The sequence below is a fragment of the Triticum urartu genome, chromosome 3A (assembly GCF_056163025.1).
Source record: "Triticum urartu cultivar PI428250 chromosome 3A, HENAU_Tu73, whole genome shotgun sequence".
Classification (NCBI taxonomy): Eukaryota; Viridiplantae; Streptophyta; class Magnoliopsida; order Poales; family Poaceae; genus Triticum; species Triticum urartu.
In genome coordinates, this window is record NC_141875.1 from 454,850,363 (window position 1) to 454,994,541 (window position 144,179).

At 47.7% G+C, this 144,179-nt stretch overlaps 1 protein-coding gene across 1 annotated transcript; it reads left to right on the top strand.

Annotated features, from left to right (window-relative positions):
• The first annotated feature begins 137,553 nt into the window (after nt 1-137,553).
• LOC125548500 (uncharacterized) lies at nt 137,554-138,269 on the top strand. Its single transcript, XM_048712085.2, has one exon. The coding sequence runs from the start codon at nt 137,643-137,645 to the stop codon at nt 138,132-138,134; it is 492 nt and encodes a 163-aa protein (XP_048568042.1). The 5' UTR covers nt 137,554-137,642; the 3' UTR covers nt 138,135-138,269.
• The last annotated feature ends 5,910 nt before the right edge of the window (nt 138,270-144,179 follow it).

The window sequence follows — 144,179 nt, forward strand, 5'->3', positions numbered from 1 at the left end:
AACAGCGCTCTGGCGGAGGCGCATGCCATAGTCCTTGGCAAGGTCGAGCTGCTCTCCAAGGCCAACGATGCCATCAATGACCTGAAGCTGAAGCTAGAGGGCCTTGAGGGGACACATTCGGAGGTCAGGGCCCGGGAAGAGACCCTGACCAAGGGCCTGGAGGAGGAGAGGCAGCTGCAGAGGGATGATGCCGCCGAACACAAGGAGTACGTGGAGAGCATAAACCGTTGGGTCAGCCGCCTCGCTGACGTCGCCGGCAGGATCACCACGTAGCTGGTAGCCATGGGGATGCCGAATGTGAGGTACCTCCCGGAGCCGAACGTAAGTCCCAACGCCAGACTGACCCTGTTCTTCGAGGGCGTTCTTGGAGCCCTGGAGCAGCTCCGCTCCAACCGGGCAACTTATCTGGCGAACGAGTCCGGGAGGCTCTGCCAGGGCGCGCTGACCATGGTACTCACCAAGGTGGCGTTCTGGAACCCCTTCGTCAACTTTGCTGACGCGTTGGAGAGCTTGCCGGAGGAAGCAGACCTCACGGTGCTCAAGGAGCGTATCAAGCCCATCATCAACTGTGTCGATGGATTTGAGAGGGTGGAGGACCAGCGCCGGGACTAGGCACCCTGTTTCTCGTTGCCGCTGCGAGTTCAAGACCAAGAAAGTTTTATCTTAAGTTAGAACCGCAGCGATTATTTGATGTAATATACCTCTGCAGTACTTCAATATCATGCATGATATCTTCCCATTAGATCTTTCTTTGTATGTTTGCACCCTACGCTTGGTGAGATAAGGCTGCCGACGTGTAAACCCATGCCGTGGTGCTTTGATGATGGATCCTTGGCACCCTGCTGGGAGGGCGCTTGCTACCGGGAAAACCACCTTGCCGCTCCCGGGGTGGTCGCTTGAACTATCGAGCGGACTCAAAACAGGACAAGAGCGCGGCTAGTAGTGGGTAGGCCACCTTGCCATTCTCAGTGCGGCCGCATAAACTGTCGAGCGGACTCGAGACAGAGACAAGGGCGTTGCCAATAGCGGAAGGGTCCCATTGCGTGCAGGTTTCCCATACAAGGAAAGAGATCTTTTGAGGAGGACAGGCTCATATAAATGAAATTAGCCAAAATTTTAGATGACTTAGCTTTTCGGGGCCACGTGGATGGCTGTCGAACTTGCGGACGGCACCAGAGGGCGGTCGATCGATGTCGCCTTCTCCCTTCGGGCCATCCCCATGAAAGAGTCGTCGCGTCGGCTCCAAAACCAGATTTCCACAGCTTGCGCCCCCTGCCTGGCACGCCAAAGATGTCGGGGGAGACGACACCTACGGGATCATGAGGAATCCCTTTTCTCTATGTTGGCGGGCGCGGGGTTGTGGAAAGAGCGGGATTGAGATATCAACGTGGGGGGATTATCCAGGTTCGGGCCGCAAGTGATGCGTAATACCCTACTCCTGCTGGTTTCTGTTTATCTGGTGTTCTTGGACTAGCTACAAGGCGTGCAGGGTCCAAAAAATTTGAATCCTCTCTCAATATGCCACGGGCCTCCTTTTATAGTCAAAGGGGCTGCCACAGTGGCACACAGGAGGTGGAAAGGTATACAGTAATCGAGTCAATCTCCTGGCACCGTAGCACAAACGCATTTAATGCGCTGCCAACGTGCCCTACTTGCTTTATCGGGGACGGCTAGGAAGCTCGTCTCAGCTTTTGCCGCCTCGCCTGGCTTTGATGCGCGTCTGAGCTGAGGAGGCGTGTAGTGCCATGTTGGCTGGCTGCTGAGTTGGTGCGGTGGCTGAATCTTCACAAAGATCTGCATGCCACCACGCAGGTGCTTGCTGAGTTAGCCTAGAGGCCGCACGTCGCCACGCAGGCGCGTGCCTAGCTGGTGGGCTCGCAGCTACATGGGAACGACGGTGGAGTCTTGGCAGACATGGGCATGGCTGCGGCCCCACGGATGTTTTCGGCAAGAGGCTTCCCGGGGCCCCGACAAGGATCTTGCCGCGGCATCGTGGTCGTCCCCGGCAAGGGTATTGCCAGGGGTCTCGTGGGTATCCTTGGCAAGGATCTTGCCGAGGATCATCGTCTTCTGATCATCATCTAGTCTTGTGTGCTTTTGGTCTCAACAAAGATTTGCATGCCACCTTGGAGGTGCCTCCCGAGCCTCGGTTCCAAAGTGGTTGATGGTGTTGGAACTCTTGGGCTCATGGGGGTCGGCTCTACTGGTGTCGGGTAAGTTGCCCCAGCAAGGTTCTTGTCGGGGTTGCGGAGGTCGCCCCGGCAAGGGCCTTGCCGGGGGAGTCCACCTCGCCCCTCTGCTCTTCATGTTTCTGGCTTGGCATTGTTCTGGTTGTCTTGTGGCTTTGCTTGCTTTCTCTACCCTGCTAGGTGTGGCCGCAGGCGCGGCTCCAACTGTCCGCGCACAAGTAAAGGGGTACAAAATAGGACCCCTCCTTTTGTGCAATGACAGTAGGACGACAACCAGATGAAACAAGTCCCTTGGCTTGTCATCGCGAAGATGCGGCCTATATGGCGCATGGCGTCTTCGAACGTGTAGGGGTACAAATCTATCGTGGCCAACATGCGCCAGCCTCTGCTGTTACTGCCTCTTGCATTGATGGCAATCCCTATGTCGAACACCACAATGAGATAGTAATCTTCATAGCCGCATTGCTTTGTCGGCGGGTCCGCAATTGCTATCTTCTTCAATCTCATGTAGGCATGATCATACATGTTCAAGCCCGACCAGTCCGAAAGGCCGATCCCAATGGTAGAGAAGGGGTCTACGGGAATGACCGCACTGCTGTGGATGTTGTGCAAAATGATGGTGGTATCCGGCCGGAGGTATGCAAGCCAATCTTTGTTGGCACCGACCTAGACGTATATATGAGATGGTGGGTAGCAGAGAAATTACGGGATGGAAATGGAATAACCAAGTACTACATGATCATACTCCATGACTGACCTACTCATCGGACAAAATCCGACTGCCTCTCAACGTCCGTAACTCTAGCGGAGTCAATGTGCAACCATGGCTAGAGAGCATTAGACTGTTTGAAGGATTGTCCCATAGAAGAACCTTATCCTCGAGGACGCATGGAAGACCAACAAGCACGGCCTTTTCCCAAGCCTATTTAAGCACCGTCTTGAAAAAGTTGGTGCAGGAAGAACCGAGTCTTGCGCTGGTGAGGACGTTGGAGCAGCGACGAACTGCCTTCTCTTCGGGGGGAGGGGAACTGGTGAGGAGGAGATAAGAGCGTAGTAACCGCAGGGCCTCGTCCCTTCCAACTGTAGCTCGTCGATCGTTCCTTAGCGAAGGGGTGAGGCTATTATTTACTACGTACTTGTACTGTAGCAGTACTAGTACTACTTTCTCAACTCGTAGTTCGATGTACTGTACTTCTAGTATAGTGCACCAGTTTTGAACTCTTGAATCTCAGGCCCAAGGAGCTACAGTATGAAGTGGAGGGTAGTACTATTCTCTAGAACCATCGTTGTACTATCAATCTAGGGAAAGTACACCTGCGTAGTCGGTACTCTCAGTGCTCTATTCAAGCGCGTAGCTAGCCTACTCAGCCGCTCCTCTCACGCACACACTAGCAGCTTGTTTATCAGCGATGGTTACTGTGGGGGCAGAACATTTGAGTTATTTGATACAGCAAGACTAGGCTTTTCGCTTCCATTTGTGGAGGAGTAATGGATCTCGTCGAACTTTGTTAGGAGTTCCTTCTTTATGAATGAGATGAGGCAAAGCTTTTGCCTCTGTTTCAAAACAAAAAAAATCACGTCAAGAGGAATTTCTTTTATAGAGCCGATTATGGAGTGAAGTCCATGCGTGCAATGCCACAAGCTACAGAGTAGTAGAGTACAAGCACTTTACATACAAAGCCATATTGCACAGTTCCCAATGCCACGTCAGGCTTTTCGGCTCCTCGAGCTTAATTGGGAGGCGCTAGTTTGAATATGCTAGTACTAGCTGATGAGGAAGCTGCAAGTGAGGTGCGGCTAGGGCGAGCACGCGAGCCACGAGATGATGGGAAGGAAAACCCGTTCACGTGGCTGGGCTATCCAGTGCACGCAGATTATGGTGTGACACGTCCGTTAGACTTCAAAACTCAAACTACCTTGTTTTGTGGAGTACTATTTAAAAAAAGGCCGCCGTGCATTCGGCCGGGATCGAACCCACAAAACGAGGTATACACTCCTGCGACCACTAGTAGTACTCGTTGGAGTACAACGCAACCTAGAATCGCCTTTTGTCGCTAGTAGTACATTGTTCCTTACAAGAAACCACTAATAATGCCAAGAAACTACTACCACTTGCACTACAAAAAAATAAACTTCCATGATGATACGTGTTTGTCACAGTAGGTCAAGTTTTCTTTCATAGTTTGATGTACGAACATGGTTAATAGACATATGTAGTATGTATCAAAAACAGGAAGGCATGTCATTATCAAAGGTATAATGTGTAAAGTAAGCAGATGCAATTTAACCAAATTGGAAGCAATACAAGCTAGACAATATATGCAACATGCAACCACATTTGACAGCGCGAAGTTAAAGCAAGCACCTGGGATGGTTGTGTGTGGCAATTGAGATCATCAACTGCAGAGCTACGTTCACTGTCTCCAACTGCTGACACTTCACCCTTTAGAGCGCTGAAACCCTTAGTGCTTATCTTCGAATTACAGTGGAGCGACTTCTGTCTTTTCTTTTCTGCATTCATCAACACTGCGTCAGAGTCTGATATACCCATACATAAAAAAATAGTATGAGTATGCGTGAAGTGTGTGCACAATTAGTACAGTGTAAAGGTAGCAGATAGCAGGTCGGTGAGAAATAAATGACGGGAGACATATGATAGCTCTACAACATGCATGGCACACTAAATTACTACAGGATTCTATGAAAATAACAGTCGACTGAAAACAAATAGGTCAGTCCATTTTTTCTGCACCGTCCGATGTACAAAGAACGGGCAGATCGCCTTCATCTACCTCCAGCCAGCCAGTGTTGACGATCTTCCTCGAAACGCCAGTGACCACCGGCCCAGTCCCCTGCCTGCACCCTCCCCTCGACCTCACCACACTGTCGTGCTTGGCACTACCCCTGGGCCATCCATCCAAGCCCCGCCGACCTCCAGATCGGGCGCAAGCAGCTCCTGCGCCCCACACCCCTATGATAGACACCGATGCACCGCTTCCTCGGCTAACAGGCGGACTAGGTGCTCCACGCGCCTAAGCGGGTGCTGCTTCTTTTAATTGCGGTTCGACCAACCCTGAATTGAAATCCATGTGGGCTACTGACCTCTAGCAAAGGTGAAATAGTGAAGGGAGGAAACCTTGTACATTTAGTATCACGAAGAAGATGCAATAAGAAGCGCTCCACTAGTTTCTTTTGTGGCATGAATACGGTGTGAGCAGAGACGTCAGGTTTGCACGAATAAGGGAAGATGAGTACCTCTTTCTGCTGGCAGTGCTGTGTCGTCCTTCTGTTTTTCCAACGATCTTCTTGTGGTTCGCTGGAAACGAGAAGTTGTGGAGGACGGTGGAGCCTTGGACGAACCCATGGCCAAGTTTTTGAGTGTGGTGTGGTGGCCGTCTGTCGGCGACGGGGAACTAGATCCGAGGCGGCGAACGACGGCGTAGTGGGAACAACTCCCGTGCGGTGGACGGTTGCGACAGTGGAGCAGCAGCAGTGAGGCACAGGAAGGCGTGGTCGGAGTGGTTCTGGTACGGCGCACGTCGGCGTCAGTGTCGTGGAGGCAGCTCTACCTCGGCTTCAGCTACTAAGTCCTTGAGGGCGTTGCGGTTGCGGTTGTGGTTGCGTTGGACGACGATGTCGGGGTACCGGCTCCGACGTGATGGAGGAGGGCGGCGGTGGATTGGGCGCTATGGGATGGAGGATGGAGGAGGCTGGGATTTCGCGGCCCGTGTAGAGGGCGTTTTGGCACCCACGGAGTATGAATGGGGAAACAGAGGGAGGCAGGGAACTAAGGGGGAACAATGTTTCGGTTTGGGACACGCTTGTTTGAAATTTGGGGAAAGTTACAAACTTTGCCCCATCTAAAATTTCGGACATATTGCGGGTTGGGGGTAGGATAGTAATCTCAGGTGTCCCAAATGTGGGCGGGATAGATTTAGGCCGAGCGCATGGGTGTTTAGGCTCCCACGGCGTATGGATGCTTCTCGGAGGCGGTTGAGACTGGAGTCTTGGTGAAGTTACAGATCTACCCCGGTTTAGACCTTTGGACATCGAGCCGATAGGCTACACGAGCCAGAGTCAGGACAGTAATTTCCTACCACCAAACATTAGTCTCGAGCGGTTTCGAGTGACCAGAGGCCTATTTGGCGCTTCTTCAATATTTGGGAGCAGAAACATTAACGTTTTCGGTTCTCTTGAATTGAACTTTGAGGGTTTGTCAAACTTCACAAATCTTTACTCTTGAAAATCCGAAAGCTACGATTATTTTGGAATGGATGGGGTACATTTGAATATACATTGTAAACGAGTATATATTAAAAAATATGCAACTTACCTCAGTGTAACACCCCGTATGTAACCTTGCCATATTTGTATTCTAACTCTTGCCATTTTCGGCACTAAGTTATGATATTTCCTCGTTGTCGGGTTTTTGTCTTTGTCATGCATCTCATATCATGTCATCATGTGCATCACATTTCTATACGTGTTCGTCTCATGCATCTGAGCATTTTCCCCGTTGTCCATTTTGCATTTCGGCGCTCCTATGTCCTCCGGTGTCCCTTTCTACCTCTTTTCGTGTGCGGGTATTAAACGTTTTTGGATTGGACCGAAACTTGCCAAGCGGCCTTGGTTCTACCGGTAGACCGCCAATCAAGTTTCGTGCCATTTGGACTTCGTTTGATACTCCAACGGTTAACCGAGGGACCGAAAAGGCCTCATGTGTGTTGCAGCCCAACACCCCTCCAAAGTGGCCCAAAACCCACCTAAACCCTCTCCATCGTCTAGGTCGTTCGATCACGATTGCGTGGCCGAAAACCGTGCTCAATTTGGAGCCTCCTACCTCCCTCTACCTATATATAGGCCCTCCCATTCAAAATCCGGACGAAACCCTGGACCCCTCCCTCTCCTCGCGCCGCCGGACAAAACCCGGCCGACCGGACACGTCCGCCCGCTCCGCCGAACGAACCAACACGCGCCACGTGTCCCGGGTGGGCGCCACATCGCCGCCGACCGCGCGGGCCCGCCGATGCCCGTGGCTGGCCCCCGCGGCCCATCGCGCCCGCGCCGCCGCATCGCGCCTACCGCCGCACTCGTCCTCCCCGCGCGCCACCCAAGCCGCCCCACTCCGGCCGCCGCTCCACCGCGCCACCTCGTCGCCGGCGACGCCCCCGCGCTGCGGCTCGCCTCCGCCCGTGCCGCCCGAGGCCGGTGCCGCCTCCGCCGCCAAGTCCGCTGCCTCGCCGCCGTCCTCGTCGACCACGCCGAGCCCGACGAGCTTCTCCGGCGACCTCGATGATTCCGGCCATCATCGGGTTTCGCAGCGCTACAGTAACCTCGATCCGATCTGGATCTGGGAACCCTAGTTCTCGGGTTGACCTTTTGCCCTGAGTTTCAATATTTTTTGCATTCTTCATCAGGCCATATCTCCGCAACCGTGGCTCCATTTTGGGCGTGTAGCTTATCGAAATGTTCGTCTCGACGAGTACTTCATTTCATCTCATTGCATCATGTTCATTTGAGCTCATCTTGATGCCCTAAATGCTGTTCGAAGAGGGCTATGTAATGTTAGTTTCAGATCCTTATCAGGATTTGGACTTTTGTCATTTTTGCCATGATTAGTGTGTGCCTCCTATGAACTTGAGCCCTACATGAGTTTTGAAGTATGCCATGCCATCTTTACAGGGGTGTATGCCATGTATTTTTGTGATCTCTGTGGTGACTAGCACAAGCATGCAAAGTAGCCCTCATAATGTTGCTGATTTCAGGGACTTAGAAATATTCTAAGTCTTTGTCCTGTTAATAATTTTTATGCCATGTATTCATGTTGCTACAAAGTGATCCATGCCTCTTTTGAGCATTATCAGTAAGGTTGTTTTGTAGATATTGTGGTACTCTATCCATCCATATCTTTGTTTGGAATTATGGAGCACCCTATCTTGGCTCAATCAAGCTCTACTTTTGCTATAAAATGTTCCTGGCAGATTGTTTACATGTTATTCAATTTTGCCGAGCTTGTTGTAGTTGATCTATGCATGCTATGATGTTGTTCTTGCCATGTTTAGCTTCTATGCCATGTATACTTGCTAGGTGTATGCTTAGTTTGTCATGAAATACCTTGTGGTGAGTGCATCGAGCTCGTAAACATGCCTACTTAATATTTGTTTTGCCATGTTCCAGTTTTCTACTAAGTCTGAATCCGTTAACGATAATTGCTATGTTCACATGGTTGCCATTGTATTTTCTGATCCCTTTTGGCTTATGGTCAGTAAGGGACTTTTGTTATTTGCTTCGAGTAGCTTCATGCCATGCCTTTTTTTGCCATGATATGTTCCTATAGCATGTTGTTATCGTGCTCTAAACATTGCTTCCTGATGTTAAATTCCTGACATGTTATTTTCACTAAGTCTGTAACTTGATATCTTTTGCACTTTTGCCATGCTTGTTTGAACCTGCTATTGAGTGAATTAGCCGTAGCTCAGTGTTCATCTTTTGTCAAGCATCTTGAGTGGACCCTTGCCATGTGTTTTGTTGTTATGTTAGAGTGCAGTAGCTTGTTGTTCTTGATGCATTTAGATGGCTTCGTGTTGTTAATCCCAGATCGGTGCCATATTTGTTTTGCTTGCCATTTGCAAACCGTGCATCCGATTCCGGTGATCTTTATATAGATTTTGACCGAAATCAAGTCCTCTTTCCAGTGGCACTCTTGGATTTCCACGTTGAGGCCAGGTTCAATCTCTCCTTTCCGCAACATGCATATGCATCGCATACCGCATCCCGCATATCATGTCATGTTTTGCATCATGTTGTTTGCACATTGCACGTGGTTGATTGTGTCTCCCTTTGCTTGTGTTCTTGCTTTGGGTAGAGCCGGGAGACGAGTACGTGATCGAGGAGCCCGTTGAACACGCTTACGAGGATCAAGCTAACGTCAACTCGGAGAACTTTGCAGGCAAGATGACCATACCCTCAAAATCACTTCTATCTTTGCTTGCTAGATGCTCGCTCTTTTGCTATGCCTATGCTACGATACCTACCATTTGCTTATCATGCCCCCCATATTGCCATGTCAAACATCTAACCCACCTTGTCCTAGCAAACCGTTGTTTGGCTATGTTACCACTTTGCTCAGGCCCTCTTATAGCGTTGCTAGTTGCAGGTGAAGATTGGAGTTTGTTCCTTGTTGGAACATGTTTATTGTTGGGATATCATTATTATATCTTGTCTATTTCAATGCACCTATACACTTGGTAAAGGGTGGAAGGCTCGGCCTTATGCCTGGTGTTTTGTTCCACTCGTGCCGCCCTAGTTTCCGTCATACCGGTGTTATGTTCCTTCATTTTGCGTTCCTTACACGGTTGGGTTATAATGGGAACCCCTTGACAGTTCGCCTTGAATAAAACTCCTCCAGCAATGCCCAACATTGGTTTTACCATTTGCCACCTAGCCTCTTTTTCCCTTGGTTCCGCGGACTCAAGGGTCATCTTTATTTTAAACCCCCGGGCCAGTGCTCCTCTGAGTGTTGGTCCAACATGTCAACCGCCGGTGGCCACCAGGGGCAACTCTGGGCTGGCCTACCAGAAGTTTGGACAATCCGGTGTGCCCTGAGAACGAGATATGTGCAGCTCCTATCAGGATTTGTTGGCACATTCGGGTGGCTTTGCTGGTTTAGTTTTACCATTGTCGAGATGTCTTGTAACCGGGATTCCGAGTCCGATCGGAATGTCTTGGGAGAAGGAATATCCTTCATTGACCGTGAGAGCTTGTGATGGGCTAAGTTGGGACTCCCTGCAGGGATATGATCTTTCGAAAGTCATGCCCGTGGTTATGGGCAGATGGGAATTTGTTAATGTCTGGTTGTAGATAACCTGAAACTTAACTTAATTAAAATGACTCTACAGAGTGTGTGGCCGTGATGGTCTCTTTTCGGCGGAGTCCGGGAAGAGAACACGGTCTCGTGTTATGCTTGAACGTAGGTTGTTCTAGGATCACTTCTTGATCATAGTTTGTCGCTCGTGCCTTTGCCTTCTCTTCTCGCTCTCTTTTGCGTATGTTAGCCACCATATATGCTAGTGCTTGCTGCAGCTCCACCTCATACCTTTTAACCTACCTATAAGCTTAAATAGTCTTGATCGCAAGGGTGTGAGATTGTTGAGTCCCCGTGACTCACAGATTCCTTCCAAAACCAGATGCAGGGACCGATGATACCATTCCAGGAGATTCAACTGAGCTCAAGTGGGAGTTCGATGAGGACTCAGGACGATACTATGTTTCCTTTCCAGATGATCAGTAGTGGTGCCCAGTTGGGGCGATCGGGGACATTGTTGCATTTGGGGTTATCTTTATTTTGGGTTCCGTAGTCGGACCTTGAGTGTATCTGGATGAATGTAATGATATTTATATTATTGTGTGACGTGGCGATTGTAAGCCAACTATGTACCTCTTTTCCTTATTCATTACATGGGTTGTTGTGAAGATTACCTCATTTGAGACATTGCTTAGAATGCGGTTATGCCTCTAAGTCGTGCTTCGACACGTGGGAGATATAGCCGCATCGTGGGCGTTACACTCAGTTCATGCATGGTTCCAGATATAACTCATTGGTTGCTAAAAAAAGTTAGACATGCGTATGAATATATATAGCATGTTCAAATGCACAACAAAAGATTGATGCCCCCTTTTACATCTGATTTACAAATGCCATTATCTCGGGTTCAAATAGATGAATGCACTTCCTATGAATTCGAATCTTCGAAACCCCCTTTATGTTGAATTCGACATGTATTCTATTTCGTAGCTAGCAATTTGGAATGTATCCATGCAAGTGATAAATGTATAAAGTGCTTCACACTAACAATGTGGAGTGCACTAATTAATGTTTATATATGAATTGCAAAAGCATCCATTGCCTGTATTTCAAACCGCTCTCACTCTATGGACCGATAATGTGAAATAAACACATGCACATGCTAGAATTCAATAGAGTATGGGTGTCTGATAGACCGATTTTCGTCCAAACGCAATTTGCAAAATTCATGATCTCATCCAAAAATAATAATGCCATTTATATTTTAATTTAATTTGTAGAACCGCCTTTTACACGTAGATGCACTATGCCTCGGCCCATTCTCACAAACGTGCTATATATCTCTCTATCTACCGCATAAGTGCACACACTTTATATGCATCGGCATTTCTCTTTCACACATGCTCACAATCTCTCTCGGGGTGTCGGGGAGTCTCACGCACATGCTCTCTCTGTATCTCTCTCTTTCTGACTACTATGTACCACTCCTTTCACTAATCTCAGTTGGAAAACACCATTTCTCTCACATGCATATATACACACGCATGGTCTCTACTAGCCCTCTATACGCACATATATGTGCCTATGTGTCTCCCGCACGCACATTATCTTTAGTCCTCTCTCGCACACATTGCCCCCAGACACACCTCTCTCTTAGTAGTTGGCAGATATGATTCCATCATATCATTCGGTAGGATATCCCTGACTATTAGGCTGGATGGTAATACGAGGCGAAGTTTTACCCTAGTTCGGACCCTTGCAGTTGAGGAAATAGCCTACTCCTGGTACTGTATATTAATGATAGGGGTGTGTACAAAGTACACGTGAATACCAGGCATTGTGCGTGTGTGTATACTATCGACAAACTAGCCCCCAAGTTTCTATAACATACTTGGGGCCTAGGGTTACAAATCATATATAGTCAGCTTATCACCAGTGGGGATAGAGTCCTCCGCGACTCTTGTAGCTAGCTTCGTGTTGTACGCCGAGTCCTCTGCATGGGTCTTCGTATAACGCGTCTCAGTCCAACCTATGTGGCGCAGGATGGAACCGACCCATGAGTCCTCATGTTGACCCACTACAACTAGAAATGATGTGCCCACCACACCACACACGCAATCGGCCACTGAGAAAATAAGCATATACAGTAGTACAATGTTATACGTGAAAGTTAATTGCAGGGTGCATCCAAAAATATTTTTTTGCATTGTGAATGTTTATATATTCTCCTTAAATATTAGTCATGGGAAAGAGAAACGAAGGGCATATCTCTCCTTGTCTCCACCGGACACCCCCTCTTTCTACACCACTTTCACGTACGCACATAAACTATCTCTCGGCCCTCTAAAAGTATGCATGCCCACGACACATTCATGCGTGACGGTCACTATATTTCAAGCTAAAGCACTATAAGGTCACTGTACTTCAGAATATGCTCATTACGGTCACCGTATACATTCTCGTGGTGATCATACGGTATCTAGCTCACGATGCGTCTCTGTATTTTCTTGATGACACTGACGGACTTTGCATTTGATGCGTGCTCCGTATTTTGCTGACAACACTTACGGTCATTGTATTTGAAGCGAAAGCACAATATGGTCACTGGACTTCAGAATAAGGTCATCACGGTCACCACATACGTTTTGTCGTGCTAACCAACATGTGGTTGGATGGTTAAGAGGACAGTGGTTTCTCGAGCCCACCAGGGTTAAAGTCCCAGTGCTCGCATTTATCCTGGGTTAATTTCAGTATTTTCTGACAATGTGCGTTCAGTGGGAGGAGACGTTCCACTCGACTACGAGGCACCTATGGTGACTTCGTAAAATCTCAAGATCATATGTTGGCTCACTCTCTCGAAGGTGCTCATAGGGGTAGGGTCTGCGTGTGTGTGCTTATAGCGGTGAGTGCTTGCGTGTATATATGAGCCCTTGCGTCTGTACCATGTTCAAAAATACATTTCATGATTATACGGTCACTGGCTCACCCGTACAACTCCGTATTTTGTTGATGACACAATCAATTGACCAGTCAAACGTTCCATGTGGCGCGTAACCGTGGGGTCCACCTATCAGCCCATATATGAAAGAAAGATATGGTAGTTTGAGTCTGTACTGTGTTAATAAAATACATTTTAGGGTGATCATACGGTCACTGGCTCACCATACAGCTCCGTAATTTGTTGATGACACGATCAATTGACCAGTCAAACGGTCCGCATTTAGCAGCGCACATTACCATAGGGCCCACTTGTCATCGCGTATATGAAGGACAGAAATGGTAATAAATTAGTGGTCGGTGGGTACTCGAAGTCGTGAGACCTCTGGTTGGCAGTCGCCGGTGGTGGGGGCGCGTTGATTGGGCGGTGGGGGCGCGTTGATTAGGCGGTGGGGTGGGGATCGCAAGAGAAAAAGCTCGACGCGGGGGGGCTAGAGGGATGGCCGGTGCAGCGGCGGACCGGCGGTGGGGAGTGGTTTTGGGGCGGGCGGGGCGGTGGGGCAGCGCGGGCCGGACGCAGGCGCCGGGGGGCGGTGGTGGCTGGCGGCTCATGAGGGTGGAGTTTGATGATAAACTGCAGGCCCTTGATTTCGTATCCAACGGCTGGAAAATCTAATGACCAGAGATGAAAAAGTCAGTCGACTGACGTGTAGCCTCACCCCGCACGTACACATGCACGCACGCAAGACACGCACGCATGCAGGCATGCAACACTGACACGTACACATAACGAACACACGCACACATGCAGGCGTGCAACATTGACACGTACACATAACGAACACACGCACACATGCAGGCGTGCAACACTGACACGTAGACATGCACTCATGAACACACGCACGTACGCGCACATGCATGCAACACTGAAACGTACCCTTGCACGCACGCAACAGTCGCACGCCAGCATGCACACGCACACGACGCAAGACACACGCTCAACCTATACATGCATGCACCCTTTGTTAACGACATGGATTGTTATGGGTATTAATCAATCTTATCTATGATAAGCAGAACATTGATGTTTGTAGCGGTCTTTATGAATCACAATGTATCGAACGGGCTATCAACATAGTAGCCTTATCTACATGAAAAGGATGATGTCACACTCAATGAACAATCATCGGTTTATGAAATGCCCGCTTCTGACCGCCCTGGCCCACCAAAGGTTCCCCTGTTGTGCACTGCCTGCGTTGGGTCACTGACATGCAGGCCATGTACCCAAAGAGCCCACACGTCAGTGGAAGAACTGCGCGGTGTCCTACGTCAGAGTCGAGGGCGCCACTCGCTGCACGCCCGGCTGAACACGCCTCCTTGCGGCATCCAAACGCCTCCATGAAACTCGCCTGTGTGGAAGCCGATAAACCCGCTCTGGACACACGTCCGTTCATGACCGGGCCGACATTAAACGCAGCGCTGGCCGAGCTCCTCCCTTCCATCGTCTATTTAATCTCCTATTTAAACGAGGCCAAACGCCAGCCAAGAATCGCACACCTCCGCCGCTCCCCAATCTCCCCCTTCACCATTTTGTCCACTCTTACAATGGCTTGCGAAGAGTAGTTATTCCACACAAGCCATTTGTCTAGGTTTGTATCTCTCACACACACCCACGTAGGTGGGGGACGTGCACGAAGAGAAGAGGTGCACGCACAACGCACGTACTCCCGTCTCTTTCCCAACCACACCCGCGCGGGTACACGGTGGATCTCATTTCTGTACAAAAAGGCAGCCCACGTGGTAATTTGACTGTGTACTGGTTGTCCACTTGGTGGAGGGAAGATCGTCTACCACGGGTGAACAAACAAATTGCGACTTGATGTGTTATGTTAAAAAAAGAGGCAAATCATGTGGGGCCTACCTTAGAGGCAAGGCTCTATACACTGGAGTACTTTTGATGTGTCCTGTCAACTCGCAGAATGAGGAGAAGCTTGCTTAGTACACCGTATCCCCTGCCCACGGGCGTGGTGGCTCGCAGGATGAGGTGAAGCTTGCTTACTAGTAGTAGTATTGTATGCCTTACGCCCGCTCCCTCGCCCACGCGCGAGGTGGCTCGCGGGATGAGGAGAAAATTTTACTATTCCCTCTATTTACTCCTCATCCCTACTACCTTGGTTAGAGAGATTATCATATTGTTTGGAATATATATGTCCTTTAGTACTCCCTCCATTTACTTATACAAGACCACTATGAAAAATACATTTTGCATCTATACAAGGCCACAAATAGTAATCAAGACAAAAGTTACTACTCCCTCCTTTCCAGTTTATGGCTCAATTTCAAAATCTCTCCAACCAAGGTAGACGGTGAGTGGTCGAATTAATTTCATACTCCTAGTTTGCAAAAGTAATTAGTATGCTCGTTTTTCTCAAGAAGTTATGTTTACCGAGTGTCAGTGTCAAAACCGGCGGATCTCGGGTAGGGGGTCCCGAACTGTGCGTCTAAGGCGGATGGTAATAGGAAGCAGGGGACACGATGTTTTACCCAGGTTCGGGCCCTCTTGATGGACGTAAAACCCTACGTACTGCTTGATTTATTCTTGATGATATGAGTAGTACATGAGTTGATCTACCACGAGATCGGAGAGGCTAAACCCTAGAAGCTAGCCTATGGTATAATTGTATGTTGTCCTACGGACTAAAACCCTCCGGTTTATATAGACATCGGAGAGGGTTAGCGTTACACAAGGTCGGTTACAAAGGAGGAGATATCCATATCTATATTGCCTATCTTGCCTTCCACGCCAAGTAGAGTCCCATCCGGACACAGGACGGAGTCTTCAATCTTGTTTCTTCATAGTCCAACAGTCCGACCGCAGGATATAGTCCAGCTGTCCGGAGACCCCCTAATCCAGGACTCCCTCAATAGCCCCTGAACCAGGTTTCAATGACGATGAGTCCGGCGCGCAGTGTTGTCTTCGGCATTGCAAGGCGGGTTCCTCCTCCGAATACACCATGGAAGAATTTGAATACAAGGATAGTGTCCGACCCTGCAACATAAGTTCCACATACCACCATAGAGAGAATAATATTTCTACAAATCTAATCTGCTGACACGTTTTGGCAACATGACATCACGCCATGGCCTGGTGATTACTCGAACCGTTTCTCTTTAACCAGCCCTGCACATAACGCGAGGCAGTTTCTTGACACGTCTTGTCAAAGCAGAGATCGTGTTCCCCTTATTACGGGATCCTCATCAATACGGACGTGGGTAACCCAACCGTGCTTAGGACTCCTAGATTTTAGGCAAGTCCCAAACGGCCATGAGGAGGACGCTTGATATTCACCCTCTTTATAAAGGGACAAGGCTTTTACTTTTTCCCTCTCGTGCTCAATCGAATCCTTCCCCCGCCTCGAGTTCTAACACCCAAAGCCCGGGTCAGGTGCTTCGGACCTTCAATCATGTCCGGATCCATCCTTCAGGGCCAATGGATGCCTTCCTCCGTCACGGAGGAGGACATCAAGAAGTTGAGGGAGGCCAGATACCTGACCGCCGAAATTCCGCATAGGCTTCCCACCCGAGGGCAGGTCATCCCTACTCCCGAACCCAACGAGAGTGTTGTGTTCGTCTCCCACTTCCTTCGAGGACTAGGCCTCACTCTGGATCCCTTTGTTAGGGGTCTTATGTTCTATTATGGGCTGGATTTTCACGATCTAGCCCCAGATTCCCTCCTTCACATCTCGTCATTCATTGTCGTTTGTGAGGCCTTCCTCCACATTACCCCTCACTTCGGCCTGTGGCTCAAGACCTTTGATGTGAAGCCGAAGATGGTCGAGGGGCAGCATGCAGCGTGCGGAGGTGCTCTAATAAGCAATATTGTCGGCGCTCCATGGCCGAAGGGTTCCTTTCCAGAGGTGTCCATATTATGGCAGCGGGAGTGGTTTTACGTCATAGCTCATCGAAGTGCCAAGTGGGTAGCTGCCCCCACTTTTCGCTCGGGCCCTCCACCACAACTGATGTCATGGATTAGCAGGGGGCTGAGCTGGGGTCCAGCCAAGGACGTGCCTATACTGCAGAGCCGCATCCAAGATCTCTTCGAAGGAGATTTCAGTCTGGTTATGGTAGTGCAAGTTATGCTGGTTTGTCGAGTCCAGCCTTGCAAACGTCGGCCCCTTCGCATGTGGGAATTCAACTCGGAAGGACCGCACACTATTTAGAATTTCCTCGGTCTGACGCATGAGGAGATGTACAAATCGTTCTTCGCACCCCAAATAGAGTGTCCGAACACTACCGAGGACGTGGGACTGAGCAGCAACTGCACCGCGGCCCAAGTAAGTAATCCCTTAGCCGAACACATTGTCTTTTTATTTGTCATGACATCATTCTGAAGAATCGCTCTTAGACCAGGACAGGATAACAAAGGCGAAGATGATCCGGTGTTCGGCCCCTCTTCCTGAAGGCTTGGACAATCCGATGCTGGAAAAGATACTCGAGCCAGCACCTCGCCTGGTGCCCTCAAAGGAAGATGAAGGGGGAATAAAGAGGGCGAAAGCGGGCCTCCACCGCTACCTATTCCAACCGAGGGAATGAGCGCCTCCGTGAGGGAGGATAACCAAGGGGAAGAATCTGACGTTCTCTCACCCCAGGGAAGGAAGAGGACTACCTCTGAAGATCCGGAAACCATGGTTTCCAAACGGGAGAAGAAAACTCCACCAGAGGGTCCTGCCTCGGAGGGTGCTCTTGCCGCACAAAGTCCGTGCGGGGATCAGCCCTCTAACGAGATGTAAGTAATCAAAAAGTACTTAATAGTGAAGATATATTACCTTACCTCTGAGGAAAATAACTGAAACATTTATCTTGCAATTCGGATCTTAGCCCTTCTTAGCAGAGCTCGTCTTCGGGGGATCTTCTTCCGGAGATGAAGAGCGAAACGCCTCCCCCGGACTCCCCCGCTCAAGAAGCGGGCGACCTTGAAGTGTCGTCACGAAGGGTTTCTCCTGATCCAGCAAGCCCAGAAGGTAATCCTATGGCCACCCAAAGTCCCCAGTATCCGACTCTTGAAGAGAGCAATCAAAAGAGTCCGGCACCATCTGGTATGCGGTCGGACGTACTGAAGGATCTGCTAGAGCGAGCAACTATCTTAGAAGAACACCGAACATTTATGGGTACGGTGATTGAAAGGATTTCATCCGCCGAAAGCGGGTTGCATGAAGCCTTTATGAGTGTACTGACGGGTTTTGAGGTACGTGAAATGATATACATTTGTGATAGTACCGCACATTTTTAGGTGTGCCCTGTGTAAATAGTAGCCCTTGAGACTCTGGTAGTCATCGAGGGCGGCGGCAAACAGAGGATCGTAGTCCCAGGTAATAACCAGACCACCTTTATGTGCAGGTGGTTGAAGCTCTGGTGGCTAGCCGGACTGATGGGTTTGCCGAACTAAAGCGGCAACTGGATGCGGCAGATGCCGACATCGAGCTTGTTAACAAGCGGCTCGACGAGGCACAGGGTAGGTGATTTTTCTGGTGAATGGCACATGGTAAGAGCAGCGTGATGCCAGTATCTTTGATATGTTGTGACTGCAGATGGAGCTGCCACCGTGGAGACCCATTGGGCGGAGCTTGCCCGAGCCAAGGAGCAAGCAAGGAGTAGTAATGCGGCCGCTTTGAAGGCGGCCGAAGAGTTAAGAGCCGAGAAGGCCTCACATAGCGAGACCAAAGAAAAAATGGCCAAGACGTCTGTAAAGTTGAAAGATACTGCCGACCGCTGCCAGCTTCTTGAAGAAGAAAACCGAGCGAAGGCGACGGACCTGGAAAAGGCCACGATGGCGACCAAAGACACCCACTCTGCAATGAGAGCGAAGAAGGAGGAACTGCGTGAAGCCGGGGATATTGTGGCTGGTAAGCCCTTTATGCTGCGGAGGAAGTTTGGAGATCCTCGGTATGCCCCTCTTGATCGGCTGTGGAGTTCGGCAGACGCATATCTGGACTTGGCGGCGAGCGCTGTCGATGCGGCCGAATACTTCCGAGATCAAACAGATCGTGAAGTGGACAAGCTATTCTGGTCGCAATTTAACATTCCAGAGCGTCCGCTTCCATTGAATGATCAGCTTGCTGAATGGGCCGAGCTCAATAGATTGTCCGGACTCGTCATGAGGTCTATGGTGGATCATCTGTGGCCGGAAAGGCCAAAGCCGAACATCTATTTTAGCTTGGTGCAACAGTTCCTTGGTGCGGTGTCGCGCATTAATGCGATGACGAGGTCGGCGTGCATAGAAGGCTCGCGGATGGCCCTTGCCCGTGTCAAAACATACTGGGCGGAGATGGATGCCACCACTGTTGCGGCGCAGGGTTCGGCCATAGGTCGAGTGGCTGCCGAGCACTATTTTGAAGAAGTTCTCGAAGGCGCTCGTTCGATAGAGGCCCAGTGCTCGAAGAATATTATGTTTGAGTGACATGTATTCCCATTGCAAAAACAATGTTTTATTAAATTTATCAAGGCTGTATTTATACTTTTGCCCGAAAGTAATATGATGCCTCATGTGTGGTCGTTTACGTATATATGTATATAACTTGAAAGATTGCAGTCGTCGGCTTCAGCCCCCACGCATAATGCGGGGGTGTTCGTAGAAGACGCGTGTTCACACTTGATCCAACGTCTTGGTCCATTAAGGAGGTGATAGCGCAGCGAACTAGGCAACTGGACTATAATGCTTTAACACTTTCCCTTAGCCAGAGGAGTTTGACAGTGGGGCTACTATATAGCCCCTGGTGGCTCCGCACTCATCCGAATTCGGGGTGCGTACATGCCTGGCCGGGAAACGGCCCTTCATTAAGGCGGAGGAATCCCGAAGATTCCGATAGGTCCTCGAGTGGTTGACCAGTCTCACGCTATATCATGACAGTCAGTTTTCGGCTTTCTCTACTGAGGTGCTCGTCCGGATGAACCAGGGCACAATCACAGTAGTTCTCCTAGTGCCGCCTTAGCCGATAGAGCGGAACGTAAGGCAGCAAAATACAGGAGCCGGGCAAACCCAACATTTGACCAAAGACATGATTCGTAACTGATGCGTACAAGGCCAAACTCGCGACGCCGAACACTCCCTAAGGTATTCGGTCTTTATGGTGCAAACCGGGCCTGAACAGTGCCCTTTGTAATAAGCCCCTGGTGTCCAGGTACGTGCATTATTCTGACGTGGCCACATGCCAAGGCATCAGCATCCTTCTCAATTGTACTGAGAATCCGAGGGATGTGTATCAACAAGAGACAGTAAAAAAAGGTTTACGCAGGGTCTTAATCTAAAAAGAATCCTTGGAGCGGGTCCCTGCTGCACGCCTGCGCATGTGTCTCCGTTGTGCCGTATCCTGGACGGGTGTAGCACGATGGTTATCTGTAAAAGAGAGGAACTTAGTTGAAAAGTTGTCGTGCAAAAAGGTAGGTTATACTAAAGAAACCATGTACAATTCAAGATGAGTAAAATTGAGCCTGATTGCCACTTGTTTGCGCGCGTTGAGCCCCTTGTATTGTAATAGGGGTGTGGCCAACAAACCTGTATTAATTACATATAGCTGCGCCGGACTTGTCTAACCGCGTCCGTGGTCTTAACGACATGTCAAATGCTTTAGTTGGTGAGGCCGTTTAGTGCAGCCGCACTGTCTTCGGCGTGCAAGGAGTGCTCAATATTCCCATTTACTGTAATGATACCGCGTGGACCGGGCATCTTAAGCGTGAGGGAAGCGTAATGCGGTATTGCGTTAAAGCGAGCGAAAGCTTCGCGTCCAAGTAGTGCTTGATAGCCACTTTGGAACGGAGAGATGTGGGAGGTTAAATTTTCACTACAGAAGTTATCGAGGAAGCCGAATATAACCTCTAGTAGCAGGGAGCCCGTGCAATGAGCCTCTGGGCCTGGCGTTACTCCTTTAAAGGTAGTATTGCTGCGGCAAATTTTTTTGGGTCTATCCCCATTTTGCGGACTGCGTCCTGGTATATCAGGTTTAAACTGCTGCCGCCGTCCATCAGGACTCGTGTGAAGTGGTATCCGTCAATTATTGGATCTAATACCAAGGCAGCCCATCCTGCACGCCGGATACTTGTCGAGTAATCCCGATGGTCGATGTCGGTGTTCTGGGAACGGGGGTCCCCAGACTTGCCTGCCTGCGGCCTGCGGCGTGGCTCGAGGAGGGGCCCAACATGGCCCATCTTCATCAACACAGACCCAAGACCCTCGCGAGGGGGCAAGCCTCGCGGGGCAGACGACACGGAGCTTCCTCAGGCACGGCCTCGTCAGGCTGGCTCACGAGGAGGCGGAGAGATCAAGGCGGCGTACCTCATGAGGTGCCCGTGACGCAAGCCATGACGACCAAAGGCGCCAGGCGGGCGCCAGCCGCGCAGTGTCCTCCTTTCCTCTTTGGTGCAAAGGGAGGAAGCGCAGGCGAGAGCATCAAGCAAAGGCACCTGTTTCGGTTCAACGAGACCAAGACCAGTCCAATGGCAGGGAGGAAGTCATTGTGGAGCCCAAGCCAGCGTCACCACCAGAGCCTTTGGCAGGCGAGGACCAACTTTAGTCAGGATAAGTGTACCAGATGTTCCCCTTCAAAATGGCCAATTGTTGGCGCCCTTCCCGCTCAATATTTGGGAAGAGGCCCAGGGCCTTTGCCTATAAATAGGACTAGCCACCCACAGGGTAGATCAGAGATCGGAGATCGGATCGAAATCGGAGAGAGAATCGAGAAGAGAGAGAGAGAGAAGGGTGACTGAACTCCTCCTAGCAGTTCATCCCCCAGCCAAGAACAGACCCTTGCGAGGTTGTTCTTCCTTGTATTGCTCATCATCATCAGTGCAAGAGGCAATCCACCACACCACACACTGGAGTAGGGTATTACACCACAACGGTGGCCCGAACCAGTATAAACCCTGTGTCTCTTGTGTTGTTCTTTCCATAGCTTAGATCTTAGCGAGGCGGAGGGGTGCAGGTAGGTAGAAGGCGAAATCTCCGCGCGCACCCCAGTGTTCGAACTTCAAGGGTCTGCCGGAACCCGAAATCCGACATTTGGCGCGCCAGGTAGGGGTGCGTCGGAATTCGTCTTCCACCACCCCGTTCTCCTCCGACCATCGCGTCCACGTCTGACGCTCGTCGGGCCCGCGCCGAGCGCCGGACCGCCCTCGCTTCCCGTGTCGCCCAGATGGCTCCTATCGGCGGGCGTCCTCGCCGTTCCCCGTCACCTACCGTCAACGCCGCCACCGGCCCAGCAGGGGACGAGCAGCAAGCGTCGTCTCAGCATCCGTCCGTGCGGCAAGACGGCCGCACCGCTACTCCCTCGCTCATCCCAGCTGGTTCTTCGTCCCGCGCGCACCGCGCACCCATGGAGGCTCGAGCTGCGCTCATCGCGGCAAACGAGCTCCTATGCTACCGTCCCGTCGACGACGTCTACGAAGAATGGCTCGACCGCGTCGCCAAGCTCGTCCGCGCTGCAGGGGGCTCTCCTGTGCCGTCCGTTCCGCTGCACTGCACCCCGCCCCGCGCAGGCGACGAAGCTCCGGGAGCGCCCCAGCCACCTCCTCCTCAAGAAGGCGCCATGGCTCCAAGGCGCGTGGCCCCTGGGCGGAACCCGCTCCGTCAGGCGCCAGCGCAGCAAGAGCAGAGCTGCCAAGAAGTCCCTCGCCCGCAAGAAGCTGCCCGAACGCTCCCTGCTCCAGCACGTCGCGACCATGTTCCTGCTCCCGCACGTCAAGACCCCGCGCTGCTCCCAGCCGCAGCGCGTGGGGACATGCAAGACCAAGCTCTCCGTCACCCAAGGCCTCCCGTGGCCACAGCAGGTTGCCGTGCCTTCACCACCGAGCTACGCAGCATCGCGTGGCCCGGCAAGTTCAAGCCAGACCTGCCTCCTCGTTACGACGGCACGGCCGACCCTGCGGAGTTCCTCCAGCTCTATGAGCTGGGCATCAAAGCTGCCAACAGAGACGAGAAGGTCATGGCGAACTGGTTTCCCATGGCGCTCAAGGACGGGGCCCGCACCTGGCTCCTGAACCTGGCTCCAGGCACGATCTCCTCCTGGGACGAGATGCGCACCCGCTTCATCGCCAACTTCCAAGGTACTCGCGACCGGCCACCCGCCGTGAGTGACATGCGCCGCATCAAGGAACAACCCGGAGAGACCCTGCAGAAGTACATCCAGCGCTTCAACAACACACGCCTCAAGATTACCAAGGTGACCGAGGAGGCCATCATCTCAGCCTTCTCCGACGGCATGCGCGACGTCAAGATGAAGGAGGAGCTGGCGATGCATGAAGACCTGTGCACTTCCTTGGAGTTGTTCAACTTGGCAACCAAGTGCGCCGGGGCTGAAGAAGGGCGTCTCTCCCTCCTCGAGCTGACTGCCATGGACCCAGAAGAGAAGAAGCCCAAGGCCAAGGATGTGAAGCGCAATGGGGCTGCCGTGCTCGCGGCAGAACCAGACACCAAGCGGGGCAGAGATTAGCCCGAATCTTCCAAGGGCAGTCGGTACTGTGTCTACCACGACCTCCACACCCACAACACCAACGAATGTCAAGAGCTCCGAGCCGTGCGAGAAGGAAGGATCGGCCGTCGCCCCGACCGCGGTGACCGGGGCTACGGTCGAGGAGGAGGAAGGAACGCAGGACGCTGGGAAGACCGCTGCCCGTGCCAAGGGTGGCGCGATCGACCTCGCGAGGATCGCTGGCAAGACCCGCCTCGCGAGGGAGACTGGAGGGATCAGCCTCGCGAGGATCGCCCGCCAGGCAATGCAGGCCTCCCTCCGCTGACGCCGCAGCCAAGGAGAAACGAGGACCGCCATCAGGACGAGGGGGCTGGGGGCTTCCAGGAGCCGCGCGCGATCGCCTGCATCCTGGGTGGGGCTCAAGCCCCAGCCTCTCAATGCATCTTCAAGCAGTTTGCCCGCGAAGTGAATGCAGTCCTCCCCAAGCTCGAAACCACGCGCCCTCTCAGGTGGTCGGCGTGCGCCATCACGTTCAGCTCAGCAGATCAGGTCAAGTGTGCGGCCACAGCCGGAGTCCTCCCGATGCTTTGTTCCCCGATCATCAGCAACGTGGTGGTCACCAGGACCCTCATCGATGGCGGGGCAGGGCTCAACGTCCTGTCCGTGGAAACATTCAACAATCTCCAAGTGCCCTACAACCAGCTTCAGCCAACCAAGCCTTTCTCCGGAGTCACCGACGGCTCCACGGTCCCGATTGGCAGGTCCGCCTCCCTGTCACCTTCGGGGCACGCGACAACTACTGCACCGAGCTCATCGACTTCGACGTCGCTCACATTCGCCTGCCGTACAACGCCATCCTTGGGTACCCAGCGCTGGCCAAGTTCATGGCCGTAACTCACCACGGCTACAACGTCCTCAAGATGCCAGGAAGTGGCGGAGTCATCACGGTGCCCTGTGAAGAGAAGGACGCAGTGTGTTCCCTGGAACAAGCCTTTCAGGCCGCATCGCTGGAAGACCCGGATCGCGGAAGCAGGAGGCTTCCCGAGACTGCCCCCAAGAAGAAGAAGACATCATCCGGCCCGGCCCCTCAGGAGGCAGGCCCGTCAGGGCCCGCGCCTGCCCAGTGGGAACCTCCTTCCATCGCATAGGAAAGCGCGCCCGGCGCCCTACTCAGGCAGGGCTCGGGGGCTCTCCCCTGGAGGGCCACCGACCTGGCTAAGGTCACGAGGGAGGCACTTGGGCACCACATGGAGGCGTGTTTCGAAGCACGTTTCCCTCAAGAAGGAGTAAGGCAAGGAGGGCCAGACCCTCAGGAGTTCGTCAGCAAGGCCATTCAGGAGCTACAGGAGTCAAGAGTCATGAGAGGCGGTCGCCGCCTACCAGCTGTGGCTCCCCATCCAGGCGAGGATGGTGGGCTGCGCGTCTGCATCGACATACCAGGGCTCAATCGAGTCGCCTCTCTGGAGCACCTCTGGCCCTCGCGAGTGGGGCGCTGCAAAGGTCCACCCCACAGCAACGTTCACATGCCTTACGGCTTGCCGAACGCGGCTGCCACATACCAGCACCTCATGAGGGGCATCATGGAGGCTCAAGAGGCCAGGCGTTCTGCAGCCCTGGCGGAGATGGAGATGGTTCGCGAGGAGCCACCAGCGCCTTCGGAGCCTCCCGAGGCCCCTGGGCCTGGGGGCTCGTGAGGATCGGCTTCCGCAGCCCACCGAGTCTGCTATGCCAACACTCCTTCGTCCTCAACATCATCAGGTGACATCTTTCAAGTTTCATTTCCAGCTGGGAGCGCCCCCCCAGGGCTGCATTATTCCCAGGCCGCGTGGGTCCGTCCCTACGGCATGTATCCCTTTTATTTTATGTTGTTAGCTTACCTTGTTGGGGGCGCCCCTCGGGCTGCATCATCCCCCAAGTCGCTCGGCAGCAGCACGATCCAGAATGGCAAGAGGAGTCGGAGAAACAGCAGTCGATGGAGTAGGAGGAGAAGGCGGCAGCGCGACCACAGCATCCTGAGGCGGAGCCTGCTGCGCCCCAACGGCTGTAGTGGCGGCAGCAGGCAAAGGCACCTCGGGAGTCACTTGGGCCATGGGGGTTGAGCTCGCCCCAGCCGGCTTAGCCAGGACTCGCGAGGACGACGGGCAGGAGAAGCCCGTGCGTCGCGGTCACCTTCTTTCGCGGGCAGAGGCGCTGCCACGGATGGAACCTCAGGAGCTCCCTTTGGCTTCTTTGCTGCGGGCGCCAGCCTGTCCAAAAGATGTGGACGTCAAGCCTCAGCAGCAGAACAAGAAATAAAGACAAGAATCAAGCGCTTGCGGGTCGTCGCCAGTGAGCTCAGGTAGCCTCCGGCCAAATTTGAAGCATGAAAGCCGGCTGGAAGGGTCAACCTTGGGAAGCTCGGGAGCGGAAGGCGCGTTTGCGGTCCGCCTCGGGGCCGGGGCACACCCGCGGGAGATCAGCCCGGTCCTGTCCTTCTTCAGGTTCGGGGGCAAGCTCCCGCCGCCCTTCTCGTCATCATCCTCGTCGTCATCGCTCAGAGAGAGGCGGAGAGCGCGGGACCTGCGCCGGGGGAGGGGAGCCCTCGACTCTCCGTCAGTCGCCTCGGAGTCAGGCCCTTTTTCCCGCTCCCCTCCTTCCTCCTCTTCGCTCGAGTCGTCGGAGGACACGTCCACCGATTCCCCGGGAGTTTCCATGGGCACGGGCCCGTCCCCGTTGAAGACGGGCATGGACTCCACTACCTGCTCCCAGTTGTCGCGGAGGAACAAGGGCGTAGGAGCGCCCTCCAACCTCGCCACATCGCCCCCGACCAGAGATCGGAGGACCGCAGCCAGATCTTCGTCGGCCAAGGCCGCGGGGCTCGGATGGGGCCTCCACATTGGAAGTGAGTACTACCGAAGCAGAGCCAGCTAGTGCACCAGGAATTCCCTCAGCAGCAACGCGCCGGTCAGCTTCGCCGCCGCCATGTTGGCCGGCCTCAGATCCGCGTCCATCTTCTCCAACACCAGCTTCGCGCGGGGGTCCGTGAGCTCCGCTCGACCCCAATCGCTGGAGCTCGTGGGTTGCTCCGTGGGCAACATCAGCCGAGGGTGGATGCGCCCAGCATCTGCCAAGACCCACTTGCTCCTGAAGCCCTCAATCCTTTTCCCGGGGTTCGAAATGGCAATGGCGCCACCGTACGCGATGAAGCTCGCGCATGCGGAAGCAGGACCGCGAGAGGTCCGGAGGTAGAAGTAGTGGCGCAGCAAGGCCACTGAGGGCTGCACCCCAACGTGAGCCTCGCAGTAATAGGCGAAGATTGCCATGAGAAGGACGGAGTTGGGGTGGAGATGCAAAGCCTGTAGCTTATAATGGCGGAGGACAGAGAAGAAGAACTCCGAGAAGGGAGGCACCAGGCCAGCAGCAATGGCGCTTACAAAGAACGGATAGAAGGTGCTCCCTTGGCCCTCAGGGGTGGCGAAGCTCGCCTTGAACACCTTCGCCCCGTCGATGCCCTGCGCCGCCGCCATCCGGCGCAACCGGGCGAGGCTCGCCTCAGACACGTTCGGCGAGTCCAGGGCAGACGAGTACCAAGCTCCGGCCGGGGACTGACGAGGCGCCATGGCTTCCTAGGTCATGCGGTCGAAGTAGATCTGGTAATTTTGGAGGAAGGAAGGAGAGGCGCAAGAAAGGGGATCTGAGCAGCAACCGGAGAAAGCAAAAAAGCAAAGCCTAGGCAGATGCCGCTCCCTTATCAACTCACGCGGTTGCTGAGGCGCCCACGTCCAGTCAACCACCACGCGGCGCCCAAGGCCGCAGGCTGTTAGGGCCCGCGGCGCTTCGCTCTTGCCCTTTTGCCTCCCTGCACGGCCAAGTCCGACGCGCCTTGGGCCCGGGGGCTACTGTCGGCGTTCTGGGAACGGGGGTCCCCAGACTTGCCTGCCTGCGGCCTGCGGTGTGGCTCGAGGAGGGGCCCAGCATGGCCCATCTTCATCAACACAGACCCAAGACCCTCGCGTGGGGCCAAGCCTCACGGGGCGGACGACACGGAGCTTCCTCAGGCACGACCTCATCAGGCTGGCTCGCGAGGAGGCGGGGAGATCAAGGCGGGGTACCTCACAAGGAGCCCGTGACGCAAGCCATGACGACCAAAGGCGCCAGGCGGGCGCCAGCCGTGCAGTGTCCTCCTTTCCTCTTTGGTGCAAAGGGAGCAAGTGCAGGCGAGAGAATCAAGCAAAGGCACCCGTTTCGGTGCAACGAGACCAAGACCAGTCCAACGGCAGGGAGGAAGTCATTGTGGAGCCCAAGCCAGCGTCACCACCAGAGCCTTTGGCAGGCGAGGACCAACTTTAGTCAGGATAAGTGTACCAGATGTTCCCCTTCAAAATGGCCAATTGTTGGCGCCCTTCCCGCTCAATATTTGGGAAGAGGCCCAGGGCCTTTGCCTATAAATAGGACTAGCCACCCACAGGGTAGATCAGAGATCGGAGATCGGATCAAAATCGGAGAGAGAATCGAGAAGAGAGAGAGAGAGAAGGGTGACTGAACTCCTCCTAGCAGTTCATCCCCCCAGCCAAGAACAGACCCTCGCGAGGCTGTTCTTCCTTGTATTGCTCATCATCATCAGCCCAAGAGGCAATCCACCACACCACACACTGGAGTAGGGTATTACACCACAATGGTGGCCCGAACCAGTATAAACCCTGTGTCTCTTGTGTTGTTCTTTCCATAGCTTAGATCTTAGCGAGGCGAAGGGGTGCAGGTAGGTAGAAGGCGAAATCTCCGTGCGCACCCCAGTGTTCGAACCTCAAGGGTCTGCCGGAACCCGAAATCCGACAATCGAAGGTGATCGGTTGAGACGACCAGTGGGAGAACTCCGCGGTGATAGGCCCTGGGGCATATTTCTCTAGGAGTGCCGCTATGTTTCTCCCCTTTATCACGTGTAACACGTTTACTATTTTGACTTCTGGTGGGAATTTCTTCTGTTCCCTAGTGCTTTGCTTGTGAGGCTCGTCCTCGTCTTCGCTTGGTGTATCATGCCCCTTGTGTTCGGCGTTGAGCTTGCCGGACTGCTTGAAGACCGAACATTCTCTGTGGGTGTGATTTGCAGGTTTACCGGGGGTGCTATGGATCTGACATATTTGGTCCAGAATTTTGTTTAGGCTGGATAGTTCATCTCTGTTGCCTTTGGAGGGTGGCTTTTGCTGACCTGGCCGAGAGCTTCTGAATCCGGTGTTTACCGCCGTGCTCTTCGGGCTGTCTTCTTTATTCCGGCGCTTATTTTTGCTGTGTCATGATTTCCCGTTTCCATCCCTGACTTCGGATGTACTTGGGTCGCTGGTGCTGCATCGGGCTAACCAGTTGTCCTCGCCCACGCAAAAGCGGGTCATGAAGCTTGTTAATGCTACCATTGTTCTCGGCTTTTGTTGGCCGAGGTGTCTGGCAAGCCATTCGTCTCGAGTGCTATGCTTGAAAGCTGCTAATGCTTCAGCATCCGGACAGTCTACTATTTGGTTCTTTTTAGTGAGGAACCTGTTCCAAAGCTTTCGGGCTGACTCACCGAGCTGTTGAGTTATATGACTTAAATCGTTTGCATCCGGTGGTCGGACATAGGTCCCTTGAAAATTTGCCCGAAAAGCGTCTTCGAGCTCTTCCCAGCTTCCGATGGAGTTTTCGGGGAGGCTTTTAAGCTAGTGCCGAGCTGGCCCTTTGAGCTTGAGGGGTAAGTACTTGATGGCGTGGAGATCGTCTCCTCGAGCCATATGTATATGAAGGATGTAGTCCTCAATCCAGACTCCGGGGTCTGTTGTTCCGTCGTACGCCTCAATGTTTACGGGTTTGAATCCCTCTGGAAATTCATGGTCCAGCACCTCGTCGGTGAAACATAGGGGGTGTGCGGCACCCCTATATTTAGGTGTACCGTGATGTTCGGATATTTGTTGTGTTGCATTGCATGCTGGAGCGCGCTTGCATGGTCCGTAGATAGATCTGGTTGCGCCGTCCTTTTGATGTGAGCCCTTACGAGGGTCGCGTACTGGTTTATGTGTGGCGTTGTTTGCCGCTCTGTGTTAGTTATGAGGTCGTCTATCCGACTGGATGGCCATTTTATTTTTTAATTGTGGAGGATCTAAGGCCTCCTCATCGAATTCAGGTAGCAACTTTCGCTTCGGGTAGCTCTTGGTGTGGCGATTACTACCGTACTTCGCTGCAGTGTTTTGTACTTCACTCCATCTGATTTTGAGTGTGTCTTGTGCAGCCCTGAGCCTTTGCTTCTGCTTTTTCAGACTCCTCGCAGTGGCAATCAGCCTTTGGTGGGCATTCTGTTGCCCCGGGTGCCTGTCCGGTGTGATGTCATCCTGACCGTTATCTTCGATGGGGTTGGGTTGTTCGGTTTGATTCTCTGTGTTGCCGTGGTTGGGCGATGGTTCACCCTGCTCTAACGCTGGGTCTATATGATTGTTGTTTCTACCGAGGCAGGATTTGGAGCGGTGTTTACGCTGCCGCTTTCACTGCTTCTTGAGGGAACAACCCTTCGCCGCGTCCTTCCGTTCCTCGTGGTCGTTTTCTTTTGGTGTGTCCACCATGTATACGTCATGTGATGAAGTGGTTGTCGAGTGCCCTGTGGGCAGTGGTTCCTCTTCGCCTCCCGCATCGTCGTCCATACCATCGATGTCTTCGGAGTCGAAGTCGAGCATGTCGGTTAAATCGTCGACAGTGGCTACTAAGTGGGTGGTGGGTGGGCGGCGAATTTCTTTGTCATCCGCATCCCAATCCTGCCGGACATAGTTCGGCCAGGACTCTCCTGACAAGGAGAGAGACCTTAGTGAATTCAGTATGTCACCGAAGGGCGAGTGCTGAAAAATATTCGCGGAGGTAAACTCCATGATCGGCGCCCAATCGGATTTGATAGGCACGGGCGCAGGCGGTTCGAAGTTCGTGGCCAGAGAAGGATCCGGCAATTTGGCAACACGGCTCTCGTGAAGGGTAAGGTCGATATTCGGCTCGATCGCCGCTGAGGGTACGGCCTCCGTGCCGGGGTCTATCAACCCGTCCATGGATGGCCCGATTGGCTCCAAATTGAGGGTCAGAGCAGTTTTCGGTGCGATCTCCTGAACACTGTCTGATGGTAGAGCTAAATCATACTCATCGTGACCGTGTGGCGCACAAGGCAGGGGCTCGAATCCGTCGAAGATCAAGTCTCCGCGGATATCGGTCGTGTAGTTTAAGTTTCCCAACCTGACCTAGCGGCCAGGGGCGTAACTCTCGATCTGCTCCAGATGGCCAAGCGAGTTGGCCCGCAGTGCGAAGCCGCCGAACACAAAGATCTGTCCGGGGAGAAAAGTCTCACCCTGCACTGCATCTCTATCGATGATCGTAGGAGCCATCAAGCCTAACGGCGATGACACAGAGGATCTCTCAATGAAAGCACCAATGTCGGTGTCAAAACCGGTGGATCTCGGGTAGGGGGTCCCGAACTGTGCGTCTAAGGCGGATGGTAACAGGAGGCAGGGGACACGATGTTTTACCCAGGTTCAGGCCCTCTTGATGGAGGTAAAACCCTACATCCTGCTTGATTTATTCTTGATGATATGAGTAGTACAAGAGTTGATCTACCACGAGATCGGAGAGGCTAAACCCTAGAAGCTAGCCTATGATATGATTGTATGTTGTCCTATGGACTAAAACCCTCCGGTTTATATAGACACCGGAGAGGGTTAGTGTCGGTGTCAAAACCGGCGGATCTCGGGTAGGGGGTCCCGAACTGTGCATCTAGGCCGGATGGTAACAGGAGGCAAGGGACACGAAGTTTTACCCAGGTTCGGGCCCTCTTGATGGAGGTAAAACCCTACGTCCTTCTTGATTAATATTGATGATATGGGTGTTACAAGAGTAGATCTACCCCGTGATCGGAGAGGCTAAACCCTAGAAGCTAGCCTACGGTATGATTGTACGTTTTTCTACGGACTAAAACCCTTCGGTTTATATAGACACCGGAGAGGGTTAGGGTTACACTAGGTCGGTTACAAAGGAGGAGATATCCATATACGTATTGCCAAGCTTGCCTTCCACGCCAAGTAGAGTCCCATCCGGACACGAGACGAAGTCTTCAATCTTGTATCTTCATAGTCTAACAGTCCGGCCAATGGAGATAGTCCGGCTGTCCGGAGACCCCCTAATCCAGGACTCCCTCAGTAGCCCCTGAACCAGGCTTCAATGACGACGAGTCCGGCGCGCAGTTGTCTTCGGCATTGCAAGGCGGGTTCCTTCTCCGAATACACCACAGAAGAATTTGAATACAAGGATAGTGTCCGACCTTGCGAAATAAGCTCCATATTTTACCGTAGAGAGAATAATGTTTTCACAGATCTAACCCACTAGCTTGTTTTGGCAACATGACATTACGTCATGGCCCGGTGATTATTCGAACCGTTTCTTTTAACCAGCCCCGCACATAACGCGAGGCAGCTTTTCGACACGTCTTGTCAAAGCAAAGATCGTGTCCCCTTATCACGGGATCCTCATCAATAGGGGCGTGGGTAACCCAACTGCGCCATCAATTGCAGCGCTTGGGGGACAAGCGAGTTTTACCAGGCAAGTGGGGACGTTTTAACTTTGTCCGCCCATATAAAGGGATAAGGATTCACCTTTCTATCCACGCCTTCTTCCTCCTCTGCCCATCCACTCCCGCACACTCGAGCTCTAGCGCCCAAGTCCTCACTTCCATCTCAATCTTCTCCAACCATGTCCGGAGCGGGAGGCAAGTGGATGGTCTCCTCCGTCACGGAGGGAGACGTCAAGAAACTGAGGAGAGCCGGATACCTGCCCGACGATGTCGCGCACTGGCTCCCAGATGAGGGACACCTCATCCCCACCCCCGAGCCCCATGAGAGGGTGGTATTCCTCACCCATTTCCTCTGCGGACTGGGATTCCCTCTCCACCCCTTCGTCCTGGGGCTCATGTTTTCCTACGGCCTGGATTTCCATGATCTGGCCCCGAACTTCATCCTCAACATCTCGGCGTTTGTCGTCGTGTGCGAGGCCTTCCTCCGCATCAAGCCCCACTTCGGCTTATGGCTGAAGACCTTCAATGTCAAGCCGAAGGTAGTGAGCGGCCAGCAGGCGGAGTGCGGAGGCGCCATGGTGGGCAAGATGCCCAACATCACATGGCTCGAGGGCACCTTCGTGGACACCATAAAGGGGTGGCAATCGGGGTGGTTCTATATCACCGAGCCGCGCGACCCCGCATGGGTAGCGGCCCCTGAGTTCCGATCTGGCATCCCCATGCGGCTCACCTCCTAGAAAGAGAAGGGCCTGTCCTGGGGTAATTCAAAAGAGCTGACCGGACTCCAGTCATGTATTCAGAACATGGTGGATAAAAAGCTCAAGCTTGTCAACATAGTCCAGGTTATGCTCATCCGCCAAATACTCCCGTGCCAACAACGGCAGTTTAACTTGTGGGAAGTCAATCCGGCGCAGGACCGAACTCTGAACAGGCTCTTCGACATGACTCACGAAGATGCCTGGAGGGTGCTATTCAAGGGTGCCGCGGTCCCTCCCCCATTACTGAGGATCGTGGATTCAGCGCGAAGCGCCACACCAGTGCGGTAAGTTGTTTTACCTTTTACAGGATATTTGTTTTCTATATAGATTGGCTCTATGCGGGATCTAAACTCCCGTGTCGTTAACAGGACTGGCAAAAGATGGCCGGACAAATCGACTGTCCGGCTCCCATGCCCGAAGGCCCTGCAGACGCCCTTCTGGCGAAGATGTTGACTCCGGCCCCTTACAAGGTGCCGGAGAAGACCAAGAAGGCCAAGGGAGCTCGAAAGAGTTCCCGACGCCAGGCGTCGTCGGACTCGACGTCCGATGACTCCGCAGCGCACTCTTCCCCCGAAGACGAGGAAGAGGAAGAAGAGGCTCCCCCACCGACTGGGGGAGACAAGAAAAGGAAGGCCGCCCCAACTGAGTAGGCCGGAGGGTCCAAGAAGGGAAGAACACTCCTTCCGGACAGCTCTACTACCGCCGATGAAAGTGAAGACGAGTGGTTGCCCAGGGCCATGCCCCAGGGGAGATCGTAAGTATTCGGATACCAAAGTAACCCATAGGATTCCTTTGTCGCATTGCTTTCCCTAATGCCGAACTCAATTGTGCAGGCCGCCCCGAGCCAATATCGAGGTATCCTCGGACGACTCCCCGGGCTCGTCGGACATGGATAGCGATCCAGTCCCGACCGCCACCTCCCCTCATCCAGCCGACAACGCCGAGGTGCTGTCTCAAGAGGCACCGGATCAAGGGGGGATAGTCCCGGAGGCGCCTCGAGGCGACCTTCCGGACTCCGGGAGCCGAGGGGACGGGGTCCCCGAGAGCTCCGAGTTCGGCCCTCAGCCGAACACCGCGCCGGACCCTCCAACGGTTCCGAGCTCGGGCAGGCGATCCCCTTCTAAGGGGGGTGAAACGCCTATACCGGTGACCTCTGTCCATCTAGAGGTGCCGGACACTATGTTGGAAGCGCTTCGCAGCGCTTCCATCGAGGAGGAGCACCGCACTATCATGAGTGCGGTGATCCAGAAGGTTCAGTCCGCCCAGAGCGGATTGACTGAAGCCTGTACTAGCCTTCTAACAGGCTTCGAGGTAAGTGTTTTAAATGTAGTAGAAGTATTACCGCATAGACAGTAGCCCTAGATGCTTTGTTCGGTGTTCACAAAGAAAAGCCGAACAGAGGATCAAATAATATCGCAGGAGTCTAATATAAGTATGTCAATATGCATATGCAGGCTTCGCTGCTGGCGTCCGCCGCACTAACTGCGGAGGTCTCCGTACTGAAGGAGGCCCTCGAGGGGTCCCAGAAAGAGCTCGGCCTTGCTAAGAGGCAGCTCGAGGAGAACAAGGGTAAGTAATACCCCTGCCTATAGATGGGAAAAAGGACGCGATTGCTAAATGACAGGATCTTTGTATGTTTGCCAGGGGCCACGACCGAGGTGGCGACCCTGAGGCAAGCGCTGACCAAGGCCGAAGATACAGCGGCCAAGGAGCGCACCGAGCGAGAGAGGCACGAGGCTCGTGTGGGCGAGGTGCGGCAAGAGCTCCAGGCTCTCGTGACAAAGCACGAGGCATTGGAGCTTGACTTGAAGACGCGAGAGTCTGAGCTTGCCGCGGCCCGTGAGAGCGTGAAGAGTGCCAAGGCCGAGGCCCAGAAGGCCCTTCAAGAGATCGACGCGATGAAGAAGATAGCGGCGGGTAAGGCTTTCTATATGCAAAGCAAGCATGTAAAGGTGAATTACCGATTACTTACCCGAATCCGGAGCTCTTCAGGAGCATTCGCAGATTTGCCCCGCAGTGTGTCCGATGCCGCACTATTCTACCAAGCTGAGGACGGAAGCTCGACGGAGAAGTTTTTCTGGTCTCAGTATGCTGAGGCCGAACATCCGGTGCCAATGAGCGACCAGCTGAAGCAGATGGCCGAGCTACATAAGGCGGCCGATCAGGCCATGAGGGGCTTCATTGTCCGGTTGTGGCCTGGCGACGCCCTTCCGAACAGCTTCTTCGGTCTGGTGAGGCGGCTTGTGGATGTCTGCCCATGGCTGGAGGTCGTCAAGCGATCCGTCTGCATTGAAGGAGCACGCCGGGCTTTCGCCCGTGTCAAAACACAGTGGGTCAAGCTAGACGCCGTGAAGCTGATCAAGGAGGGGCCACCGGAGGGCAAGGAGCACCGCCACCCCGAGATGTACTACGAGGGTGTTCTGCCGGGCGCCCGTCTTATCATGGATGAGTGTTCACAAAATGTAATATTTGAATGAGACTTGCTCGTTTTTTGTCCTGTGTGATGAAAACTTGTTTCATATGCGCTATGCAACGCTTGTGTGAATTTAAAATATTACCTTCAGTTTGGCTGTTTATCCAATCTGAGAGATGGCTAGTCCTCGGCTTCTGCCCCCATGCCACAAGTGCTGGGGTGTTCGGGATAAACCTGAGCACTCTTGTTCCCATGTTTGGGTCCTTCGAGGGAGGTGCTCAGCACAACGAACAAGGCAACCGAACTAATAATGCTTTATCACTCTCACTTAGCCATAGAATTCTATAATTTTAAATTTCGGCGAAGCCCCTGATATTCGGAAGGCCGAATTCGGGGCGCGATACACGCCTATAAGCCAGACGAAGCCGGCCCCTCGCCCTAAGCGGCATAAGTCTTTAGGGACTCGAAAAACCTCGCCGAATAGCGACCAGTCTCTCGCCTTATCATGACAGTCAGTTTTAGCTTTCTCTACTGAGGTGCTCGGCCCGGCAGAACCGGGGCACAATCGCAGTAGTTCTCCTAGCACTACCTTAGCCGATAGAGCGGAATGTAAGGTACCAAAACATGGGAGCCGGGCAAACCCAACATTTGACCAAAGACATGATTCAGAGCTGATGCATATAATGCTATAAGTTCGGGGTGCCACACTTGTGAAAGTGTGCGGACTTTTCACACCATATTGTGGGTACGTAAGCCCCTGGTGCATCGGCCGTACCAGAGTGTACGGTTGCAAGGCGTCGTTAATGAACACATAGATATATATATATATATATATATATATAACAAAAGCGCAATAATAGTCATAATGTCATGCATTGTATATTGAAAAATTGCATTAAAGCAGAGTGATACAGATAGTGCAATAAGCAAAAGAGTAGGACTATGTCCCTTCCAAGGGCGAGCTGAGGAATGATATGAAATATGTAATCCACCTGGGAATTCCGTAGTTGTCTGCCTCCTTGGTTGTTGTATCAGGTGTTCAGCAGTAGAGCGGTCGGACAGTGTTTCCAAAGATTAAAGTCCTGAAAGAAGAAGAAAAAGTAACCAGACGGGGAGCCCCTAGTGCGGTTTAGGCCGCGTTTTGGGGCGTGCTGCCCCCTCCCCACCTGTGCCCATGGTATTTTTAATGCGTAATTATGTACGCGCGGCACGAATATCACCGTTGGGCTGGGGTTGGGTGGCCGTTGTATTGCTACGCGAGCTCAGATCGCGCCAGGTGGTCTGTCTGCCGATTGCCCCGAGCGCGCTTGAATGTGTCCGGGCTTTGAAACGTCGAACTAGTAGATTGCCTTGAGAGCCTGCTTTGCGCTTCTGCTGCAAGGGCCGCGGTGTGCTCCTCTGTTCGGAGAGAGCGCTCTGTGTTTCCATTGACTGTGATAACTCCACGAGGTCCTGGCATTTTGAGCTTGAGGTATGCATAATGTGGTATCGCATTGAATCTAGCAAATATGGTTCGTCCGAGCAGCGCGTGATAACCACTGCGGAACGGGACTATGTCGAAGATTAACTCTTCGCTTCGGAAGTTATCCGGAGATCCGAAGACCACTTCCAGTGTAATTGAGCCTGTGCAGTGGGCCTCTATGCCTGGAATGATGCCCTTAAAGGTCGTTTTTGTGGGTTTGATCCTTGACGGGTCTATACCCATTTTGCGCACTGTGTCCTGATAAAGCAGGTTCAGGCTGCTGCCGCCGTCCATAAGGACTCGAGTGAGGTGAAATCCGTCGATGATTGGGTCTAGGACCAGTGCGGCGAATCCGCCATGACGGATACTAGTGGGGTGGTCCCTGCGATCGAAGGTGATCGGGCGGGAGGACCAAGGGTTGAGCTTTGGGGCGACTGGCTCCAATGCATATACGTCCGTGAGCGCATGCTTCCGCTCCCTCTTGGGGATGTGGGTTGCGTATATCATGGTCACCGTCCGCACTTGCAGGGGAAACCTCTTCTGTCCTCCAGTGTGCAGCTGTCGGGGTTCTTCCTCGTCATTGCTATGCGGCCCCTTGTCCTTGTTTTCGGCAATTAACTTGCCGGCCTGCTTGAACACCCAACAATCCCTGTTGGTGTGATTGGATGGCTTGTCTGGGGTGCGGTGTATTTGACACGAGCGATCGAGTATACGGTCCAAGCTGGACGGACCCGACGTACTTTGTTTGAATAGCTTTTTCCGCTGAACAGGTTTAGAGCCTTTGAATCCGGCATTGACTGCCGTATCCTCAGTACTTTCGCCGTTAATGCGGCGCTTATGCTTGTTGCGACGTGACCTGCTATTGCCGTCCTTGGTATCTGAGGTACCATGGTTCTTTGATATGTTATTACTGCAAGCCAACCAGCTGTCTTCTCCCGCACAAAAGCGGGTCATGAGCGTCGTGAGGGCTGCCATAGATTTCGGCTTTTCCTGACCAAGGTGCCGGGCTAGCCACTCATCTCGGATGTTGTGCTTGAAGGCCGCTAAGGCCTCCGCATCCGAACAATCGACAATTTGATTTTTCTTTGTAAGGAACCGAGTACAGAATTGCCTGGCCGACTCTTCTGGCTGCTGAATTATGTGGCTCAAGTCATCGGCGTCTGGTGGTCGCACATAAGTGCCCTGAAGGTTGTTGAGGAATGCGGCTTCCAGATCTTCCCAACAGCTAATGAAGTCCGCTAGCAAGCTATTGAGCCAATGCCGTGCTGGTCCTTTGAGTTTTAGTGGGAGGTACTTGATGGCATGTAAGTCATCACCGCGGGCCATGTGGATGTGGAGGAGGAAGTCCTCAATCCATACCGCGGGGTCTGTAGTGCCGTCGTATGATTCAATGTTTACAAGTTTGAAACCTTCTGGGAATTGATGTTCCATTACTTCGTCTATGAAGCATAAGGGGTGTGCGGCGCCTCTGTATTGGGCTATATCGCGACGCAGCTCGAATGGGTCCTGCCCGATGTGTTCAGCCCGGCCGGATTTGCTTCTATATCCGGCGTGACGTTTATCATCTCATAGAGTGGTGCGCCCTCGTGATCTGTAGATCGATCTTGAATGCTTTGCTTTGTCCTCCAATATGTCTCGCAGGTTTGGCGTATCTCCCCATGCCTTTTTATTTGAATGGCGTTGGGGTGGGGGCTAAGCTTTTGGCTGGAATGCCTCTCTATCGCGGCCACGGGGTGGCCGATCAGCCGTTTAATACGCTTCTTCCTCCAGTCGGGGAAGTAACCTGCGCCTTGGATAACTCTTGGAGGGACGCTCGAGTTTATATTGCTCGGCCGCGAGGACTTCAGTCCATTTGTCAGCTAGCGGATCTTGGTCAGCTTGAAGCTGCTGCTGCTTTTTCTTCAGGCTATTTGCCGTGGCCATAAGCCTGCGCTTGAAGCGCTCTTGTTCGACAGGATCCTCTAGTACTGCGAATTCATCGTCGCGAGGCTTGCCTCGTCTTCGGAGGGGGCATGTAATTGTCATTCTCCTCCTCTCCGCCAACCGCTCTCTCAGGAGGGCTGGCTCCTTCATCCTCCTGCTCTAAATCTTGCTGGAGGGGATTGTTGTTGTCTTCGGCGCTATCCGGAGTGTTATTATCTCCTGTGCCGGTATCACCACTTTTGCTTTGGCGGGACTTAGAGTGGCGCCGCTCACGTTGGCGCTTGGGTTGCTTCTTGGAGGGGTCATCCTCTGTTATCTCGTCACCATTGCCTTCATTGAGTGTATCCACCATGTATATGTCATACGACGAGGTGGCTGTCCATTGCCCTGTAGGTGCTGGTACATGTTCGTCTCCTACATCGTCGTCCATACCGTCAATGTCTTCGGAGTAGAAGTCGAGCATGTCGGTTAAATCATCGATAGTGGCTACAAAGTGGGTGGTGGGTGGGTGTCGAATTTCTTCATCGTCCGCATCCCAATCCTGTTAGCCATAATCTGGCCAGGGCTCTCCTGACAAAGAGAGAGACCTTAGTGAATTCAGGATGTCGCCGAAGGGCGAGTGCTGAAAGATATCCGCGGCGGTGAACTCCATGATCGGTGCCCAATCGGATTCGATTGGCAGGGGCGCGGATGGTTTGGGGTCCGGAAGAGAGTCCGGCTCCTTGGAGTCATGGGCTGTGCAGAGGGTTATGCTGGTGTTTGGCTCGATCGCCGTCGAGACTGCAGCCCCTGAGGCGGTGTCTAGCCACCCGTCCTCGATTGGCGCAGTTGGCTCCAAGCTAAGGGTCGGAGCTGATGCGGGCGTGGCCTCTGGAGTATCGTCTGGTGGCAGAGCTAGGTCATACCCGTCGCGACAATGTGGCGCGCCCGACTGTGGCTCGAATCCATCAAAGATCAAGTCCCCGCGGATATTGGCCGTGTAATTCAAGCTTCCAAATCTGACCTGATGGCCAGGGGCGTAGCTTTCAATCTGCTCCAGATGGCCAAGCGAGTTAGCCCGCAGTGCAAAGCCACCGAATACGAAGATCTGTCCGGGGAGAAAAGTCTCACCCTGGACCGCATCGCTATCAATGATAGTAGGAGCCATCAAGCCTAATGGCGACGACACAGAGGAACTCTCAATGAAAGCACCAATGTCAGTGTCAAAACCGGCGGATCTCGGGTAGGGGGTCCCGAGCTGTGCGTCTAGGTCGGATGGTAACAGGAGGCAAGGGACACGAAGTTTTACCCAGGTTCGGGCCCTCTTGATGGAGGTAAAACCCTACGTCCTGCTTGATTAATATTGATGATATGGGTGTTACAAGAGTAGATCTACCCCGAGATCGGAGAGGCTAAACCCTAGAAGCTAGCCTACGGTATGATTGTATGTTTTTCTACAGACTAAAACCCTTCGATTTATATAGACACCGGAGAGGGTTAGGGTTACACAATATGTGTGGGCTGCTTGGTTTTAGGGGAACGAGGCAGCATTTTGGGTTTAGGGACCAGTGGAGATATAGTACGTATACAAAAAATTGTGGACGTAGGTTCGACCGAAAGGAAATGATGCATGGGCCCTACATTTTGATATACCCGAGGACGCCTGAAATTTGCTCCTCTACTCAAAACTAGTAAGGTATACATGCATTGAATGCATGAGATTTCGAAACCAAATTATGAATAAATACACACTATAGCATGTAAAGCTTTGAGTCATATATGCATGATGTAGATGTTCGTTTAGTTCTTATAGTTCATTTCATTCAAAATCAATTAGTTTTATAAAAATGTTAAGATTCATGGGGTTGTGCATTGTAAAGCATAAAGTAAAAAACAAATAATGGCAATTCATTTAGAAAAAAATTCAATTATGATAGAACAAAGGAGAAGTGCTTGTCTTTTGAGGTTTGTGCATTATGCTTAAGTTCAACCATGGAGTCTTCTAAATTGTACATGTGGCGGATCTGGTGGAATGTTGATGATATCCAATGGCCAATAGTGCTCGGATTTGCCATCTCTGCACTGTCGGATTAGCTTCATCCAGCGACCATCTTTCAAAGTTATTCGCACACTATATAGTTCTTGTGCCATAGTTGCATGTTTTGGAAAAAATCTACTAGTGGGTTGTACTATCTATTTAGGAATAGAAGATGTATACATGGAAGTTGTAGGGAAAGAGATGACATGGATCATCTCAATTCCTATGAGTAGGGATTGGAAAAGAGATGTCATTTGGTTCACATCATAGGAACTTTTCTATTGAATCTAGAGATGACATGTATCTCAATTCCTATGAGGAGGGATTAGAAAAGAGATGTAATTTGGTTCATATCATAGGAACTTTTCTATTGAATATACGCTAATGTTTATTTTCCTTTGAAATTAAGGGAGCATAGGAATCCATTCATATGAACCAAGTGGCTCTAAAGCTATAGAAATGATATCATGTTTATTTCCTTTGAAATGTGGAGTATATGAATCTATTCCTATGAACCAATTGGCTCTAAAGGAAAAAAATCCTATAAAAATCATATCATATAGAGTTCCTATGATATTCCTCGACACTAAAGGATGCTTGAAATTGTTGCGGGTGATATGATGGTCTTTCTTTGTAGACTCCTCACCCATCTTTATAGTTACCTCTCGAAGATGAATGAAATGATATATACATGGTATTCTACATGTGCAATACACGAAAACTCGGTAAAAGTTTGCGAGGTTCGAATTTTCAATAAAACTATATGCACTGCATTTCGGAACGGAGGGAGCATACGGCAGTTGCTAACACTCACGTCGAAGATTTGTGTGTGGGAGGAGTGGCTGTTCTGTTAAATGACATGGAAAAACTGACACTGTCAGATGCCGATCTAACGGTTCTTACGGCATTCGTCAGGAAAAGGCTTGTGGCGAACATTTGTCGGATAATGATTTATGGACACATGCATTGCATTGATACGTGGCCCCCTCTCTCTCACGCACATGCACCCTCACGAGTCACGACTCTCCCGCACCCACCGTCTATCTGCAGGTAGACGTCACACACATATGTGCTCTTCACACCCTACCCTCAGAACTTCTAAAAAACAAAAGACGTCACGCACATTTTATTTTAGCTCACACGTCACACACTTATACTATTACTCTTATGGCGAACGTTCTTTGGGCATAGTATATTGTACTCTCACGAAGAGAAGCGGTGCACGCACGCAGTAGTTCTCTCACACCCACTCATGAGTACACGTAGGAGCGCATTTTTTGAAGCTGGTACAACAAAATCACTCCACTATATATATATAAGCAAGAGCCTTAGCGCTTGCTTTACTAGGGTTCCTCTCGTTCACTCTCTCATGCTCTCCAGATCTAAGCAAGACATAGGTGGCCACAGTCTCTCTCAGCTCACGGCTGGTCGCAAATCCGGCTGGACAACCTCGACCGGGGCAGGGGTGTAGGTGCATCGTTCACGCTGTCGTCGGCGACGAGGGAGGAGACCAACGGCTGCCCGCGTGTCCCGATCGGCGGCCGTGTCGTTCTCTCTGAGAGAGCGCCGGCTCAGGAGGGCCTCCGACCCCTTCTTCCTCCCTGCGGTATTGTGGCCAAGATGCGGGCCCCCGACACCGTCTTTGCCACATGCCGACGACCCTCATGTATATATTCCTTCGAAACCTGCCTTGCTCTACTGCCCCAGCTCCCCACTTGGCTTCGCGTGGATCTTTTTCTACTTCTGTCCGCTGCTCCAAAGCCACCTAGACTTTTACTATTATTAGAGGAAAATCTAGTTCATACAGTCGACTCTAAGAGTTGGTTCAAACAGGGAAGAAAGTGGGAAAGCTGTAGCTTGAATCTAGGACTTGGATCTAAGAGGAAACGGGGGAAAGTAGTAGATACTGGCTACCCAACCGGTCTCTTGGCTGAAAAGACGAAGAAATCATGGTGGATGGCGAAGGGTGGGGGGAAGTGGACCTATCTCTTGGTTGAAAAAGGAAAGAAAGTGACGGGTGTTGGGGGACAACGCAAATGAGAATGAGCTGAAAGTGCAACTATCCCTAGGTGGTTTTGGTAATTCATAACAACATATAGATCATTGAGCTAATGCTATTTCAAGATGATTATTTCAGGAAAGCTCAATGATTGGCATGGCATGGATGTGAAAGTGGAACCCTCAAAATGCTAAGGACAAAGGATTGGCTCAAGCTCAAAAGCTCAAGACTCTTCATTTTATATTTTAGTGATCCAAGATCACATTGAGTCTTTAGGAAAAGCCAATACTATTAAGGAGGGATGAGATGTTGCTTAATGAGCCTCTTGCTTCATGTGCTTAGTGATATGCTCCAAAAATCCTCAACTACTTTCCCATATCCACATATGACCTAAACCCTAAGCCAAACTCGGTCCTACCGATTCTTCCTATCCGGCACCACCGAGTTTCACTTGTCATTAGCCACTGCCAAACCCTAGCAATTCGGTTCTACCGATAAGGATCTCGGTCTCACCGAGATGGGGTTGCAAACTCTCTGTTTCCCTTTCGTAACTTTTCGGTCCCACCGAAAGAGTGAATCGGTCCCACCGAGATTGTAATGTAAACTCAGTGTTTCCCCTTTGTAACTTTTCGGTCTCACCGAGTTCCACTTGGTCTCACCGAAAGAGCAAATCGGTCCCACCGAGTTTGCCTGACCAACTCTCTGGTTAGCTAATTACCAAATTCGGTCTCACCGAGTTTGTGTAATCGGTCTCACCGAGATTACGTTATGCCCAAACCCTAACCATATCGGTCCTACCGAGTTGCATGTCAGTCCCACCGAAAATCACTAACGGTCACTAGGTTTACATTTTCGGTCCGACCGAGCTTATTGATTCGGTCCCACCGAGATTGGAAAACTGTGTAATAGTTGGATTTTGTGTGGAGGCTATATATACCCCTCCACCTCCTCCTCATTCGATGAGAGAGCCATCAGAACACACACACCATTCCAACTCATATGTTCTGAGAGAGAACCACCTACTCATGTGTTGAGACCAAGACATTCCATTCCTACCATATGAATCTTGATCTCTAGCCTTCCCAAGTTGCTTTCCACTCAAACCTTCTTTCCACCAAATCCAAATCCTATGAGAGAGAGTTGAGTGTTGGGGAGACTATCATTTGAAGCACAAGAGCAAGGAGTTCATTACCTACACACCATTTGTTACTTCTTGGAGAGTGGTGTCTCCTAGATTGGCTAGGTGTCAGTTGGGAGCCTCCAACAAGATTGTGGAGTTGAACCAAGGAGTTTGTAAGGGCAAGGAGATCGCCTACTTCGTGAAGATCTACCGCTAGTGAGGCAAGTCCTGTGTGGGCGTTGGCCATGGTGGGATAGACAAGGTTGCTTCTTCGTGGACCCTTTGTGGGTGGTTGCTTCTTCGTGGACCCTTCGTGGGTGGAGCCCTGTGTGGACTCGCGCAACCGTTACCCTTGGGTGGAGCCCTGTGGGGACTCGCGCAACCGTTACCCTTCGTGGGTTGAAGTCTCCATCAACGTGGATGTAGGATAGCACCACCTATCCGAACCACGGGAAAAACATCCGTGTCTCCAATTGCGTTTGAATTCTCCAAACCCTTCCCTTTACATTCTTGCAAGTTGCATGCTTTACTTTCCGCTTCCAATATACTCTTTGCATGCTTGCTTTAATTGTGTGATGATTGCTTGACTTGTCCTACAATAGCTAAAATCTGCCAAGAACTAAAATTGGGAAAAGGTTAAGTTTTATTTGGTCAAGTAGTCTAATCACCCCCCTCTAGACATACTTTCGATCCTACAAGTGGTATCAGAGCTTTGGTCTCCATTTGCTTGATCTCCATAGCTTTTGGTGGTCATAGCCTTGGTTTCACAACCTAGGAGAGTATGGCGCCTAGCGAGGGAAATTATCACCGTAGAGGTCCTTACTTTGATGGTACTAATTGTGCTAGTTGGAAGCATAAAATGAAAATGCATAGTCTTGGACATAACCTCGCCGTCTGGTCTATTGTGTGTGTTGGTTTGCAAGGTGACTTCTTTGATGGGAGAGAACCAAACCGTGAAGCTACCGCGGATGAGTTGAAGATGTTGCAATACAATGCTCAAGCTTGTGACATTCTCTTCAACGGATTGTGCCCCGAAGAATTCAACAAAATCAACCGTCTTGAGAATGCAAAGGAAATTTGGGACACTTTGATTGATATGCACGAAGGTACCAACTCCGTCAAGGAATCCAAGTTGGATGTACTTCAAAGCCAACTTGACAAGTTCAAGATGAAGGATGGTGAAGGTGTCGCTGAGATGTACTCTAGGCTTGCTCTCATCACAAATGAGATTGCCGACTTAGGAAGTGAAGAGATGACTGATAGATTCATCATCAAGAAGATTCTAAGAGCCTTGGATGGAAAATACGATACCGTGTGCACATTGATCCAAATGATGCCAAATTACAAAGATCTCAAGCCAACGGAGGTGATTGGAAGAATTGTTGCTCATGAGATGTCACTTAAGGATAAAGAGGAACTTCACAACAAATCAAGTGGTGCCTATAAAGCCTCATGTGAAGCCCCTACATCATCAAGTGAGAAACAAGACTTCAATGAAGAATTGAGCTTAATGGTGAAGAACTTCAACAAGTTCTACAAGAGTAGAAGCAAAGATAGAAGCTCCAAGTCAAGGTCCTACAATGACAAAAGATCTTCTAGTCGAGAGCGAAACTGTTACAATTGTGGAAGACCCGGACACTATTCCAATGAGTGTACGGCTCCCTACAAGAGAAGAGAAGATTCTCCAAAAAGAAGAAGCAAAGGATCACCACCAAGAGAGAGAAGGAGTAGAGATGATCGTTATGAACGAAGATACTCACGGAGAAGCAAGGATTCGGAAAGGAAGGAAAAATCATCAAGGAGCTACACAAGACGAAGACATCAAGCTCATGTTGGTGAATGGGTATCCGGCTCCGACTCCGACAGCCACTCCGAGAGAAGTTATCACTCCAACTCCGAAGATACTCAAGATGAAGGTGTTGCCGGTCTAGCACTTGTGTCAACCAACTCCTACGACATATTTGACTCACAAAATGAAGGAATTGGAAGATGCTTCATGGCCAAAGGTCCTAAGGTAACACACCCCGAGTATGCTGATTTCAATAGTGATGAAGATGACTTGTTAGGTGATGATTTGCTTGGTGACAACTCTAGTGATGAATACTATGATGAAAGACCAATTAATCATGCTAATCAAGATAAAACGAATGACAATGATAAGGAGAAGATTGAGGCTCTAACTAAAGAACTAAAAACTCTTAAGTTAGCTCATGACACTATCTTCGAAGATCATCGAGAACTTTTAAGAGCTCATGAGAAATTACGCTTTGAAAAGCTCAATCTAGAGCAAGAGCATGAGTTCTTAAAGGCAATCAATGATGATCTCCGCAAGAAAAGTTCTTCTTACATTGCCAAGCTTTTACTCTTATCCACTTACATGCCTCAAGTCAAGTCTAGTAACAAGAAAGATTTTTCCTCTAGCAGTAACAATGATCATGTTAAATCCAATATTGTTGCTTCTAGTAGTTCTCTTGATTCCACTAATGATTCTCTTAGCCAAGTTACACTTGAGCAAGAAAATAGTTTATTGAAGGGAATTATAGAGAAAGGAGTGTACAAAAGCCTTGCCGGGAGTAAGCAATTCGAGGAAATTGTGCGCAAGCAAGGAATGCACCGGAAGAATCAAGGTGTTGGTTTTGAGCAAAAGTTCAATGCCAATGGAGTTGAGTGGGAAGAAGATCAATACCCCAAGACAAAGTTTGTCCCTCGACAAGAGAAGTATACTTCTTTCAAGGGGACACAAGCTCAAGATGATCTTCCACCACAAGACTACGAGCAAAAAGGGAAGGACAAGCTTCAAGAGGAAATTGATGCATTTGAAGAAGCTCCGAAGACCCTAGTCAAGTGGATTCCCAAGACTACTTCAAGTTCCACTTCATCAAGTACGACTACAACTCCAAGGATTCCCATCAAGATGATGTGGATCCAAAAGAAGAAGAACTAGAGAGTTCTTGAGGGTCACTCGGCCAACATACTTCACTCTTATCATTTTGGCAAGAACAAGTGCAATCAACTTCCACATCTTGCACTAGTTCAAGGAGTCACAAACCCTCTTGTTGGTAAGACAAGGGACAAGGTAACCTAAAAGTTTTCATGGACATCATCTTTTGTGTGCATCACTCTATGTCTATGGATATCCTTGTTTGTTCCTTGTGGGACTAACCCATGTAGGTATTGAAAGTGCAATTCACTCAAATGGATAGCTCCAAGAGATCTACATCAACATCGAGCATCCACATCTTCAATATCTACATGAAGTCATCATCGACAAAACCCAAGGTTAGTTCATCCCTCTTAGGGGGGATATCACATCTAGGGGGAGCTTTACTCTAAGACTTGAGCTAAAGCAACTCTAAAGATGTGAACACAACAATACTTTATGTAAAAGTGGTAACCCCACTTGAGCTTAAACGATGAGTATGACCTATGATCAAGTGATCTCACTTGACTCCTAAGTCAATATACTCATATATAGATGACCTAGTCATCGCAAACTGCTTGATAGATGCTAGAATTGGTTGTGCATGCCTTGTCACATATTTCATTTGCCATCTTATTGTGTGAGCATGTTGATTGCATATTTTACTCATTCGAGGACATCCACTTGTTGTTTTGATTGTTCGGTTTTATTTTCTTTTTGCCAAGTGGATGGACAAGAATGCCTAAGAACCTCCTCTAGCTATCTATGCTTTTCTCGTCTCAAACTCTATTCATGCTGCATCACAAAATTTGATCAAGTCAGATTCGAACCACTCTGTGTGAGGAGCGCTCGGAGTCCCCGATTCGTCATAGACTTAAACTTCCAAAACCTCTTTATGATTCTTGGTCTAACCGATACTCCACTTTCGGTCCTACCGAGATCATTAAGTTGATCTAGGTTTTCGATCTCGGTGCAACCGATTTGAACCTTTCGGTCACACCGAGTTTCAGTAACTGCTTGCAGTTATGAATCTCGGTGCCACCGAGTTGTTCCACTCGGTCGCACCGACAGGGTCGGGCTATATATAGTCACGGGCAAAATTTGGAAATTTCTCCGAACCCCTTCGCTCGCGCGATAGCCTGCTTTGCCCTCGTGGTCCCCGGATCGTCTTCTCGCCGCCAGCCGCCTCCAGTCGCTGGTCTCCGTCGCCGTCAACGGGAATTCTGCCCCGCCGTTGCCGCCGTAGCAAGTCCCCGCCGAACTAGGGTATGGACTTGATCTTTGTGCTACTCCTCAATCTGATTCCTAGCACATTGTGATCATATTGATTCTAGCCACGTTTGATAAACTTCTATCCAGTCAAAACGCTCGTAGATTAGGTTTGATTCGAAAATTCTAGGTTTAGGTTTCCGCCGAAACTATCTCGGACCCACCGAGTTGAAAAACTCGGTCCCACCGATTTGGCTTATGCCATTGCACAAGTGAGACTCGGTCTGACCGAGAATTACTTATCGGTGTGACCGATTTTTGAACTCAGTGAAACCCTAGCAGTCTCAGTGCCACCGAACTGTGACTCGGTCCTACCGAGTTCACTAGTTTAGGTTCCAAAACTGCTTCGGTATCACCGAGTTTGAAAATCGGTAGATCCGAGATGATTTTAGTGGGAAACTAAAACTAAGTTTTTGGATCATTCTTTTGCAAAAATCTCTGCATTTTGTGATGCTCATCTTTTCTATCTCATCTATAATCTATTCATAGGGTCAGCAGTCAGTTTGCAGCATGTCTGATCAAAGTGATAGCCAAAATCTGTCAGAGCAACAAGTGGTGATGAGTGAGGGCACTAGTCCCTCTAGTTCATCTGATGAAGGCAGCAGGAGCACTCCTAGCAATTTGCCAAAGGCTGCCACGAGACAAAGGAAGAAGAGGACTTCAGATTCCGAAGATGAGGACTATGTGGCAGAGGAAGAGGCCACTTCCAAGAGAGTTGAGCTAGCTCAAGGCACTAAGCCAGGTCTGAAAATCAAAGGCCAGCAGGCAGGCAGCCCATGTCAGAGGCAAGAGCCTCAACTGAGAAGCCCACTCCCCAAGAGCCAGTTGCAGCTGAGGGCAAGAAAAGAAAGGAAAGGGTGAAGAAGACTGTGGCTAGAGTGCTTAGCAAAGCTTCCATCATGGAAGAGGAAGAGGAAGAAGAGGTAGCTGCACCAGCACCCAAGGCACCCAAGCTGATGGGTGATGCCATAAGGTCAAGGGCTACTGCATCTAAGCCCAAGTCAGCTCCAAAGCCAAAGCCTAAGAGAAATACAAGGAGCATTCCTGCAGCTGAAAAGAACAAGGCCCCAGTGCCTGAGACTGTTGCTGAAGAAGAGGAAGAAAATGTCCTAAGGAAGCTAAAGCCCAAGATCCCAGACCACAACGATGCTCATCCTGTGGCTGAGGACATGAAGCTCAGGAGAGATTCAGGGCTGAGGAAGTGGAGAGAAGCAGACCCATATGCTTCAAGAAGAAGGACTGTCGTGGACTACAGGTTTCACACCAAGGAGCAGCAGGATTTCTATGAGACTGTTTTGCTAGATAAGAAGCCAATTGTCTGTGACATGAGATGGGTTGACTGGACCTACATCAAGGAGAAGGAGGAACACTACCCAGGAGTATATGACAGCTTTAATGCTTGTGGAGTAGCTGACTTTGTTGGGCAGAAGCTCACAAAGTGGAACGAGGAACTCATCATGTAGTTCTACTCCACAGCACATTTTTATCCAGATGGGAGGATCACATGGATGTCTGAGGGTACAAGGTACCAATCCACAGTTGCTGAGTGGGCACAGATCATAAATGCCCCAGAGGAGCAAGATGATGACTTGGATATCTATGCCAAGAAGAAGATGGACCATAACTCCATGTCCAATATGTACAAGGAAATTCCCAATGAAGCTCTTGACACCTTCAAATTTGGGTTTGTGCATTACCTTCTGTCAGGACTGCCTACGATCAATTGGATACTAAGGCACACCTTACTGCCCAAGTCTGGAGATCACAAGATGATCAGAGGCCATGCTATCAACTTGCTACATGTGTTTGATGTGCCTCAGAAGTTCAAGGTGATGAGCCTCATAGTGGAAACAATCAAGAGGACTGCAGCAGACCAGAAGAGGAGCTGCGGATATGCCCCTCAGATTCAGGAGCTCATCAACTCCAAGATGGGCACGGGCATATATTTATTGGACAAGGAACATTTGCCCATCCGTCCAGATTTTGAGAACAATGAAGTTGTGATGACTGAGAACGAGCCATCATCTGCACAAGCATATGCAAAGAAGGAGAAGGCGAGGAAGGAGAAAGCTGCCAAGATGCCTACTCAAGAGGAGGCATCTGAATACTTCTTGAAGACCAAACAAGAGCAGCTTGGTTACTTGATTGCATCCACGCTGAGGATTGAGCAAAGTCTGGCCACCCTCACTCAGAATCAGCAGAGCCTAGAGAGAATCATGGAACAGAAGTTCTATGACTTGGATGTCAAAGTAACGGAAGTTCAGTCTGCAGTGGAGCAGCTCCAGGAGGACATGCAGGAGAGGAGAGGCAGGACTACTACTCATGCCTTTGCTAGAGTGCCAAGAGGTCCGAGGTCGTCTACCGTGCCAGTTGCTGACACAAGAGCCACCACCTCAGCACCAGCCACAGCCTCAGTTCCACCAGCTCTAGCATCTACTTCAGCTCCAACTCTAGCAACTACTTCAGCATCTACCGAAGCCTTCGTCCTTGGAGTGATCTGGACTCCACCACCACCTGAAGATCAAGCCTGAGCATCGATCCAGTGCTATGCATTTTCTAGGAACTTTTTGGTAACTTGTTGCCAAAGGGGGAGAAGATGTATAGATCATAGGCTGAGAGAGAGAGAGTGTTGCTTTTCTCTCTTGCTTTATTTGGTGGTTTTTCGAAACTTTTGTGTGCTTTTGAGTACTTGAGTTACTACGTCATTATTTGTGAGACATTGATGATCATGTGTTTGATCATAAGCTACACTTAAATGCTTGCTTAATGCTATTATCTTATCTATCTTATGTGATCATTCCTTATTCTTGGTGATGAGTGCATGTATTTCATTCTTATCATTTTAAGCGCTCCACCAAGATGTATGTGACATGGAAGAGTAACCCATGACTCTAACTCTTTGTGCATTTGCAGTCCAAAGCAAATTTTAAATATGCACAAATTTAGGGGGAGCTCTTACTTATCACATACTTCTCAAAGCGACGATAATTTTCATGATTATTATCTTTTGTCGAAGCTTTGATCTATATGTTGTCATCAATTACCAAAAAGGGGGAGATTGAAAGTGCAACTATCCCTAGGTGGTTTTGGTAATTCATAACAACATATAGCTCATTGAGCTAATGCTATTTCAAGATGATTATTTCAGAAAAGCTCAATGATTGGCATGGCATGGATGTGAAAGTGGAACCCTCAAAATGCTAAGGACAAAGGATTGGCTCAAGATCAAAAGCTCAAGACTCTTCATTTTATATTTTAGTGATCCAAGATCACATTGAGTCTTTAGGAAAAGCCAATACTATTAAGGAGGGATGAGGTGTTGCTTAATGAGCCTCTTGCTTCATGTGCTTAGTGATATGCTCCAAAAATCCTCAACTACTTTCCCATATCCACATATGACCTAAACCCTAAGCCAAACTCGGTCCTATAGATTCTTCCTATCCGGCGCCACCGAGTTTCACTTGTCATTAGCCACTGCCAAACCCTAGCAATTCGGTTCTACCGATAAGGATCTCGGTCTCACCGAGATGGGGTTGCAAACTCTCTGTTTCCCTTTCGTAACTTTTCGGTCCCACCGAAAGAGCGAATCGGTCCCACCGAGATTGCAATGTAAACTCAGTGTTTCCCCTTTGTAACTTTTTGGTCTCACCGAGTTCCACTCGGTCTCACCGAAAGAGCAAATCGGTCCCACCAAGTTTGCCTGACCAACTCTCTGGTTAGCTAATTACCAAATTCGGTCTCACCGAGTTTGTGTAATCGGTCTCACCGAGATTACGTTATGCCCAAACCCTAACCATATCGGTCCTACCGAGTTGCATGTCAGTCCCACCGAAAATCACTAACGGTCACTAGGTTTACATTTTCGGTCCGACCGAGCTTATTGATTCGGTCCCACCGAGATTGGAAAACTGTGTAACGGTTGGATTTTGTGTGGAGGCTATATATACCCCTCCACCTCCTCCTCATTCGATGAGAGAGCCATCAGAACACACACACCATTCCAACTCATATGTTCTGAGAGAGAACCACCTACTCATGTGTTGAGACCAAGACATTCCATTCCTACCATATGAATCTTAATCTCTAGCCTTCCCAAGTTGCTTTCCACTCAAACCTTCTTTCCACCAAATCCAAATCCTATGAGAGAGAGTTGAGTGTTGGGGAGACTATCATTTGAAGCACAAGAGCAAGGAGTTCATTACCTACACACCATTTGTTACTTCTTGGAGAGTGGTGTCTCCTAGATTGGCTAGGTGTCACTTGGGAGCCTCCGACAAGATTGTGGAGTTGAACCAAGGAGTTTGTAAGGGCAAGGAGATCGCCTACTTCGTGAAGATCTACCGCTAGTGAGGCAAGTCTTGTGTGGGCGTTGGCCATGGTGGGATAGACAAGGTTGCTTCTTCGTGGACCCTTTGTGGGTGGTTGCTTCTTCGTGGACCCTTCGTGGGTGGAGCCCTATGTGGACTCGCGCAACCGTTACCCTTGGGTGGAGCCCTGTGTGGACTCGCGCAACCGTTACCCTTCGTGGGTTGAAGTCTCCATCAACGTGGATGTAGGATAGCACCACCTATCCGAACCACGGGAAAAACATCCGTGTCTCCAATTGCATTTGAATTCTCCAAACCCTTCCCTTTACATTCTTGCAAGTTGCATGCTTTACTTTCCGCTGCCAATATACTCTTTGCATGCTTGCTTGAATTGTGTGATGATTGCTTGACTTGTCCTACAATAGCTAAAATCTGCCAAGAACTAAAATTGGGAAAAGGTTAAGTTTTATTTGGTCAAGTAGTCTAATCACCCCCCCTCTAGACATACTTTCGATCCTACATGAGCAGGTTTAGATTTCATGTGCTCACATAGGAAAATGTCGCCGAGGAGTTAAAAATCGGACAAATGCAGACATGCTGCCTGAGTGTTTGCCGCTCTCGGCAACCACATCTGCCTCACCACTTTATGCCCCTACTGTCCCTACGCCCATATCGCTACCGTTAATGTAAAATCACATGAAGCATTAAGCAATGCCACCTAATGTCACTATAAGTAATGGTCTAGTGCCGTCGATAAATTGAAGCAATGCCACCACCATTTTATGAAGTGCTTCCGTCTTGCTTTATTTCCCATGAATTGTGTTTTTGCAGTTACACTTAAATCTCACACTGCTAACATTGCTTCATCCCAGTGGAACTGTACAAATTTGATTGCACATTTACTGACCATGTGCTACTCTCATGACAGTAATACTAATGCTATTGTTTTGCATGTTAATCTAGTGGGAGTGTTGATGTGATGTGATGCTACTTACTTAAGGACACTTTCATACTATCAATCTAGTGCCAATTATAACATAATAGATGATGTTGTTAATCATACGCCACTGCAAAATATCTGTCATTGTTCAAATAACCGTATTTCATATTTGCGCAAACAGGGATGTCTGTCTCCATATCGTTTCGGGATGTCTGTCTCCGTATCGTTTCTATCCGCGCAACCAAAAGCACACACCTCACTTTTAGTAGAACTGCGCAAAATGAGATGGCTATCCCTCGTTGTCGTCGTCTAACCAACCGTCTTCCAGGTATTCCTACATTGGTAGTTACTAGGTAGAATGACCAACGCAATATAAAAGAAGTTGATTCGTACGTTTTACTTCCTGATTGCAGTGTAGGGACGAGCGAAAACAACTGCATCCTAGTTTGGAATGCACTTTCTACCAGTTCATCCATGGACCGAGGACTAGGTGGCACGGCTGCACGACGGTTTTTTGGACAGGTGCGCGGACAAGAGGCATTGTGGTCTACTTATTTCTGCAAATAGCAGTGCTTAAATTTAGTGGAATGCACAAGACTTTCAGCTGGTCGGTACACTACATGGTTCAGTTCAGCATTCTAGCTGAGAACACAATTATAATTGGTTATTCTGGAATGAGAGAACCTTACCCTGGATGGTGGCAACAAGAAAAAACCAGAGTGAACTCCAGTAAATTTAAGCCTGCCGAGAGGCCCTTTGCTCAGAGAAGCCTTGCTTGTTTTTTCCTGATTTATAAACCTTCTCACAACTTTGTCTTTTGTTGTGAACTAGTATATGTTTGTTATGTTCTATGAATCATTGAGATGTATAAAATTGCTTAACTTATGCTTTTCAAGTTTTTTATGAAGTCGAGTTTAATGTGAGAGTTCCACATGAACGCTGGACTAGCGTGTGAACGTTTGGAACTTACATTCTAGCCTCAGTTAACTGCATGAACCACTGTAACAAGATACATAGTTGCTTATATGTCAGACAGCAGATTGTTGATTGTTAGCTGGTCGATAGCCTAGTGTTGAAGCGAGCTGAGCCAATGTGCCGTGTTTTGCACAACTGCTTACAAGTGGGGTGGCACCAACAGTGTTTACAAGTACTTATGTATACATCGGCACACAGTTCTCGAACGAGTACTCTATTTCATCAAAGCACACACTTCTCGTATGATAAAGCGTGACAACTTATGTCTTACCATGCCATATTCATGAAAAAACTAGTGAGGACGCATTTGTTTCGGCAAAAATTACGATGGTTCTCACATGATTCACGGGCACACAAAAGTAGAAGTAGTTCCCATAGACGGATTCAAACAGAGTACTAGCCCTAGAGGGCTCGATAACAGGCAAGGTTTGGATAATTAGACACAATCCAAACTACTATTAAACACTAGCTGGGGCAACTATTTCATGCCTCGGTCTAATTTTGGCTGGACACAATACAGACCTTGCCATGAACATCATCGAGGATGTCTGGCAGCAGCTCAATCCTGTGAACCTTCATGAAGACAACCTTGTGGCCTTGCCACTCATAAACTTGTTTGTGGAGGCATGCCACGTCATCTTCTTGCGTAAGCTTGACAAGAAAAATATGCCTCACAATCGAAGGAGTAGCTTTGAACTTCTTGTGCTTCAGTACACCCTGGTCAACACGGCTAACAACAGTGAGGCTGGAATACAACTCTTCATTGGTATAAGCGCAAATGGCTTCCAGGATCCAACAGCCTAAAAACTCTGTTTTCCCAGTGCGTATATTCAGGTCATCCGCCTCATAGAGAGTGACATGTACAACCACACAATCCTTGTCTGTATCAGGGCTCTAATTGAAACAGAAACAAATTCTGAATTACTTTCCAGTATAAGAAACACAAGTTATTTAAACCACTATGTATAACATGGCGTCGAAGCTAATAAAATTTTGCATTATTCATCACCACATACTTAGATGAAAAACCACAATCGAGGGACACATCCTCGAAGGGGGAAAACTTCTCCTGCAGTGCCACGGGGGTTGTAACCTCAAATAGGGCGTTGACCATCTCAGTAGTGGTCGTGGGCGTATCTGGGGTCGGCTCGGTGGCTGCCTCCATCTTCTTGGAGCTCTCTGTCTCGTGGGGATTAGCCTCCCGCGTCCGCTCCAATATCGGCAGATCTTTGCCTGGTTCTCCTTGGTCCATCATGAAACTGACGAATACTAGGAGACCACTGAAAGGAAAACACAATCGCAATGACAATGAAACAAAAAAGAGAGTGAGGATCGGTTACTGCTTTGCAAAAGTTCTTTTTTTCTCTAAACAAAAATATACCAACATCACGGATCCGCTTACCTTCCCTTCGTTGGGAGAGAAGAACAGTGGCAGATGCGAGTGCTGCCTTTCTTGAAGACAATGAGGGGGAAGGGGATTCAGCGAAGAGTGAAATGATGGTTGCTTCGTCCGTCAAACTTAGACTGCGGGGAGGTGGGGTTTTGTGATACGGCGGCTCGTTACTGCCGCACTACGACCGGGGTGACTCTCTGCCTGCATACTGCCTTCTAATTTGGTGGATGGCATTTGGGCCTGCGTGCTGCATGGCCCGCATGTCGGTGAACAAAAGTATAACGGAATTCAGTAGAGGGAGACATTTGGATGACCTAGGAGGAGCCAGGAGTGGTATTGTCTCCACTGTACTAGTAGTAATTGTTTTTCTGGGTGGTTGTAGAGTGTCTCCACTGTACTAGTAGTAATTGTTTCTCTGGGCCCAAGACAAAACAGCCCATCCACCCTAGTAAATAGTAAAATAAATTCAAAAGTCCATATATTTACTGAATAAGAGGCGCTACCCACACCCAACACACCGCCCCCCAAAAAAACCTGGGTGTTCTTCTTCCTCCTCACTCCCACCCACCTCACGTCAGCTCGCTCCACTCGTACCCCCAAATTCCTCACCTCACTCCTACAAAAAAAACCCAGCTCCCCTTCTTCCTCACTACTACAGAAAAACCCCAGCTCCCCTTCTTCTTCACTCGCACTACAACTAGGCTCGTCATTCGTTACTCTGCTCAAATCTGTGGGCGCGACGCGATGCGCTCGAGGAAAACGGAGTCGGCTGACCCCAGCGCCAAGAAGATGAGGCTCCCGCCAGCGGCGACGCCTGTTGTAGATCCCGCACCCGGCAGCACGGGGAGAAGCGGCGACCCCGCCCCCACCGGATCCCAGGAACCCGCGGAATCTCGGGTGGACCGCATCAGCGATCTCCCGGACGACGTCCTTGGGGAGATCATCTCGCTTCTCCCCACAAAGGATTGCTGCCGCACCCAAGTCCTCTCAATTCGGTGGCGCCCTCTATGGCGCGCCGTGCCCCTTAATCTCGACTGTCGTCAGCTATCTCTCTTCAACGATTTTGAAATCCCCAAAGCCATCATCTCCTCCCACCAGGGCTCCGTTCAAAGCCTCTGGATCCTGTCATGCTACCTGAGCAAGCATACCATGCCCTGCACGGTGGATGCCTGGCTGAAATCCCCTGAATTCATAGAACTATAGCTGCTTGAGTTCTACTATTCCCCTGGAAATCACCTACCAGATACCGAATGTCATCTACTTGTGCCCTCAGTACCGATGTCCATCTCGCGGTTTTCCTCCTCTCTCCACACCGCCACCTTTGCGCTGTGCAACCTACCAGACAATCTGGTACTAAACCTTCGACTCCCATTTCTCAAGAAACTTTCACTTGTGCGGGTTCGTATATCGGAGGCCTCATTGCACAGCATCGTCCACTCCAGTTGCCCTGCCCTGGAGTGCTTGGTGCTTGTTTTCACAGTTAGAATCGGTTGTCTCCAAATAAAGTCGCCTAACCTTGTAAGAATTGGAATTTCTTTTGACGGAAGGCAGCTCATCATCCAAGATGCCCCTTCACTTCAAAGGTTGATCCTTGATTCTAGTTATTCACATTTGCAAATAACCGTCCTCTCTGCGCCTAAACTGGAGACCTTGGGTGTAATACATGATCTCTGTGCTCATTTCAATATGGTGTTTGGCTCCACAGTTCTTCAGGTACTTTATATTATCATCTACACTTGTAGCCATAAGATGCATTTTAAATTTCTGCGCATAAGTTATATGTCATCTTGGAGTACACATTTTGTACTAATATTATGTTCTATGCTCAATGAAGAGTTTCTCCATGGATGGCCTATCAATGGTGTTGGATTATGTCAAGATCATATATATCCAAATGAATAGTTTTGATCTGAACAAGATTATTGGCTTGCTACAATGCTTTCCATGTCTGGAGAAGTTGTATATAAAGGTGATAATTTCACGCACATTGGAAGCCCGCATATAGTGTACTAGAATTAACCGTTCAGCTGTTGCTCTTTCGACACTCTTTTTTTAGACCTTAATTGTTTTCAATCTTCATGTCTATTTAGGCAACAAGACGGGGTAAGAAAATTATAACCAATCGGTGGATTCATAAGCATAGGGATTCTCTCACTTCTCATGAGATTCGATTAAAGACAGTAACGCTAGAACGATATGTAGCCAACCGTGCAAACACTAGATTTGTTACATTCTTCCTGCTGAATGCGAGGTTACTATTGTCCATCGGGCTTAAGTTTATCAGCAGCATGGTTTTGATGGATGGGTATGTGCAAGAGCAAAAAAAGGAGTTTCAGGTGGGCAAAAGAGCTTCTGAACGTGCCGGGCTTCTATTTACAACATATTGTGGTCATAATCCAGTAAATTTTACGACCCAGGATGTTCATTCTATGGACCTGACCGATCCATTTGACTGTGACTGCCGAAAATAGTGCTGGAGTTAGATGTTTTTGCCCTTTTCAACATGGGTTTTTTTGTAAACCTGATGAACAATTAACCCTCGTGCTTTTGTACAGTTTGTAAGCTGGAGTTAGATGTTCTTGCCCTTTTCAACTCGGCTGTGACTGTCATGTTTTCTTTGAAGCAAGGCAAATGGCTTGCCAGTCGTTTAATTTAGAGTGAAATATTGTAACAACTAACAAATCCCAACCAAGGGAAATCATCACTCTCGCCGGCTGCTTGAGCTCACTGTGCATTACAGAAGCCAAGTGATTAGCTCCCACCAGCACCCACAAACTTATTTCGAACTAGCACATCAAATGGGCTATAAATTTTCATAGGAAAGGCTGCATGACGGTGAACGATTTGGATTCTGACATTTGGGACCCGCGAGGAAATAGCCTATCCAAGGTGGTGTCGACTTATTAGCCAGTCAACAAACGATTCTGCCTACCAGCCGTTGGATTGACATCCAACATCTATCGTGTATCTTCTATCTCCTGTCTTCTTCTTCCTCCAGCCACCCAAACCAAACCACCCCGTCGGCTCCGCCTGCTACTGCCTCCCATGGCTGGCTACGCCTCTGCCGCCCTACCGTACGTACCCTCCAACGTTGGCCAGTCCCTCCCTCTATTCCCCCACACGTCATGTTATTCTCTAGTGACATCAGCCCCAACACGCACCCGCACCCGAACCAGTCAACCCTCGTACTCCCCTCCGCCTGTGACTGGACCGGCGCATCTTCCACGACTCCTGTTTGTTCTGTCCGAGGCCTCGCCGTCGTCCTCCGCCTTGCGGCCTTGGTTCGCTCGCCGTGCACAGTGCGCTGCCCTCTTGCGTTGTCAACATCGTCAACAACCGAGAGGAACAAGGAGATGACTGTACATGGAGAGGATGACAGTAGGGACCCACCAGCGTCATGGCAGTACGCAAGCAAGTGCCTCTATATTACAAGCCCAAAAATATGGTTCCTCCTAATGGTTGAACATCTGGGGCTCACGCCATTGTCAACGTAGTCAATAAACGAGAGAATTACACTACGAGCGGCTGACACCAGGGACCCAGCAGGTCATGCAGTTTTTTTTAGGAACAAGCGGTTGTTATTTATACTAGTTTTAGCGATGGATCAGGGTAACAACGGGGCTGTGCGGGGGCTGTGGCCCATCTAGCCAGGGTTTTATTTATGTTTACCACATCATGAGCCTAGTTGTGTTTTTTTCTTGCTGAAAATGGTAGCCCAGTTCTATTTTTTTTAAGAAATATCCAAACGAGGCCTACTTGCTTTATCAGTCCTGCTGGGCTGCAAATATTTTAAGACGAGGAGAGTTTCATTTGGTTTGCCCAGAAATGGGTTGTACATTTTTAAAACACATCAAACCGGGAATTAGTTTCAATTTTTTTTCATTACAAGATTTTAAATTCCATTGATTTTTATGCGTGGAAAATTATTTGGATTTTATATTTATATAAATTATTTTTCAAATGTGAATCAATATTTCAGGATTAAAAATAGTTGACCGCACTGAAATATGCAAAATTCCCTATACTTTTTAACCGTGGCCACAATATGGGGTGTAATGCTAACAAAAAGAAGATGGGCTCCAAAAAAATTCTTAAGAATTAGAAAATGGGTTGTACATTATTAGAAATAATGCACACAACAGCAGTGACTATTGGATGTCCATCCAACGACTGTTGTGCTTCTTCAGTCTCTGCTCTTCCTGCTCCAGCCGCTCAAACAAGCGCCGGCGGGACTGCCTGCTCCCTCCTCCCGCGGCCGGTTATGCTGCCGCGCAGGCCTCACCGCCCCTCCACACTCCCATTGCTGGCCTAGCCATCCCTCTACTCAACCACACCTGCTGTTATTCTCCGGGGACGGCAGACGAACCAGTAAACCCTCGTAATCCTCCGCGTGGGAAACAACTGCCGAGTCTTCCCTGGCTCCGTGTCGTTCCCTTCCTAGGCCTCGTAGTCGTCCACCGCCCTGGTGCTCTCGGCGTGGCCTAGTCAACATGGTCAATGAACGACATCCATCAAAAGTGGATTGTACGTGGAGAGGCTGACAGCTGGGTCCACGGCCGCACGCAAGGAAATGCCTCCTTATTACGCGCAAAATAATGATTCCTCCACCTAACATCTAGGACCCATGGGAAGGGCTTTTGTATTTCGCGAAAAAATGTTCCCCCTGCTAACAGGTCGGACCCACCAGCTATATCTTCGCACGCAAGGAAGTGCCTCCTTATTACGCACACAAAAATGAATACCCCCTGCTAGCTGGGACCCACCATAGTGGGTGGCTGACTTGTGGTCCTACTAAGTTGACGGGGACGGAGGGCTTTGTGAACTTAGTCAATATGAATGATTCTAGCTCCAGTGACCGTACGATGTCCATCCAACGGCCATAGTGCTTCTTTAACCTCTAGTCTTCTTGCTCCAGCCACCCAAAGCAGCGCTGGTCGAGCCGCCTACTCCTGCCTCCCGTGGCCGGCTGTGCTGCCGCGGAGGTCTCACCGCCCCCATACTACTCCCACCGCTGGTCATGCCATCCCTCCACTCACCCACACCCCCTGTTATTCTGCAGCGACGGCAGCCTCACACCGCAGCCGAACCAATGAACCCTCGTACTCCTCTCCGCGTGGGCATCCACTGCCGCGTCTTCCCCGGCTCCGCGTCGTCCCCTTCCTAGGCCTCATCGTCGTCCACCGCCTTGGTGCTCTCGGCGCGGCGTGGTCAATGTGGTCAACGACCGACTTCCATCGAAAGAGTACTATACGTGGAGAGGCTGGCAGCTGGGTCCACGGCCGCAGCTGGGTCCACGGCCACAACCCAGTTTTTTTGTGGTTTGCCAAGTAAGTCGCTTTGTCAGGCCTGTTGGACTGCAAATCTTTCAAGACGAGGAGAGCTTCATTCGGCTGGCTGAGAAAATGGCCTACCAGTAATGAGAAATGGGTTGTACATTTTTAAAACACATCAAACCGGCAATTAGTTTCAAATTTCTTTTTTTCATTTCCAGATTTTAAATTGCATTGATTTTCATGCGTGGACAATTTTTGGCATTTTATATTGATATACATTTATTTTTAAAATTAGTTTGAATGTGACTCGAAATTTTGGGATTAAAAACAGTTCGGACCGCACTGAAATATGCAAAATTTCCTATATTTTTTAACCATGGCCACAATATGGACTGTGATGCTAACAAAAAGAATATGGGCTCCAAAAACCCTTAAGAATTAGCAGATGGGCGGTAAATTATTAGAAATAATGGCAGATGGGTTGTATGCTGTTTTCCATAGATTTGAGGCTTTCCTAAAAAAAGGTTGACGCACAAGCAGTGACTGTTGGATGTCCATCCAACAGCCGTCGTCCTTCTTCAATCTCTGCTCCTCCTGCTCCAGCCGCTCAAACAAGCGCCGACGGGACTACCTGGTCCCTCCTCCCCACGGCCGGCTGTGCTGTCACGCAGGCCTCACCGCCCCACCGTACTCCCATCGCTGGCCTAGCCATCCCTCTACTCACCCGCACCTGTTGTTATTCTCCGGCGACGGCAGACGAACTAGTAAACGCTCGTACAGTCGTACTCCCCTCCACGTGGGAAAGAACTTCCAAGTCTTCCCTGGCTCCATGGCATTCCCTTCCTAGGCCTCACTGAAAGTGCTAGTGATCGACTAGAGGGAGGGTGAATAGGCGATTTTTATGAAAGTCTTCAAAACATGGAAGTTTCGAAGATAAACAATAGAAATAAATCTATTACCATGCAGCGGAAGGTAGACTACACGAAGCTAGCCATAGTCAAGTATTCAATGAAATGAAAGCATAAAGACTAATAGCAGCTAGGCAGTATAGATCAGGATGGAAGATAGTATGAAGCCAATCAGAACAAGCAGTCACACAGTGAAGACAAATAACTAATGCAAACAGGCAATGACTTCACAAGGACCAATCAGCACATAAAGAGATGGGAAGGATGGAACCAGTGGCTCGTTGAAGATAATGATTTGTTGGACCAGTTCCAGTTGCTGTGACAACTGTACGTCTGGTTAGGGAGGCTGAGATTCAACTCAGAAGACCGTGTCTTCACCTTATTCCCCTTGAGCTAAGGACACCCAGTCCTCGCCCAATCACTCTGGTAAGTCTTCAAGGTAGACTTCCAAACCTTCACAGACTTCGTTCACCGGCGATCCACAATGACTCTTGGATGCTCAGAACGCGACGCCTAACCGGCTGGAGGATTCACAGTCCTCAAGTGTAATAAGTCTTCAGATCACACAGACAGGAAGACTTAAGTGATGCCTAACACTCTTTGGCTCTGGGTGTTTAGGTCTTTGTCCTCGCAAGGAATTCTCTCTCGAAGGCTTCGAGGTGGGTTGCTCTCAAACGACAAAAGCCGTACACTAACTCTGAGCAGCCAACCGTTTATGGTTGTAGGGGGTGGGCTATTTATAGCCACTAGGCAACCCGACCAGATTTGTCTGAAATGACCCTGGGTTACTAAGGAACTGACACATGTTCCAACGGTCAGATTTCAAACACACACGGCAACTTTACTTGGGCTACAAGCAAAGCTGACTTATCCAGCTCTGGATAAGATTTGCTCTCATTGTCTTTGCTCGAAGACATAGGATTTTGGTTAAGCATCACTTCAGTCATTCTGACTGGTTCACTTGGACCCCACTTAATAGTACGGTGGTTCCTATGACTTTAACAAAGAAGAAAAAGAACGACGAAACAACTAAGTCTTCGCGCTCCATAGTCTTCACGCAATGTCTTCTCTTGTCATAGTCTTCAATGTGAGTGTCTTCACATACCACCTTTGACTTCAATGTCTTCATACATTTTTAGGGGTCATCTCTGGTAGGAAAACCGAATCAATGAGGGACTTCTACCTGTGTTATCCTGCAATTCTCACAAACACATTAGTCCCTCAACCAGGTTTGTCATCAATACTCCAAAACCAACTAGGGGTGGCACTAGATGCACTTACAATCTCCCCCTTTTTGGTGATTGATGACAAACTGGTTGAAGTTTTCAATGGGGAATAAAATATGTGAAATTGTAAAGGATAGGGTATTGTCTTCATAAGTGGCAAAGGCTCCCCCTGAAGGTGTGCATATAAGTAATTTGCTCTTGGAATGCAAATGCACATGGCAGGTTGTACTTGTGGAGATCCTCTTCAACTTATGATGATAATTCATCATGCATGATTTGATGTAACTAAGATAATGACATGCATAATGAAAAATGGACATCTGCAAAATGACCTAAGTGCAAAAGTTATCATCGCACATGCGAAATTTATCATCGCATCACAGAATAGCAAATAAGTAGCAGACGACCATCGAGTTTAAGCGTTACAACTCGAAGAACCAAATGCATCGAAAAGCAAGAGTTGTAAGCACTTGGAAAAAGTAGCAAAAGGTAAAGCAACCACCCATATGGACCCGCTTGAAGACTATCAACTCATATGCTTCTCCCCCTTTTGTTAGTAAGGACCAAAAACGTTTGAAGACATAGAGCGCCTACTCGTTCCCATGAGGTGCAGGCGAGGCAGCAGAGTCGTCGTTGAGGTCCGGTGGTGCAGAAGAACTTGGTGCAATGTCGACATGCGCTGAAGTTGGAGGAGGTGAAGTTGCATCATCTTGGTCATCAATGACTCTGGCATTCACTGTCGTAGCTGAGGACTCAGTGTCTTCAAGTGAGGGAGTCCGACGCAAGTGAGCATTCCGTGGCGGAGTTGGGTCAAACTTGAATCTTTCAGTGAAGCCATCGTCCTACAGATCAGCTTCAGCACTAAGCAAAGTCAAACTCTTCCACGACCTCTGACAGGTTTCATGAGTGACAAAGGCATTTGGTGGCAAGATTGCGTATGCGGTTGACATCCACCAAGAGGCTTTGCATTTGATGCTTGAGCCAGTTGTGATGCTTGTCTTGTTTCTGGTGTAGCGCGAAGAGAAGCTCTCGATCATTGAGAACTCGAGATCGCCTTCGAGGCCTTTGCGCAATGGTGCTACCAGTGGTGTCAGTTTGAGCGCGAGGGGCACGTGTGTTGCCAGCTAAGGGATAAACACGCGAGACTGCCTAAACTCCTTCAATGGGCTGGGTGAAGCTTTGGTGATCAACATTGTGAAGATAAATGGGATCCTTAGCAGGCTCTGGGTAAATAGCTTCAACAGACAGATCAACCTCTGGCAAGAAGACAAGATGATTGCGCGCAGATGGATGATAGTTGATGGCAGAGTGAAGCTTGATAAGGCGCATTACCCATGGAGCATAGAACTTCAGACCAAAAATGTCGGAGCCAGATGCAGCCAACTGCCTAATGAAGAAGTCTTGAGCATTGAAGCTGATGCCATTGAAGATATAGAAAACCAAGGTATTCATTGCTCCTTCAAGCTTCGCTACAGATGAGTGTCCTTTGACAGGCCATAGAGTTTTTCGGATGATATGATAAATGGTGCGAGGCAAATACTCTAGGTCTTCAACAAAGAATTCAGATGGGTAGTCAGCGTCGTGAGGCAAAGGCTTCATCATGCTCAACATTTGACTCATGTTGGGTTCTGGCTTCTGAAAAATGCTCTCCAAAGCATTCTGGTGTTGTTGACAACCTGGCTCATAGTATTCACCGGGAGTGGGCAGGCCTGTGAGCTCAATGATGTCAAGAGCTTTGGCTTCATGATGGACATTGCCTGTCATCCACTCAAGGACCCAAGTCTTTGGATCCCTGTTGTAGCCTCGAATGTGAAGAGTTGCATAGAACTGTAGCAGAAGCTCTTCATTCCAGTGTTCTTTATCTGTGACAAACTGCAGGAGTCCAGCGTCTCTGAAGCAGTCCAACTTCAAGGCAGGGCAGGCCAGCTATAGCTTCAGTGTCGAGACGCATATGTGGAAATATGCGCCCTTGATTGTATAAGACGCAGGAATAGTAGCTGTGCTGCTGATAGCTCCAGAACCGATCCGATGAAATGCGAGGTTTGGTGTACGGGTTCTTGGCGCTGTTGAAGAAGGTGTTGTGTGCCATGAAGCCATTCACATTGAAGACCCCAGGTGAAGTTGCAGTGCCTGGGAATCGTGGAAGTCTTGGCTTGGGCTTCTGGATGGTAGGTCTGTGCTCGACATGATAGTAAAATTGTGGACCCGCAGCAGGTGGAGGAACCAGAATGGGCCATCGGACCATAACAGGCTGACCATGATCAAATGCCAGCTCAATTGTATGAGGTCTTGGAGGGGATACAGGAGCATTGATATTGTCGTTGATCTGGGCTTCAGGGGCCACATTGGCTTCAGGTGCTTTAGTATTGGCTTCGGGCGCTGCAGTGGCTTCAGGTGCATCAGTATTGACTTCGGGCGCTGCAGTGGCTTCAGGTGCATGCACTTCTGGCACCGCAGTAGCTTCAGGCGCCACATTAGCTTCAGCCATGACAATGTCATTGGCTTCAGAGTTGATGTTGGTGGCCGCCTCAGGATTGTTAACCTCAACTTCAGAAGTTGGAGGGTCGGACACGTTCTCCTCGAGAACAACATCTTGGTGGGACGGGGGTGTAGCAACTCTTTCTACTTCAATTCTTGGTTCTTCTCTTTCATCGGCTGATGCAGCCGGAATATCTTCAGCGATTTTGGCTTCAAACTCTGACACGTGCATAGTGGGAGTGACTTGGGGCCTCGGTCCTTTGCGAAGCCTGCGTAATGCTGGCGACGCTTGCGGAGATGGAGTGTGCTAGGCCTCAAAGTCAATGTCATCTTGCACGGGTGAGGTGACTTGTGGTTGGGGAGAACTTGGGGTGTCTTGTCGTTGTGGGTGATCGGCCCACGATGCATCCTAAGCAGTTGGCGTCAAAGGATGACCAATGCTGATGAGTTCGTTGTGCGTGAGCACAGGCGATGATACCAACTGGTGCTCGATCTAAGGAAGGACTTCATCATCTTCAACATTGTTGTGAGGACCAATGTCTTCAGCTGCGATGGGGTCAACAGTTGGATTGTCTTCAGCTTCAGGAGCCTCTGTGGAAGCAGGCTCATGAACTATCATTTGGCATTCTTGATGTTCAGATGCAGGACGAGCCACTGAGATTGGCTCGACCTCAAGGGTCTCTATGGGAGCAGCCCGGTCTCTCTTCTTGGTTTTGCGTTTCTTGGTTGGAGGAGCATCATCAGTGGTGGCCTTGGTTTTGTGCTTTCTGGCTTCGGCTTCAGCTGCCCTTGTTTTCTTCAGTTCTGAAGCCACTGTGGGGACCTTAGGCTTCGAGCCTGTCATACTTGCTGGTAAGACAATCGGATGTACTTCCTGCCTTGGTGCTTCGGGTTCTGCCACAGCTGGCTTCTTCTTCTTCTTAACCGCCATTCGGGGGTCTATGCCTGGTCGCCCCAAAGCCTTGCGCTTTTCAGCTTCATTGTATCCCTGAACACATTTAGCACCAAGGTCCTTTATGCGCTCACGAGAACCTTTGGCTTCTTCGTGTTTCGTGCGGAATGCTTCCTTGAGGTCATGCATCATGACCTGGAAGTTCTGAATGTCTTCAACAGTGAGCTTGGCCATATGCTTCTTGAACTGAGCCTTTTCATAATCTGTCTTATGCTTCAGCTCAACAATTTTCTGAGCTAGAGCCAGCTCAACAGCAATGGCTCCATGGAAGGCGACGCTGAGGCTAATGGGAAGCTGAAGATCATCAAAGCTAACATGTGGGCTGTCAAACCACTCATCAATGAACTTGTTTATGATTTCAACATCAAAGAGAGGAAGGTCATTGAAGATTTTTGCCTCTTGTTTGCTCTTGATCAACTGCCGTCATCGCCAAGGTCGTCGTCGCTGGACAGATCAATGGCGTCATTCTCATTGCACAGAACAGCAGCAGGGGTCAGTGCTTGGCTGCTGGGTTCCATGGGCATCTTCACTTTGGAGGGCTTGGAGATGCGTGACAGATCTTCAGACTGCACACTGTGTTCAGGAGGTGCAGTGGCCAGAGGCTTCACCTGTGAAACCTTTAGTGAAGGGGCAGGCTTCGAAGCTTTAGGTTTCTTTAGCTTCTTTGGCTTCGGTGGTGCAGGCGCTTCGTCAGAATCAGCGACGTCTGCAGGATCCACGATTGCCCCTTCAACCTTTATGTGAGTAATGAGACCTTCTAAGTTATAGAAGGGCCCAACCAGATTGGGTTCAGCTTCGCGTGTGCCATCAGCACGAGGAGCAGAGGGGCCTGGATTGAAGTCTAATCCCCATGACTTCTTGTTTTCTTTGGCCGAGTTCTTGGCAAACTGGAAGTTGCGCTTGAACAGATTGTCGTCACGACACCATAGCAATGAAGATGGGTCTGCATCGGCAGGCTGTGGTCCACGGACCATGCAAGGATAGAAGCCTTGTTCAATGGCTTCAGCTCTGGATCTAGGTTGAAGATTTCTGTACAAGATGTCTCCCCACGGTCGCTTGATGGCATTTTTCTCAGCATATTCCTGGGTCACAAACCTGTACTTGAACCATTGTTCTGCCCAATATCTTCGAATCCATTGGATTCGGGTTTTCCGCTGATTGTAGTCCTCCTCTGGATCTGTCTTGTACAGCTCATAGAGGTCAGGAGGCAAATCTCTTGAGGTGTTCCCACGATGATGTCTGCCACCCTTCCTTGCAGATTTCTCTGTTGCCATGAAGTTTAGACTGAAAGGCTTCAACACTGTCAAAGTCTTCCGTCTACTGGTCAGACAAGAACTGGCTTCAGGAGAATTTATATGGTGCTGTAAGAACTCTACAAATGAATGCAGACTATGAGAACCAAGGGATTCTCCCATGGACATGTACCTGTGACAACATTAAGGTGCGAGGGAAGGGGAAGAGGTCATATGCATTCTCAGAAGATTTTGAAGATAAATCAGTTTAGAAGACATTGACCTCATAGTGCGAAGACATTCACTCAGAGGTAGAGAGTTGGTTCCAGATTTGTACGAATCCACGAAGAAGTACAAGTGAGGAATCTAACTACTTTGTGAAGCATAAGTGAATATACTAGACATGTTATGAGATGCAGTATGAGATAGATCCAACTTGTGTGAACAAAAACTACTTGTGGTAGAAAAGGATGAATCTATCGGATCAAAAAGACTATAAAAAGGAGGTTTTATTTACCACACGAGGAACTGCTAGACGGAGTGGGAGAGGAGGCCGAGCAGTTCGATCTTCCGTGCCCTAACTTGGCGGCGGAGGACACTTACGGCGACGGCGGAGAACACGATGTCCGCGGCCGGCGTGAGGACGGCGTCGGTGAGGTCGCGGCAGCTAAGCGCTTCGTCGCCGGCGTCGTCGAGGGCTAGCGGTGGCGCTAGGGTTTGTGCGAGAGTGGAAGAAGAAATAATGACTGGGGTGAGGCGTGTATTTATAGGGACAGGGACGGCACAGTGTTATTACACAGGTGCCCCAAGCGGTTCACATCTGAAGGACACGTGGCGATCATGCAACACATTGGAGGTTGTTCCATGTTCCCACGCACGCCTGGATTGTCGGGTGGTCGTTCCCACTTCTCCGGGTTTCGGGTTGAAGGATTTAGCATTGAAAACAGATTAATGTTTGTCTCTGTGTCTTTTGCCGACAAGGACGCAGAGAAGACATTTTGACAGTGTCAATAGAATGCATATGATTTGGATAGACAGACTTAAGATAGAAGCATAGAGGGGTTAGGGTCCGATCACATTCAATTAGTTCAAGAGATTCAACAAGAAGACATAGCTATAAGTGAATGATGTAGAGGACAGAAACCAAATTGAGGCCATGTTAACATTGACAACAAACAGAAAAGGAAGACTTTGCAAATGTAACGCCATGTGAAAAACACTTCTTAAGGGAAGAATTTGGTGGTGGCGTTACCCATCGTATAGGAAGTATTAGACTCAGACACGGTGCACAATTATCGTGGCGCTCTGAAGTCAAATTCCACGTTAATGTATTCACACTCAGAATGCAAGTCCTCATTGATTGAAGACATACGTTACTTCGTGTGTTGCACATCTAAGCCATCAACATGCATAAGTGTTAGGATGTGTGCCTGATCACAGGACATTTGAGGATTCCAAGATATTTAGCTCACACCGTAACTTGCAAAATCTCTTCTCATCCAAGGGCTTTGTGAAGATATCTGCCAGTTGCTCTTCAGTGTTGACGTGTATGATATCAATATCTTCCTTCATGACATGATCTCTGAGAAAGTGATGACAAATTTCAATGTGCTTTGTCTTCGAGTGCTGAACTGGGTTGTTAGCAACCTTGATGGCGCTCTCGTTGTCGCAGTAGAGTGGCACTTGCTTCAGATGAATGCCATAGTCCTTGAGTGTTTGCTTCATCCATAGAAGCTAAGCGCAGCAAGATCCAGAAGCAATGTATTCAGATTCAGCAGTGGAGAGAGGTACACAGTTCTGCTTCTTTGAAGACCAACATACAAGTGATCGTCCCAGAAAGTGACATGTGCCTGATGTAGACTTGTGATCCACCTTGTCACCAGCATAATCAGCATCCAAGAATCCAACTAGATCAAACTCTGAGCCCTTTGGATACCATAATCCTAGTGTTGGGGTGTGAACCAAATATCAAAGAATTTGCTTCACAGCTAAGTGATGCGATTCCTTTGGTGCCGCTTGGAATCGGGCACACATGCAAACACTAAGCATGATATCTGGCCTAGATGCACATAAATAAAGCAAAGAACCAATCATGGAGCGGTATACCTTTTGATCAAACTCTTTACCATTGTCTTCGGGACCCAGATGGTGTTTAGCTGGCATTGGCGTCGTGTAGCCTTTACAGTCTTGCATTCCAAACTTCTTCAGGCAATCTTTGAGGTATTTCTCTTGAGATATGAAGATGTTGTTGCGTTTCTGTCGTATTTGAAGACCAAGGAAGAACTTCAGCTCCCCCATCATGGACATCTGATATTGCTCTTGCATCATGTATCCAAACTCATCACTGTATTTCTGATTAGTGCAGCCGAAGATAATGTCATCCACATATATTTGGCACACAAACAGTTCACCATCATATGTCTTAGTGAAGAGAGTGGGATCCAGGGAACCAGGTTTGAAGCCTTTGCTCTTCAGGAAGTCTTTGAGTGTGTCATACCAAGCTCGAGGGGCTTGTTTAAGGCCAGACAGTGCCTTGTTGAGCTTGTAAACCATGTCAGGATGTTTTGGATCTTCAAAGCCAGGCGGTTGTGCAACATACACTTCTTCTTCAATCTTGCCATTGAGAAAAGCGCTCTTCACATCCATTTGATACAGAAGAATGTTATGATGACTTGCATAGGCCAGCAGTATGCGTATAGCTTCAAGCCTAGCCACATGAGCAAATGTTTCATCGAAGTCAATTCCTTCAAATTGAGTGTATCCTTGGGCAACGAGACGAGCTTTGTTTCTGACAACTTGACCATGCTCATCTTGCTTGTTGCGATATATCCATTTAGTGCCTATGATACTGTGCTTACAAGGATCAGGACGCTTGACCAGTTCCCATACATTATTCAACTCAAATTGTTGAAGCTCTTATTGCATAGCTTGAATCCATTCAGGTTCCATAAAGGCTTCATCAACTTTCTTGGGTTCAAATATTGAGACAAATGCGAAGTGTCCACAAAAATTTGCTAGTTGTGTTGCCCTTGAATGAGTGAGTGGACTAGGTGCATCGATGTTGTCAATTATTCTCTCAATCTGTACTTCATTTGCAACACGAGGATGAACAGGACGAAGATTTTGCTCTTGCTGATCATTGTCATCGTTAGAAGGAATGTCTTCAGGCTGAGCATTGTCTTCAGGTTGATCAGGTGCAGAGATGATGATTTCCTCTTCAGGCTGAGCTTCAGACGGTATGATTTCTCCAGTTCCCATAAGCTTGATGGTTTCACTGGATGGAACTTCATCTAGCACATTTGGCAGGTGCTCTCTTTGCGAGCCGTTAGTCTAATCGAACCGCACATCCACAGTTTCAACCACTTTATAGTGAAAGAGGTTGAAGACTCTGTAGGAGTGCGAATCCTTTCCGTATCCAATCATAAAACCTTCATGTGCTTTTGGTGCAAATTTTGAAGTGTGATGCTGATCCTTGATCCAGCACCTAGCACCAAATACTCTGAAGTAATTGGCGTTTGGCTTCTTACCAGTGAGGAGCTCATAGGATGTTTTGTTCAGAAGCTTATGAAGATAAACAAGGTTGATGATATGGCATGCGGTATCAATGGCTTCAGGCCAGAACTTTCTTGGAGTCTTGTATTCGTCGAGCATCGTCTGGGCCATCTCAATAAGTATTCTGTTCTTGCGTTCCACGACGCCATTCTGCTGCGGCGTGTACGGAGCTGAGAATTCATGAGTGATGCCCAAAGTACCAAGATAAGTGCCGAGGCCGGTGTTCTTGAATTCAGTGCCATTGTCACTTCTGATGTGCTTGATCTTGACGCCATAGTTGTTCATGGCTCGATTGGCGAAGCGTTTGAAGACATCCTGCACTTCAGTCTTGTAGAGGATTATATGCACCCATGTAAATCTTGAATAATCATCAACAATGATGAAGCCATAGAGACAAGCAATAGTAGTAAGAGTTGAGTAGTGAGTGGGACCGAAGAGGTCCATGTGTAGTAGTTTGAAGGGTTGAGTCGTTGTCATGATTGTCTTCGAGGGATGCTTGGCCCTCGTCATCTTTCCAGCTTCACAGGCACCGCATAGGTGGTCCTTTTTGAACTTGACGCCCTTGATGCCTATGACATGCTTCTTCTTTGCAAGAGTGTGCAAGTTCCTCGTGCCAGCATGCCCTAGACTCCGATGCCAGAGCCAGCATTCTGAAGCTTTTGCAAGAAGACATACGGCAAGCTGTGGTCCTGCTGATAAATCTACCACATACAAATCATCTTTCCGATACCCTTCAAAGACTAGAGACTTGTCAGATTCCATTAGAACAAGGCAACGATATTTTCCAAATATCACAATCATGTTTAAATCGCAAAGCATTGAGACAGACATTAAGTTGAAACCAAGGGATTCAACAAGCATCACTTTATCCATGTGTTGATCCCTTGAGATTGCAACTCTACCTAGACCCAATACCCTGCTTTTACCAGTATCAGCAAATGTGATGTGACTCTTGTCAAATGGACGTAAGGTTGAGTCCATGAGAAGACTTCACTTGCCGGTCATGTGATTAGTACACCCACTATCAATAATCCATTCTGAAGCAGCTGGTGTCATACCCTACAGTGCAGTTAGGGGGATAGGCTTCACGAAGAGAATTTTGAAGCATAAACATTTGACGAGCAAGTGGATTATGAAATCTTAGATCGAGATTAGGACTGATAGAACAAGTAGCAAGCGACTCAGGAACAAAATACATAATAAGACCATTTGGGCATTTGATCTTGTTCCCTACAAGATGTTTAAGGTCCCCAGCAATAGCTTCAGACGCATTTGATTTTCGGCTGGAGACATTTCCCTGCAAAAGAGAGTTAAGCTTTCTTAGCCACCCACATCTTCAAGGGTGGCTTCGAAGCAATGAGTCTAAGTGCAGCATCTGAGAACTTTGGCTTTGGAGCCCTAGCAAATAGTCTTGCAAGTGGACAATAGTACTCATAAGAATAAGCAGAGTAGTTCTTGGTCTTATGAACATGGCGATTTGATGAAACGTGCTCATATTCATAGGCATGAGTATGGTTTCCCTGCAAAACATTTGTGTTAGTGCGACTCAGGTCAGTCATTTGTCTGTATGAAGCCTTTGGACCATATGTATGAAGCCTTTGGACCATATGAAGCATGTGGTCTGGAGTTTGTCTTCTTCACTTGTGGTGTCATGACGACATTCACAGGAAGATTCTCCAAACACTTTTTCGGCACCCAGACTTTCTTCATAGGTGGCACATTCCTGCAGTTAGTACCAATATACCTGGCAAACACTTCACCATTCTGATTCTTAAACAGTTTATAGTTTGCATCAAAGGATTCATCAATAACAATGGGATTAGCACAAGTGAAGCCAGATAGGGTGGATGGATCGACTGAAGGTTCCTTTGCAGCAACCCATGTGGCTTTGGGGTACTACTCAGGTTTCCAGTAAGAGCCATCAGCATTCATTTTCCGTTCGAACCCAACACCCTCTTTCCTAGGTTTTGGTTCAAGATCTGCCTATTGAGGACATCACATAGTGTCTGATGCCCTTTGAGACTTTTGTACATCCCTGTTTCAAGCAATGTCTTCAACCTAGCATTTTCATCAGCAATAGTCATGGTATTCTCAGCAGAGGGGTTAGTTACCACATCAACAGTTGAAGATATTGCAATAGTAGCAGCAGTAGAACATCCAGCAACAGAAGTAGCGTTGTCACGCTCAATGCATTTAAGACATGGTGGTTCAAATCCTTCCTGAGCGGAATTGATCTATTTGGCGCGAAGTGATTCGTTTTCCTTTTGAAGATCTTCATGAGCCGCTCTCAATTTCTCAAGATCTTGCTTCCTTTGAAGATAATCATAGGAAAGCTTTTCATGAGTTGTTGAGAGCGTTTCATGACGACTTTCAAGTTCCTCATACTTAACATGAAGATTTTTTATGTCTTCAATTAAGGACTGAGATCGAGTCATTTCAGCGTCTAACAGATCATCGCTTTTGTCTAACAGTTTTTGAATATGTTCCATAGCTTTCTGTTGTTCAGTTGCAATTTTAGCAAGTGTTTTGTAGCTGGGTTTGGAACCACAATCAGAGTCATCTTCACTGGATGTTTGATAGTGAATAGTGCGTGTGTTTACCTTGGCACCGCGTGCCATGAAGCAGTAGGTGGGAGCGGAGTTGTCCTTGTCATTTGCATCGGCGTCGGTGATGAAGTCATTGTCTTCAGTGTTGAAGATGGACTTCATAATGTATGTTGTATCCAAACTTGCAACGCCAGAATCGGACTCCTCCTCAGACTCCACCTCCGCCTCCTTAGAAGCGGACTCCTCCTCTGAATCCATTTCCTTGCCAACAAACGCACGAGCCTTGCCAGATGAGCTCTTCTTGTGTGATGAAGACTTTGAGGAAGACTTGGAAGAAGACTTTGAGTATTTCTTCTTCTTCTTGTCGTCAGAATCATATTCCTTGCTCTTCTGCTTATTCTTGTTCTCATTGTCCCACTGCGGACACTCAGAGATGTAGTGACCAGGTTTCTTGCACTTGTGACATGTTCCCTTCTTGTAGTCATGAGCAGAAGCTTCATCATTCCTTGAGCTGGATCGTGAGGACTTTCTGTAGCCTTTCTTCTTGGTGAATTTCTGAAACTTCTTCACAAGTATAGCAAGCTCCTTTCCAATGTCTTCAGGATCATCCGAACTGCAATCAGATTCTTCTTCAGATGAGGAAATAGCTTTTGCCTTCAAAGCACGAGTTCGCCCATAGTTGGGACCGTAGATGTCTCTTTTCTCAGAAAGCTGAAACTCATGTGTGTTGAGCCTTTCAAGTATGTTAGACAGATCGAGTGTCTTGAAGTCAGGGTGTTCTCGAATCATCAGGGCTAGGGTGTCAAATGAGTTGTCTAGTGATCTCAGGAGTGTCTTGACGACTTCATGCTTGGTGATCTCAGTAGCGCCGAGGGCTTGAAGCTCATTTGTGATGTTAATGAGTCGACCAAACGTGAGCTGAACATTCTCATTGTCGTTTCTCTTGAAGCGGTTGAAGAGGTTGTGAAGGACACTGGTTCTTTGATCTCTCTAGGTTGAGACACCTTCGTTGACCTTGGATAGCCAGTCCCAGGCTAGCTTAGATGTTTCGAGAGCACTCACACAGCCATACTGCCCTATGGTCAGATGACCACAGATGATGTTCTTGTTAGTGGAGTCCGATTGAACAAACTTCTTGACATCAGCAGCGGTGAGACCTTCACCGGCCTTGGGGACGCCATTCTTAACGACATACCAGAGGTCGACATCAATGGCTTCAAGATGCATGCGCAACTTATTCTTCCAGTAGGGATATTCAGTTCCATCGAAGACTGGGCACGCAGCGGAGACTTTGATTATCCCTGCGGTCGACATAGCTAAAACTCCAGGTGGTTAAACCGAATCACACAGAACAAGGGAGTACCTTGCTCTGATACCAATTGAAAGTGCTAGTGATCAACTAGAGGGGGGTGAATAGGCGATTTTTATGAAAGTCTTCAAAACATGGAAGTTTCGAAGACAAACGATAGAAATAAACCTATTACCATGCAGCAGAAGGTAGACTACACTAAGCTAGCCATAGTCAAGTATTCAATGAAATGAAAGCATAAAGACTAATAGAAGCTAGGAAGTATAGGTCAGGATGGAAGATAGTATGAAGCCAATCAGAACAAGCAGTCACACAGTGAAGACAAATAACTAATGCAAACAGGCAATGACTTCACAAAGACCAATCAGCACATAAAGAGATGGGAAGGATGGAACCAATGGCTCATTGAAGATAATGATTTGTTGGACCAGTTCCAGTTGCTGTGACAACTGTACGTCTGGTTAGGGAGGCTGAGATTCAACTCAGAAGACCGTGTCTTCACCTTATTCCCCTTGAGCTAAGGACACCCAGTCCTCGCCCAATCACTCTAGTAAGTCTTCAAGGTAGACTTCCAAACCTTCACAGACTTCGTTCACCGGCGATCCACAATGACTCTTGGATGCTCAGAACGCGACGCCTAACCGGCTGGAGGATTCACAGTCCTCAAGTGTAATAAGTCTTCAGATCACACAGACAGGAAGACTTAAGTGATGCCTAACACTCTTTGGCTCTAGGTGTTTAGGGCTTCGTCCTCGCAAGGAATTCTCTCTCAAAGGCTTCGAGGTGGGTTGCTCTCAAACGATAAAAGCCGTACACTAACTCTGAGCAGCCAACCGTTTATGGTTGTAGGGGGTGGGCTATTTATAGCCACTAGGCAACCCGACCTGATTTGTATGAAATGACCCTGGGTCACTAAGGAACTGACACGTGTTCCAACGGTCAGATTTCAAACACACACGGCAACTTTACTTGGGCTACAAGCAAAGCTGACTTATCCAACTCTGGATAAGATTTGCTCTCATTGTCTTCGCTCGAAGACATAGGATTTTGGTTAAGCATCACTTCAGTCATTCTGATTGGTTCACTTGGACCCCACTTAATAGTACGGTGGTTCCTATGACTTTAACAAAGAAGAAAAAGAATGACGAAACAACTAAGTCTTCGCGCTCCATAGTCTTCATGCAATGTCTTCTCTTGTCATAGTCTTCAATGTGAGTGTCTTCACATACCACCTTTGACTTCAATGTCTTCATACATTTTTAGGGGTCATCTCTGGTAGGAAAACTGAATCAATGAGGGACTTCTACCTGTGTTATCCTGCAATTCTCACAAACACATTAGTTCCTCAACCAGGTTTGTCGTCAATACTCCAAAACCAACTAGGGGTGGCACTAGATGCACTTACACTCACCGTCGTCCACCACCCTGGTGCTCTCGGCACGGCCTGGTCAACGTGGTCAACGACCAACATGCATCTTAAGTGCACTGTACATGGAGAGGCTGACAGCTGGGTCCATGGCCGCACGCAAGGAAATGCCTCCTTATTACGCGCAAAATAATGATTCCTCCACCTGACATCTGGGAACCACCGAAAGGGCCTCTGTATTTCATGAAAAAATGTTACCTCCGCTCACGTTCGGACCCACCAGCTATATCTTCGCACGCAAGGAAGTGTCTCCTTATTACGCACAAAAAAATGAATACTCCCCCTGCTATCTGGGACCCAGTATAGTGGCAGGCTAACTTGTGGGCCTACTAAGTTGACGGGGACGGAGGGCTTTGTCAACTTAGTCAATATGCATGATTCTAGCTCCAATGACCGTACGAAGTCCATCCAACGGCTGTAGTGCTTCTTCAACCTCTGCTCTTCTTGTTCCAGCCGCCCAAACCAGCGTCGGTTGTGCCTAGTGCTCCTGCCTCCCATGGCCGGCTGCGATGCGGCGGAGGCCTCACCGCCCCCTACTACTCCCACCGCTGGCCAGGCCATCCCTCCACTCACCCACACCCCATGTTATTCTGCGGCGATGGCAGCCTCACACCGCAGCGAACCAGTAAACCCTCATACTCCTCTACGCGTGGGCATCCACTGCCGCGTTGATAACCCACAAGTATAGGGGATCGCAACAGTTTTCGAGGGTAGAGTATTCAACCCAAATTTATTGATTCGACACAAGGGGAGCCAGAATATTCTCAAGTATTAGCAGCTGAGTTGTCAATTCAACCACACCTGGAAACATAATATCTGCAGCAAAGTATTTAGTAGCAAAGTAATATGATAGTAGTGGTAACGATAGCAAAAGTAACGGTAGCAAAAGTAATGTTTTTGGTAGTTTGTAGTGATGATAACAATAGCAACAGAAAAGTAAATAAGCGAAGAACAATATATGGAAAGCACGTAGGCAATGGATCGGTAATAGAGAATTATGCCGGATGTGGTTCATCATGTAACAGTCATAACCTAGGGTGACACAGAACTAGCTCCAATTCATCAATGTAAGTAGGCATGTATTCCGAATATAGTCACACGTGCTTATGGAAAAGAACTTGCATGCCATCTTTTGTCCTACCATCCCGTGGCAGCGGGGTCCTAGTGGAAACTAAGGGATATTAAGGCCTCCTTTTAATAGAGTACCGGACCAAAGCGTTAACACATAATGAATACATGAAGTCCTCAAACTACGGTCATCACCGGAAGTGGTCCCGATTATTGTCACTTCGGGGTTGCCGGATCATAACACATAGTAGGTGACTATAGACTTGCAAGATAGGATCAAGAACTGTCATATATTGATGAAAACATAATAGGTTCAGATCTGAAATCATGGCACTCGGGCCCTAGTGACAAGCATTAAGCATAGCAAAGTCATAGCAACATCAATCTCAGAACATAGTGGATACTAGGGATCAAACCCTAACAAAACTAACTCGATTACATGATAAATCTCATCCAACCCATCACCGTCCAGCAAGCCTACGATGGAATTACTCACGCACGATGGTGAGCATCATGAAGTTGGTGATGGAGGATGGTTGATGATGACGATGGCGACGGATTCCCCTCTCCGGAGCCCCGAATGGATTCCAGATCAGCCCTCCCGAGAGAGTTTAGGGCTTGGCAGCGGCTCTGTATCGTAAAACGTGATGAATCTTTCTCCTTGATTTTTTTCTCTCCGAACACGAATATATAGAGTTGGAGTTGAGGTCGGAGGAGCTCCAGTTGGAGTTGATTTTTTTCTCTCTGAACACGAATATATAGACTGAGTTTCAGCGTCAGAGATAGAAGTTCCCTTATCATTATCAGGAGGTTTTTCTATTTCTGGTTCACTAGAAGCATGCAAAGTCCTATCATTTTTATTCTTCTTTTTCTTTCTAGAAGAACTAGGTGCACTAGTGTTAGCTCTTTGTGAATCTTGTTCAATTATTTTTGTGTGTCCCTCAGGATAAAGTGGTTCCTGAGTCGTTTTACCTACTCTAGTTGCAACTCTAACAGCAAAGTGATGCATATTATTATTCATTTCATCAAGCAACTCTCTTTGTGATTTAGCAACTTGTTCTAACTGATTTTGAACCATAGAAGCATGCTTTCCAACACCTCTAACATCATTTGATATTCTAAATAACAAGTCACTCAAGTGAGCAATCATATCAGAATTGTATTTCAGTTGTTTCATAACATTTGCATTGAAGTGATCTTGTTTTCTAATGCAGTTTTCAAACTCATAAAGGCATTGGCTAGGATGCATATTGTGAGGATTGTCATTATCATTGAACTTCATAAGAGAATTTACCTCTACCACCTTAGGCAGTGGTGGTGTATTAAGCCCATGTATTCTTTAATAGGAGGTGGATTTTTAACATCCTCAGCTTTAATACCTTTTTTTCTTTGCCTCTTGCATATCTTCAGGACTGAGATATAATATACCCCTCTTCTTCGGAGTGGGTTTAGGTGGTGGTTCACGAAGAGTTCAATCATCATAGTTTTTCAATATGTTATTCAATAATTCTTTAGCTTGTCCAACAGTTCGTTCCCTGAAAACACAACCAGCACAACTATCTAGGAAGTCCCTAGAAGCATCGGTTTGTCCATTATAGAAGATATCAAGTATTTCATTTTTCTTAAGAGGATAATTAGTCAAAGCATTTAGTAACTGGCAAAGCCTCCCCCAAGCTTGTGGGAGACTCTCTTCTTTAGTTTGCACAAAGTTAAATATTTCCTGTAAGGCAGCTTGTTTCTTATGAGCAGGGAAATATTTTTCAAAGAAGTAATAAATCATATCCTGGGAACTAAGCACACAACCAGGAGCAAGAGTATTGTACCAAGCTTTAGCATCACCCTTTAATGAGAATGGAAATAATTTGAGAATAAAGTAATAGCGAGTTTTCTCATCATGAGTAAAAAGGGTGGCTATGTCATTCAACTTAGTAAGATGTGCCACAATAGTTTCAGTTTCATAACCATGGAAAGGATCAGATTCAACCAAAGTAATTAATTCTGGGTCGACAGAGAATTCATAATCCTTATCATCAATAAAGATAGGTGAAGTAGCAAACTTAGGATCACATTTCATTCCAGCATTCAGATATTTTTCTTTATACTTGCATAATAATTTCTCTAGATCATCTCTATCCTTACAAGCAAGAATATATCTAGTTGTCTCCTCATTAATAACATAACCTTCCAGTACCTTAGGCAATTCATATCTAGGAAGGCTAGTTCTAGCAGGTGTTTCAGGAGTTTCAGTTTCAAGCTCATCATCAGATTCAACAACATCATGTTGTATTACTCTAGCAATTTGTTTATCAAGGAATTCACAAAGTGGCACATCATCATTATCACGCAAGGTACTAGCATCATCATAAGCATTATCCATAGAATAAGTAGCATCATCAATAACTTGTGACATATCAGAATTGATAGCATGTGGTGGTGTTGCAAGTTTACTTATAACAGAAGGTGAATCTAAAGCAGAACTGGATGGTTGTTCCTTACCTCCCCTCGTCTTTGAGGGAAAAATCTTAGTCTTAGCATCCTTCAGATTCTTCATAGTGATAAATTGATAATAATCCCAAGTGACTCAACAAATATAGCTATGTTCCCCGGCAACGGCGCTAGAAAAAGGTCCTGATAACCCACAAGTATAGGGGATTCCAACAGTTTTCGAGGGTAGAGTATTCAACCCAAATTTATAGATTCGACACAAGGGGAGCCAAAGAATATTTGAAGGTATTAGCAGCTGAGTTGTCAATTCAACCACACCTGGAGATTAATTATCTACAGCAAAGTGATCAGTAGCAAAGTAGTATGATAGTTTTGATAATAGTAGAAATAGCAACGGTAACGGTAACAGTGATAGCAGTAATTTTGTAGCAAGTGTAGCAGTTATGATAGCAGTAGTAACTTAGCAAAAACAATATAGGATAAATTCATAGGCATTGGATCGGTGACTTGTTGGATGATATTCATCATGAGACAGTTATAACCTAGGGCAATACGGCACTAGCTCCAGTTCATCAATATAATGTAGGCATGTATTCCGTAAATAGTCATACGTGCTTATGGAAAGAACTTGCATGACATCTTTTGTCCTACCCTCCCGTGGCAGTGGGGTCCATATTGGAAACTAAGGGATATTAAGGCCTCCTTTTAATAGAGAACTGGAACAAAGCATTAACACATAGTGAATACATGAACTCCTCAGACTACGGTCATCACCGGGAGTGGTCCCGGCTATTGTCACTCCGGGGTTGCCGGATCATAACATGTAGTAGGTGACTATAACTTACAAGATCGGATCTAGAACATGAATATAAGGATGATAACATAAACGGTTCAGATCTGAAATCATGGCACCCAGGCCCAAAAAGACAAGCATTAAGCATGGCAAAGTCATAGCAACATTAATCTTAGAACATAGTGGATACTACGGATCAAGCCCTAACAAAACTAACTCGATTACATGATGAATCTCATCCAACTCCTCACCGACTAGTGAGCCTACGAAGGAATTACTCACTCCCAATGGGGACCATCATGGAATTGGCGATGGAGAAGGGTTGGTGATGATGAAGAACGGAGATCCCCATCTCTGAAGCCCCAAACGGACTCCAGATCTGGCCTCCCGATGAAGAACAGGAGGTGACGACGGCTCCATCTCATGGATCGCGATAATTCTTTCTCCCTGATTTTTTTTTCTAGAAAAATAGGATTTTATAGTGTCAGTTTTAGGGTCTGTGGGGCCACCAGGTGGGGACAACCCACCTGGGCGCGCCAGGAGAGGGGGCGCGCCCTAGTGGGTTGTGTCCACCCAGGTGCCCCTCTCCGGTGGATCTTGGCTCCAGAAATTCTTATTTATTGCATAAAAATTCCTCGCAAAGTTTCATTCCATTCCGAGAACTTTTATTTCTGCACGAAAACAACACCATGGTAGTTTTGCTAAAAACAGCGTCAGTCCGGGGTTAGTTTATTCAAATCATGCAAATTAGAGTCCAAAACGAGAGGAAAAGCATTAGGAAAAATAGATACGTTGGAGACGTATCAGACCATAGCAGGTTTTATTCATGTAAATAGAACAACAACTATTTCTGACTTAAATGAATAACCGTATTGCAATAAACATGATCCAATCATATTCATGCTCAACGTAAACACCAAATAGCATTTATTTAGGTTCAACACTAATCCCAGGGGTAGAGGGAGTGTGCGATGGTGATCGTATCAACCTTGGAATTACTTCCAACACACATCGTCACCTCGCTTTTAACTAGTCTCTGTTTATTCTGCAACTCATGTTTGAGTTACTAATATTAGCAACTGAACTAGTATCAAATACCCAGGGGTTACTACGAACACTAGTAAGGTACACATCAATAACATGTATATCAAATATACGTTTGTTGACTTTGCCATCCTCCTTATCCGCCAAGTATTGGGGGCAGTTCCACTTCTAGTGACCATTCCCTTTGTAGTAGAAGCACTCAGTTTCAGGCTTAGGTCCAAATTTAGGATTTTTTACTGGAGTGGGAACTTGCTTGCCATTCTTCTTGAAGTTCCCTTTCTTTTCCTTGCCCTTTTATTGAAACTAGTGGTCTTGTTAACCATCTACACTTGATGCTCTTTCTTGATTTCTACCTTCACCGATTTCAGCATCGCGAAGAGCTTAGGAATCGTTTTCGTCATCCCTTGCATATTATAGTTCATCATGAAGTTCTGGTAGCTTGGTGATAGTGACTAGATAACTCTATCAATCACTATCTTATCTAGAATATTAACTCCCACTTGATTCAAGCGATCGTAGTACTCAGACATTCTGAGCACATGCTCACTAGCTGAGTTATTCTCCTCCATCTTGTAGGCAAAGTACTTGTCACAGGTATCATACCTCTAGATGCGGGCATGAGTCTGAAATACAAATTTCAGCTCGAGGAACATCTCATATGCTCCGTGGCATTCAAAACATTTTTGAAGTCCCGGTTCTAAGCCGTAAAGCATGGCGCACTAGACTATTAAGTAGTCATCATATCGAGCTTTGCCAAACGTTCATAATGTCTGCATCTACTCCTGCAACAGGTCGATCACCTAGCAAGCATCAAGGACATAATTCTTTTGTGCAGCAATGAGGATAATCCTCAGATCACGGACCTAGTCCGCAACATTGCTACTATCATCTTTCAACTTAGTTTTCTCTAGGAACATATCAAAAATGAAACATGGGAGCTATACGCGAGCTATTGATCTACAACATAGATATGCAAGAACTATAAGACTAAGTTCATGATAAATTAAGTTCAATTAATCAAACTACTAATGAACTCCCACTTAAATAGACATCCCTCAAGTCATCTAAGTGATACGTGGTCCAAATCAACTAACCCATGTCCGATCATCACGTGAGATGGGGTAGTCATCAATGGTGAACATCTCTATGTTGATCATTGTTGGGGAACGTGGTATTTCAAAAAAAATCCTACGAACACGCAAGATCTATCTAGGAGATGTATAGCAATGGCACGGGGAGAGTGTGTCCACGTACCCTCGTAGACCGAAAGCGGAAGCGTTTAGTAACGTGGTTGATGTAGTCGAACGTCTTCATGATCCAACCGATCCAAGTACTAAATGTACGGACCTCCGTGTTCAGCACACGTTCAGCACGATGACGTCCCTCGAGCTCTTGATCCAGTTGAGGACGAGGGAGAGTTCCGTCAGCACGATGGCGTGGCGACGGTGATGATGAAGTTACCAGCGCAGGGCTTCAGCTAAGCACTACGACGATATGACCGAGGTGTTGAATTGTGGAGGGGGGCACCGCACACGGCTAAGAGATTGTATGTTGTGCCATTGGGGTGCCCCTGGCCACGTATATAAAGGAGGGAGGGAGAGAGGAGGCCGGGCAAGTTGGGCCCACCAGGGGGAGTCCTACTTGGACTCCTAGTCCAAGTAGGATTTGCCCCCCCCCCTTTCCTTTCTTCCACCGGAGGGAAAGGAAGGAGGGGAGAAGGAGAAGGAAGGAGGGGGCCGCGCCCCCACCCCTAGTCCAATTCTATTTGGACAGGGGGGAGGCGCGCTCCACCTCATGGCCCTTCTTCCCTCTCTCCAATAAAGCCCACTAAGGCCCATTAACTTCCCCGGGGGGTTCCGGTAACCTCCAGGTACTCTGGAAAAATGCTCGAACGTCTCGGAACCATTCTGATGTCCAAATGCAACCTTCCAATAGATGAATATTTACCTCTTGACCATTTCGAGACTCCTCGTCATGTCTGTGATCTCATCCGGGACTCCGAACAAACTTCGGTCATCAAATCACATAACTCATAATACGAATCGTCATCGAACGTTAAGCGTGCGGACCCTACGTGTTCGAGAACTATGTAGACATGACCGAGACACATCTCCGATCAAAAACCAATAGTGGAACCTGGATGCTCATATTGGTTCCTACATATTCTATGACGATCTTTATCGGTCAAACCACCTAACAACATATGTCATTCCCTTTGTCATCGGTATGTTACTTGCCTGAGATTCGATCGTCGGTATCATCATACCTAGTTCAATCTCGTTACCGACAAGTCTCTTTACTCGTTCCATAATGCATCATCCCGTAAGTAAATCATTAGTCACATTTCTTGCAAGGCTCATAGTGATGTGCATTACCGAGAGGGCCCAGAGATACCTCTCCGATTCACGGAGTGACAAATCCTAATCTCGATCTATGCCAACTCAAAAAACACCATCGGATACACCTGTAGAGCATCTTTATAATCACCCAGTTACGTTGTGACGTTTGATAGCAGATAAGATGTTCCTTCGATATTCGGGAGTTGCATAATCTCATAGTCAGAGGAACATGTATAAGTCATGAAGAAAGCAATAGCAATAAAACTAAATGATCATTATGCTAAGCTAACGGATGGGTCTTTTCCATCACATCATTCTCTAATGATGTGATCTCGTTCATCAAATGACAACACATGTCTATGGTCAGGAAACTTAACCATCTTTGATTAACGAGCTAGTCAAGTAGAGGCATACTAGGGACACTCTGTTTGTCTATGTAGTCACACATGTACTAAGTTTCCGGTTAATACAATTCTAGCATGAATAATAAACATTTATCATGATATAAGAAAATATAAATAAAAACTTTATTATTGCCTCTAGGGCATATTTCTTTCGATCATATCTACTATATGACTCACGTTCGACCTTTCGGTTTCCAGTGTTCCGAGGCCATGTCTGTACATGCTAGGCTCGTCAAGTTTAACCCAAGTATTCCGCATGTGCAAAACTGTCTTGCACCCGTTGTATGTGAACGTAGAGTCTATCACAGCCGATCATCACGTGGTGTCTCAACACAACGAACTGTAGCAACGGTGCATACTCAGGGAGAACACTTTTACCTTGAAATTAAGTGAAGGGGTCATCTTACAATGCTACCGCCGTTCTAAGCAAAATAAGATGCATAAAAGATAAAAATCATACGCAATCAAAATATCTGACATGATATGGCCATCATCATCTTGTGCTTTTGATCTCCATCTCCAAAGCATCGTCACGATCTCCATCTTCACCAGCTCGACACCTTGATCTCCACCGAGTTGCCAGACGCCCTTTTAAATTTGAATTGGGATGGTTGCATGGGGATGGATTTGTAGACATAATCAAGAATGTTTGGGAGAGGCCTGCCGTTGGCAATACACCTATTCAATGATGGATCTTTAAAATAAGAGCCATGAGGCAACACCTCTCTGGATGAGCGAAACACACCAATGGGATTTATAAAAAAGAAAAACAATGCTCTGTAACACCAATGGGATTATGTCTACAACTTAGCTTTCTCTAGGAACACATTGAAATTCAAAGAAACAGAAGCACGGGCCATTTATCTACAACAACATAGACATGCAAAATACTATCAGGTACTAAATTCATGATAAATTAAAGTTCAATTAATCATATTACTTAAGAAGTCCCACTTAGATAGACATCCCTCTAGTCGTCTAAATGATCACGTGATCCATATCAACTAAACCATGTCCGATCATCACGTGAGATGCAGTAGTTTTCAATTGTGAGCATCTCTATGTTGATCATATCTACTATATGATTCACGTTCGACCTTTCGATCTCAGTGTTCCGAGGCCATATCTGCATATGCTAGGCTCGTCAAGTTTAACCTGAGTATTCGGCACGTGCAAAACTGTCTTACACCCATTGTATATGAACGCAAAGCTTATCACACCCAATCATTATGTGGTGTCTCGGCATGACGAACTATAGCAACGGTGCATACTCAGGGAGAACACTTATACCTTGAAATTTAGTGATGGATCATCTTATAATGCTACCGCCGTACTAATCAAAATAAGATGCATAAAAGATAAACATCACATGCAATCAAAATATGTGACATGATATGGCCATCATCATCTCGTGCCTTTGATCTCCATCTCCAAAGCACCGTCATGATCTCCATCGTCACCGGCTTGACATCTTGATCTCCACCGTAGCGTCGTTGCCGTCTCGCCAACTATTGCTTCTACAACTATCGCTGCCGCATAGTGATAAAGTAAAGCAATTACATGGCGATTGCATTTCATACAATAAAGCGACAACCATAAGGCTCCTGCTAGTTGCCGGTAACTTTTATAAAACATGATCATCTCATACAATAACTTATATCACATCATATCTTGACCATATCACATCATAACATGCCATGCAAAAACAAGTTAAACGTCCTCTACTTTGTTGTTGCAAGTTTTACGTGGATGCTACGGGCTTCTAGCAAGAACCGTTCTTACCTATGCATCAAACCACAACAGTGTTTCGTCAAGTTTTCTATTTTAACCTTCTTCAAGGACCGGCCGCAGTCAAATTCGATTCAACTAAAGTAGGAGAAACAGACACCCGCTAGCCACCTTTATGCAAAACTAGTTGCATGTCTGTCAGTGGAACCGGTCTCATGTCCGTGGACATGTAAGGTTGGTCCGGGTTGCTTCAGCCCACAATACCGCCGAATCAAAATAATATGTTGGTGGTAAGCAGTATGACTATCACCGCCCACAACTCTTTGTGTTCTACTCGTGCATATCATCTTCGCATAGACCTGGCTCATGATGCCAGTGTTGGGAATCATTGCATGGAAAACAAAAGATTTCTACGCACACGCAATGATCTATCCATGGAGATGCATAGCAACGAGGGAGAGAGTGTATCTACGTACCCTCGTAGACCGTAAGCGGAAGCGTTTCTCAACGTGGTTGATGTAGTCGAACTTCTTCGCGCTCCAACCGATCAAGTACTGAACGCACGACACCTCCGCGTTCTACACACGTTTAGCTCGGTGACGTCCCTCGCCTTCTTGATCCAGCAAGTCATCGAGGTAGTAGATCAGTTCCGTCAGCACGAAGGCATGGTGACGGTGATGGTGAAGTGATCCTCGCAGGGATTCACCTAAGCACCAGGAAAATATGACCGAGGGTGTAAACGGTGGAGGGGGCGCCGCACACGGCTAGGAAATTGTCTGGTGTGTGATAGGGGTGCCCACCAACATATATATAGGTGGGAGGGAGAGGGGAGGCAGCCAGGGTGCGCCCCAAGTAGGATCGGAATCCTACTTGGGGTTTCCCCAAGAGCCCCCCCCCCTCCCCCCCCCCCCCCCCCCCGCTCCATAAAACATCGGAGAGAAAAGGGAAGGGGAGACAAACCCCATCTTTTCCTTCTCCCAATCACCCTCCTGCCATAGGGGGGCGCGCCACCCCTCGTGGGCTGGTGTGCTCCCCACTCATGGCCCATATGGCCCATATATTCCCCCGGGGGTGTCCGGTAACCCTCCGGTACTCCAATAAATGCATGATACCTTTCGGAACGCTTCCGGTGTCCGAATACCATCGTCCTATATATCAATCTTTACCTCTCAATCATTTCGAGACTCCTCGTCATATCTGTGATCTCATCCGGGAATCCGAACAACCTTCGGTCACCAAATCGCATAACTCATATAATATTATATCGTCAACGAACGTTAAGCGTGCGGACCCTATGGGTTCGAGAACTACGTAGAGATGACCGAGACACCTCTCTGGTCAATAACCAATAGCGGAACCTGGATGCCCATATTGGCTCCTACATATTCTACGAAGATATTTATCGGTCGAACCATTATGACAACATATGTTATTCCCTTTGTCTGTCGGTATGTTACTAGCCCGAGATTCGATCGTCGGTATCTTCGTACCTAGTTCAATCATGTTACCGGAAAGTCTCTTTACTCGTTCCGTAATACATCTTCCTGCAACTAACTCATTAGTCACTTTGCTTGCAAGGCTTCTTATGATGTGTATTACCGAGAGGGCCCAGAGATACCTCTTCGATACTCGGAGTAACAAATCCTAATCTCGATCTATGCCAACTTAACAAACACCTTCGGAGATACCTGTAGAGCATTTTTATAATCACCCAGTTATGGTGTGACGTTTGATAGCACACAGGGCATTCCTTCGGTATCCGGGAGTTGCATAATCTCATAGTCGAAGGAATATGTATTTGACATGAAGAAAGCAATAGCAATAAAATTGAGCGATCATTATGCTAAGCTAACGGATGGGTATTGTCCATCACATCATTCTCCTAATGATGTGATCCCGTTATCAAATGACAACTCATGTCTATGGTTAGGAAACCTTAACCATCTTTGATCAACGAGCTAGTCAAGTAGTGGCTCACTAGGGACGCGGTGTTTGTTTATGTATTCACACATGTATTAAGGTTTCCGGTCAATACAATTCTAGCATGAATAATAAACATTTATCATGAATAAAGAAATATAAAATAACAACTTTATTATTGCCTCTAGGGCATATTTCCTTCAGATGTTGCCTTCTTGGACGTGGTTGCCGAATCGTTCAATACAATTCTAGCATGAATAATAAACCTTTATCATGAATAAAGAAATATAAAATAACAACTTTATTATTGCCTCTAGGGCATATTTCCTTCAGATGTTGCCTTCTTGGACGTGGTTGCCGAATCCGCCAGGGATGCGGCTAGGTAACATGCTGTAAGTACTAAAGTTTATGTGGCGTCGTTTCTTAAGTGAGGGGTAAATTAGTCATTAGGAGGCATCTGATTTATCCATAGGTTGATCGTCTCGCACTCTGGTGCGCCTGGTGCAGAATCTTCCAACATGGAAGTTGTTCCATTTGGTTCAATTTGGAGTAATGCACCTTTATTTCCTTCCATATGTGTTTTTCCCTACCAAACAATGGAAAATGAGTTTTGTTCTCTCTTGAAGGGTAAGGGTTAGAAAGAATCGAGAAATAATAAAAAGCTGATGAAAACCAAGTGAAAATTCATTATAAAAAGTCACAAATTCTTGAGCCATCAGAGTCTCGCATTGATCGATCGATACTGGGGGCTCCTATATACTATAGCGTGCGATTGCAATGCATACAACTTCTCCAACTATCGCGCACCACACATAGAAGAAGGCTATAGCGAGAGACTCACATCGATCGATTAATCTTGTTCTTTGTAATGTGATGTCTCGAGCAAACAATGGGGGCCTCCTCTATACAACCGCCCAACAGGGGCATCGATCAACCGATGGGGGGCCTACAACTACCGCACACAACCATTGATCCAGTCTCGCGTCAATCGCTCAGGGTTCAGTAATGTGAAGGCTCGCACAATGTATGAGATCATGCAAACTACCCTGCATCTTGCTCTGGCCCGACCACCCACCATACACATGCGAGGGGAACTCGCCCAAGAAATCACCAAAAAAATTCTCACCTTCACTTCTACCATGATTTTTTTACGTCATTGAAGGACCCAAAGAAATTCATGCAGGTGCCTCGTCTGTCCGCCCAGGACTAAAGTTCCTTTTTCTATCACGGAAGTAGGTGCCCATCACATCCATGATAATACGGTTTTTTTGTCACTATTATTTTAATGAAAGTGTCACTTCCATGACTGAAAATATTTTCGTTCGGGTCAAAATCTCACGGATGTGTTTTTTTTCTTGTAATGATTTTCTCTGGAATTTTTCTAGCTCCGCGAAAATTTGTTTTCTTCATTCTCTCTCTCTCTCTCTCTCTCCATTTGGTTCTTTCCGACAGCTTTCCAACACTTCCCCATCCTTATTGCAAACTTGCAACATGAAATGAAAAGGTTATGAGAATGGTGACGTAATAGGTAAAAAATGGTCAAACTGAGCAATTTGAGATAAGAAATCGTGATACAAAATCGACGTATTACCAACCATCGCAGATGGGACCTGTCACATGTGTATTTGAAAGTTGGCACCCTTTTTTTCTTTTCAGGAATTCAAACATGAACTTTGAATCAATCTCGTTTGCAAAATTATGCAGGCTTTGTTTAAAGGAGGGCATCAAGTGATGCACGCAACCCTTTTTATTGCCATGTATTGTTTTTTTTTTACAAAGAAACATGACTCAAAAGCATTGCGACATGAATGAAATGATACAGTTTGTGCATCACATATTCTATTACTAGACCGTCATTCCTATAGGTTGAACGTAGCCCGTTCCATTGTCAAATCTCGAGTTTCTCATCAAGGTAGTTTAATCTTTCAGTGGAAGTCGATGTTTCCATAGATAAAGAGGGGATCCTTGTACATGTGGATGTGGTGTGCATGTGCATAAACGGTTTTCTTAAAATGTTTACTGTGGTAGGAAGCATGTCACATACAAATTCTATAGATGCCTTAAGAACTCTGAAGTCGGCCACCCCGAGTCAAAATAGCAAATCTGAAGATGCACAAAGGAACAAGCGCCACATGACAGTGGACACTTTCGCACCCAATAATTTAACAGTTGATGGGCCGATGGTAGACTTGGTCAAATGAGGTGGCAGCCAACCAACAACAACAACTACAACTGCTAATTGTATGCAGTGCAAGTAGTAGTAACAGTTATATGCACAGCAAGTTGGGCGAGTCTAAACCTTTTATAACCCTGCGCAGCATCCTGTGATGACCTGGGACTGGGACTGGGAGGTAGACTCATGTTGCTGTCGCGTGTGATCCACTGCCTCATTTGTTTGACCTCCTCCAAACTCCTTCTAGTCCTATATAATTTCTCTGAGATCTGAAGAGGGATTCGAAATTCTGATCCCCTACTAGAATAGACGAGGTTCACCTGCTCCACATCGTTGCGGGCACGATTGCCACCGGCCAGTGTGCCGGATTTGAATTTGTGCCGTGAGGGAGACACCCGCAGCAAAAAGATTCCAGCGCAATGTGTGCGAATCGAGCTTTCGCTTGTTTTTTAGGTGCTCCGTAACCAGAGCAGCGTGGTCTGGTTCGAAATGATGGTAGTTCACTGATGAAAATGACAAGTCGGTCTGGCTCTGGCTGCAAGACTATGGTAAGCATCTGCCCTTGTCACAGTCCATTCTCCTCCCTCTCTTTGTGTCATTTGTTTGGGCGTAAGCCTGAAAAGGTTGACCCGTATCCAGCATCCCTGGCCATAAATCCCATGACGACATACTTGACCGATCCCACTGGCCGCACGTCGCTCTCGGGCGCGCTCCACGTCGCCATCCGGCCGTCCGGACGCCGACCGAGCGACGTCCGCCGCGCCGGGCTGTGCTTCGGCGACGTCGCACGCACGCGCCGCTCCCGCGCGGACGCCTCATCCTTTGTGCCATTCTGATCCACCCGACGGCCGGCGCAGCGTGGAGGACGCAAACGGCGCCGATCGTACCGTGTCGCACCGCACGGGCACGGGCCAGGGACGCGCGCAACACGTGCTCTCCTTCAATTTGATCGATCATCCTTGCACTTGCACGGCCAGCCGGCCATCGAGCGTGACATGCGCCGAACCGTACGCCCCAAAGTTCACCCACATCACATGCCCCGGCCCTCTCTCCGCCCCAAACCAAAATTCGAAGCCTACATACAAATGCAAGGTATCTCTGCACACATACCACTACAATCCACTTAGCATATAGCTTTGCCAAATGCATGTTGCATGATGTGATTTGACAGCTCGTAAAAAGTTCGCGCATATTGGGCTAGCTAGGCTCCATTGGAACGATACTTAAACAATATTCTTGCTTTCTGTTCCTTCTCTTCACATGTGATGAAGAGATGATTGTACTAGTTAACATGTGAAGAGACGTACGTGCACGCAAGAGAGATGTGTTTTCCTTGGCCACGAATGGCCAGTGCACTAGGAGCTGCGCGTGACTAGCTAGCTAGCTAGCTAGCTAGGTTTGCCGACCGTAGCTTAGCACTAGCTAGTTGTTTGGTGGTGATTCGCGGGCACAAAACTCCGCAATCACCTCTAATTCTTGTACTCATTCGGCGATGTGTGAGAGGAGATGGAAAGCGATAGTACGTATGAGCATAGGGTAAAGTACGCTCCATATATCTGTGGTTTATTACTTGTATATAATTAGATTTCGTCCGACGCTCCTAGAAATATTTGTCGACTGATTAGTTAATTTGCTGTAAGAAGCATGCATGCTTTGTTTTTGTGTGCTTTACTTACCAAAGTGGAGACAACTTTGATGCTTGCACGGCATGGAACAATCAACAACGAAATAGTTTAATCCCAGGGCTTGACTTGATCTGGTTACACAGACCTAACCGAGTCAAACTCATCTCTTAGCTTGGACCACCAACGTCCATGTTCAACTTGGACCAGTGACCTCTGCCTCACATGAGCATGATGCCATGCCATGCATGCATGCATGCATTGTGCCATCAGTACGATTTATCTCCTCGTAATTTGCTTGTATCTCCACTGTGTGCGTTTTTTTCTGGCTTTTGTGCCAATTAACATGCCAGTGCATGAGGCTCATTTTTCTTACATTTTTTTAATTTGTCCTTGGGATATTATATTTTGTTGAACTTTACTCGAATGATGAACTCTGGAATAATCAATAAAAGTGTGTGTTAGAGCAGGCCTTGGGGTACTCCCCCCATTTCAAAATATAGTGCGCCCACGTTTCCCGAGGTCCAACTTTGCCCATAAATTTAACCAACGAGACCAACTGTGGCGGAAGAAAAAATTATATAATTGAAAACTTCTTTCGAATACGAATTCACTGATATAATTTTTGCTCCCGCCGCAATCGGTCTTGGTAGTTAAATTTACGATCAAAGTTGAAGCACGTGGATATAGGAAGCACTACATTGTGGAATGGAGGGAGTATTATATTTTGCATATTGTCAGTAGACGACTCTCTCATGTCTCATTCAAAGAAAAAAGATCATGTTTACAGGCGGCCTATATGGATCACGCATGGTCTACATGCGGTGATGCTTATTCACGCAATCACTAGGATCTTTTCTTTTCCACGTTCAAAGAGGCACTCCTGCCGCCAGTGCAGGAACAGCATTCAACGATAACAACATCTGGGCACTGCCATTTTTTCCGTCGAGCACGTTTTGACACCGGCAAAAGATCCAAAGCTAGCCCACAATGTTGAAAAATGTTGCCATGTCTCAGTTTCACCCTGCATGCCGTTCGCTCTTCCGACTAGATAGATAGAGGAGAGCCACCGGCTTGACTGGGTCACAGTCCCGCCCCGGCCCTGCCCTAGCCATATGATATGTCTCTCTGGTCGTCGTAGAAAAGGAGAGGAAAGGTGCCATGCAAGTGGTGGGGTCTGATGGGCCGGGAGACCTCTCATTTCCGATCCCCTTCGAGATAACACGACGCGGAGAAAGCATGGCTTTTTCTAGTCTGAGACTGGCCTGCTTTCCTGTTCATTCTGAAAGTGATCTGAGTTGGGAGTTGCAACTGCTGGCCTTGCCCTTCCCACTTTTCGCCTCAGCTTTCTGGAAGAAGATTTTACGTGGATCTCTTGGGTTTGGTTTCTTTGCTTTGCTCTGCCTCCTGGAGATAAACGAGATATATCATGCATGATATGCCAAGCTGAATGGTGGTTTGGTCAGTCAATGCGTGGCATGGGAGAGGGTCCATGGGGCAAAGGGAGAGCATTTCTGTGCTGACACATTTACCGATTGTTTATCATTTCCCTTTAATTGCATGCATCATCACCCAACTGATACTCCTACCTACGGAAGGCTTTTAGTATCAGATTCAACCTCATGTGATCAATCTCTGTCTACTTCACGTGGCCTGCTCAATGCACGGCTGCACAATGCAAACATATTTCTCAAGGCAGATTGGCATGGTAAATACTACTGTACGAAGCAGTCTCTGATTTGCCATAAGCTAGACCACCTAGGGTTTCTATCCTTGTGAAGATAACGAGTTCATGAAATACTAGGATGCATGAAAGCATATGAAACCTTTCCTGCCGTTGCGCAAATACCAAATTAAGTTACCATCAAAGCTGGCTTGAGTAAGTAGGAGTATTGGTCCAAGATCGTTAGAGGAGTGGACTGACCACTGACCGTGCAGAGTTTACATATGGGCCGGTAGCAGGTGCATGATGTTGTTACTCCCAGATAATTTTCTTGGGCCCCTTTTGACTTCCCTGTAGATCGAGTCGGGTACACAGCACGTATATATCCAGGAGGGACAGTATTTCTATACACGTAAAGCCATTTGCAGTTTGTCTCATTCCCCCTCTTTCTGTGTGGCAGAGAATCTTCACGCCCAAGTCACGTTCAGTCTGTTCACACTTCACTGGGGGCTCCAATGCAATGATCACCTGTTCTTAGATGAGAAAGCTCGAGAGCGGAAAAGGATTCGTCCGGTTTGGATGCTTATTCTCTTCTTTCTTTACTCAATTTTTCTCACTTTACTCGTCACAGTTCAAGCAGTGGCAGTATATCATACTATATGTTCCCGCAAAAAAAAAAATCACACTATATGTATAAGAGCAACTCCAACGGGCGACCCATTTCGTTCGCGGGCGTCTATTTGGATCGGCGCGGGCAGAAAAGTCGGCCCAACGCACCGACACAAACGGACGAGCGTCCACTTTTTATCCGCCTGCCGACCCATTCCCGACTCATTTATGAGTCGGATTTGCGTCGGTGCGGACACGAGACGGATGCACGCGCTCGCCTTCTCCTCCCCCCTGGCCCGCTGGTCGATGACAGTCTCCACCATTTTCCTCCATTTCTCCCAAAAAACCTCCCGCCCGCCATGGACGACGACCTCGACGCCACCGCCGGCCTCGCCTTGTCCGGCATAACAACCGGGCCCTCTGGCAAAGGCAAGTCTCGCGCCCCCCGCAAGACCGTCGTCGCGCCCAAGCCAAAGAAGACGCTGACGTCCGAACAGCGGGCAAGGGAGTCGGCAAAGAGGAAGGGCCGGAGGCACGCGACAGATGCGAGGGACGGAGCCATCGCGGTGACCGCCGTCGCCGCTGCCGCGCAGCAGGACGTCACCAACGCCCGCGTCGCGGCGGCAACGAGGGAGGTGCTCTATATGCTAGGGTTAGACCCTAGCCAGCACTGCCTCATCAACGCCGCCCTCTTTTGTGTCATTCCGTTTATGTTTGCGTGTCCATTTTCAAACCATTTGCCAATATGCTTGCATGAAATACATTTGTAGACATTTCAAGCTTTGTAGGCATTTAAGGTCCAACACAATGGTAAGTGCTTCAACTTTTCCCATTGCTTTAGGGTTATCAAAGACAAGGAGAAGTTCAAGACGCAATATGCCGCCCTCAAGTCACGTGGAGGGAAGCAAGCCGTGGAGGAGGTTGGGGACGGCGAGAAGGCACGGCCGTGGAGGAAGACCGACTCCAAGGAGGACAAGCGGGATGCGGCATCCAACTGAAGGAAATATGCCCTAGAGGCAATAATAAAGTTGTTATTTTATATTTCCTTATTCATGATAAAGGTTTATTATTCATGCTAGAATTGTATTGATCGAAAACTTAAATACATAAACAAATACCGTGTCCGTAGTGAGCCTCTACTAGACTAGCTCGTTGATCAAAGATGGTTAAGGTTTCCTAACAATGGACATGTGTTGTCATTTGATAAGGGGATCACATTACTAGGAGAATGATGTGATGGACAAGACCCATCCGTTAGCTTAGGATAATGATCGTTCAGTTTATTGCTATTGCTTTCTTCATGTCAAATACATATTCCTTCGACTATGAGATTAAGCAACTCCTGGATACCGGAGGAATACCTTGTGTGCTATCAAACGCCATAACGTAACTGGGTGATCATAGAGATACTCTACATGTATCCTCGAAGGTGTTTGTTAAGTTGGCATAGATCAAGATTAGGATTTGTCACTCCGAATTTCGGAGAGGTGTCTCTGGGCCCTCTCGGTAATACACATCATAAGAAGCCTCACAAGCAAAGTGACTAAGGAGTTAGTTGCAAGATGATATATTACGGAACGAGTAAAAAGACTTGTCGCTAACGAGATTGAACTGGGTATAGAGATGCCGACGATTGAATCTCGGGCAAGTAACATACCGATGAACAAAGAAAATTATGTATGTTGTCATAAGGTTCAACCGATAAAGATTTTCGTAGAATATATAGGAGTCAATATAAGCATCCAGATTCCGCTATTGATAATTGATTAGAGAGGTGTCTCGGTCATGTCTCCTCCACACAGTTCGAGCAGTGGCAGTATTATCATACTCCTATCTGTATAAACCAGGCGGATACGGGGCCTGAAATCACTATCCCAGCTGATAAGCAATGCCACATTTGGGCCATGTAGCACATAAATGCCCGGGCCTTCTCCCACCATGCACGGCCGGAACAGGTGTCGGGTCACTGTCGAAAGCCATGGAGCTGCCCGAGGACTAGGAATCGGGCTCGCCGTCGCCGGGGCCCTAGAGCGAAAACCTATGCACTGCACTCGATCCCATCGAGCTCAGCAGCCACCCGATTCACACCAAGAAAGAGGAGAATGTGGCTGGAGCGGCACAGTACCTGGCTGTGACGCCACGCCCCCACGCATGTCGTCCTGTCAACTCGTTGCGTCCGTCCGGCGCGCTCTGCGCAAGAGAGGCAGAACCCGACGCGAAAACGCGTCCCGGCGCGGGGATCCATGCACGGCATCGGCCATTGCCATGTGCGGGCAGCCACGGCCACATGCCGCAGAGGTCCACGCGATGCAAGGCGAGGATGGATGTCAACCCTACCTATTGTCCGGTCTCTCCATCGGATCTCGTCATTCCGTTCCGGCTGGCGACACGCGCAACGTTACAAAAGGAGAGGGATCAGTGAAAAGATGCGTGCCCCGCTTGTCCGGCCTATGAGTTGGTTCCCGCATGATTCATTCACTTCGTTTTGCATCGGTGTCTGTAGCGCTTTGTACAATCTTGTCGAACCGTCGGATGGGCAAGCGGATACGATGGTGATCTAAGCGAGTGTGAAGTCAAATGCTCAATATTTTTCAGTTCACCCCGCGCTTCTCCGGTCTCTAGCGTGTTTTTTAAAGAGGAATCTTGCCTAGTGGTGCATAGGCAGGTTGGATCCGGGTTTGCAAGTCGAAGTGCTGTCGGCATGATGGTCGCTCTTGCATTCGTCTTGTTTTCCGTGCAGCCATTTCCCTTCCGTAGCAGTCATATACCCTGCCGTGTAGTAGTACTAGTAGCATCTTGTTGTGGTTTCGCGATGACCACCATGAGATTTAACGTTTGACAGCGGAGGGCGATTTGCATGGACGTCTGCATTCTACACGATCTATCCATACCACAGTGCGTGCTTTTACGATTTTGTTAATTCTTAGTCATATATGAGTTTCTTAGTCCTTAGGCAACACCAAGTCACCAAGGACAGTTGATTCTTGAGAATTGAGATCCGTGCAAAATTTCTTTATTTTTTAACTATAGGATTAAGCACTACATTTATTCGTTCACTATTATAAGTTGTTTTCAATATTTTAATATAAACTACGTACGAACTGAATTGAGTGAACAAACACACTAAAATGGTCAATATATATCCAATTAATAAAAAAGTTACAACATCTTATAATAGTGAACTGAGGGAGTACTAGTTATGGGTAGAAGGGTTTTCTTGTCAAAAAAATTTCAAAATATAAACATCTATTTGAGATATATTAAAAGCATTTTTGTAAACAAGTTTTTTAGAAAAATATTTTAGGGAAAATGCATGAGTTTAATTTCTTATGTGTGTACATTTTCTTGACACACCTAAAGACATTTTTTCTGACATATAGAGCATTTTTTAGAAGATACATGGCTTTTTAAATATTACATGAGCATTTTCCTATGCACATGATTTCCTTTTTGCAAGGAATACCTTTTCACATGATTTTTAGAAACTGGATATATAAATTCTAGCAAAATAAATATTTTTTTTGTTAGAGTGAACATTTTTATAAGCAATTCCCCACAAATAGATCATTTTTTAACATTATATGAACATTTTTACATAAATATGAATATTTGTTTCTGCAATCAAAAGTTTTTCACTTGCTTTTTGGAAACTGGATAGATAAACTATTGAAATAAAAAAAATGTCGAGATGACGCATGGAGCACTGATTCATTGACCAGGCGTATCATTTATTCGGTTCTTTTTCGGTAGTGGTTTAACTTAGACTGGTCCTTTCATTATTATTTTTGCTTTTCTTGGCTTTTTCAGTGTCCTTATTTCGTTTTTATTTCCTTTTCCCTATTTTTATTTTATTTAAGTTTTACTTTTATGAATTTTAAATTCATGAAAACATGTTCTCATAAATTTTTTTGAATATCTTCTAGGATATGAGAATATCCTTTTAAAACTTAATCCTTCTCTGACATACATTAACATTTCTAAATGAAAAAAAGTTCCCTAAATACCATTTTTTAGAAAATTGTGATTTTTTTAAATGCATGAATATTATTTACGAAACAGAAATAATTTGAAAAGGTCAATTTTTTAAAAAATACTCATAGATTTTTTTAGTTAGTGACATTAAAATTCCCGCACATTTTAAAATATTTATTATGAAATTTTCTTAAATTTTGAAAAGATCCCTAGACAATGATTTTAGTCCTAGTTTGATATATTTTTAAATCTGACAAACCAGATTCGCAGTTGCGCTTTTAAGAAGAAAAATGATTGGGAAACAATACAGTAAACAAACTGGAAGTCCATGCAGCAAAGGAACGTAAGAAAATCGCTCACACGAGCGGTCCAAGCACATAAAATTGGGTCGGCAAAGATAGCGACCACTCTTTTGCATTTGGTGGACCAATTGATGCACGGAGCGTATTTGGTCCCTGAAGGGTCTTCCTACTCAGCGCTAATTGGCGAGATCTCCTATACAATGCGTTCAGCACCAGTTGTGCTCGCTGGTGCTCACGCGCTCGTGGTCTCGGCCTGGCTCAACAAGGCGTGCATGTCTGCTTTGTTCTCTTGCCTAAAAAACAATATTTGCTTCTTTTGCTCTCAGGTTGGTACGTGACCTGCTTCAAACGTTGATTTTTGTAAAAACCAATGATTCTGGAAAATCATAAAGGATATTTTTAAAAAAATTCAAAAAAAACATACCTTTGAAAAAACTTCATCATTTTTGAAGAAAAGTTCATTGATTTTAGAAAAAAGTTCATTGATTTGGAATAAAATTGATCGACTTTCAAAAAAAAGTTCACGGATTTGAAAAAAATATCATCGATTTTACTCTTTTTTTGCAAAAAGTTTATGGATTTCGAAAACACTTCACAAATTTAAGAGAAAAAAGAAAAATAAATAACAAAAAGAAGAAAAAGGAAGTATTTTTTTAGACTCGAGGGGGTAAGTAATCACAACATGTGTGGTGTCCCTGGTGGTTGCTGTAGTTTATCGAGAACAAGGAGATCGTGTTTTTGAATCACCTCGTGTGCGCGTCTTTGGCAAATTAACAGAAAAAACAAAATGGGCCGGCACGATGCGGAGGGTTGTGTGTGCCCGATTGCAGAAATAGTAGTAACGGGCGCAAAAGGAGATGTGAAGTGGCGCACCAGCGCTCTCATGCAAGATAAGCTGGTCGTGACTTAAATTAGTGCTTCATTTCTCCTCACTCGCTTGATGACTGGTAAAAAAAACAGTAGCTACTGTTTGTAGTTTCTTAGAGATTTCAGATAATGATATATTTGAAAAATGTTCATGGATTTACAAAAAATGCACAAATTTTTGAAAAGTTCAGAAAGTATAGTAATTTAAAAAATGTTCAAAAATCCAGGAATTTTAACAATTTTCACAAAAAATTACTAAATATTAAGGAATTTAGAAAATAGATGTGAACTTAGGAAGTTCACAAATTTGAAGAAATTTTCATGAATTTTTAAAAAGTCCATGAATTATAAAAAATGAGAAAACATTTGCGTAGTTTTCTAAAAATTCAATGTTGTTTAAAAAATATGATTTTGGGGAAAACGTTTTGGAATTAAATAAAGTTCACGATTTTTAAAATAGAAGTATTCCCTCCGTCCCATAATATAAAAGCGTTTTTTACACTACACTAGTGTCAAAAATGCTCTTATATTATGGGACGGAGGGAGTATCATATAGAAGGTTCCCCAAACCATTGAGGCAGAGGAGTACCATGGGCCGGCCCTCTTATAACTGAGCAGAGTGTGGGCTGGAGAAGGATTTGCCAGTATATTGGGTTTAAGGCGACAAATAGCAAATTTTCTCTTGGAATGCGCATCTTAAAGCGCGAGCGCTATTTCTTGCTTTACGTGAGTTGGAACTTGGAAGGGATCTCTCGCTGAAGGATTGTTGTGTCTCGCGAGCAACTTGGCTGGCCCACTTAATAAAAGAAATAGGGGTAAAAAGGGAGTGAAGCTGGAGTTCAAAACTTGGGTTTGCTAGATAGTTTATGCTGGAGCTAGCCACCGTGATATGTGTGGAATTCGTGATGAGCTGAAGGGTGCGAGCTACTTAAGGTAAAAGAGCTTCTTTTTTTTCTCCACCTTATTTTTTCTGTTTTATTCGGTTTTCTTTGTTTTTCTTTTTTCTTCTCCATTTTTTGTTTGGTTTTACCTTTTCCTCTCCATTTTTTGTTTTCTTACCTTTCTTTTTCTCCATTTTTTGGTATTTTGTTTTCGTTTTTCATTCTACATTATTGTATACATGTTCAACATTTTTCAAGTACTTGTTCAACATTTTTCATATTTGATCAACATTTTTTCAAATACTTGTTCAACATTTTTGAAAATACTTGCTCCACATATTTCAAATCCTTTTTCAAAAAAATTCTACATACATGATCAACTTTTTTTTTAAATATTTGTTCAACATTTTTCAAATACTCGTTCAAAAGTTTTCTAAATATTTTTTCAACATTTTTCAAATGCATGATTAACGTTTTTCTAAATATCATGCGGAGTACAATTTTGTAATATATATAGATATTCTAGATATTCTATTAGACACCCAGGGTGAGGAATTACTTATTCCTCACCCTGGCCAATCGACCGAGTGAAAGTATAAAAAGACTTAAAATGAAAGCAAAATACGACATAAAAACATGGAAAAAGAAGAAAAAACGAAACAGTGTAGTACACGCGAACCTGGGCCGGTCCATATGCTTGCGCGCTTGAGAGAGCAGGAAGCCTCGACTCACTGAACGCGAGACATAGCGATGCCCATCTTTTACAGTGGCGCCCTCTGACTAATCGAGAGAAGCACGAGTGCCCCCCCCCCCCCCCCCCGCGCGTCGTCTCCTCCGAGGCGACTCGGGGGGCCAACCCTAGCCGCCGCCACCTAGTCCCCCCGCCCCCCTCCCTCCCTCCGCCGCCGCCAGAGGTGGCCAGCGGCGCGGCCGCTCGGCACCCATGAAGGTGGCCGTGAGGACTTTGGCGGATCCACTTTGCGTGGAGAGCCTCGGCATCCGGGGCGGCGGCCCCGGGCGGCGGGCGCCGCCGCAGGGTGCACGTGGGTCGCCTCCCCGGTCGTGCGGGCGGCATGGAGGCGGCGGGCGTCGGCGGCTGCAGCAGCTCCTCGTAGGCCGGCTGTACCTTGGAGGATCGGCGTCCTCATCCTCGATCTGCTCCGATCCGCGCCGCCCCTGTCTCTGGTGGCTCCGGACGCCGTTTTCTGAATGCCGGGTGTGCGGATCTGGTGGTTGGGTGCGGATCCGGGGGAAACCCCTGGCCGGCGCGGCGGCCACACTGAAGATGTCGCCTTTGGGCGTCGTTCTCCTTGCTGAAGGCTTCGGTGGGCTTCCTGCACCTCCCACCCCACCCAGCAGCTCAGGTGAAAGCCTCAGTTCCTCATTTCATGGCGACGACGGCACCTTGGTGGCGTGAACCTTCCTGAAGGCGTCGTCAGGGAAGTGCTCAAGTGGTGGTGGAGTCGGTGGTGGTTCGACGGCGGATTGTATTGGCCTGATCTTCATCTTCGGCAACTTGCTCGGGTCCAGGTGTGGAGGGCTTTAGCCGCTGGTGCGAGGCGATCAGGGTCCCTCTTTCGTGCCATGGGCTATGGTGCCTCCTATCCTTGCCGATGCGTGGGGCTGCATACTCTTGGCCTTCTCCGGGGTTTTCAGCGCCTTCGTCTCGACAACTCTCGTCCGGTGCTCTGCCTTGCTGCTGCCGGCAACGGTGACTGGGTGTTCGGCTTCCCATTCCGTGTGGGTTTGTTCCTGGTGCCTCTCCTTCGGTTGCTTGGGAATGATGATCTGGGTTCTAGGGTGAACCACTCCGCAGGACGCCGGCGCGGCACCCGTCGAGCCCGGGTGAAAGGGTAGGGGCCCTTTGCGGAGGCGGAGTCAGGTCATGTGTTGCCCCTGTTTTTCTTCTGATGGCAATCAGTGACACAAAACATGCACGGTGGTGCCTCCCTCCCATAGCCTTAGTAGGTTAGCTGGTTTCGGCTTAGCGGCGTTCGATGTCATTCTATGCCTTCGAGTTGTTCTACTGAGCACAATATATCTTTATTTTCGCTCTTTGTTTTTTTGTTGTAAGTGGCAGTCCTGTGATCCTGACCGGCTGATGGCTTTGTTAATTCAAAGTCGGGCTCTTCTTGAGCCTTCGTTCTAAAAAAAAATACAGTGGCGCCCTCTCTGTTGGGTCGTTGATATAGTTGGCCAAACTTAGTCACCGAGGGATACGGCAGTGCTGAGCCTAATCGACAAAAAATGAGGGCTCCATATGTCCTGAAAGGGAGGGATATTATGAACCTAGTTTTGCTGAGGAATCTTCAAAATGATAGTATGTCAGATATACATGAGAATACATTTGAAAGATGGCAATTTAAATGGATAACTGATTGTTTGTAGGCTGTATCTCGTTGATCGATGCGTCCTGCTGTAGTGCTGCTGATTGTTTGTAGGCTGTAGCTCGTTGATTTCGCTTTCACTAGCTGGTGGCACAGCTTGGGCTCTGCTTGTTGGGAACGCACAGCTTGGACAATTCCTCAGCTGCGCGGCTCTCATGTACACAGATGTCCCGGGATTTAGCCCTTAAAAGAAAAAGATGTCCCGGGATTTGACGTGCCACACGCCAGATTTTTATTGTGGAATGCACCCACGTAGGTGGCACGTTGGAACGCTACTGCAAGCACCAGCCGCGAGTGTGCCAAGGAGGGACAAACGTTAAGCTCACGTCCGATTTGACCTGATGTGAGATTCTAACTGATGACCGACGACTGCCCCTGGAGATTCGAGTCTGTCTTTTTAAATGAGTCAAATTTTTTTAGAAATAGAGGAGTGCATCTGGATGATGCATGCAGTTATTTTATTAATTATTCACGTAAAATCTTACAAAGTTATACTCCCTCCATTCTAAAATATAGTGCGCCTGCGCTTTTCGAAGTATAACTTTGACCATAAATTTAACCAACGAGACCAACTGCGGCAGAAGAAAAAATTATATAATTGAAAACTTCTTTCGAATACGAATTCGTTGATATAATTTTTGCTCCCGCCGCAATCGGTCTTGATAGTTAAATTTACGGTCAAAGTTGAAGCACGTGGATAGAGAAAGCACTACATTGTGGAATGGAGGGAGTACAACGGTAAGACTAAAGCCGCCGTATAGCCAACATCTGTCACTACTCCTATCCAGTTGATATAGAGATGCCGATAGTCTGGGGCTAATACCAAACAGACCTCGGAGCCAAACCTATCATTTAAGACCTGAGGTCCCAACCAGGACGCCTGCCGGGTATGGGGCACCCACCAGTCTGGCGCACTTCTTAATCCGGACGCCTGTCGGGTATGAGGCCACCGCAGCCACCTGCCACCACTCCATCCTCCGTGTTGTACTGCTGCATCAACCTTGCCCGGTCTAGCTACCGTCGACGCCACCACGACGCCAGACAGCGCCACCACCCTGCGCGAGTCCATCTTCGTGTATCAGACGTCGAGTCTCCACGACGCCATGTCGCCGGGATCCGCCACCATCAATGTGTAAGCTGAAGCACCGCTCCATCAAAAAGCCTTACACTGGTCCCTCGGTTCGTGTACACCTCCACGAATGACGCCCCCGAGAGAAAAACGACACCATAGCGTCGCCGTCATCTCACTCATCTGATCTGCTGATCTAGGGTTTCCCCCGGAGGTAGCATAGAGTGGCCTTAAACTTCTCCACGACGATGCGTTCAAGAAGGGAACACCGCAGACAGCGCCGCCACCGCCGGCCTTGGCAGCTAGCCGAGAGCAGCTTTTCACCCAGATCTGTTCGAAGATCATCCCTCAAGCATCTCGTGCACGGACTGCCGCCATCTCTGCCGGTGACTGGACGAAAGGGATCCAGGACGCCGTCGCATGACCGGCCATGGCACCACCATGGTGCCTATAGCTGGCGCCGTCAGGCCCACCATGCTCGCCTGTAGATGCACACCGAAACCGCCGACCCACTCAAGCCCATCTGGGCAAGACCAGATCGACGATCTCGGCCGCCGCCACAGGGCCGACTCGGCCGCGGGGAGGTTGTGCCTCCACTGACGCCGCCGTCACGCATGCCGTAGGGATCCCGCCGATCCTTGCCGTTGGATCTCTATTGAAAGATGCGCCGCCGCCGCCGCCGCCCGGAAAAAACGCCACCATCGCGCGAGGGATAGGACCCGCCACCGTCATTATAGGCCAGGCTTCACCAGTGAGACTTCAGACGACGATAGGATGGAGGAGGCGAGGGGAAGGGGCCTAGGGTTGGCGGCGTGGTCGCCCCCCGTGTCGCCTAGAGGGTTGGCGACGCGGGGGCAGATAGTCAATGAGTGTAAACCGCAGATTTGCTTCCGGAAGCCCTGACCGAGGCAGTTAACAAAACTGTGAAACTACGAGTCTGGCCGGGAGAGGATTCCTGGCAGCGTACTCACTTTTTTTTGCGGAAGATGGCAGCACTCACGGCACATGGTTCCTCACGCGTGTTTTATTTTTGGCTTCTGATTTTTAATCTTTTATATCTTTTAAAAGAAAAGTCAAAATTAAGCTTTGTTTCATATTCGTACTTTTTGTGATGAGGGCTTTCAAATAAGATCCATTTTAAAACATTTTGATGAAATTGAAAATAAATGTTAAGTTTTAACTCTTAAAACTAAGTACGCGCAAACAATAAAATCACTTTTTTTGCTATGACCGAGAAATAAATATCTTACAATTTTATCTATGAAATGGCAAATCGAGTGAGGAAATCATAAGTTTCTAATTAAAACTTACTGTGCCCTCATATGAGACCCAACTACTTTACGAATCACGAGACAATTGAGCAACCGGGCAGGGCTTGGCTGGTGCATACCCCCGCACCCACAGGCTCCATGAATTTTCCGAGTCAAGCTGCTAGCGGTTAGAGGTCGTTTCGCTAAGCTCTATACAAGTGTCTCCTTGGACTTCGATAGAATTTTATGCAAACTACTACCTTTGTAGCAGAATCTAAGACCGTTCATTAATATTATGGTAGTGCCAAAAAACCTCTTATATGTTGATACGGAGAGTACTTCCCTTTGTTCTAGTGAATAAAGTCATGGGTAAGAGCATCTCTAGCAGTCCCTTTATATCGGGGACCCTTATCGTGTGTTTACAGTTCACGGAAAACACGTTTTGCGGGCTCGCGCGAGCTGCGGCCAAACAGACACCGCATAGCGCTATGCGGTGTCTGTTTGGCCGCAGCTCGCGCGAGCCCGCAAAACGCGTGGTTTTTTCTGAATTTTGACACATAACTCACATATTACACATAATTATGAATTCAAATAATATAATATATGGATATCATGAACCCAAATTACAATAATTATTCAAATCACTAAATAAAACTAATAATTCAATACAAGAATTGTCCTGAATACAACAATAATACCGACCATACATGAATTAAATAAAATGAATGTAAAATTGGTCGTGCCTTTGGCAATGGTGCTCAATGTCTTCGGCTATGCCTTTGTCAATGATGCTCAATGAGATCCTCTTGAAGCTGATGGTGGGTGTTTGCATCTTCAATCTGCCGGCATGTCTGAAGGAATGCTTGTATGCGGTCAGGGTCTCTAGTTGGCTTCACACGGCTACCAACATTGTCGTAGAAGAACTTCAAGTTCATGTCCCTCTCATCTTCGACGATCATGTTGTGAAGAATCACACAACATGTCATGATATTGCTCGGCGTTTGCTTGTCTCAAAACGAGCAGGACCACGAACAACCCCAAAAATGCAGAGCCTTCTTTCACTATCTTCGCGTAGCCTCTTTTACCTTTGCAAATCCATATGCTTCTTAGTGTTAGGCTTTTTATGCTCTTGACAAATGTACACCAAGAAGGGTAAATATTATGAGCAAGATAGTACCCCTTCGTGTACTCATGCCCATTCACCGTGAAGTTGCAAGTAGGGGCATCACCACTAGCAAGTCTAGCAAACAAATGAGACCGTTGCAATACACTAATATCATTGAGAGTACCGGCCATACCAAAAAAACATTGCCAAATCCATAAATCCTCAGATGCTATAGCCTCTAGCACAATTTTTGCATCATGAGACTTGTCACAATACTGCCCGTGCCATGCCTTCGGACAGTTTTTCCAAGTCCAATGCATGCAATTAACGCTTCCTAGCATGCCGGGCCAACCTCGCTTCTCATTTGCTGCCATCAACTTTTTTGCGTCTTCCTCGTTGGGTGCATGAAGATAGACATGACCAAAGATGCGAACGATCACTTTGAAGAACCTACGCACCGACTTAGTTGTAGTATCTTCACCAATGCGAAGATACTCGTCGGCATAGTTAGCCAGAATGTCATATGCCATCACCCGCATAGCTGCGGAGATTTCTTGATATGCGCTAAAACCAACAAGCTCGTGTCGTTTCTCCTTTGAGTAAAAACGAGAATTGGCCTCGCAAGCTTGCACAATTTTTAAGAAGAGGGATCAGTGCATTCAATACCTTCTTCAGAAGAGGTGCGACGTATAGGTAGGTGTCGGTGTCAAAACTGGCGGATCTTGGGTAGGGGGTCCCGAACTGTGCGTCTAAGGCGGATGGTAACAGGAGGCAGGGGACACGATGTTTACCCAGGTTCGGGCCCTCTTGATGGAGGTAATACCCTACGTCCTGCTTGATTGTTCTTGATGATATGAGTATTACAAGAGTTGATCTACCACGAGATCAAAGAGGCTAAACCCTAGAAGCTAGCCTATGGTATGATTGTCTGTTGTCCTACGGACTAAAACCCTCCGGTTTATATAGACACCGGAGGGGGTTAGGGTTACACAAGGTCGGTTACAAAGGAGGAGATATACATATCCGTATTGCCTAGCTTGCCTTCCACGCCAAGTAGAGTCCCATCTGGACACGAGACGAAGTCTTCAATCTTGTATCTTCATAGTCCGACAGTCCGGCCAAAGGATATAGTTCGGCTGTCCGGAGACCCCCTAATCCAGGACTCCCTCGGTAGCCCCCGAACCAGGCTTCAATGACGATGAGTCCGGCGCGCAGTATTGTCTTCAGCATTGCAAGGCGGATTCTTCTCCAAATCTTGAATATCTGTAAAGTAGTGTCCGGCTTCCATAAATGTTGGACTTCTTGGCTTCTGTGCCCAATAAGGGCCATCTTCCACGCGTCGAGGGAATGCGAGGAGCCAGGCATTTTTACATTCGCCCCCCTTGCCAGGTAAATAAATGGTCTATTAAAGGGATGGGGATTCTTAGATCCAATCCATACCATCCTCCCACGGCAAGAATCCATCGGAGCGCGCCCGGAAAAAATCCATTCCAACATGGCCGACCACCGCAACTCCTCCTCTTGCCCCCGTAGCCCTAAGCCCGGTGATTGGGAGAGGTGTTCCATCCCGCACAGTCGATTAATAGAGCTGCAGACTCAGGGATTTCTCCCTCCAGTGTATATGGTCCCCGTTTGAGCCGGGCTCGCCACTTATAATGGCGGGGAGCAAGCGGAGAGCTTCCCCAGCCCCTCTAAGGGGGAGCGGGTATGCCTCGTCCCTTACTTACTAAGGGGACTTGGATTTCCCATCCATCCATTCCTCCGCGGGCTCCTGGAGTTCTACGGCCTCCAACTGCATAATTTCACCCCGGCTTCCATACTACACATCGCCGGTTATGTTGCCCTTTGTGAGCTGTTTCTGGGCTGCGAGGCTCATTTCGAGCTGTGGAAGAGGTTATTTTGCCTTGTGCCCTGCACACAGAAGGGGTCACTATTGGGGAACGTAGCAGAAATTCAAAATTTTCTACGCATCACCAAGATCAATCTATGGAGAAGTCTACCAACGAGGGAAGGAGAGTGCATCTACATACCCTTGTAGATCGCTACGCGGAAGCGTTCAAGAGAACGGGGTTGATGGAGTCGTACTCGTCGTGATCCAAATCACCGATGATCCTAGTGCCGAACGGACGGCACCTCTGTGTTCAACACACGTACAGCCCGGTGACGTCTCCTACACCTTGATCCAGCAAGGGGAGAAGGAGAGGTTGGGGAAGACTCCATCCAACAGCAGCACGACGGCGTGGTGGTGGTGGAGGAGCTGAAGGAAATATGCCCTAGAGGCAATAATAAAGTTATTATTTATTTCCTTATATCATGATAAATGTTTATTATTCATGCTAGAATTGTATTAACCGGAAACATAATACATGTGTGAATACATAGACAAACAGAGTGTCACTAGTATGCCTCTGCTAGACTAGCTCGTTAATCAAAGATGGTTATGTTTCCTAACCATGGACAAAGAGTTGTTATTTGATTAACAGGATCACATCATTAGGTGAATGATCTGATTGACATGACCCATTCCATTAGCTTAGCACCCGATCGTTTAGTATGTTGCTATTGCTTTCTTCATGACTTATACATGTTCCTATGATTATGAGATTATGCAACTCCCGTTTACCGGAGGAACACTTTGTGTGCTACCAAACGTCACAACATAACTGGGTGATTATAAAGGTGCTCTACAGGTGTCTCCAAAGGTACATGTTGGGTTGGCGTATTTCGAGATTAGGATTTGTCACTCTGATTGTCAGAGAGGTATCTCTGGGCCCTCTCGGTAATACACATCACATAAGCCTTGCAAGCATTGCAACTAATGAGTTAGTTGTGAGATGATGTATTACGGAATGAGTAAAGAGACTTGCCGGTAACGAGATTGAACTAGGTATTAAGATACCGACGATCGAATCTCGGGCAAGTAACATACCGATGACAAAGGGAACAACGTATGTTGTTATGCGGTCTGATCGATAAAGATCTTCGTAGAATATGTAGGAGCCAATATGAGCATCTAGGTTCCGCTATTGGTTATTGACCGGAGACGTGTCTCGGTCATGTCTACATTGTTCTCGAACCCGTAGGGTCCGCACGCTTAAGGTTTCGATGATAGTTATATTATGAGTTTTGATGTACCGAAGGGGTTCGGAGTCCCGGATGGGATCGGGGACATGACGAGGAGTCTTGAAATGGTCGAGACATAAATATTGATATATTGGAAGCCTATATTTGGATATTGGAAGTGTTCCGGGTGAAATCGGGATTTTACCGGAGTACCGGGAGGTTACCGGAACCCCCCGGGAGGTATATGGGCCTTAGTGGGCCTTAGTGGAAGAGAGGAGAGGTGGCCAGGGCTGGGCCGCGCGCTCCTCCCCCCCTAGTCTGAATAGGACAAGGAGAGGGGGGCGGCGCCCCCCTTCCTTCTCTCTCTCCTCTTTCCCCCCTCCCGAATCCTATTCCAACTAGGAAAGGGGGGGAATCCTACTCCCGGAGGGAGTAGCACTCCTCCTGGCGCGCCCTCTCCTGGCCGGCCGCACCCCCCCTTTGATCCTTTATATACGGAGGCAGGGGGCACCCCTAGGGACACAAGTTGATCCACGTGATCATATTCTTAGCCGTGTGCGGTGCCCCCTTCCACCATAGTCCTCGATAATATTGTAGCGGTGCTTAGGCGAAGCCCTGCAACGGTAGTACATCAAGATCGTCACCACGCCGTCGTGCTGACGGAACTCTTCCCCGACACTTTGCTGGATCGGAGTCCGGGGATCGTCATCGAGCTGAACGTGTGCTAGAACTCAGAGGTGCCATAGTTTCGGTGCTTGATCGGTCGGGCCATGAAGACGTACGACTACATCAACCATGTTGTGCTAACGCTTCCGTTGTCGATCTACAAGGGTACGTAGATCACACTCTCCCCTCTCGTTGCTATGCATCACCATGATCTTGCGTGTGCGTAGGAATTTTTTTGAAATTACTACGTTACCCATCAGTGGCATCCGAGCCTAGGTTTTATGTGTTGATGTTATTTGCACGAGTAGAACACAAGTGAGTTGTGGGCGATATAAGTCATACTGCTTACCAGCATGTCATACTTTGGTTCGGCGGTATTGTTGGACGAAGCGGCCCGGACCGACATTACGCGTACGCTTACGCGAGACCGGTTCTCCCGACGTGCTTTGCACAAAGGTGGCTAGCGGGTGACAGTTTCTCCAACTTTAGTTGAACCGAGTGTGGCTACGCCCGGTCCTTGCGAAGGTTAAAACAACACCAACTTGACAAACTATCGTTGTGGTTTTGATGCGTAGGTAAGATTGGTTCTTGCTTAAGCCCGTAGCAGCCACGTAAAACTTGCAACAACAAAGTAGAGGACGTCTAACTTGTTTTTGCAGGGCATGTTGTGATGTGATATGGTCAAGACATGATGCTAAATTTTATTGTATGAGATGATCATGTTTTGTAACCGAGTTATCGGCAACTGGCAGGAGCCATATGGTTGTCGCTTTATTGTATGCAATGCAATCACGCTGTAATGCTTTACTTTATCACTAAGCGGTAGCGATAGTCGTGGAAGCATAAGATTGGCGAGACGACAATGATGCTACGATGGAGATCAAGGTGTCGGGCCGGTGACGATGGTGATCATGATGGTGCTTCGAAGATGGAGATCACAAGCACAAGATGATGATGGCCATATCATATCACTTATATTGATTGCATGTGATGTTTATCTTTTATGCATCTTATCTTGCTTTGATTGACGGTAGCATTAAAAGATGATCTCTCACTAATTATCAAGAAGTGTTCTCCCTGAGTATGCACCATTGCGAAAGTTCTTCGTGCTGAGACATCACGTGATGATCGGGTGTGATAGGCTCTACGTTCAAATACAACGGGTGCAAAATAGTTGCACACGTGGAATACTCAGGTTATACTCGACGAGCCAAGCATATACAGATATGGCCTCGGAACACGGAGACCGAAAGGTCGAGCGTGAATCATATAGTAGATATGATCAACATAGTGATGTTCACCAATGAAGCTACTCCATCTCACATGATGATCGGACATGGTTTAGTTGATTTGGATCACGTAATCACTTAGAGGATTAGAGGGATGTCTATCTAAGTGGGAGTTCTTTAAGTAATATGATTAATTGAACCTTAATTTATCATGAACTTAGTACCTGAGAGTATCTTGCTTATTCATGTTTGATTGTAGATAGATGGCCCGTGCTGTTGTTCCGTTGAATTTTAATGCGTTCCTTGAGAAAGCAAAGTTGAAAGATGATGGTAGCAATTACACGGACTGGGTTCGTAACTTGAGGATTATCCTCATTGCTGCACAGAAGAATTACGTCCTGGAAGCACCGCTGGGTGCCAGGCCTGCTGCTGGAGCAACACCAGATGTTATGAATGTCTGGCAGAGCAAAGCTGATGACTACTCGCTAGTTCAGTGTGCCATGCTTTACGGCTTAGAATCGGGACTTCAACGACGTTTTGAACGTCATGGAGCATATGAGATGTTCCAGGAGTTGAAGTTAATATTTCAAGCAAATCCCCGGATTGAGAGATATGAAGTCTCCAATAAGTTCTATAGCTGCAAGATGGAGGAGAACAGTTCTGTCAGTGAGCATATACTCAAAATGTCTGGGTATATAATCACTTGATTCAATTGGGAGTTAATCTTCCAGATGATTGCATCATTGACAGAATTCTCCAATCACTGCCACCAAGCTACAAGAGCTTCGTGATGAACTATAATATGCAAGGGATGAATAAGACTATTCCCGAGCTCTTCGCAATGCTGAAAGCTGCGGAGGTAGAAATCAAGAAGGAGCATCAAGTGTTGATGGTCAACAAGACCACTAGTTTTAAGAAAAAGGGCAAAGGGAAGAAGAAGGGGAACTTCAAAAAGAACAGCAAGCAAGTTGCTGCTCAAGAGAAGAAACCCAAACCTGGACCTAAGCCTGAAACTAAGTGCTTCTACTGCAAGCAGACTGGTCACTGGAAGCGGAACTGCCTCAAGTATTTGCCGGATAAGAAGGATGGCAAGGTGAACAAAGGTATATGTGATATACATGTTATTGATGTGTACCTTACTAATGCTCGCAGTAGCACCTGGGTATTTGATACTGGTTCTGTTGCTAATATTTGCAACTCGAAACAGGGACTACGGATTAAGCGAAGATTGGCTAAGGACGAGGTGACGATGCGCGTGGGAAATGGTTCCAAAGTCGATGTGATCGCAGTCGGCACGCTACCTCTACATCTACCTTCGGGATTAATATTAGACCTAAATAATTGTTATTTGGTGCCAGCGTTAAGCATGAACATTATATCTGGATCTTGTTTGATGCGAGACGGTTATTCATTTAAATCAGAGAATAATGGTTGTTCTATTTACATGAGTAATATCTTTTATGGTCATGCACCCTTAAAGAGTGGTCTATTCTTATTAAATCTCGATAGTAGTGACACACATATTCATAGTGTTGAAACCAAAAGATGCAGAGTTGATAATGATAGTGCAACTTATTTGTGGCACTGCCGTTTAGGTCATATCGGTATAAAGCGCATGAAGAAACTCCATACTGATGGGCTTTTGGAACCACTTGATTATGAATCACTTGGTATTTGCGAACCGTGCCTTATGGGTAAGATGACAAAAACACCATTCTCCGGTACTATGGAGAGAGCAACAGATTTGTTAGAAATCATACATACAGATGTATGTGGTCCAATGAATGTTGAGGCTCGTGGCGGATATCGTTATTTTCTCACCTTCACAGATGACTTAAGCAGATATGGGTATATCTACTTAATGAAACACAACTATGAAACGTTTGAAAAGTTCAAAGAATTTCAGAGTGAAGTTGAAAATCATTGTAACAAGAAAATAAAATTCCTACGATCTGATCGTGGAGGAGAATATTTGAGTTACGAGTTTGGTGTACATTTGAAACAATGTGGAATAGTTTAGCAACACACGCCATCCGGAACACCACAGCGTAATGGTGTGTCCGAACGTCGTAATCGTACTTTACTAGATATGGTACGATCTGATGTCTCTTACTGATTTACTGCTATTGTTTTGGGGATACGCTCTAGAGACGGCCGCATTCACGTTAAATAGGGCACCATCAAAATCCGTTGAGACGACGCCTTATGAACTGTGGTTTGGCAAGAAACCAAAGTTGTCGTTTCTGAAAGTTTGGGGCTGCGATGCTTATGTGAAAAAGCTTCAACCTGATAAGCTCGAACCCAAATCGGAAAAATGTATCTTCATAGGATATCCAAAGGAAACTATTGGATACACCTTCTATCACAGATCCGAAGGCAAGACTTTTGTTGCTAAATTCGGAAAATTTCTGGAGAAGGAGTTTCTCTCGAAAGAAGTGAGTGGGAGGAAAGTAGAACTTGACGAGGTAACTATACCTACTCCCTTATTGGAAAGTAGTACATCATAGAAATCTGTTTCTGTGACACCTACACCAATTAGCAAGGAAGCTAATGATAATGATCATGAAACTTCAGATAAAGATACTACTGAACCTCATAGATCAACCAGAGTGAGATCCGCGCTAGAGTGGTACGGTAATCCTGTTCTGGAAGTCATGCTACTAGATCATGATGAACCTACGAACTATGAAGAAGCGATGGTGAGCCCAGATTCCGCAAAATGGCTTGAAGCCATGAAATCTGAGATGGGATCCATGTATGAGAACAAAGTATGGACTTTGGTTGACTTGCCCAATGATCGGCAAGCAATTGAGAATAAATGGATCTTCAAGAAGAAGACGGACGCTGACGGTAATATTACTGTCTACAAAGCTCGACTTGTCGCAAAAGGTTTTCGGCAAGTTCAAGGGATTGACTACGATGAGACCTTCTCACCCGTAGCGATGCTTAAGTCTGTCCGAATCATGTTAGCAATTGCCGCATTTTATGATTATGAAATTTGGCAGATGGATGTCAAAACTGCATTCCTGAATGGATTTCTGGAAGAAGAGTTGTATATGATGCAACCAGAAGGTTTTGTCGATCCAAAGGGAGCTAACAAAGTGTGCAAGCTCCAGCGATCCATTTATGGACTGGTGCAAGCCTCTCGGAGTTGGAATAAACGCTTTGATAGTGTGATCAAAGCATTTGGTTTTATACAGACTTTTGGAGAAGCCTGTATTTACAAGAAAGTGAGTGGGAGCTCTGTAGCATTTCTGATATTATATGTGGATGACATATTACTAACTGGAAATGATATAGAATTTCTGGATAGCATAAAGGGATACTTGAATAAGAGTTTTTCAATGAAAGACCTCGGTGAAGCTGCTTACATATTAGGCATTAAGATCTATAGAGATAGATCAAGACGCTTAATTGGACTTTCACAAAGCACATACCTTGACAAAGTTTTGAAGAAGTTCAAAATGGATCAAGCAAAGAAAGGGTTCTTGCCTGTGTTACAAGGTGTGAAGTTGAGTCAGACTCAATGCCCGACCACTTCAGAAGATAGAGAGAAAATGAAAGATGTTCCCTATGCTTCAGCCATAGGCTCTATCATGTATGCAATGCTGTGTACCAGACCTGATGTGTGCCTTGCTATAAGTCTAGCAGGAAGGTACCAAAGTAATCCAGGAGTGGATCACTGGACAGCGGTCAAGAACATCCTGAAATACCTGAAAAGGACTAAGGATATGTTTCTCGTTTATGGAGGTGACAAAGAGCTAATCGTCAATGGTTACGTCGATGCGAGCTTTGACACTGATCCGGACGATTCTAAATCGCAAACTGGATACGTATTTACATTAAACGGTGGAGCTGTCAGTTGGTGCAGTTCTAAACAAAGCGTCGTGGCGGGATCTATGTGTGAAGCAGAATACATAGCTGCTTCGGAAGCAGCAAATGAAGGAGTCTGGATGAAGGAGTTCATATCCGATCTAGGTGTCATACCTAGTGCATCGGGTCCAATGAAATCTTTTGTGAAAATACTGGTGCAATTGCCTTGGCAAAGGAATCCAGATTTCACAAGAGAACCAAGCACATCAAGAGACGCTTCAATTCCATCCGGGATCTAGTCCAGGTGGGAGACATAGAGATTTGCAAGATACATACGGATCTGAATGTAGCAGACCCGTTGACTAAGCCTCTTCCACGAGCAAAACATGATCAGCACCAAGGCTCCATGGGTGTTAGAATCATTACTGTATAATCTAGATTATTGACTCTAGTGCAAGTGGGAGACTGAAGGAAATATGCCCTAGAGGCAATAATAAAGTTATTATTTATTTCCTTATATCATGATAAATGTTTATTATTCATGCTAGAATTGTATTAACCAGAAACATAATACATGTGTGAATACATAGACAAACAGAGTGTCACTAGTATGCCTCTACTAGACTAGCTCGTTAATCAAAGATGGTTATGTTTCCTAACCATGGACAAAGAGTTGTTATTTGATTAACAGGATCACATCATTAGGTGAATGATCTGATTGACATGACCCATTCCATTAGCTTAGCACCCGATCGTTTAGTATGTTGCTATTGCTTTCTTCATGACTTATACATGTTCCTATGACTATGAGATTAGGCAACTCCCGTTTACCAGAGGAACACTTTGTGTGCTACCAAATGTCACAACGTAACTGGGTGATTATGAAGGTGCTCTACAGGTGTCTCCAAAGGTACATGTTGGGTTGGCGTATTTCGAGATTAGGATTTGTCGCTCCGATTGTCGGAGAGGTATCTCTGGGCCCTCTCAGTAATACACATCACATAAGCCTTGCAAGCATTGCAACTAATGAGTTAGTTGTGAGATGATGTATTACGGAACGATTAAAGAGACTTGCCAGTAACGATATTGAACTAGGTATTAAGATACCGCCGATCGAATCTCGGGCAAGTAACATACCGATGACAAAGGGAACAATGTATGTTGTTATGCGGTCTGACCAATAAAGATCTTCGTAGAATATGTAGGAGCCAATATGAGCATCCAGGTTCCGCTATTGGTTATTGACCGGAGACGTGTCTCGGTCATGTCTACATTGTTCTCGAACCCGTAGGGTCCGCACGCTTAAGGTTTCGATGATAGTTATATTATGAGTTTATGAGTTTTGATGTACCGAAGGGGTTTGGAGTCCCGGATGGGACCGGGGACATGACGAGGAGTCTCGAAATGGTCGAGACATAAAGATTGATATATTGGAAGCCTATATTTGGATATCGGAAGTGTTCCAGGTGAAATCGGGATTTTACCGGAGTACCGGGAGGTTACCGGAACGCCCGGGAGGTATATGGGCCTTAGTGGAAGAGAGGAGAGGTGGCCAGGGCTGGGCCACGCGCCCCTCCCCCCCTAGTCTGAATAGGACAAGGAGAGGGGGGCGGTGCCCCCCTTCCTTTTCTCTCTCCTCTTTCCCCCCTCCCGAATCCTATTCCAACTAGGAAAGGGGGGAATCCTACTCCCGGAGGGAGTAGGACTCATCCTGGCGCGCCCTCTCCTGGCCGGCCGCAGCCCCCTTTTATCCTTTATATACGGAGGCAGGGGGCACCCCTAGGGACACAAGTTGATCCACGTGATCATATTCTTAGCCGTGTGCGGTGCCCCCTTCCACCATAGTCCTCGATAATATTGTAGCGGTGCTTAGGCGAAGCCCTGCGACGGTAGTACATCAAGATCGTCACCACACCGTCGTGCTGACGGAACTCTTCCCCGACACTTTGCTGGATCGGAGTCCGGGGATCGTCATCGAGCTGAACGTGTGCTAGAACTCGGAGGTGCCGTAGTTTCGGTGCTTGATCGGTCGGGCCGTGAAGACGTACGACTACATCAACCACGTTGTGCTAACGCTTCCGTTGTCGATCTACAAGGGTACGTAGATCACACTCTCCCCTCTCGTTGCTATGCATTACCATGATCTTGCGTGTGCGTAGGAAATTTTTTGAAATTACTATGTTACCCATCATGAGCGTGATACTCCAGCAGGGCTTCGCCAAGCACCGCAAGAGACGAGGAGGGAGAGGGGTAGGGCTGCGCCAAGAAGGAGAGGAACTCATCTGTTGGCAGCCCCAAGTCCTCAAGTATATATAGGGGAGAGGGAGGGGTGCGCCCCACCTAGGGTTCCACCCTACGGGCGGCGGCCAGCCCCAATCCCATCTAGGGTGGCGGCCAAGTGGAGGGGGAGAGGGAGGTGCACCAGGCATGGGCCTTAAGGCCCATCTGCCCTTAGGGTTTGCCCCCTCTTCCCCTTAGGCGCATGGGCATTGGTGGGGAGGCGGCCCAGCCCACTTAGGGGCTGGTCCCTTCCCACTATTGGCCCATGTAGGCCTCCGGGGCTGGTGGCCCCACTTGGTGGACCCCCGGATCCCTCCGGTGGTCCCGGTCCCAGTACACTACCGGTGATGCCCGGAACACTTCCGGTGGCCAAAACCATACTTCCTATATATTAATCTTTACCTCCGGACCATTCCGGAACTCCTCGTGACGTTCGGGATCTCATCCGGGACTCTGAACAACATTCGGTAACCACGTATATCTATTCCCTATAACCCTAGCGTCATCAAACCTTAAGTGTGTAGACCCTACGGGTTCGGGAGTCATGCAGACATGGCCGAGATAACTCTCCGGCCAATAACCAACAACGTGATCTGGATACCCATGTTGGCTCCCACATGTTCCATGATGATCTCATCGGATGAACCACAATGTCGAGGATTCAATCAATCCCGTATACAATTCCCTTTGTCTAGTGGTACGATACTTGCCCGAGATTCGATCGTCGGTATCCCGATACCTTGTTCAATCTCGTTACCGGAAAGTCTCTTTACTCGTTCCGTAACACATCATCCCGTGATCAACTCCTTGGTCACATTGTGCACATTATGATGTCCTACCGAGTGGGCCTAGAGATACCTCTCCGTTTACACGGAGTGACAAATCCCAGTCTCGATTCGTGCCAACCCAACAGACACTTTCGGAGATACCTGTAGTGTACCTTTATAGCCACCCAGTTACGTTGTGACGTTTGGCACACCCAAAGTATTCCTACGGTATCCGGGAGTTGCACAATCTCATGGTCTAAGGAAATGATACTTGACATTAGAAAAGCTTTAGCATACGAACTACACGATCTTTGTGCTAGGCTTAGGATTGGGTCTTGTCCATCACATCATTCTCCTAATGATGTGATCCCGTTATCAACGACATCCAATGTCCATGGTCAGGAAACCGTAACCATCTATTGATCAACGAGCCAGTCAACTAGAGGCTTACTAGGGACATGGTGTTGTCTATGTATCCACACATGTATCTGAGTTTCCTATCAATACAATTCTAGCATGGATAATAAACGATTATCATGAACAAGGAAATATAATAATTACCAATTTATTATTGCCTCTAGGGCATATTTCCAACAGTCTCGCACTTGCACCAGAGTCAATAATCAATTCACATCGATATGTGATTAACACTCAAGGTCACATCCCCATGTGACTAACACCCAAAGAGTTCTGGGTTTGATCATGTTATGCTTGTGAGAGAGGTTTCAGTCAACGGGTCTGCAGCATTCAGATCCGTATGTACTTTACAAATTTCTATGTCATCTTGTAGATGCAACTACTATGCTACATTTGGAGCCATTTCAAACAACTGTTCTACTTGGAGCTATTCTAAATTGTTGCTCCATTATACGTATCCGGTATCTCTACTCAGAGCTATCCGGATAGGTGTTAAGCTTGCATCGACATAACTCTTTACGTCGAACTCTTTATCACCTCCATAACCGAGAAACATATCCTTATTCCTCTAAGGATAATTTAGACCGCTATCTGGTGATCTACTCCTAGATCACCTTTGTACCCTCTTGCCAAATATGTGGCAAGGCACACATCAGGTGTGGTACTCAGCATGGCATACCGTATGGAGCCTATGACAAAAGCATAGGGGACGACCTTCGTCCTTCCTCTTTCTTCTGCCGTGGTCGAGCTTTAAGTCTTAACTTCATACCTTACAACTCAGGCAAGAACTCCTTCTTTGACTGATCCATCTTGAACACCTTCAAGATCATGTCAAGGTATGTGCTCATTTGAAAGTACCATTAAGCGTTTTGATCTATCCATATAGATCTTGATGCTCAATGTTCAAGTAGCTTAATTCAGGCTTTCCATTGAAAAACACTTTCCAAATAACCCTATATGCTTTCCAGAAATTCTATGTCATTTCTGATCAACAATATGTCAACAACATATACTCATCAGAAATTCTATAGTGCTCCCACTCACTTCTTTGGAAATACAAGTTTCTCATAAACTTTGTATACACCCAAAAACTTTGATCATCTCATCAAAGCATACATTCCAACTCCGAGATGCTTACTCCAGTCCTTAGAAGGATTGCTGGAGCTTTGCATACTTGTTAGCATCTTTCAGGATTGACAAAACCTTCCGGTTGTATCACATACAACCTTTCCTCAAGAAAATCGTCGAGGAAACAATGTTTTGGCATCTTGTCTGCAAGATTTCATAAATAATGCAATAATCGCTAATATAATTCCAACAGACTCTTAGCATCGCTACGAGTGAGAAAGTCTCATCGTAGTCAACTCCTTGAACTTGTCGGAAAACATCTTAACGACAAGTCGAGCTTTCTTAATGGTGATACTTACCATCATTGTCCGTCTTCCTTTTAAAATCCATATGTACCTAACAGCCTTACGACCATCAAGTAGTTCTTCCAAAGTCTACACTTTGTTTTCATATATGGATCCTCTCTCGGATTATATGGCCTCGAGCCATTTTGGAATCCAGGCCCACCATCGCTTCTCCATAGCTCGTAGGTTCATTGTTGTCTAGCAACATGACTTCCAAGACAGGATTACGTACCACTCTGAATTAGTACGCGTCCTTGTCATCCCACAAGGTTTGGTAGTGACTTGATCTGAAGTTTCATGATCACTATCATAAGCTTCCACTTCAATTGGTGTAGGTGCCATAGGAACAACTCCCTGTGCCCTGCCACACACTAGTTGAAGAGACGGTTCAATAACCTCATCAAGTATCCACCATCCTCCCACTCAATTCTTTCGAGAGAAACTTTTCCTCGAGAAAGGACCCGATTCTAGAAACAATCCCTTATTGCTTTCGGATCTAAGACAGGAGGTATACCCAACTGTTTTGGGTGTCCTATGAAGATGCATTTATCCGCTTTGGGTTCTAGCTTATTAGCCTGAAACTTTTTCACATAAGCGTTGCAGCCCCAAACTTTTAAGAAATGACAGCTTAGGTTTCTCTAAACCATAGTTCATACGGTGTCATCTCATCGGAATTACATGGTGCCCTATTTAAAGTGAATGTGGTTGTCTCTAATGCCTAACCCATAAACTATCGTGGTAATTCCATAAGAGACATCATGGTATGCATCATATCCAATAGGGTGCAATTATGATGTTCGGACACACCATCACACTATGGTGTTCCAGGCTGTATCGGTTGTGAAACAATTTCCACAATGTCTTAATTCTGTGCCAAACTCGTAATTCAGATATTCATCTCTACGATCATATCATAGACATTTTATCCTCTTGTCACGACGATGTTCAACTTCACTATGAAATTACTTGAACCTTTCAATAATTCAGACTTATGTTTCATCAAGTAAATATACTTAGTATCTACTCAAATCATCTGTGAAGTAAGAACATAACGATATCCACTACATGCCTCAGCACTCATTGGACTGCGCACATCAAGATGTATTACTTCCAACAAGTTGCTTTCTTGTTCCATTTTACTGAAAACGAGGCTTTCAGTCATCTTGCCCATGTGGTATGATTTGCATGTCTCAAGTGATTCAAAATCAAGTGAGTCCAAACGATCCATCTGTATAGAGTTTCTTCATGCATATCTACCAACAAACATGGTTCGCATCTCTCAATCCTTTCAAAAATGAGTGAGTCCAAAGATCCATCAACATGGAGCTTCTTCATGCGTTTTATACCAATATGACTCAAATTGCAGTGCCACATTTGTGTGGTACTATCATTACTATCTTATACCTTTGGCATGAAAATGTGTATCACTACGATCGGGGTGGTATTATTCAAATAAACAGAGTAACCATTATTCTCCTTAAATAAATAACCGTATCGCGATAGACATAATCCAATCATGTCTATGCTCAACGCAAACACCAAATAACAATTATTTAGGTTTTAATACCAATCTCGATGGTAGAGGGAGCGTACGATATTTGATCAACCTTGGAAATACTTCCAACACATATCGTCATCTCACCTTTTAGCTAGTCTCCGTTTATTCCGTAGCCTTTTGTTTCAAGTTACTAACACTTAGCAACCGAACCGGTATCTAATACCCTGGTGCTACTAGGAGTACTAGTAAAGTACACATTATAATGCATATCCAATATACTTCTGTCGACCTTGCCAGCCTTCTCATCTACCAAGTATCTAGGGTGGTTCTGCTTCAGTGACTGTTCCCCTTATTACAGAAGCACTTGGTCTCGGGCTTGGGTTCAACTTTGGGTTTCTTCACTAGAACATCAACTGATTTGTTGTTCCATGAAGTATCCCTTTCTTGCCCTTGCCCTTCTTGAAACTAGTGGTTTTACTAACCATCAACGATTGATGCTCCCTTCTGATTTCTACTTTTCGCGGTGTCGCGAATAGCTCAAGGATCATATCTATCCCTGATATGTTATAGTTCATCACGAAGCTCTAGTAGCTTGGTGGCAGTGACTTTGGAGAACCATCACTATTTCATCTGGAAGATCAACTCCCACTCGATTCAAGCGATTGTTGTACTCAGACAATCTGAGCACAAGCTCAAGATTGAGCTTTTCTCCCTTATTATGCAGGCTAAGAAAATCGTCGGAGGTCTTATACCTCTTTACGTGGGCACGAGCCTGAAATCCCAATTTCAGTCCTTGGAACATCTCATATGTTCTGCGATGTTTCAAAAACGTCTTTGGTGCCTCAATTCTAAACCATTTAGCATTACACACTGAACTATCATGTAGTCATCAAAATGTGTATGTCAGATGTTCGCAACATCCACAGATGACTTTCGAGGTTCAGCACACTGAGCGGTGCATTAAGGACATAAGCCTTCTACTGTCTGCATAAATGCTACTATCAACTTTCAACTAATTTTTCTCTAGGAACATATCTAAACAGTAGAACTGAAGCGCGAGCTACGACATAATTTGCGAAGACCTTTTGACTATGTTCAGGATAATTAAGTTCATCTTATGAACTCCCACTCAGATAGACATCCCTCTAGTCATCTAAGTGATACATGATCCGAATCAACTAGGCCGTGTCCGATCATCACGTGAGACGGACTAGTCATCATCGGTGAACATCTCATGTTGATCGCATCTTCTATATGACTCATGTTCGACCTTTCGGTCCTCCGTGTTCCGAGGCCATGTCTGTACATGCTAGGCTCGTCAAGTTAACCTAAGTGTTTCGCATGTGTTCCGAGGCCATGTCTGTACATGCTAGGCTCGTCAACACCCGTTGTATTCGAACGTGAGAATCTATCACACCCGATCATCACGCGGTGCTTCGAAACGACGAACTTTCGCAACAGTGCACAGTTAGGGAGAACACTTCTCTTGAAATTTTAGTGAGGGATCGTCTTATTTAAGCTACCGTCATTCTAAGCAAATAAGATGTATAAACATGATAAACATCACATGCAATCAAATAGTGACATGATATGGCCAATATCATATTGCTCCTTTTGATCTCCATCTTCGGGGCTCCATGATCATCATCGTCACCCGCATGACACCATGATCTCCATCATCATGATCTCCATCATTGTGTCTCCGTGAAGTTGTCTCGCCAACTTATTACTTCTACTACTATGGCTACCGGTTAGCAATAAAGTAAAGTAATTACATGGCATTGTTCAATGACACGCATGTCATACAATAAATAAAGACAACTCCTATGGCTCCTGCCGGTTGTCATACTCATCGACATGCAAGTCGTGATTCCTATTACAAGAACATGATCAATCTCATACATCACATATCATTCATCACATTCTTCTTGGCCATATCACATCACATAGCATACCCTGCAAAAACAAGTTAGACGTCCTCTAATTGTTGTTTGCATGTTTTACGTGGCCGCTATGGGTTTCTAGCAAGAACGTTTCTTACCTACGCAAAAACCACAACGTGATATGCCAATTGCTATTTACCCTTCATAAGGACCCTTTTCATCGAATCCGATCCGACTAAAGTGGGAGAGACAGTCACCCGCTAGCCACCTTATGCAACTAGTGCATGTCAGTCGGTGGAACCAGTCTCACGTAAGAGTACGTGTAAGGTCGGTCCGGGCCGCTTCATCCCACAATGCCGCCGAATCAAGATTGGACTAGTAACGGTAAGCATATTGAACAAAATCAACGCCCACAACTACTTTGTGTTCTACTCGTGCATAGAAACTACGCATAGACCTAGCTCATGATACCACTGTTGGGGAACGTAGCAAAAATTCAAAATTTTCTACGCATCACCAAGATCAATCTATGGAGAAGTCTACCAATGAGGGAAGGAGAGTGCATCTACATACCCTTGTAGATCGCTACGCGGAAGCGTTCAAGAGAACGGGGTTGATGGAGTCGTACTCGTCGTGATCCAAATCACCGATGATCCTAGTGCCGAACGGACGACACCTCCGTGTTCAACACACGTACATCCCGGTGACGTCTCCTACGCCTTGATCCAGCAAGGGGAGAAGGAGAGGTTGGGGAAGAGTCCATCCAGTAGCAGCACGACGGCGTGGTGGTGGTGGAGGAGCGTGGTACTCCAGCAGGGCTTCGCCAAGCACCGCAAGAGACGAGGAGGGAGAGGGGTAGGGCTGCGCCAAGAAGGAGAGGAACTCATCTGTTGGCAGCCCCAAGTCCTCAAGTATATATAGGGGAGAGGGAGGGGTGTGCCCCACCTAGGGTTCCACCATAGGGGCGGCGGCCAGCCCCAATCCCATCTAGGGTGGCGGACAAGTGGAGGGGGAGAGGGAGGCGCACCAGGCATGGGCCTTAAGGCCCATCCGCCCTTAGGGTTTGCCCCCTCTTCCCCTTAGGCGCATGGGCCTTGGTGGGGAGGCGCCCCAGCCCACTTAGGGGCTGGTCCCTTCCCACTATTGGCCCATGTAGGCCTCCGGGGCTGGTGGCCCCACTTGGTGGACCCCCGGACCCCTCCGGTGGTCCCGGTACACTACCGGTGATGCCCGGAACACTTCTGGTGGCCAAAACCATACTTCCTATATATTAATCTTTACCTCCGGACCATTCCGGAACTCCTCGTGACGTTCGGGATCTCATCCGGGACTCCGAACAACATTCGGTAACCACGTATATCTATTCCCTATAACCCTAGCGTCATCGAACCTTAAGTGTGTAGACCCTACGGGTTCGGGAGTCATGCAGACATGGCCGAGATAACTCTCCGGCCAATAACCAACAGCGGGATCTGGATACCAATGTTGGCTCCCACATGTTCCACGATGATCTCATCGGATGAACCACAATGTCGAGGATTCAATCAATCCCGTATACAATTCCCTTTGTCTAGTGGTACGATACTTGCCCGAGATTCGATCGTCGGTATCCCGATACCTTGTTCAATCTCGTTACCGGCAAGTCTCTTTACTCATTCCGTAACACATCATCCCGTGATCAACTCCTTGGTCACATTGTGCACATTATGATGATGTCCTACCGAGTGGGCCCAGAGATACCTCTCCATTTACACGGAGTGACAAATCCCAGTCTCGATTCGTGCCAACCCAACAGACACTTTCGGAGATACCTGTAGTGTACCTTTATAGCCACCCAGTTACGTTGTGACGTTTGGCACACCCAAAGTATTCCTACGGTATCCGGGAGTTGCACAATCTCATGGTCTAAGGAAATGATACTTGACATTAGAAAAGCTTTAGCATACGAACTACACGATCTTTGTGCTAGGCTTAGGATTGGGTCTTGTCCATCACATCATTCTCCTAATGATGTGATCCCGTTATCAACGACATCCAATGTCCATGGTCAGGAAACCGTAACCATCTATTGATCAACGAGCCAGTCAACTAGAGGCTTACTAGGGACATGGTGTTGTCTATGTATCCACACATGTATCTGAGTTTCCTATCAATACAATTCTAGCATGGATAATAAACGATTATCATGAACAAGGAAATATAATAATAACCAATTTATTATTGCCTCTAGGGCATATTTCCAACAGTCACTTTATCAGGTGGGCGGAGCCGAAATATGGTGCATCGCCGAGACCGGATACCTATCCGGCACTTCGAAGAAGACGTCCGAAGACTGCTCTTCGGAGTGGTTTTATATGGAGGACGTTCCCCTTCCAGACCCTGTTCGGCGGGGTCTTCCCGAGTTCAACAATGCTCCTCTGAAGAAACGCCGAAGCTGGGCCCATGGAGCCCCCAGGAGGAAGACAACGAAGAAGTCCTTTACCTGATGAACCGGATTAAAGTGCTGGCTCAATCAGGATTGACAATAGTCGAGGTTATGTCAATATGCATAATGCGGGGAGTGCGGCCACTTCAATATCTAGGGCACCCCTTGTGGTGTTTTAACGGGGAAGATGATGCCACCCGCTGAGGGCGTAAGGGACCGGACTCCGCTGCTACTTTAGCAAAAATTCTGTCCGAGTTGTTAAAGGGAGAGGAAGAGTTCATCCGTATCAAGCCACGAGATGGATTTTCCATGTACAACCCTCCAAGTTGGGTGAGTTGTACCTCTTTACTCTCATTCTTCCTGCATTCTTCATCGTAGGTACTCACCTTGCCATTTTACGGCAGGAACTGCGAAAGGCTGTAAGGGAGGTCAACAGCCCATCTCCACAACCAGAGGACCCTGGCCGGGCACTCGGTCCCAGACTCGAAGAGGATCCAGACATATTTGTGGAGCTGATAGACAGGCAATTCTATCAATTGAGCTGCGATGACGCCATGGTGGCCATAACGGCCGACTATCCCGGACTGCTCCCTGCGTCGCACGTAAGAAAAACCAAAATCCCAGCTCCAAAAATAGGATCCCCTTTTAGACACTTCACCTACCGTACACATATGGTGTTTCACAGGGAAGGCATTCGGGACGCCATGCTGAACCCACAGCAACTCGCCAACAAGAGGCACCGGGTAGGCCAAAAAGGAAGGCGGTCAGGACGGAGACGCCGACGCAGAGGTATGACACAAAACCTCGCTCCGTGGTTGTCGTCTTTCTCAAAATGTAATGACGTCCATGTTTCTTTGATAGAAAAAAATGCTCGCCGGACTATATCCGGAGAGGCTGCCGATCACGCCTCCACCAGTCGGGCTCCAGGGCCAGACATAGAGGTGGAAGCCAACATGGGGCGGACGTCGAATGCTCCTCCTACAGAGGATGCGGATAGACTATCCGCTACAAATTCAGAAGTGGAGAGCGCCATGAATCACAGGCGTCGCCGGGCCGTACTCCGTGACGCTTGTTTCTCACCAAAGGCATTTGATGCCTTCAATTCCGGAGACGCGTACATCAGTGCTGCTCAAAATGGTCTAGCCAGAGCCACGGACCAGTATGTAAGGGATATACGGGTAAGCAAATCTGACGATCATATGTATCAGTAGCCCCTGAGACTTGAAACAGTTGACACAACTGATTTAAGGATCATTATTCGTGTAGGTTCTTACGGAGAAGAATTCCCAATTGTCTCAAGAGCTGGACGAGTGCAAGGCCCAGCTGGAAGCCGCTGTTGCCGCATTGAAGGAGTCAAAAAAGGGGCCCCCTGGTAACTCTTTTGTCTATTGCAAAGAATATGGGTACCAGATAGTATGTGGCATGTATGCACACCTAACAATAGATGTTGCAGGTGGCCCCGGAGTGAATCCGGAGGCCGTGGAGGCGGATACGGCACGTGATGATCGACAGCGAAATGCTGGCGAGCGCGTGCTGACACGAGTCAGGCAGGAGAAAAATGATCTCCAAGACGCCAATATCCGGCTGGGCGTGGAACTGAAGGATGTCCGAGCCCAGCTTGCGGTCTCCGTGAAGGAGAATAAACGGCTTCGGCGCGGCATTTTTAGTAAGTGTTTAAACGAACTTTTTAAAGGAGTTCGGCAAGGAAGCCTGCTAACAGTGTTATGTCTGCAGGTATGCTGACGGGTCGTCCCGCGAAGGAGATGCCCGGGTCTTCGGGTGATCTTCTACCAGAGCTCTCACAACTGCACGAACAAGTTCGGCAGGTGATGCAGGTTATTGCTCAAGCCTTGTGGCCATCCGCGTCCCCGCCAGTAGGCATGGGGAGCTTATAGAGAAGCTCAAGGGAGCGCGACGACGGTTCCGATTATGGAAGATATCGGCCTGCTGACAAGGTGCAAGGGAAGCCTGGGCTATGGTGAAGACACAATATACCAAGGCAGACCCAAACCACATGGCCGAAGTCGGACCTGTGGGGCCTGATGGGAAAGAGATCCCTGTCAGTTTAGTGTATGATCAAGTAGAATTAGCCCCAAAGTATTCCCAACAGGATTGTAGGCTAGACAGTCTGTTGGATGGTATAGAAGAAGAATTTAATTAGTCTTAGTGACTGTGTACTTCAAGTGACATATGTAATGTCCCTAGCCGGATTGTAAATCATTTGTCATGGCGGACCTTTTCGCTTCGACCACTGGACCCGATAGTCCGGAGTGTATCCGAATACCCACTCGGTTATGTAAAAACCGGGGTATGCATGGAAACCATGCGTAGGGGTCATAAGTGCTTGAACAGACAAGTACCGAAATAGGTATGTTATATTACATGGATAGTAAGAAACATCTTCCAAGGAGAATAGTTCTGTTAAGGGTTCCTTTCCCTGGGTACGCATGCCCTAATGTGCATGTCTGGACTGCGAGACACGGGCTAAAAACATCTGGGGTGTGTAGTAATTTAAATGAAAAATCATCTTTTATTCACCGACCGAATATTCCCTTAAGAACGCTAGCTTTCGGCTTCACCCAGTCTGAGGTACACATCCGGCTGACCCAGCAGTAACAATCGCAGAGGTGCTCCCCTTATGCCCTAGCCGAATTAACGGGAACGTAGGGCATAAATACAAGAGCCAGGCAACCCAGCTTGGCCAAAACTTAAGTCATATCGATGCATATAATGGCGAAAAAAGGTACATGCGGAAGAATAACACATGTGCGGGGTATAAAGCCTGGAAGGGTAATTAGATTGAGCTTCTGTATAAGAAGGCCCCAGGTATATTGAGCGCGGTTAGCGCGTCAAGATTGTGTAACCAAGACACAAGTGTAGCCCTTTAGGGCCTTGCAGAGAAAAAGGAGAAAGAAAGAGAGAGAAAACAAATGTGTAAAAAAATGATGGAGGTAAGGAGACGAACATAGAGTCCGGCGCTAGGCGTAGAATCTTTGGAGTCTGACTGCGTTCCATGAGTTTGGCTCGAGTCGATTATCCGATGCATCCCGCAGACGGTACGCTCCACCGGTCAGAACCTTGTCGATAATGAAGGGACCTTCCCATTTGGGCTTGAGCTTGTTCTTTTTCTTCTCCGGCAGGCGTAGAACTAATTCGCCAACGTTATAGGTTTTGGCACGCACTTCTCTGCTTTGATACCTTTGAGCCTGTTGCTGATAGAATGCGGAATGGGCTTTTGCCACGTCACGCTCCTCCAGGGCATCCAAACTGTCCTGCCGATCAAGCTCGGCCTCTCTTTCTTCGTACATGCACACTCGAGGTGAGTCATGAATTATGTCGCAAGGCAGCACCGCCTCAGCGCCGTACACCATAAAAAATGGTGTGTATCCGGTAGTGTGATTCGGCGTGGTCCGCATCCCCCATAGTACAGAGTCGAGCTCCTCTACCCAATGAGTGTCTGATTCCTTTAAGGATCGGACTAATCTGGGTTTAATGCCGCTCATGATAAGACCATTCGCTCATTCGACTTGACCGTTAGTTTGCGGATGATAGACAGAAGCATAATCGAGCTTGATGCCCATGTTGCTGCACCAAAGTTTCACCTCGTCGGCTGTAAAGTTCGTGCCGTTGTCAGTGATGATGCTGTGGGGGGACGCCATAACGGTGTACAACCCCGGATATGAAGTCTATCACTGGTCCGGATTTAGCTGTTTTGACAGGTTTGGCTTCTATCCATTTGGTGAATTTATCCACCATGACCAGTAAGTATTTTTTCTTATGGGTTCCCCCTTTAAGGGGTCCGACCATATCAAGCCCCTAGACCGCAAATGGCCAAGTAATGGGGATTGTTTGGAGGGCGGTAGGTGGCATGTGGCTTTGGTTTGCAAAAAGCTGGCAACCGACACAATGTTGTACCAGATGTTGTGCATCTGCCCGGGCCGTCAGCCAATAAAAACCTGTACGGAAGGCCTTGCTTACAAGGGCCCGGGCTGCGGCGTGGTGGCCATCGAGTCCAGCATGGATTTCCGCCAAAAGCTTCCGCCCTTCCTCTTCGGAGATGCACCTTTGAAGGACTCCGGTTGTGCTTTTCTTATAAAGCTCTCCCTCGTGGACCTTGTAGGCTTTAGATCGCTGCACTATGCAACGTGCCTCATTTTGGTCCTTGGGTGGTTCCTGCCTAGTTAGGTAGGCCAGGAATGGTTCTGTCCACGGGGCGATGACGGCCATTATCACGTGGGCTGAAGGTGTTATTTCGGTGGCAGAGCCTCCGATTGTGTTGGAGTGTTCGGTATCTGGGGTTATGGCCGGGTCTGGACTATTTTTGCCGGTGTCCCCTTCCCATACCACGGATGGTTTAAACAGTCTTTCCAGGAAGATGTTCGCGGGACAGTGCCGCGTTTAGTGCCGATACGGGCGAGGATGTCCGTCGCCTGGTTGTTTTCCCAAGCCACATGGTGGAATTCAAGCCCCTCGAACCGAGCTGACATTTTGAGAACGATGTTGCGATATGCCGTCATTTTCGGATCCTTGGCATCGAAGTCTCCATTTATTTGAGATATTGCGAGGTTCGAGTCCCCACGCACCTCTAGGCGTTGGATGCCCATGGAGACTGCCATCCGGAGACCGTGTAATAGGGCCTCGTATTCGGCTGCATTATTGGAGTCCGTGTATAGTATTTGGAGTATGTATTGCACTGTATCTCCGGTGGGGGATGTCAGGACGACGCCAGCCCCCAGACCAGCCAGCATTTTAGAGCCATCGAAGTGCATGATCCAATTGGAGTATGCACTGTACTCTTTAGGGAGTCCGGCTTCCGTCCATTCGGCGACGAAATCGGCCAATACTTGCGACTTAATGGCTCGCCGTGGTTTATATGTTATGTCAAACGGGAGGAGCTCGATGGCCCATTTGGCAATCCGGCCCGTGGCATCGCGGTTGTTTATTATGTCATTGAGTGGTACTTCGGAGGCCACCGTGATTGAACACTCTTGAAAGTAGTATCGTAATTTCCGGGATGCCATGAATACCGCGTATGGTATCTTTTGATAATGTGGGTACCGTGATTTGCATGGAGTGAGGACGGTTGATACATAATATACCGGCTTTTGAAGTGGGAATTTATGTCCGTCCATCTCTCGTTCAACGACGAGCACTGCGCTTACAACTTGGTGAGTTGCCGCTATATATAATAGCATTGGTTCGCCAACAGTTGGCGTGGCCAAGATTGGGTTGGTGGCTAGATGCCTTTTATTTCTTTCAGTCCGGCCGTGGCTGCGTCCATCCACTCGAAGTGTTCGGTACGCCGAAGAAGGCGATAGAGGGGAAGTGCACTTTCTCCTAATCGGGAGATAAAGCGGCTTAAAGCCGCCACACATCCAGTTAATTTCTGGATTTGCTTGAGGTCGGTTGGGATAGCCAACTGCGACAGGGCTCAGATTTTAGCCAGATTTGCTTCAATTCCTCTACTGGAGACGGTGAAGCCCATGAGCTTTCCGGCGGGAACGCCGAAAATGCATTTTCCGGAGTGAGCTTAATGTCGTATGTTCGGAGATTGGTGAACGTGAGCCTCAAGTCGTCTATTAAAGAGTCGACGTGTCTGGTTTTAATGACCACATCGTCTACATATGCCTCCACAGTCTTACCGATCTGCTTTTCCAGACATGTCTGGATCATGCGCTGATATGTTGCGCTGGTGTTTTTGAGCCTGAAGGGCATTGTGTTAAAACAGAAGGGGCCGTATGGCATGATAAATGCCGTTGCGGCTTGATCAGACTCCGCCATCTTAATCTGGTGGTAACCGGAGTATGCGTCGAGGAAGCACAATGATTCGTGTCATGTGGTAGCGTCGATGATTTGATCGATGCGAGGGAGTGGGAAGGGATCCTTTGGGCAAGCTTTATTAAGGTTTTTGAAGTCGACACATAGGCGCCAGGATTTGTCCTCCTTTGGTACCATCACCAGGTTTGCTAGTCAGTCCGTATGTTTTATTTCTTTAATAAATCCGGCCTCCAGTAGCTTGGCCAGCTCCTCTCCCATGGCTTGTCGCTTAGGTTCAGAGAAACGCCGAAGAGTCTGCTTGAACGGCTTGAATCCTTTTAGAATATTAAGGTTATGCTCGGCCAATCTGCGTGGGATTCCTCGCATGTATGAAGGATGCCAGGCGAATATATCCCAATTCTCGCGCAGAAACTCCCGTAGTGCGGCGTCTACAACGGGGTCTAACTATGCCCCAATGGATGCTATTTTTGTGGGTCCCGTTGGATAGACTTGGAATTTAACTATTTCGTCCGCTGGTTTAAAGGAGGTGGACTTGTGTCTTTTGTCTAGTATCACGTCGTCCCTGTCCACCGTGGAGCGCAGCACGGTTAACTCCTCCGCCACAAGGGTTTCGGATAATGCCTCGAGGGCTAATGCGGCTGTTTTGTCTTCGGCGCAGAGTGCTAGGTCCGGATCACTAACTAGAGTGATGATTCCATTGGGTCCAGGCATTTTGAGCTTCATGTACCCGTAATGGGGTATGGCTTGAAAAATCGTGAATGCCTCCCGCCCTAGAAGGGCGTGGTATCCGCTACTGAACGGGGCCACTTGGAATGTAATTTCTTCGGACCTGTAATTCTCCGGAGTGCCGAATACCACATCAAGTGTGATTTTTCCAGCGCAACATGCCTCCCGACTAGTGATGATTCCTCGAAAGGTCGTACTGCTTTGCTCAATACGGTTGCTATCTATTTCCATTTTTTTGGAGAGTTTCCTCATAAATGAGGTTTAATCCGCTGCCGCCATTCATGAGCACCTTAGTGAGCCGAAAGCCGTCCACAATTGGACTGAGAACCAAATCGGCTGGTGTTTGGGTTGTTCGGGATTTAGGTTCGTCACTGGCATTGAAGGTGATAGCCGTGTCGCTCCATGGATTTATTGCTGCCACATGGCAGACTTCGGTAAGGTTGCAGAGTGCTCGCTTGCACCTATTATTTGAGGCGAAGGTCTCGAAGACCGTCAATACTGTATTGTTATCTATGGGAAGGTGCTCTGAGGTATTTTGGGTGAGGAGATCCTCACCGCTTTTGGACACCTGCCGGAGTACCCAAAATGCTCTAAGGCTGTGTGTTGATATGGTATCCGCTGTACTATGGATTTTGCAGGGCCCGTTAAGCCATCCCTCCAATACGGTTCCATGCCCTGTAGTGGGCTTTTGCTTCTTTGTAATTGAGTCGGGCGACTTATGATAGTGCACCCTTTTAGTCTGGACTGGGGGTTTTGTCAGAGCCGGATTATCCCAAAATTGTGTTTGGGTTTTCCAGGCACTTTCCATCGCACAGTATTTCCGTACTATGGCCGCCAAGTCAGCGAAGTGTGTTATGTCACGGCGACTTATGACGTAGAGGACTCCCTTGTTCGTGCAATTGTTGCAAAAGAACGAAATTGCGTCTTCCTCGCGACAGTCCTTAACCTTGTTCATTACAAGGAGGAATCTGGCCCAATAGTGATGTACTATCTCTTGGGGTGCTTGCCTAATGTGGGAAAGATCGTTTGTATCTGGGTGGGTGGGTGGAATTAAGTCCGGACCTTGACCCAATCTATGATCCCGGGGCAGGGGAGTTTTCGATCTTGGAAATTCGGGCTCCGGGATGTTGCCCTGTGGGTTCGGTATGCGGACTGATTCTGGATTCAGGGTTAGGGTGGTGTACTCTCATGAGCGAGTATCCGGCTCGAGAGCTCGGGAATCCGGACATAGTTCGTCCTAAGGATAGAGGGAGAATCGCCGCATTGCTCCTCCACCACCGCTATCTGATGGGTGGCCGGTGGAGAGTTAATCTCCCTTTGATCGGGTTTAAGCCCGATCCGATCGTAGTCCGTAGTGACTCCCAGAGCGGCGATGCGATCCAAGAGCTCGTTCAAAGAGGAGAGCTCCATCAGATCCATCCGCTCGGCAAATTTCGAGCCGATGTGGAGGCTATTTTCGATGACCTGAGAAGTCATCGTCGGCGCCGTGGCCGAGCGGGCGGTCATGACGAAGCCGTTTAGTCGGAGAGTTTGGCCTACAGCCAGGGCTCCCCCAGAGGTGATGTTGTCCTTGACAATGAGGCGAGCCATCCTCCTTATGATGACGACACAGTGGAACTCTCAATGAAAGCACCAATGTCGGTGTCAAAACCGGCGGATCTCGGGTAGGGGGCCCCGAACTGTGCGTCTAAGGCTGATGGTAACAGGAGGCAGGGGACACGATGTTTACCCAGGTTCGGGCCCTCTTGATGGAGGTAATACCCTACGTCCTGCTTGATTGTTTTTGATGATATGAGTATTACAAGAGTTGATCTACCACGAGATCAAAGAGGCTAAACCCTAGAAGCTAGCCTATGGTATGATTGTCTGTTGTCCTACGGACTAAAACCTTCCGGTTTATATAGACACCGGAGGGGGCTAGGGTTACACAAGGTCGGTTACAAAGGAGGAGATATACATATCCGTATTGCCTAGCTTGCCTTCCACGCCAAGTAGAGTCCCATCCGGACACGAGACGAAGTTTTCAATCTTGTATCTTCATAGTCCGACAGTCCGGCCAAAGGATATAGTTCGGCAGTCCGGAGACCCCCTAATCCAGGACTCCCTCAGTAGGATTGTCCGCGAAGTAGTCTTGCATCAACAACATGTTCCTGAGATGGCGATTGCAAGGGATGCAAAGACGGTCGAAGGTCGATCCTCACTGTCTCCTGCGGTTTCGATCCTCGGCCTCCTTCACGGCTGGGACCGCTACCACCATCTGCTACCTATGCCGCTCGAGCATCGATTCCATGTCCGATTCGTCGGACGAGGACGAATCCTCGAGAAAAAATTGCTCGCAAAGGTTCAAATCCATCTAAAAAACCCGCATCCGAGCTCGCATCAACGAAATTTCACATGCGGTCGAGCTACAAGGGGCAGAAAAAGGGGCTCACCGGGGGCGGTCGGCGAATCCGAGGCGGGTGGCGACTCGGCCGCGGTTGATCCGTGGCGGCGGCGACCTGGGGGCGGCTCGACTCGGCAGATCTAGGGCACCGGCGAGTGGACCTGGGCCTAGTGCGGCCCGGCGACGCGATTCCGCTAACGAAAATGACCGAAACGCAAGGGGCATCCTGGCGGCGATGGTGGCGGGCGGCTGCAGTAGGGGATGTGGGGAGCGCGCGTTGAGATGTCCCTCCCGCCAACCATTTTCGCGGGATACAGCGCACCGACGGGGCGGGTGGGGAGCTTGTGTTTTCGTGGGTCGGAGAGGGAAGTGTTCCTCAAAAAATTTTATGTGTTGGACACGTTTAAAGTTTCTGTTGAGGTCATTTTTATTTATCGAAAACTATAAATTAACGGTTATTTTACGAATCGAGACGATATGCTATAGATGCTATAACATGCATAAAAGCAGAATAATTCACTTGGAGCCAGAGCGATCCTATAGCGACGCGCATATGCATTGTGCTCCTGACGGACAGGAGTCGCCTGATCTTGTACGTACACGTAGAAAGTAGACTTGACCTCCATAAAAGATGGAAGTCGATGTCAGGTTAGCTGTACGTACACCGCCATACGCTTCGTGCGGGTGTGGATGGTTCCAGCTACTCCAACTTTCACTCACTGGTGGTCGGTGAAGATGTTGGTCCGGTGTCGCTGCAGACGCAGCTGACCTTTTCCCCCAACCCGATGAACCCTAAGCCGTCGTCGGTCGCTGCCCGCCGCCCGCCGCCACCGCCACCGACTGCCGTCGCCGGTCCGCTCAATCCCGCAACGCCCCCCGGCTCCCCCCTTCCACTCTTCGTTCCAGCGCCCCTGGTTGCGCCTCTGCGGCTCCTGCCCTGTCCGCCCGTCGTGTCCGGTGAGGGCGCGGCGTAGAGACCTCAGCTAGGGCACGAGGCTGCAGTCTGCAGGCTGCCCGGCGGCCGGCGAGGTAGTCCTCATTCCTCACTTCCTCGGTCCTCACTTCCGGCCACATTGTCACTATTTGTCGGTGATTTTAGTTGTAGAAACCGATGACTTGATGGCTTGATGCCCTGTTTTTGTTTGTAGATGTCACATTGTCACTAATTGATGATGATTTTAGTTGCTAGATGCCAGAGTTTGTCTGTTTGTTAGATGTAGAAACTGATTTTGACATTGAGAAAATTTTGTTTCTCTAAATTTTTACAGGAACGCAAGATGAGTAAAAGAAGCAAGACACTGCATTCTTTTTTTCAAGTTCGAAACACCGAAACCACGACAACAGGTCCTTCAACTCAAACGACTGATCATACCCCTAATGTTAGAGCTGAACTCAAACTCGGTGATGTTGAATCTGACCTCGGTAAGAGAATACCAATTGAGGATTTAGATGCAGACATTAAAATTCTTGCTAGAAGGGAGTACATTAGTATGGGTCCATGCCAACCAACTAATCATGCTTATGAATGGATAAATGGTAAAAGCTTTCATGACTATTGGTTCAATGATCATCGCGGCTGATTATTGTTTTCTGTTTAAGCAATCAAGAACTGAAAACTATGGTATTTCAAGGTTATCACACACGTAAAGGCGTTTTGCCTCGTCCTCGACATAAGTTTTCACATTTTGCATCATTATTAACTAGTTTACCTGCTATATTATGCATTGATTTGCATTTCAAAATCGATAATTAAAGGTTTAGCTTCTTCTGTTATTGAAGATGCAGTCATGGGAGGCTCAGATCAACCAATCATTTGATTTGGTATCAATCTTTTGTATCATCTATCTATGCTACATATTGTCTTTTGATTTGTCTTGCTTTATTAGTTGACCCATCATGGAACAAATGCTGCTATTGAATATGATGTTTGGTTTTTCTTATTAGTTATGCAACATAGATCGACTTTTGTATGCCTTGAAACTAGAGTTTTTTTGAGGTAGTTTTTAGCCCTTAGTTTCTCGCCTGGGGCGTCAGCAAATCCTGGGTCCGCCACTGTCTGTTGGGGTCATTTTTTGATCAAAAACTATAAACTAACGGTTATTTTGCGGATCGAGACGATATGCTATAGATGCTGTAACATGCGTAAAAGCAGAATAATTCACTTGGAGCCTGATCGATCCTATAGCGACGCGCATATGCATTGTGCTCCTGACGAACAGGAGTCACCTGATCTCGTACGTACACGTAGAAAGTAGACTTGACCTCCATAAAAGATGGAAGTCGATGTCAGGTTAGCTGTAAGTACACCGCCATACGCTTCGTGCGGGTGTGGTTGGTTCCAGCTACTCCAACTTTCAGTCACTGGTGATCGGTGAAGATGTTGGTCCGGTGTCGCTGCAGCAAGTTATCCCAAGTACGTAACATGCATCTTTTACAGGCACGCAGGTGACGACAAATGGGAGAAGCACAGCCAGACACCTGGGGCAGCCGGTCCCAAACCTTGATCTCAGCCAGCATTAACTAACGGTTTATGATCGCTCGAGGCTACCTGCGCTTTTTTGACCAAACGGCCGCTGCCCGACAAGAGGCGAATTTGCAAGCCGTTGGCGAGCGAAAGAAAACAACAACGATAGGCTAGCAGTAGCAGGGAAGCGTGCAGTGTAATGTAGGCCTGCACTGCACTGCACGCCCGGCTGTCACGGCCAGTTGGACTCCAGCAGCACTCGAGAGTCGAGAACCATATACTCCTACCACCATCCTGTATGTGACCTGCCGCTGCCGGCCTTTTCAGTTCAGATACGCCCTGAACCTGCCCTGGCGTTCTAGAAAGTCCATGCACTCTGTTCAAATTCGCCATGTTTTGCAACCTGACAGCATAATAAACACTGCCCAACATATATTATGCACAATACAGTAGGAGTATATCCGTGACAGCATGCGATGAGCAATAATAAACGGACCAGCGCAACACATATACTCCAGCACAACTTCCCAGCTGAGCTTGCGGTTGCAAATAACATCGGCAACGGCCTTTACAGCACGAGCTGAGCTGTTAAGTCGTCCGTCTGGCGGATGCCTTACGCACAAAGCGGCAGCCAGCAGCTCAAGCCACAATCTCCTTTTTTCCTTTGAAAAAAGCACGAAACGGCGATAGGTAGGTTTCGGCACGTCCAGTCCCGAGATCGAAACGGTCTCCTTTATATCCTCCCGTCTCCGCCTGACCGCACCCCGCACGTCTTCCCCCCACGTCTTCGCCCAGTCCCGTCCAACAACGTACCATCTTGAATCTTCTTCGCCTAGGCTAGTTATATACTAGGTCTTCTCCTGCTCAGCCATGGCTATGATGGGCATCATCAAGACCGACATAGCGCCGGAGACGGCGTACGAGACGGAGCCCATGTCTCAGGCTACAGCCAGCTCCGCCGCGGCGGGCGCGCGGCACCGCAGGGGTTTGCTCTCGAGGATGATGCCGCGGGGGCACTACTCGTCCGTCGGCGCCGAGAACGGAAGGGCGCCCGAGGCGGCACCGATGCCCCCGGCCGCTGCCGATGGCTCGGAGGTCGCGGAGAAGCCGCGGCGCGGCTGGCTGCGGCGGCTGATACCGCAGCAGCGGCGGCGCTGGAAGAATCTGGGCGGCGCCAGCGCGTCGAGGCTGGCCGGACTGTCGCGATCGCTGCGGTGGAAGCGGCTGTCCGTGAACCTGAGGGGCAGCTGGGCGTCGGCGCTGCTGGACACCGTCGCGTTCCGCGTGATGTACGTGGTGGAAGCCATCGTGCTTGGCCTCGCCCTCTCCTGCTTCTTCTGCTGCTGCGGCTGCCAGATATAGCTGGCCATGGCCTGCCCCTTGCTGTGATTCATGCAAGCCCCCTTCTGCTTGCCATTGGGCGTGTAATCTTGTACCCCCGTGCCCCGTCCTTTAATTTTCTTATGTCAATTATAAGATGCTTAGTTCTGCGATCAAGAGGAATTTTTTGCAATATCGTGTTGATCATCGATCGAGTTGGACTCCATTGCAACATATGTCCAGTTGCGAGGAACCACGTTGCTGGTATGCTGCTTTGCCTATTTGCGAGGAAAAAAAGGGTACGATGCCTAAGAGCAACTCTAGCAGACCCCGCATCCCACCATCCGCAAAACGCGTTTGCAGTTTGCGGAATGCAGGCCGGCGCGGATGGCTATAGATGCAGACCCTCCAAACAGACACATACAAAAGTATATTCGCGGAATATGCCTTTTACAGGCCAGGTTTGCGGGGTTTGCTTTTTGCGCCGCTGCATCTCACATCTCATCAACCCGCAAATATCAAATCCAACATAATACAACAAACGAAAGCAAACTAAATAATTATTCAAATCAAACATAATACAATAATCATCCACATTATAAATAATTATTCAAATCACCGAAGCAAACTTAAATAATGCAATACAAAACTTGTCATGAATACAAATACAAATGAATACAAAAATGAGTCACTGTCCAGCCCTTTGCCAATGGTGCTCAATGAGATCCTCCTGAAATTGAAAGTGTGTGTTTGCATTTTCAATCTCCTTGTATGTCTGAAGAAAAAGCTCTAATGCGGTTAGAGTCTCTAGCTGGTTTGACACGGCTACCCACATCGTCGTAGAAGAATTCCAAATTCATTCCTCTCTCATCTTCAAGAATCATATTGTGAAGGATAACACAACATGTCATGATATTTTTCAAGGTTCTCTTATCCCCAAAACGAGCAGGACCACGGACAATGGCAAACCTAGATTGCAAAACACCAAATGCTCTTTCAATGTCTTTTCGGGCTGCCTCTTGCACCTTTGCATATTCACAATGTTTTCTAGTTTTGGGATCTTTGATGCTCTTGACAAAGGTGCACCAAGGAGGGTATATACCATCTGCAAAATAGTACCCTTTTGTGTATTCATGCCCATTGATAGTGTAGTTGCAAGCAGGAACATCACCACTAGCAAGCCTAGCAAATTAATGAGACCGTTGCAACACATTGGTATCGTTGCGAGTGCCCGACATACCAAAGAAGCAATGCGAAATCCAAAAATCCTCGGATGCTACGGCCTCTAGCACAATTGTTGCATCACGAGACTTGCCACAATACATTCCTTGCCATGCCTTCGGGCAATTTTTCCAAGTCCAATGCATACAATCAATGCTGCCTAGCATTGCCACGCCAACCTCTCCTCTCATTAGATGCCATCAATTTCTTTGCGTCATCCTCGTCGGGTGCCCGAAGATACTCAGGACCAAAGACACGGATGATCACTTTTGCAAATCTACGCACTGGCTCAATTGTAGTATTTTCACCAATGCGAAGGTACTCATCGACATAGTCAGCCAGAACGCCATATGCAATCACCCGCATAGTTGCGGAGATTTTTTTGATATGCACTAAATCCCTTTAAGCCCGCACATTTCTTCTTTGAGTAAAATACTGGCAATTTGCCTCGCAAGCTTGAACAATTTTCAGAAAGAGGGATCGGCGCATTTGGTACCTTCTCCGGAAGAGGTGCGATGGATATGTAGGATTCTCCACGAAGTAGTCTTGCATCAACATCTCGTTCCCAAGATGGCGATTCCGACGAATGCAAAGACGCCCTACAGACGATCCCCGCCTCCTCTTTCGGTTCTCTTCTTTGTGCTCCTCCACGGCAAGTGCCATCACTAATGTCTGCTGCCGAAAGGTGCAAGCATGGTCTCAACATCCGAGTCGTCTGAATCGGACGAATCGGAGAGTAAGAACTTCTCGCACGGGCTCAATTCCATCTACATGCATACCGGCGCGTCAATCAACTATACCGCTCGCAAATATCACAAAACAAACACTAACCGGCGGTGGATGCGGCGGGTGATACCGGGCGACGAGGGGGCGGGCTCGATGGTGGTCGATCCCCGGCGACGGCGGCGACGAGGGGCGGCTCTTCTCGCCGGATCGTGGGGAGGGGGGGATGGTGCAGCGTATCGGCGCGGGAGGGTGAGGGACAACCCTGCAGCGCGATTCCGCGCGCGGATTTGACCGGAATCGCCGGCGGCGGAAGGGCAGAAGCAAGGGCGGTCGGCGGCGGAAGGAGGTGGGGAAAGGTGCGCGGGCTGAAATGTCCCTCCCGCCAACTGCTTCTCTGTGATGCAGGGCACCGCAGCGGCGAGGGGGAAACCCGCGTATTCGCGGGTTGGGGCCGAGATTTTGCCGCGCCCCTCAAAAAATTATGCGGGCCGGGGCGGGATGCGGGGTTTGATCGGGCAGGTTTTTCTGCCCCTACCCGCATTTTGGCGGTTATATCTGTTGGCGAATGTAGCATGCAATTTCAAAAAAATTCATATGCTCACGCAAGATCTATCTAGGAGATGCATCGCAACGAGAGGGGAAGAGTGTGTCTACGTACCCTCATAGACCGAAAGCGGAAGCGTTTGACAACGCGATTGATGTAGTCGAACTTCTTCTCGTTCCGACCGATCAAGCACCAAACGTACGACACCTCCGAGTTCTGCACATGTTCAGCTCGATGACGTCTCTCAAACTCTTGATCCAGCAAAGTGTCGAGGGAGAGTTCCGTTATCACGACGGCATGGTGACGGTCATGGTGAAGTGATCCGCGCAGGGCTTCGCCTAAGCACTGCGAAGATATGACCGGAGGCGTAAACTGTGGAGGGGGGCGCCGCACACGGCTAACAACTATTGATGCGTGTTCTAGCGGTGCCCCCTTCATATATATAGGTTGAAGGGGAGGAGAGGCAGCCAAGGGGGCACCCCAAGTAGGAGGAATCCTACTTGGGGTCCTCCCAATTTGGCCTCCCCCCTTTCCTATTCCTATTCGGAGTAGGAAGGGAAGAGGGCGAAGGAGGAATCTTATTCCCTTTTATCTTCCCTCCTTCCTCTTTTCTACTCCAATTTGGCCAGCCCATATGGGAGGGGCGCACCAGCCCCTTAGGGGCTGGTCTGTCCTCCTCTTGGCCCATTAAGGCCCATGTAGTTGCCGGGGGATGCCCGGAACCCCTTCCGGTGACCCGATATGCACCCGGTACCCCCGGAACACTTTCGGTGTCTGAATATCATCGTCCAATATATGAATCTTTACCTCTCGGCCATTTCCATACTCCTCGTCATGTCCGTGATCTCATCCGGGACTCGGAACAACATTCGGTCACCAAATCACATAACTCATATAATACAAAATCGTCATCGAACGTTAAGCGTGCGGACACTACGGGTTCGAGAGCTATGTAGACATGATCGAGACACCTCTCCGGTCAATAACCAATAGCGGAACCTGGATGCTCATATTGGTTCCCACATATTCTACGAAGATATTTATCGGTCGTACCGTAATGACAACATACGTTATTCCCTTTGTCATCGGTATGTTACTTGCCCGAGATTCGATCGTCGGTATCTCCATACCTAGTTCAATCTCGTTACCGACAAGTCTCTTTACTCGTTTTGTAATGCATCATCTCGTAACTAACTCATTAGTCACATTGCTTGCAAGGCTTATTATGATGTGCATTACCGAGAGGGCCCAGAGATACCTCTCCAATACTCGGAGTGAAAAATCCTAATCTCGATCTATGTCAACCCAACAAACACCTTCGGAGATACCTGTAGAGCATCTTTATAATCACCCAGTTATGTTGTGACGTTTGATAGCACACAAGGTATTCCTCCGGTATCTGGGAGTTGCATAATCTCATAGTCAAAGGAATATGTATTTGACATGAAGAAAGCAATAGCAATAAAACTGAACGATCAACATGCTAAGCTAACGAATGGGTCTTTTCCATCACATCATTCTCCTAATGATGTGATCCCGTTCATCAAATGACAACACATGTCTATGGCTAGGAAACTTAACCGTCTTTGATTAACGAGCTAGTCTAGTAGAGGCTTACTAGGGACACATTGTAATGTCTATGTATCCACACATGTATCAAGTTTCAGGTTAAAAAATTCTAGCATGAATAATAAATATTTATCATGATCTAAGGAAATATAAAATAACAACTTCATTATTACCTCTAGGGCATATTTCCTTCAGTCTCCCACTTACACTAGAGTCAATAATCTAGTTCACATCGCCATGTGATTTAACACCAATAGTTCACATCTTTATGTGATTAATACCCATAGTTCACATTGCCATGTGACCAACACCCAAAGGGTTTACTAGATTCAATAATCTAGTTCACATCGCTATGTGATTAACACCCAAAGAGTACCAAGGTGTGATCATGTTTTGCTTGTGAGAGAATTTTAGTCAACGGGTCTGCCACATTCAGATCCGTATGTATTTTGCAAATTTTCGATGTCTACAATGCTTTGCATGGAGCTACTCTAGCTAATTGCTCTCACTTTCAATATGTATCCAGATTGAGACTTAGAGTCACCCGGATTGGTGTAAAAGCTTGCATCGACGTAACTCTTTACGACAAACTCTTTATTACCTCCATAACCGAGAAATATTTCCTTAGTCCTCTTAGGTAACTAAGGATAACTTTGACCGATGTCCAGTGATCCACTCCTAGATCACTATCGTACCCCCTTGCTAAACTCATGGCAAGGTACACAATAGGTTTGGTACACAGCATAGCATACTTTAGAGAACCTATGGCTGAGGCATAAGGAATGAATTTCATTCTCTTTCTATTTTCTGCCGTGGTCGTGTTTCGAGTCTTACCCAACTTTTCACCTTGCAATACAGGCAAGAACTCCTTCTTTGACTGTTCCATTTTGAACTACTTCAAAATCTTGTCAAGGTATGTACTCATTGAAAAATCTTATCAAGCGTCTTGATCTATCTCCATAGATCTTGATGCCCAATATGTAAGCAGCTTCACCGAGGTCTTTCTTTGAAAAACTCCTTTCAAACACTCCTTTATGCTTTCCAGAAAATTCTACATCATTTCCGATCAACAATATGTCGTTCACATATACTTATCAGAAAGGCTGTAGTGCTCCCACTCACTTTCTTGTAAATACAGGCTTCACTACAAGTCTGTATAAAACTATATGCTTTGATCAACTCATCAGAGCGTATATTCCAACTCCGAGATGCTTGAATCAGTCCATAGATGGATCGCTGGAGCTCGCACATTTTGTTAGCACCTTTAGGATTGATAAAACCTTCTGGTTGCATCATATACAACTCTTCTTTAATAAATCATTAAGGAATGCAGTTTTGACATCCATTTGCCAGATTCATAAAATGTGGCAATTGCTAACATGATTCGGACAAACATTAAGCATCAATACGAGTGAGAAGATCTCATCGTAGTCAACACCTTGAATTTGTCAAAAACCTTTTTCGACAAGTCGAGCTTTGTAGATAGTAACACTACTATGAGTGTCCGTCTTCCTCTTGAAGATCCATTTAGTCTTAATGGCTTGCCAATCATCGGGTAAGTCCACCAAAGTCCACACTTGTTCTTATATATGGATCCTATCTCATATTTCATGGCCTCAAGCCATTTATCAAAATCTGGGCTCATCATCGCTTCCTCATGGTTCATAGGCTCGTCATGGTCTAGTAGCATGACTTCCAGAACAGGATTACTGTATCACTCTGGTGAGGACCTTACTCTGGTTGACCTACGAGGTTCAGTAGTAACTTGAGCTAAAGTTTCATGATCATCATCATTAGCTTCCTTACTAATTGGTGTAGGAATCACTGGAAGTGATTTATGTGATGAACTACTTTCCAATTCGGGAGAAGGTGCAATTACCTCATCAAGTTCTACTTTCCTCCCACTCACTTCTTTCGAGAGAAACTCCTTCTCTAGAAAGGATCCATTCTTAGCAACAAATATCTTGCCTTCAGATCTGTGATAGAAGGTGTACCCAACAATCTCCTTTGGGTATCCTATGAAGACA

Coding starts and splice junctions, on each gene's coding strand:
- LOC125548500 (XM_048712085.2), top strand. CDS start 137,643: ATGGCTATGATGGGCATCATCAAGACCGACATAGCGCCGGAGACGGCG.